Source organism: Bubalus bubalis, chromosome 9 (assembly GCF_019923935.1).
Source record: "Bubalus bubalis isolate 160015118507 breed Murrah chromosome 9, NDDB_SH_1, whole genome shotgun sequence".
NCBI lineage: Eukaryota > Metazoa > Chordata > Mammalia > Artiodactyla > Bovidae > Bubalus > Bubalus bubalis.
Genome location: NC_059165.1, coordinates 70,472,445 through 70,616,623, shown reverse-complemented (window position 1 = coordinate 70,616,623; position 144,179 = coordinate 70,472,445). Strand labels below are relative to the sequence as shown.

The 144,179-nt window shown below is 41.6% G+C and overlaps 2 protein-coding genes and 2 pseudogenes across 4 annotated transcripts; 1 reads left to right on the top strand and 3 right to left on the bottom strand.

Annotated features, from left to right (window-relative positions):
• Nucleotides 1-14,661: 14,661 nt before the first annotated feature.
• LOC123335090 (olfactory receptor 2M3-like) lies at nucleotides 14,662-15,667 on the bottom strand. Its single transcript, XM_044947708.1, has one exon. The coding sequence runs from the start codon at nucleotides 15,665-15,667 to the stop codon at nucleotides 14,693-14,695; it is 975 nt and encodes a 324-aa protein (XP_044803643.1). The 3' UTR covers nucleotides 14,662-14,692.
• Nucleotides 15,668-21,062: 5,395 nt separating this feature from the next.
• Nucleotides 21,063-24,156, top strand: LOC102391967 (annotated as a pseudogene).
• A 25,123-nt stretch (nucleotides 24,157-49,279) lies between these two features.
• ZNF496 (zinc finger protein 496) lies at nucleotides 49,280-96,160 on the bottom strand. Of its 3 annotated transcripts, none has more exons than XM_044947700.1 (10): nucleotides 95,513-96,160; nucleotides 95,128-95,353; nucleotides 93,626-93,742; nucleotides 92,851-93,319; nucleotides 92,250-92,433; nucleotides 86,003-86,079; nucleotides 60,477-60,609; nucleotides 59,868-59,975; nucleotides 58,671-58,784; nucleotides 49,280-52,718 (listed from the first exon to the last, which is right to left on the bottom strand). In XM_044947700.1, exons 4-10 carry the CDS (start codon nucleotides 93,238-93,240, stop codon nucleotides 51,961-51,963), a joined length of 1,764 nt encoding a protein of 587 aa, XP_044803635.1. In that variant the 5' UTR covers nucleotides 93,241-93,319; nucleotides 93,626-93,742; nucleotides 95,128-95,353; nucleotides 95,513-96,160; the 3' UTR covers nucleotides 49,280-51,960. The 3 variants fall into 3 exon arrangements, with proteins under 3 accessions (XP_044803635.1, XP_025148639.2, XP_025148638.2); XM_025292854.2 differs by having other exon boundaries at nucleotides 60,477-60,588; nucleotides 92,851-93,277; XM_025292853.2 differs by having other exon boundaries at nucleotides 92,851-93,277; nucleotides 95,513-96,158.
• A 10,570-nt stretch (nucleotides 96,161-106,730) lies between these two features.
• On the bottom strand, nucleotides 106,731-107,212 carry LOC123335278 (annotated as a pseudogene).
• Nucleotides 107,213-144,179: the final 36,967 nt, after the last annotated feature.

Sequence of the window (144,179 nt, the reverse complement as noted above, 5' to 3'; positions counted from 1 at the left end):
AAATATATAGTAAAGGCAGTGGACTGGGCCCTTAAAATGCTAGTGCAAAAGTTCAAAGATAAAAGAGTAAAAGTGACTATATCTATAACATATATAACTATATATATAACTATATATATAACTATATCCTAAGTAAAAAGATGTAAAATATAACATCTGTAAGATAAAATGTAGGGTAAGGGAGTAAAAATGTACTGTTTTTAGAATTTATTTGAACATAAGCAAATATCAGCTAAAATAAAATGGTATAAGCAACTATAATTATATATAAAATTATATATATATATATAGAGAGAGAGTGAGAGCGAAAGAGAGACAAGGAGGGAGAGATAGAAAGAGAGACAGAAGAACAAAGAGAAAAAGATAGATAGATAGATATAAACCTCATAGTTTATAAACCACAAACCAAAAATGAATAATAAAGACATAAAAAAATTTTTTTAAAAGCAATCAAAACATAACACTAAAGAAAATCACCAAACAACAAGAGAAATGACTAAAACAAGAAGAAAGAAACAGAGAAAAACTACAAAAACCATCACAAAATGTTTTTTAAATTTATTTATTTTCTAATTGAAGGATAATTGCTCTACGGAATTTTGCTGTTTTCTGTCAAACCTCAACATGAATCAGCCATAGGTATACGTATATCCCCTCTCTTTTGAACCTCCCTCCCATCCTCCTCCCCATCCTATCCCTCTAGATTAATACAGAGCTCCTGTTTGAGTTTCCTGAGCCATACAGCAAATTCCTGTTGGTTATCTATTTTACACACAGTAATGTTAAGTTTCCATGTTACTCTTTCCATACATCTCACCCTTTCCTCCTCTCTCCCCATGTCCATAAGTCTGTTCTCTATGTCTGTTTCTTCATTGTTGTCCTATAAATAAATTCTTCAGTACCATTTTTCTAGATTCCATATATATGTGTTAGAATATGATATTTATCTTTCTCTTTCTGATTTACTTCACTCTGTATAATAGGCTATAGGTTCATCCACCTCATTAGAACTGACTCAAATGCATTTCTTTTTATGGCTGAGTAATATTCCAATGTGTATATGTACCACAATTCTTTACCCATTCATCTGTCGACAGACATCTAGGTTGCTTCCATGTTCTAGCTATTGTAAATAGTGCTGCAATGAACAATGGGCTCCCTGTGTCTCACGAAACACTTTTTGATGGCAATAAGTTCATATTTATCAATGATCACCTTAAATGTAAATTGAGGAAATGTTCCAAACAAAAGATGTATTGGTGGCTGAATGAATAAACAAGCAAAATCCATCTATATGCTGCTATGAGGCTCACATCAGATCTTAAACACACACAAAGTGAAAGATGCATACAGATAGTCCATAAAAATGGAAGTGAAAATAAAGCTAGAGTAGCAATATCATATAAGACAAAATAAACATTAAAACTAAGAATGAAATATAAGAAAAATGAGGACATTAAATAATGATAAAGGTTAATCCAAGAAGTGGATATAAAATTTGTAATAATGTGTGCACCAACCTTAAGAGTACTTAAATATAGAAATAAAATATTAACAAGCAAAAAGGGAGAAACTGACAGTAATACAATGATAGTAGGGAATTTTAACACCCTATTTATACCACAGATCATCCAGATAGAATATCAATAATGAAACACAGGCCAAAACAGACCAGATTGATTTTAAAGATACACACACACACGCACACACATATATATATATATATAAAATATTCCATCTGAGAACTTTAGTAAATTATTGCAGAACACACATTGTTTACAAGCACAAAAAAATTATTCCTCAGGAAAGATCACATTTTAGGTCACAAACTGAGTCTCAATAAATTTTTAAAAATTGAAATCATATGAAGCACTCTTTTTCTGACCATAACACTATAAATTTAGAAATTAATTGTAAAAAGAAAGCTTGGAAAAACCTAAACACATGCATCATAAAGAACAGGTTATTAAACAACCAATTTCTTCATTTCTCAATGAAGAAATCAAAGAGGATATCCAAAAATGCATTGAGACAAATAACAATGAAACATAATGTTCTAAAATATGTGGCATGTAGCAAAAGAAGTTCTAGGAGGGAAGTTCCTAGTAATATTCTGGAGAAGAGAATGGCAATCCACTCCAGTATTCTTGCCTGGAAAATCCCATGGACAAAGGAGCCTGGTGGGCTACAGTCCGTGGGGTCGCAAAGAGTTGGACATGACTGAACAACTAAGACTACCTGAAGAAACAAGAAAAGTCACAAAAAACCAACCAATCTTTCCACCTAAATAAACTAGGAAAATAAAAACCAACAAAGCCCAAACTTAGTAGAAGGAAGAAAATAATGAAGATCAGAGGAGAAATAAAAGAAACAGAGACCAAAAAATGAGATCAGTGGAACTAAAAAACCTGCAGTTCTTGGAAAAGATAAGGAAAATTAATAAACTTTTATCCAGATTTATCAAGGAAAAGAGAGGGACAAAGTAAATAACTTCAAATATAAAAGAGGGGAAAGTTACAAACTTCCTGTTGAAATCTGAACTATCACAAAACTCTATTACAAACAACTATGTGGCAACAAATTACACAAACTGGAAAAAAAGGGTTAATTTTTGGAAGCATATCATCTTGCAAGACTGAATGAAATGAAATATGAATAGAACAATTATGAAATCTATGGAACATATGCCAAATCCTAGTACAGAGTCTTTTCATAACGTCCATAGGGGTTCTCTAGGCAAGAATACATGGAATGAATTCCCATTTTCTTCTGAATTCTAATGTCAGAAAGTGAAAAGAAACTAAAGAGCCTCTTGATGAGGGTGAAAGAGCAGAGTGAAAAAACTGGCTTGAAATTCAACATTCAAAAAACTAAGATCATGACATAGATTCCATCACTTCATGGCAAATAGATGGGGAAAAAGTGGAAACAGTGACAGATTTTATTTTCTTGAGTTCCAAATTCATGGCAGATGGTGACAACAGCTATGAAATTCAAAGATGCTTGCTCCTGGAAGGAAAGCTATGACAAACCTAGCTGCTGCTGCTGCTGCTAAGTCGCTTCAGTCGCGTCCGACTATGTGCGACCTCATAGACGGCAGCCCACCAGGCTCCTGCATCCCTGGGATTCTCCAGGCAAGAACGCTGGAGTGTGTTGCCATTTCCTTCTCCAATGCATGAAAGTGAAAAGTGAAAGTGAAGTCTCACAGTCGTGTCTGGCTCTTAGCGACCCCATGGACTGCAGCCCACCAGGCTCCTCCGTCCATGGGATTTTCCAGGCAAGACTACTGGAGTGGGGGTGCCATTGCCTTCTCTGATGACTAACCTAGACAGCATATTAAAAAGCAGAGACATCACTTTGCCAACAAATGCCTGTACAGTCAAAGCTATGGTTCTTCCAGTAGTCATGTGTGGATGTGAGAGTTAGACCTTAAGGAAGGCTTGGCACCAAAACATTGGTGCTTTTGAATTGTGCTGGAAAACTCTTAAGAGTCTCTTGGACTGTAAGAAGATCAAACCATTTAGTCCTGAAGGAAATCAACCCTGAATATTCATTGGAAGGAGTGTTGCTGAAGCTGAAGCTCCTGTACTTTGGCCACCTGATGGGAAAAGCTGACTCATTGGAAAACACCCTGATGCTGGGAAAGAATAAAGGTAAAAGAAGTGGGAACAGAGGGTAAGATGCTTAGACAGCATCACTGACTCAATAGACATAAATTTGAGCAAACTCCAGAGGATAGTGGAGGACAGAGGAGCCTGGCATGCTGCATGCTGTCCAGGGGGTCTCAAATAGTTGGACATGACTTAACAACTGAACAACAACAAAATTATGATGTTATAAAATATGAGACATAGTAGTGACAAAAATACATTGCCTGACAGGATTTTGAGTTTATTAGAATTTGGAGTATAAGATTTATGATGAAAACACTCCAGTGTTTTGTTGTTGTTGTTGTTGTTCTGCTTATGTAGTTACACATTCTTTTCTTACGACTTTTCCCTGGCAAATGGGGCTGAGAATTAATATCTTCAAGTTATATATATTCTGTCCAGCAAACATTGTGTCTCCACCTGCACCATACATTAAATTCAATTGCCATGCAATGTGAAATTCATTTTACTTATTCATGGTTTCTGATGCAGATCTTATATATGACTTGCTTTGTTTACATTTCATAAAGGTCTATTTATAAACTAATCATAGTGGGAAACATTTTCCGTTAATAATATTGCCAGCTTTATTTTTCTTGTTACTAATCTATTATCACTTAAACAAATCTTTCTCACGTTGTCTCCTTCAATTTCAATTATCATTTTATGCTACTGATGTCCACTCATAGATCTTATAAAGATATTCACAGTATACAGTAAATCTGATGAGGAAAATAACTTTTACATTGATATAACAGTAAAACATTGCACAAAATGGTATTTTGTCATATAGAATACATACAAGACCTTCTAGAACTAACACCAAAAAATGATGTCCTTTTCATCATAGTGGACTGGATTGGAAGATAGGAAGACAGGAAGTCAAGAGATACCTAGAGTAACAGGCAAGTTTGGCCTTGGAGTACAGAACAAAGCAGGGCAAAGGCTAACAGAATATTTCCAAGAGAATGGCCTGGCCAGAGCAAACACTCTTCCAAAAACACAAGAGACAACACTACACATGGATATCACCAGGTGTACAATACCAAAATCAGATTGATTATATTCTTTGCAGCCACAGTTGGAGAAGCTCTATACAGTCAGCAAAAACAAGACTGGGAGCTGACTGTGGCTCAGATCATGATCTTCTTATTGCAAAACTCAGACTTAAATTGACAAAAGTAGGCAAGACCTCTAGACCATTCAGATACGACCTAAGTCAAATGCCTTATGATTATACAGTGGAAGTAACAAATAGCTTCAAGGTATTAGATCTAACAGAGAGACTGCCTGAAGAACTATGGAGAGAGGTTCATAACATTGTACAGGAGGCAGTGATCAAGACCATCCTCAAGAAAAATAAATGAAAAAAGTAAAATGGTTTTCTGAGGAGGCCTTACAAATAGCTGAGAAAAGAACAGAAGCTAAAGGCAAGGGACAAAAGGAAAGATACACCCATCTGAATGCAGAGTTTCAAAGAATAGCAAGGAGAGATAAGAAAGCTTTCCTCAGTGATCAGTGCAAAGAACTAGAGGAAAAGAATAGAATGGGAAAGACTAGAGATCTCAAGAAAATTAGAGATACTGCTACAGGACTGGAAAAGGTCAGTTTTCATTCCAATCCCAAAGAAAGGCAATGCCAAAGAATGCTCAAACTACTGCACAATTGCACTCATCTCGCATGCTAGTAAAGTAATGCTCAAAATTCTCCAAGACAGGCTTTAGCAATATGTGAACCATGAACTTCCTGATGTTCAAGCTGGTTTTAGGAAAGGCAGAGGAACCAGAGATCAAATTGCCAACATCCTCTGGACCATGGAAAAAGCAAGAGAGTTCCAGAAAAACATCTATTTCTGCTTTATTGACTATGCCAAAGCTTTTGACTGTGTGGATCACAATAAACTGTGGAAAATTATGAAAGAGATGGGAATACCAGACCACCTGACTGGCCTCTTGAGAAACCTATATGCAGGTCAGGAAGCAACAGTTAGATCTGGACATGGAACAACAGACTGGATCCAAATAGGAAAAGGAATACAACAAGGCTGTATATTGTCACCCTGTTTATTTAACTTATATGCAGTGTAAGTACATCATGAGAAATGCTGGGCTGGAAGAAACACAAGCTGGAATCAAGATTGCCGGGAGAAATATCAATAACCTCAGATATGCAGATGACACCACCCTTATGGCAGAAAGTGAAGAGGAACTCAAAAGCCTCTTGATGAAAGTAAAAGAGGAGAGTGAAAAGTTGGCTTAAAGCTCAACATTCAGAAAACGAAGATCATGGCCTCTGGTCCCATTACTTCATGGCAAATAGATGGGGAAACAGTGGAAACAGTGTCAGACTTTATTTTTTTGGGCTCCAAAATCACTACAGATGGTGACTGCAGCCATGAAATTAAAAGACGCTTACCCCTTGGAAGGAAAGTTATGACCAACCTAGATAGCATATTAAAAAGCAGAGACATTACTTTGCCAACAAAGGTTCGTCTAGTCAAGGCTATGGTTTTTCCTGTGGTCATGTATGGATGTGAGAGTTGGACTGTGAAGAAAGCTGAGCGCCAAAGAATTAATGCTTTTGAACTGTGGTGTTGGAGAAGACTCTTGAGAGTCCCTTGGACTGCAAGGAGATCCAACCAGTCCATTCTGAAGGAGATCAGCCCTGGGATTTCTTTGGAAGGAATGATGCTAAAGCTGAAACTCCAGTACTTTGGCCACCTCATGCAAAGAGTTGAGTCATTGGAAAAGACTCTGATGCTGGGAGGGATTGGGGGCAGGAGGAGAAGGGGATGACAGAGGATGAGATGGCTCGATGGCATCACTGACTTGATGGACGTGAGTTTGAGTGAACTCTGGGAGTTGGTGATGGACAGGGAGGCCTGGTGTGCTGCGATTCATGGGGTCACAAAGAGTCGGACACTACTGAGCGACTGAACTGAAGTGAACTGAGAATTCACAAAATTGGTGTTTTCATCTGTAAATATATACTGTGTTTTGTTCTGATCTTCTAACATATAAGTCTGAAATTATGAGAAGATAATCCTCCTATCACTCCACTGAGAAAATTTTGCCTCATCCCACAAGACACCTGAGTCTTGAGCACTCACATTAATGAAGTTGCAAAACAGAAACTCACCAGGCTGAGTCAATGAAGTGAGTCCATGTATGTGATGAGGCTCTCTAGATAGAATTATAAGGAAAGGATGCCATCATCCCATCTCCCTCCAAGGCCATAATTTTCATGCCATATGTAGAAACATGACATTTCTGGTCTTTGGGTTATTAGCATAGGGATCCCCCAAAGGGGGCTTATCTCATTCCTGGAAAAAACAGAGTAGGTCGAGCTGGTCCCAAATTGTTCCATGTGGGAGCTCATTTTCCTAGGTCTTTTGGCCTGATGACAAAAAATAGAAGTCAAACAATAACCCTCAATTCAGAATGAGTAAAGCTCAATGTCAGATTTTCCATGTATCCTTGCTAGTTCCAGGAACTCCTGGTGTTCTGCACACATGGTCCCCAGTATTACCTAGTTTTCAGGGTCACACCTAGACTATAAGCAGCTTTGAATGATTTAGGAAAGTGACCCTTCAGCCACAGCTCTGAGCCAGGGCACCAAACACAAAAAGCAGAATGCAAGATGCTTTTTATATTTTATCAATGTATTTATTGACAACAGGAAGGTTAATTTCATTTCAAGCAGTACTGAAATTTGGGGTATGGACTGTCCTTCCAGAGATATTTTACTTGAAGTATCAGACTACTGTGGCAGCATATTTTGTCACTATCATTCTTCAGTATTCTCTGTTTCTTTTCAATGGAGAGTTTGGCAGTGATTTCAACTGCCAACTTTAGGGCACCCATTCTGGTATGGACCTAACAGAAGCAGAAGATATTAAGAAGAGATGGCAGAATATACAGAACTGTACAAAAAAGATCTTCACAACCCAGATAATCACGATGGTGTGATCACTGACCTAGAGCCAGACATCCTGGAATGTGAAGTCAAGTGGGCCTTAGAAAGCATCACTACAAACAAAGCTAGTGGAGGTGATGGAATTCCAGTTGAGCTCTTTCAAATCCTGAAAGATGATGCTGTGAAAGTGCTGGACTCAATATGCCAGCAAATTTGGAAAACTCAGCAGTGGCCACAGGACTGGAAAAGGTCAGTTTTCATTCCAATCCCAAAGAAAGGCAATGCCAAAGAATGCTCAAATGACCGCACAATTGCAGTCATCTCACACGCTAGTAAAGTAATGCTCAAAATTCTCCAAGCCAAGCTTCAGCAATATGCGAACTGTGAACTTCCTGATGTTCAAGCTGGTTTTAGAAAAGGCAGAGGAACCAGAGATCAAATTGCCAACATCCTCTGGATCATGGAAAAAGCAAGAGAGTTCCAGAAAAGCATCTATTCCTGCTTTATTGATTATGCCAAAGCCTTTGACTGTGTGGATCACAATAAACTGTGGGAAATTCTGAAAGAGATGGGAATACCAGACCACCTGACCTGCCTCTTGAGAAATTTGTATGCAGGTCAGGAAGCAACAGTTAGAACTGGACATGGAACAACAGACTGGTTCCAAATAGGAAAAGGAGTACGTCAAGGCTGTATATTGTCACCCTGCTTATTTAACTTATATGCAGAGTACATCATGAGAAACACTGGACTGGAAGAAGCACAAGCTGGAATCAAGATTGCTGGGAGAAATATCAATAACCTCAGATATGCAGATGACACCACCCTTATGGCAGAAAGTGAAGAGGAACTCAAAGGCCTCTTGATGAAAGTGAAAGTGGAGAGTGAAAAAGTTGGCTTAAAGCTCAACATTCAGAAAACGAAGATCATGGCATCCGGTCCCATCACTTCATGGGAAACAGATGGGGAAACAGTGGAAACAGTGTCAGACTTTATTTTTCTGGGCTCCAAAATCACTACAGATGGTGACTGCAGCCATGAAATTAAAAGACGCTTACCCCTTGGAAGGAAAGTTATGACCAACCTAGATAGCATATTCAAAAGCAGAGACATTACTTTGCCAACAAAGGTTCGTCTAGTCAAGGCTATGGTTTTTCCTGTGGTCATGTATGGATGTGAGAGTTGGACTGTGAAGAAAGCTGAGCGCCAAAGAATTAATGCTTTTGAACTGTGGTGTTGGAGAAGACTCTTGAGAGTCCCTTGGACTGCAAGGAGATCCAACCAGTCCATTCTGAAGGAGATCAGCCCTGGGATTTCTTTGGAAGGAATGATGCTAAAGCTGAAACTCCAGTACTTTGGCCACCTCATGCAAAGAGTTGAGTCATTGGAAAAGACTCTGATGCTGGGAGGGATTGGGGGCAAGAGGAGAAAGGGATGACAGAGGATGAGATGGCTCGATGGCATCACTGACTCGATGGACGTGTCTCAGTGAACTCCGGGAGTTGGTGATGGACAGGGAGGCCTGGTGTGCTGTGATTCATGGGGTCGCAAAGAGTCGGACACGACTGAGCGACTGATCTGATCTGAAGTGAAAGTGAAAGTCACTCAGTCATGTCTGACTCTTTGTGATCCCATGGACTATATAGTTCATGGAATTCTCCAGGCCAGAAAACTGGAATTGGTATCCTTTCCCTTCTCAAGGGGATCTTCCCAACCCAGGGTTTGAACCCAGGTCTTCAGCATTGTAGGTGAATTCTTTACCAGCTGAGCCACAAGGGAAGCCCAACTAACCCTAAACTTAACTTTAATTATGACTGCGACATTTGTGTTCCTCTTTGTTAAGCACCATTTGATTTTAAAGTGGTAAAAGTAATCCTCTAGCACTAGGAATATTAGCACAGATCATAAACTCTCAACCTGTTTGGGCTTAATATGATGTACATCTCACGTTTCATTTTGACCCTCTTCAAGCCATTTATTTGGACTCATGAACATATATCTCACAAACTGAAGCAGTCTGGAACACACTTCTCCCTGCTGTTTTCAATCTATCATTAGCTACCATTGTAATAACATCATTGTGCTCTTTAGTCTCTTTTCTTTCTTGGAAGTATCTTAAATTTTTAAAATTTATTTTAAATTAGAGATAATTGCTTTACAATGTTGTGTTGGCTTCTGCCATTTATCAGCATGAATCAGCCATAGGTATGCATATGTCCCCTTACTCTTGAACCTCCCTCCCACATCCCACCCCATCCCATCCCTCTTGATTGTCACAGAGCACCAAGTTGAGCTCCCTGCTTCATACAGCAAATTGCCACTGGTTACCTATTTTATATATAGTAATGTATATGTTTCAATTCTACTCTCACAATTTGTCCCACACTCTCCTTCCCCCAGTAGGTCCACAAGTCTGTTCCCAATGCCTGCATCTCTACTGCTGCCCTGCAAATAGGTTCATCAGTATCGTCTTTCTAGATTCCATGTATACACAATAATATACAGTATTTGTTTTTCTATTTTGACTTACATGACTCTGTATAACAGGCTATAGGTTCATCTACCTCACTAGAACTGACTCAAATGCATTCCTTTTTAAGGCTGAGTAATATTCTGTTGTATGCAAGTACCACAAAGAAATATTTTAAATTTTATGTCAAAACATTTCTGCCAAGTGCTCAATGAAAAAAACTGTGAAGCAAGAATATTATACCCAGCACAATTGTATATGTAAAACATACAATAAAGGTATCATTTGACTATTGATGATTTGCATTTTTACTTTGAAAAATGTCTATTCAGTTCTGCCTATTTTAGTGTTGTTTTATTTTTTGATGTTGACTTGTGTGATCTGTTTATATATGTTGGATATTAATCTCTTATCAGATATATCATTTGCAACCATTGCCTTCTATTCAGTAGGCTGCCTTTTTGTTTTGTTAGTGATAAGTAACTTAACATTGCTAATCATCAAGAGAATGCAAATCAAAACCACAAGATATCACTTTAAACCAATCAGAATGGTTATCATAAAAAACAGCACAAGTAATAAATATTAGTAAGGGTGTGGAGGAAATGAAACCCTCCTATGCTGTTGCTGGGAACATAATTTTTGTTCAGCCACTGTGGGAAACAGTGTAGAGTTTTTTCAAAAAATTAAAAATAAAATTCCCAATGACCCTGCAATTCTATTCATGAGTATATATATATATTAAAAAAATACTAATTCAAGAAGATGCATTCGCCCCAATGTTCATAACAGCATTTTTTAGTTTGTCAAGATAAGGAAGCAACTTGTGTCCATCAACAGATGAATGGATAAAGTAGTGGGACATATACATATATACAATGAATACTACTCAGCCATAAAAGAATAAAGTTTTGCCATTTGGAGAAACATGGGTGGACTTGGAGTGCATTATGTTGAGTGGAATGTTAGATAAACACAAATATTATGTGATATCACATATATGTAAAATCAAAAGTATACTAGAAACTAGTGAATATAAAAACAACAAAAAAAAGGAGCAGAGAACATATTAGTGGTTTTCAGTGGTGAGTGGGGAGGGACAATAAAAGGATGTGAGTGAGTGGTACAAATAATAGTACAAGATAGGCTACAAGTATGTATTGTATGACACAAAAAATACAGTAATATTTTTTAATAACTGTAAATGGAGTATAACCTTTAAAAAAATGTATAAAAATTTCAAAATATACAAAGAAGACATTCCAGATCAATAAACATTGAGACAATTTAAAACTAGAAGACCTATCTAAAAGAAATACTAAAAAACGCTCTTTAGTCTAAAGACATACGATATTTCAGGCTTTTGGCTCAAGATGGTGGAGTAGAAGGATGTGCGCTCATCTCCTCCTGCAAGAACACCAAAACTGCAACTAGAAGTTGAACAGCCTTCAACAGAAGGATGTTGGAACCCACCAAAAAAAGATATTCCACATCCAAAGACAAAGAAGAAGCCACAGAGAGATGGTAGTTCAGTTCAGTTCAGTCGCTCAGTCGTGTCTGACTCTTTGCGACCCCATGGACTGCAACATGCCAGGCTTCCCTGTCCATCACCAATTCCTGGAGCTTGCTCAAACACATGTCCATTGAGTGGGTGATGTCATCCAACTATCTTATCCTCTGTTATCCCCTTCTCTTGCCTTCAATCTTTCCCAGCATCAGGGAGTTTTCCAATAAGTCATTTCTTTGCATTGAGTGGCCAAAGTATTGGAGTTTCAGCTTCAGCATCATTCCTTTCAATGAATATTCAGGACTGATTTCCTTTAGGATCTCCTGGTTTATCTTCTTGCAGTCCAAGGGACTCTCAAGCGTCTTCTCTAACACTACAATTCAAAAGCATCAATTCTTCAGTGCTCAGCTTTCCTTATGGTCCAACTCTCACATCCATACATGACTACTGCAAAAACTATAGCTTTGACTCTAGATGGACCTTTGTTGGCAAAGTAATGTCCCTGCTTTATGTCTATGCTGTCTAGGTTTGTCATAGCTTTTCTTCCAAGGAGAAAGTGTCTTTTAATTTCATGGCTGCAGTCACCATCTGTAGTGATTTGGGAACCCAAGAAAATAAAGTCTGTCACAGTTTCCATTGCTTCTCCATCTATTTGCCATGAAGTGATGGGACTGTATGCCATGATCTTTGTTTCTGAATGTTGAGTTTTAAGCCAGCTTTTTCACTCTCCTCTTTCACTTTCATTAAGAGGCTCTTCAGTTCCTCTTCACTTTCTGCCATAAGGGTGGTGTCATCTGCATATCTGAGGTTATGGATATTTCTCCTGGCAATCTTGATTCCAGCTTGTGCTTCATCCAGCCCAACATTTTGCATGATGTACTCTTTATAGAAGTTAAATAAGCAGACTGACAGTATACAGCCTTGACTTACTCCTTTCCCAGTTTGGAACCAGTCCATTGTTTCATGTCTGATTCTGTTGCTTCTTGACCTGCATACAGATTTATCAGGAGGCAGTAAGGTGGTCTGGTATTCCATCTCTTGAAAAATTTTCCACAGTTTGTTGTGATGCACACAGTCAAAGGCTTTGGCGTAGTCAATAAAGCTGAAGTATATATTTTTCTGGAACTATCTTGTTTTTTCTATGATCCGATGCATGCTTGAATTGGTGGGACTATAAATTGTTGCATCTACTGTGGAAAGCAGTCTGGATTTTTCATTCAAAACTAAAAATAGAGCTATCATGTGATCCTGAGTATATATCTGGTAAAAATGAAAATTCTAATTTGAAAAGACACAAGCACTTCAATATTCATAGCAGCACTATTTACAAATGCCAAGACATGGAAATAGCCAAAATGCCCATCAACAGATGACTGACTTAAGAAGTTGTGTTATACATATGCAATAAAATATTGCTGAGCTGTAAAAAAATAATAAATATTGCCAATTGCAGAAACATGGATGGACCTAGAGAATTATACTTAGTGAAGTATATCAGGCAGAGAAAGACAAGTACTATATGATATCACTTATGTGTGGAATCTAAAAAATAATACAAATGAATCTATATACAGAACAGAAGCAGACTCATGAAGGTAGAAAACAAGCTTAGATTTTGTAATGTATTTCAATCACAAAGTTTTATTATGATTCATATGGCCTGATATCAAGGACCATTTTCATAGGCATAGAAAACTAAATAAAATCTTTTCTGCATCTAGAAAATCTTGTCTTGGGCCTTATTACTGGGACTCACAATTCTAACCCAACTTTATCCTCTTTTGTCATGTGAAATGTGGGATTGCCTCACATGACACAATGTTAGAGAGCCTTGCCCTCATGCTCTTTACAGCCCATGTTCTCAGTAGCAGCTGGTCAGCTTTCCTGCTTGTAGTCTATGTTCTAAGCAATAGAGAGTCTATAGTCTATGTTCTAAGCAATAGAGGCATCATCCACTCTAATCATAGCAATCGGCTTTTGCATGTGTTTCCACATGCAGTCATGAATCTCCCCTTGGGAGTTCAATGCAACCTCTCTCTAATATATATATAATCAACTGTGAAATGTTGCTAACCTTTATTGGTTACTTCAGCCTTATTCATAGTTCAATGTGTTTCATTTTTTTCCACTGTGTTTCATTTTTTGATGAAACTTGCAATTGCTTTACATAAGTTTCTTCAAAAATACTCCAATTATTTTTTAACTCTGTGCATCAAAGTTGACTTATTTACACATTTTTTATGGATAAATGACAGTGCCTTATAAGAGCTTAAAAGTATCCCATAAGGAAAAAAAAAACAGGTATGAATATGGACTGATTCCAGAGTCTGGGAAATATTTGGCATAGGCAGAGGGTACCTCCTCTAAATAGCTGATGGGTAGGTGTAGCCTTCTGATACTCTTATTTCTACTTTTTATCTTGAGTTCCAAATGCACTCACTGAATGAAGAATCCAAAGCTTGTCCAAGCAAAACTTCTATCCAAGATAGGCAGAGAGAATAGAGACAACATATTGAGTTTTCTAGGGTATTTAGGGCTTCCTTGGTGGCTCAGATGGTAAAGAATCTGCTTGCAATGTGGGAGACCCAGGTTCAATCCCTGGGTCAAGAAGATCCCCGGGAGAAGGGACTATCTAGCCACTCCAGTATTCTTGCCTGGAGAGTTCCATGGACAGAGGCTACAGTCTATGGGGTCGCAAAGAGTCAGGTATTTAAGAGAAAAAAAAAAAATTATCTTTTTATTGTCCTTGATAAAATCAATTCTTTTTTTACATTATTCAGTCACATATGTCTTTCACAGGAACTTTGTACGTCTAACAATGGAAATTAACAAGACTCGAATTACCAATAATACCAAATAAAGTTGAGCTTCAAGGACACTTAAAAATGTCTAAATATTTGATGTTTAAGAAGAGAAGATGGGAAATTTGTCTGTGCTTATGAACGGATTTGATTAATAGCAATTGGATTGATCTATTTTGAAAACAAGTTATTAGAAACTGATTGAGAAAAAGCTCCTTATGAACTATTTATTATTGAATTAATATTGTCAATTGAATTCAATAATGTGGTTTGTGTATGGGGCTACAGCAAAGTTCCTCATGCTTGAAAATGCCACTGAGATGCTCTTGAAGTCTTTGTTTTTGACTCTCTAGATAACTGTTTTCCACCTTGATATGTATGTGGTCCATTTAAAGACTGGATGCTTCCTCAGGACCTTCTGAAAAGCCCCCCAAACATCTTTGTTTCTCAAGCTATAGATGAATGGATTGAGCATGGGTGTGAGCACAGTGCAAAATACAGACACAGCCTGCTCCTGATCAGGGGTATGAGAAGAACCAGGTGTCATGTACATATAAACACATGGTCCTAGATAAAAGCTTACCACTGTAAGATGGGAGAAGCAGATGGCCAAGGCTTTGCTCCTGCCTTGGGGGGATTTCATATGAAGGACAGTGTGGAAGATGAGCATGTAGGAAGCCATAATAAATGCAAAAGGGATGATGATGAAACAAATGCCCATCACGAAGACCACCACTTCATAGATGGAAGTGTCTTTGCATGAGATCTTCATGATTGCTGGCATCTCGCAGAAGAAATGGTGGATTTCTCTGGAGCCACAGATAGGCAGGCTCATAGTATAGAATGTGTGGGCGGTGGAAGCTAAAATTCCCCCAGTCCAAGACACTATGACCATTTTCAGACAGACCCCATGGTTTATAATGGCCGCATATCTCAAGGGGTTACAGACAGCCACATATCGGTCATAGGCCATGAGAGTCAAGAGGATACATTCAGCACCCCCAAGAGTAAAAAAGAAAAATACCTGGGTTCCACAGGCTGCCCGAGTGATGTCTTTCCTTCCAGAGAAAAAGTTTACCATCATCTTTGGAACAGTGCTGCTGATGAGGGCCAGGTCTATGAGAGAAAGCTGACTAAGCAGAAAGTACATTGGAGTGTGGAGACTCAAGTCCATCCATATTAGGAGGAGCAGGAAGAAGTTTCCTGTTACTGCGGCAAGATAAATTAAGATGATAATGTAGATAAGAATACTGACATAGTTCATATTGGGGAAGAGTCCTGAGAGAATAAAATCTGCTGTTAATGTCTCATTTTCTTCTTCCATGGTTGACTGATCTGGTTGAGCTATAAGAAGAAGGAAAGGGAAACAGAAGTAAAATAAAATAAAAGCTTTTGAAAATATTTTTATTGGTCAGGTATTGCTGTAATAATGTGAGGTAAAAAGTAACTCCACAAATTTCAGTGGCTTATGGCAGTAAACATGTATTTTCTTGCTCCCTTATTTGTAAGTCAGGTGGAGGCATTTTGCTTTAGGATGCCCGTCAAGTACAGATATACTCCACCATAAGTCTCTCACTCTGGGGCTTGCTCTTCTCAAAGAAGATGGCAAGAGCCAAAAAGGGACAAGCAAATTACCTGATTTCCCCTAAGTGAGTGAAATGAAGTCGCTCAGTCGTGTCTGACTCTCTGTGACCCCCATGGACTATATAGCCTACCAGGCTCCTCCATCCATGGGATTTTTCAGGCAAGAGTACTGGAGTGGGTTGCCATTTCCTTCTCCAGGGGATCTTCCTGACCCAGGGATCAAACCTGGGTCTCCCGTGTTGCAGGCAGATGCTTTACCCTTTAAGCCACCAGGGATTTCCCCTAAGGGCAGAACTTAAAGCTGACTCTATTACTTTCTACCATGTTCCACTGACTAAAGTAAGTCACAAGTAGAAACCCAACATCAATATGATGGGGAAGTAAGCTCCACCGACAGCAAACTCTAAAATGATGAGGCATGAAGAGAGAATTAGAAACAATTAATATGATCTATTACATTTCTCAGAATTCCTACCTCTATCATTCTCAATTTTATGATCTTAATGCTGGGTATTCAGATATTTCATAATTTCTTAGTATCCTATTTAATACGCTCTACTAAGACTCAGTAATAAAGATCTATGGGTTTCCTATGATCACAAACTATTTTTACTATAAAGAATGCCTTGAGATCATATGTAGCAATTTCTTACATTCATGACTAGACATGCAACAGGTAAATACATAAATTTTTTCTTAGCTCTCCTCTACCTGTGGATCTAGTTACATATATTTATGGAAGAAACCATAGATAAATATGGAACAGAGTATGTCAAAATGAAACTGTTGTCTTGTACTTGAATCTAGGGGGTCATTTTCTAAACAATATACATTAGCCAAGGAATCAACCAATATAGTCAAAGCTGTGTTCTCCTTTATATTTTTTCATAGAAACTTATATAAACCACATCAAGATAAATTCAGAAATAATAATGAAATTAGATTTCATAAACTCTGAGTGAGAAATAAGATTGTGCCTACATTCAAGAGGGAGGATGTTCCTCTCTACAAGTTTATGGAAATAGAAATGGAGAATTTTCTACTCTAAGTAGTTTGAAACAGACTAGAAGCAACTAAGCATGAACTTTAACTTTTATGTCCGTATCACTAGTTACTCAGGTTGTATGTAGGCAGTAAGAAAACTTCAATCTACAAGGGACAAATTTCAAAGGGAAAGTTCTGATTGGGATATGAAAAGCTCTAAGATTTCCCATTTTCCCAACCAATACCACCAAGTACCTCCTGGTGGCAACTGTGATTATGTGTAAATTTCATTTTCATTTTACCACTGAAAATGAAGGTAACACTGACAATTTACTCTTAATGTTGCTTCATTGATGTTTACTAGATTTACTTACTTCTGGGACCCAATAATTGCATTTTCCCATCAACTGACTACTACATTTCTAGACAGATGTTATGGAAAACTCTTAGGAACAGTGAGACAAGGAGGTGAAAGTTGAAGAAAGAACCAGATGCAAGAGGTGATTTAGTTTAATAAAAATGTTCCTAATGTTTGTTCCATATCCTTAAAGTTGCATCCAGTTAATTGAACAAAATATTCCCCTCTGGTTGTTCAAGATGCTACAAAGGACTCTATTAAGTGGAAATACTACCCTGAAGAGAGGCAAAACAGTAGGTAGAATTATTGGAAGCCAGGCCAGTCTCTTCATTTTACCTGCACTTGTGTACCTACACACACTGGATTTTCCTCAACACAACATGCTTCCCCCAAAGAAGTGATGCTCCTGGTTACTTCCTCAAGAAGGCTTGTTGTAGGAGACTGGAGCATTTTGTTTTCCATGTGCAAGCAATATTTCTGAGATCATATAGACAATTACACATACATTTGATAAAAGTAAGTACTCCAGAGGATCCTTGAGACAAATAGGAAACCACAGAGGAAGTGAGTCCCTAGATACCCATTAAACAATTTGTTTTTCTCTATTACCTTGCATTTTGCTTAAAACAAGACTCTGTGGGAGGGTGGGCAGGGATAAATCACTTTGTTTATCTGGTATTTTATTATCCTGGGTTGCTTAAATACGTCCCTCATTTTGGCTTCTTATGGAGCCTCATTTATTTGGGTGATTTTCTGACTCATCAACAAGTATGTTCTGTTAAATCTTTATTGAATTGACCTGCACATAGTAAATTTTACTTTTTCCAGTAGCAGCCACATACAGAAGGGATATTTATCTCACACAGATTCAAAAGGCATTGTCCCTCAGGACAAACATAGCTATTCATCATCATGAAAACTGGCCATCTTGGTTTTCAAATAATTTCTTTCCTAATGGCTTTCCACAAGTGAAATTTAAGTATATTAAAAGAAATAAAGTTGTTTTTTTTTTTTTTTTTTTTTAATATTCACTTGCAAGACCAGGGAATTCCCTGGTGACCCAGTGGCTAAGACTCCATACTCCCAATGCAGGGGGCTCAGGTTCAATCCTTTTTCAGGGAACTAGATCCCACACGTCACAACCAAGTGTTCACATGCTGCAACTAAAGATCCTGCATGCTGCAACTAAGACCCAATCCAACCAAATAAATAAATAAATAAAAATTTTGAAAATACTCAGTTATATAGAACAACAATGACAAAAATCTCAAAATTTGTATGCAGATACAAAGGACCCTGAGTGGCCAAAGCAATCTTGACAGAGAAAAACAGAGCTGGAGGAATCAGGCTCACTGACTTCCAACAATACTACAAAACTACAGTCATCAAAACAGTATGGTACTGGCACAAAAACAGAAATATAGATCAATGGAACATAACAAAAAACCCGTAAATAAACCCATGAACCTATGGTCAGTTAATCTATGACAAAGACTACACAAGACAAGACTACACAACGTTGGAAACATCATCCCTTCAACAAATGGTGCTGGGAAAACCGGACAGTTTTACATACAAAAAAATGAAATCAGATCATTCTTTAACACCATACACAAAAATAAGCTCATTATAGATTAAAGGCCTAAATATACGGCCAAACACTATAAAACTTCCAGAAGAAAACATCAGCATAACACTCTCTGACAAATCACAGCAGTATCTTTTATCAATCTGTCTTCCAGAATAATGGAAGTAAAAACAAAAATAAATAAATGGGACCTACTTAAACTAAAAAGTTTTTGCACAGCAAAGGAAACAATAAACAAAATGAAAAGACAACCCACAGATTGGGAAAAAATATGTGCAAATGATGTGACTAACAAGGAATTACTCTCTAAAATTTACAAACTGCTCATGATGCTTAACAGCATACAAACAAACAACCCAATCAAAAAATGGACAGGGGGCAGAATCAAGATGGCAATGAGGGAAGACACAGAGTCTGTGTCTCCTCAGGCCTAGGATACTTAGCAGGTGCTGGTGGGGGGCCTCTGGCAGACAGGCTGCAGGAGAAGCCCAGGGGGTAACCTGGTACTGGGTAGGGAGAAATGGGGGAGGCTGAAGTTGGGGGACCAGAGGCTGAGGGGCTGCTGGGGGAAGGGGAGAGATTTGGGCTCAAAAAACAGTTTGGGTGCAGGAGTGGTTTTGGTTCCCTGGGTGCCAGTAGAAACACTTTGGCACAGCCAAAAGGGAGGAATCTCCTGGGACTGGAGGATCCACTGAGGGAAGCCTCTGGGGCTCTCCATCACTCAGCCAGGTTGACTGAGGGGCTTCTGGGGGAGGGGGAGTCATTTGGTTGTCTTTGGGTGCTAGGAGCAACATGATTGCTTGGCCAAGAGAGACCCCTGATGGAATCAGAGGATCCACTGAGGAATCCCTTGTGGTTCCCATTTCACTTGGTCCCAGGGAGCCTTCTGGGGACCCCTGGGCCTCTGAAGCCCCATCTACCTCCAGTTGAGCCCTCACCCCTTTGGGGCACTCTCTACTCTTCAGGGGCTCCTCTACCTGTGTGGGTCCTGTGGACATGAGAAGGAGGGAGGAGGTTCCTGTGGAGAGAGGAAAAGGTGGGCCAGCTAGGGGAGGACCTTGTGGGATTCCAGGAACAGGTAACTGACTGGTCTTCTCCCACCCACTCAGCCCTGGGGAGCCTCCTAAGGTCCCCAGGCCACCTTCTCCACCCTTTGGAGCCAACTCCATCCTCCAGGGCCCCCCTCTACCCGCCAGGCTGCCCTCTGCCTTCTAGTTTCCAACTCCCTCTGGGACCCCTTTTTCCTGGGGCCCCCATCCTCTTTCTAGGGACACCCATCTGGCCTCTGGACTGGGCCAGTTTCTCTTCTGCCCTCCAGGGCCCTCTTCTTCCTTTGAGGCCCTCTTCCTTCCTCCAGGCTGATCCCTCTGCTATCCAGGAGTTTCCCTCCATCCTCCAGGGTCACCCTCTATTCTCTGTTTCCCTCCTCCCTCCAGGGTCCCTCTCCTCTGTGGACCCCTTCACTCCTGCAAACTCCACTGCTGGAAACCTCAGGCCAAACAACTAGTGAGACAGGAGCAGAGACACACCCATCAAAAAAAAAAAAAAAAAAAAAAAAAGAAAGAAATGACAAAAAATACATTACAGATGAAGAATCAAGGTGAAAAACTACAAGACCAAATAAATGAAGAGGGAATAGGCAACCTACCTGAAAAAGAAATTAGAGTAATGATAGTAAAGATTTTTAAAAATATTGAAAATAGGAGAGAAAATGCAGGAAATATTTAACATATTTAACAAAAACATAAAAGAAATAAAGAAAAAGCAAACAGTGATGAACAACACAATCACTGAAATTAAAAATACTCTAGAAGGAATTGATAGCAGAATAACTGAAGCAGAAGAATGATTCCAGTGAACTGGAAATAGAATGATGGAAATAACTGCTAAGGAGCAGAATAAAGAAAAAAGAATGAAAAGAGACAGTCTAAGAGACTGCTGGGACAATATGAATATTAAATATTAAATCCCTAAGAAAAGGAAAAGTTATGAGAAAATATTTTAGGATATTATAGTCAAAAACTTCCCTAACTTGGGAAAGGAAATAACCACCCAAGTCCAGGAAGTCCAGAGAGTCTTGTACAGAATAAATTTAAAGAGAAATGCACCAAGACACATATTAATCAAACTAATCAAAATTAAACACAAAGAAAAACTATTAAAAGCAGCAAAGGAAAAGCAAAAAATAACATACAAAAAATCCCCATGAGGGTAACAGCTGATTTTTCAGCAGAAATTCTGTAGATGAAAAGGGAGTGACAGGATATATTTAAAGTATGAAAGGGGGAAAATATATATATATATTATATATATAGTCATATGTATATTTTATATATATGTGTATATATATATATATATATATATATATATAGAGTCAGGATTACTCTATAGATGTTCAGATAAATCTGAATGGAAAAGTAAGTCTTAATTTTAAAGACCTCAAAGCAGTCAGAGCTCTGACTTGTACTCTGCTAAGGGAAGATTTTGGACTTTCTATCGATATTCCGCCGGAGAGACTGATTTCTACAGTTCCCTTGAGACTCAATTATATTCACTGGGTAGAAGATCTGATCGGTCATCAGAACTGTGACAAAAGTACCCTCTGAAGAGGAATTGACATAGGTAATGGGGCGTCCTGCATCTGTCCTTTACTTGGAACAACCTTAAACGGCTGGTATTTCCTTGCAACAGAAGTAGATGATATGTGCTTCAACTACGCAAAGAAGAATGTGGAGCAGAATAACTTATCTGATCTTATAAAAGTGGTTAAAGTACCACAGAAGACACTCCTGATGGATGCTTTTAAAGAAGAATCTGAGATAATTTATGACTTTTGCATATGCAACCCTCCCTTTTTTGCCAATCAGTTGGACGCCAAGGGAGTAAATTCTTGAAATCCTCGAAGATCCCCACCCAGTTCCGTAAATACAGGAGGAATCATAGAGATCATGCCAGAAGGAGGTGAATTAGAGTTTGTTAAAAGGACCATCCATGACAGTTTACAGCTTAAAAAAAGATTAAGATGGTATAGCTGTGTGCTGGGAAAGAAATGCGGCCTGGCTCCTCTGAAGGAAGAACTTCGCATACAAGGGGTTCCTAAAGTCACCTATACTGAATTCTGCTAGGTTCGGACAATGAGATGGGCTTTGGCTTGAAGTTTTTATGATGATGTAACGGTACCATCATCACCCAGTAAGCGAAGAAAACTAGAAAAGCCAAGGAAGCCCATTACATTTGTAGTCCTGGGGTCTGTGATGAAAGAATTAGCCCTCAAAGCATCATCTCTGGTTCCTGAGATAGTGGAAGGCATCGTGGTTGTGACAACATGGATTGAAAAAATCCTCACTGATCTAAAGGTCCAGCATAAATGAGTTCCCTGTGGAAAGGAGGAAATCAGCCTTTTCCTAATGGCCATAGAAAACTCCTGGATTCACTTAAGGAGGAAGAAAAGACACCGAGTAAGACAACTGAGAGAAGTGCCCTTAGCTCCCAAGAATGTGATTGAAGCCTTGGAAGAGAAAAAGTCTCCACCCAGAGTCTGGCAGTAGCCAGGATGTTGCCCAGGGCCCCCAGGAGAGTGACTTGGGGGGCCCTGCTCCACCGGAAGGTGAGTCTGCTGCTGGGGTCCAGCCCCAGCTGATCCAGGGTATTTGAAGGAGAGACGGCGTAGGCGAGGGTCAGGAAACAACTGCTTAATTACACTTTAATTAAGGATACAAAGAGTAATAGAATGAGGATAGCTCAGTAGGAAAATTCAGTGGAGAAAAGAGGCTGAGTAGCTTGGTTTACACGGGAGACCAATAAAACTTCAAGACAAGAAGTTTGCACCACTTACGTAGGCCGCAGGCGTCCTTCCGTTCTCCCGAAGGAGAGGAGACACTGAGGCCTCCCCGGCCAGATCTTAGAAGCCCAGGCATAATTAGCAAGCATGGCGGGTTCCGCGCTCCAGATGGAGACTCAGCCAGAATTTGAAAGAGAGTGACATGGGGAGACCAAGTTTTGGTGAACAAGGCCCGCACTTTATTTTCCAAAGTAGTTTTTATACCTTAAGTTATGCATAGAGGATAATGGGGGAAGGGGTGGAGTCATGCAAGGACAGCAGTTCCTGGTTCTAATCTAAGCCAGGCTTTCAAACTTATCATATGCAAAAGTTCAGGTGACTGACATCATCTTCTGGCCTGGAGGCCTGTTAACATTTTAAGAAACTTATTTTTCTCTAAAGGTGATTATTCCAAAGTCAGGCACCAGCCTCCAAAAAAGCATTGGACAAAGCTGCATTTTACATTTCTATACACCCATTATATCAATCAATACACTGCCAAGGACACAGTAAGTAAGGAGTATGGAGACTTAGCAGCAAACATTGGCTCAGTAAGTGAAAAACCCTTCACCAATACAATTTCTAATCAATCTTTTAACTACTCAAAGGAATCTGTGTTTAGACAGTTTAGAACATCTCCTGCCTCTCACAGTTGGGAGGCTCTGAACAATCACATGTGGCCGGAAAAACCTATTCAGGCAGGCTAGAGGATTTCCAAAGGAGTTTGTAGGTTGAAACACTGTCACACCCAGGAATTATTAACTGGAGCTGTAAGCTAACTCTTTTTTCAGAGAGAGTTAGTGGGGGACAGCCCCCCATAAAGTCAGAGGTGTAGGTGAAAGCACAAAGCAGAAAGTAGGCAGACTCTGGTTTTGGGGGTAGATGCTCGAGAATTTCCAGGAGGACTCCTGAGGCTCGATCCTGCCTTTGCGTATGCTGAGCCTCCTTCCTCATGACCTTTGCCATGGGCGGAGTGCCTCACGCTGACTCCCGGCAGTGATAGAATTCCTGTTGAGCTATTCCAGATCCTGAAAAATGATGCTGTGGAAAGTGCTGCACTCAAAATGCAATATGCAATATGCACTCAATATGCAATATGCCGGCTCCCAGCAGTCTGCCACTGTGGGGGGCCACGGCCCCAGCCAGGACGTGCTTTCCCAGGAGGAAAACCCAGAACCCACGGAGGATGAAAGGAGTGAGGAAAAGGGGGGCATGGAGGTTCTGGAAGGTTATAAAGGCTCTAGTAATGGAGCCCAGGACCACGAGGCTCCTGAGCCCTTCAGCAGCCCAGTATCTGAAAAAGGGAACCATCTCCAAGGAGTGGCTGGACGTTACTTATTCAAGTGTCTGATAAACGTTAAGAAGGAGGTAGATGACGCCTTAGTTGAAATGCCCTGGGTTGAAGGCCAGAACAGGGATTTGATGAACCAGCTTTGTACTTATATACATAACCAAATTTTCAGGCTTGTTGTTAGTTAACTCAAAAATTCTCGCACATTTGGGAAAGTTCTATAAAGCAGCTTGCTTTGAAGAGTGGCCTGGTGGGGAGGGGGGGTGGCAAGCTGAATTCCATCATTAGCCCACTAGTAACATTATGTGGAATTGTCTTAAAAAACCAACAAATGAGTCCATTTTTAAACACCTGCCTCCTTTAAAAAAAAAAAAAAATTACAGGGCATTGTAGTATGGTAGTTCAGAGAAAGAATTGTGGTGATCAGCATCAACAAAATGCCATCAGCAAACTCATAAGGGATTTAAACCTGACTTAAGCTGATCACCTTTGGAGAAGGAAATGGCAACCCACTCCAGTACTCTTGCCTAGAGAATCCCAGAGACAGAGGAACCTTGCGGGCTACAGTCCATGGGGTCGCAAGTCAGACACAACTGATTGACTTTGACTTGACTACTCTATAGCCAAGATTACTTCCAACCACAGAACTCTAAAAGGTCAGTTTTCATAATAATCCCAAAAAAAGACAATGGCAAAGAATGTTCAAATTACCATACAATTGCACTCATTTCACATGGGAGCAAGGTAATGCCCCAAATCCTTTAAGCTAGGCCTCAATGATACATGAACTGAGAAGTTCCAGATGTACAAGCTAGATTTAAAATGGCAGAGGAATCAGAGATGACAATACTCATCGAAACAGAGAAAGCAAAGGAATTTCAGAAAAACATCTACTTTCTGCTACACTGACTATAATACTAAGGCCTCTGATTGTGTGATCGCAACAAACTTGAAAGTTCTTAGAGATGGAAACATCAGACCACCTTACCTGTCTCCTGAGAAACCCATATGCAAGGCAAAAAACAAGTTAGAACAAGACATGGAACAATGGGTTGGTTCAAAATTGAGAAAGGAGTACATCAAGGCTCTATATTGTCATCCTGTTTATTTAACATCATGCAAAATGCAGGTTGAACGAACCACAAGCTGGAATGGAGATTGCCAGAATATCAACAACCTCAGATATGCAGATGATACCACTCTAATGACTGAAAGCAAAGAGGAAGTAAAGACCCTCTTGATGAGGGTGAAAGAAAAGAGTGAAAAGGCTGGCTTAAAACTCAGCTTTCAAAAAACTAAGATCATGGCATTCAGTCCTATAGCTTCATGGCAAATAGACTCATGGCAAAAAGACTCTAATGCTGGGAAAGATAGAGGGCAGGAGGAAAAGGGGGTGACAGAGGATAAGATGGTTGGATAGCATCACCAACTCAATAAGCATGAGTTTGAATAACTCCAGGAGATAGTTAAGTACAGGGAAGTCTGGCATACTGCAGTCCATGGGGTTTCAGGGAGTCAATTGTGACTTGTTGACTGAACAGCGAGATTACTCTATCCAGTAAGGATCTCATTAAGATTTGATGGTGAAATCAAAAGCTTTATAGACAAATAAAAGCTAAGAGAATTCAGCTCCACCAAATCAGCTTTACAACAGATACTAAAGGAACTTTTCTAGCAAGAAGCATAAGAGAAAAAAAAGTTCAACAAAAACACACCCTAAACAACTAAGAAAATAGCAATCAGATCAGATCAGATCAGTCGCTCAGTCGTGTCTGACTCTTTGTGACCCCATGAATCACAGCACACCAGGCCTCCCTGTCCATCTCCAACTCCCGGAATTCACACAGACTCATGTCCATCGAGTCAGTGATGCCATCCAGCCATCTCATCCTCTGTCATCCCCTTCTCCTCCTGCCCCCAATCCCTCCCAGCATCAGAGTCTTTTCCAATGAGTCAACTCTTCGCATGAGGTGGAAAAAGTACTGGAGTTTCAGCTTTAGCATCATTCCTTCCAAAGAAATCCCAGGGCTGATCTCCTTCAGAATGGACTGGTTGGATCTCCTTGCAGTCCAAGGGACTCTCAAGAGTCTTCTCCAACACCACAGTTCAAAAGCATCAATTCTTCGGTGCTCAGCCTTCTTCACAGTCCAACTCTCACATCCATACATGACCACATAACCATAGCCTTGACTAGACGGACTTTTTTTGGCAAAGTAATGTCTCTGCTTTTGAATATGCTATCTAGGTTGGTCATAACTTTCCTTCCAAGGAGTAAGAGTCTTTTAATTTCATGGCTGCAGTCACCATCTGCAGTGATTTTGGAGCCCAGAAAAATAAAGTCTGACACTGTTTCAACTGTTTCCCCATCTATTTCTCATGAAGTGATGGGACCGGATGCCATGATCTTCGTTTTCTGAATGTTGAGCTTTAAGCCAACTTTTTCACTCTCCACTTTCACTTTCATCAAGAGGCTTTTGAGTTCCTCTTCACTTTCTGCCATAAGGGTGGTGTCATCTGCATATCTGAGGTTATTGATATTTCTCCCAGCAATCTTGATTCCAGCTTGTGTTTCTTCCAGTCTAGCATTTCTCATGATGTACTCTGCATATAAGTTAAATAAACAGGGTGACAATATACCGCCTTAACGAACTCCTTTTCCTATTTGGAACCAGTCTGTTGTTCCATGTCCAGTTCTAACTGTTGCTTCCTGACCTGCATACAAATTTCTCAAGAGGCAGGTCAGGTGGTCTGGTATTCCCATCTCTTTCAGAATTTCCCACAGTTTATTGTGATCCACACAGTCAAAGGCTTTGGCATAATCAATAAAGCAGAAATAGATGTTTTTCTGGAACTCTCTTGCTTTTTCCATGATCCAGAGGATGTTGGCAATTTGATCTCTGGTTCCTCTGCCTTTTCTAAACCAGCTTGAAGATCAGGAAGTTCACGGTTCACATATTGCTGAAACCTGGCTTGGAGAATTTTGAGCATTACTTTACTAGCGTGTGAGATGAGTGCAATTGTGTGGTCATTTGAGCAGTCTTTGGCATTGCCTTTCCTTGGGATTGGAATGAAAACTGACCTTTTCCAGTCCTGTGGCCACTGCTGACTTTTCCAAATTTGCTGGCATATTGAGTCCAGCACTTTCACAGCATCATCTTTCAGGATTTGGAATAGCTCAAGTGGAATTCCATCACCTCCATTAGCTTTGTTCGTAGTGATGCTTTCTAAGGCCCACTTGACTTCACATTCCAGGATGTCTGGCTCTAGGTGAGTGATCACACCATCGTGATTATCTGGGTTGTGAAGATTTTTTTTATACAGTTCTTCTGTGTATTCTTGCCACCTCTTCTTAATATCTTCTGCTTCTGTTAGGTCCATACCATTTCTGTCCTTTATTGAGCCCATCTTTGCATGAAATGTTCCTTTGGTATCTCTGATTTTCTTGAAGAGATTCCTAGTCTTTCCCATTCTGTTGTTTTCCTCTATTTCTTTGCATTGATCGCTGAAAAAGGCTTTCTTATCTCTTCTTGCTATTCTTTGGAACTCTGCATTCAGATGCTTATATCTTTCCTTTTCTCCTTTGCTTTTCGCTTCTCTTCTTTTCACAGCTATTTGTAAGGCCTCCCCAGACAGCCATTTTGCTTTTTTTTTGCATTTCTTTTCCACGGGTTTGGTCTTGATCCCTGTCTCCTATACAATGTCACAAACCTCATTCCATAGTTCATCAGGCACTCTATCTATCATATCTAGGCCCTTAAATTTATTTCTCATTTCCACTGTATAATCATAAGGGATTTGAAATAGGTCATACATGAATGGTCTAGTGGTTTTCCCTACTTTCTTCAATTTAAGTCTGAATTTGGCAATAAGGAGGTCATGGTCTGAGCCACAGTCAGCTCCTGGTCTTGTTTTTGCTGACTGTATAGAGCTTCTCCATCTTTGGCTGCAAATAATATAATCAATCTGATTTTGGTGTTGACCATCTGGTGTTGTCCATGTATGGAGTCTTCTCTTGTGTTGTTGGAAGAGGGTGTTTGTTATGACCAGTGCATTTTCTTGGCAAAAGTCTATTAGTCTTTGCCCTGCTTTATTCCATATTCCAAGGCCAAATTTGCCTGTTACTCCAGGTGTTTCTTGACTTCCTACTTTTGCATTCCAGTCCCCTATAATGAAAAGGACATCTTTTTTGGGTGTTAGTTCTAAAAGGTCTTGTAGGTCTTCATAGAACCATTCAACTTCAGCTTCTTCAGCGTTACTGGTTGGGGCTTAGACTTGGATTACTGTGATATTGAATGGTTTGCCTTGGAAATGAACAGAGATCATTCTGTCATTTTTGAGATTGGGCATATATATAGAAAACTACCTTAAATGTAAGTGGATTAAATGCCCAGCCCAAAAGACACAGATAGGCTGAACAGATACAGAAGCAAGACCTGTGTATATGCTACCTGCAAGAGACCCGCTTCAGACCTAAGGAAACATACAGACTGAAAGTCATGGGATGGCAAAAGATATTTCATGCAAATGGGAATCAAAAGAAAATGGAAGTAGCAATACTCATGTCATACAAAATAAACTTTAAAATAAAAACTGTTACAAGAGGTAATAACAAACACTACATAATGATCAAGGGATTGATCATCCAAGATTTAACAATTATAAATATTTATGCACCCAACATAGGAGCACCTCAGTGCATAAGGCAAATGCTAACAACCATAAAGAGGAAATCAGTGGTAACACAGTAATAGTAAGGTATTTTAACATCCCACTCACACCAGTGGACAGATCATTCAGCCAGAAGATTAATAAGGAAACAGAAACCTTAAATCACACATTAGAGCAGATGGACATAATTGATATCTTCAAGACATTTCATTTCAGAACAACAGAATACACTTTTTTCTTAAGTGCACATGGAACATTTTGCAGGAGAGGTCACATTTTGGGTCACAAATCAAGCCTTGGTAACTTTAAGAAAATTGAAATTGTATCAGGCATCTTTTCCAACCACAACAATATGAGACTAGCTATCAATTACAGGGGAAGAAATATAAAAAAACACAAGCACATGGAGGCTAAATAATATGCTTCTAAATAACCAAAAGGTCACTGAAGACTTCAAAAAGAAAATAAAAAATGCCTAGAAACAAATGACAATGAAAACACGATGACCCAAATCCTCTTCAGTTCAGTTCAGTCACTCAGTTGTGTCCGACTCTTTGTGATCCCATGAATCGCAGCACACCAGGCCTCCCTGTCCATCACCAACTCCTGGAGTTTACTCAAACTCATGTCCATCGAGTCAGTGATGCCATCCAGCCATCTCATCCTCTGTCATCCCCTTCTCCTCCTGCCCCTAGTCCTTCCCAGCATCAGGGTCTTTTCCAATGAGTCAACTCTTCTCATGAGGTGGCCAAAGTATTGGAGTTTCAGCTTTAGCATCAGTCCTTCCAATGAACACTCAGGACTGATCTCCTTTAGAATGGACTGGTTGGATCTCCTTGCAACCAAATCCTGTGGAATTCAGCAAAAGCAGTTCTAAGAAAGAGGTTTATAGCAATACAAACCTACCTCAAGCAATGAAAAAACCATCAAATAAACAACTTAACTACAGCTAAACCAACTAGAAAAAGAACCAAAAAAAAAAAAAAAAAGCCACAGGTAGCAGAAGAAAAGAAATAAAGATTAGAACAGAAATAGATGAAAAAGAAATGAAGGGAAAAATAACAAAGATCAGTAAAACTAAAAACTGGCTCTTTGACAAGATAAAATTGACAGACCACTAGCCAGACTTGTTAAGAAAAATAAAAACTCAAATCAATAAAGTTAGAAACAAAAAAGGAGAAGTTACAACAGACAACTCAGAAATACAAAGGATCATAAGAGACTACTATGAGCAACTATATGCCAATAAAATGGACAAACTGGAAGAAATGGATAAGTTCTTAGAAAAGTACAATCTCATAATACTGAACCAGGAAGAAATAGAAGTGATCAGACCATTCATAAGCACCAAAATCAAAACTGTAATAAAAAAATCTTCCAACAAACAAAAGTCCAGGGCAAGATGGTTTCCCAGGTGAAATCTACCAAAGTTTACAGAATAGCTAACACCTATCCTGCTCAAACTCTTCCAGAAAATTGCAGAGGAAGGAAATCTCCCAAACTCCTTCTATGAGGCCTCCATCACTTTGATACCAAAACAAGACAAAGATAACACCAAAGAAGAAAATTAGAGACCAATAGCACTGATGAATGTAGATGTAAATGTCCTCAACAAAATTCTAGCAAAGAGAATCCAACAACACATTAAAGTGATCGTACACTGTGATTAAGTAGAGTTTACCCCAGTGATGTCAGGATTCTTCAACATATGCAAATCATTCAATGTGATACAACATGTCAACAAACTGAAAGATAGAAACCATATGATCATCTCAGTAGATGCAGAAAAAGCTTTTGACAAAGTTCAACACTCATTTATGATAAAAACTCTCCAGGAAGCAGGCATAGAAGGAACATACCTCAACATAATAGATGCTATATACAACAAACCCACAGCAAACAGTATTCTCAATGCTGAAAAAACTGAAAGCAGTTCCTCTAAGACCATGAACAAGATGAGGGTGCCCACTCTTGCCACTATTATTCAACATAGTTTTGGAAGTCCTAGCCATGGCAATCAGAGAAGAAAAATAATCCAGATCAGAAAAGAAGTAAAACTCTCACATGCAGATGACATGATACTATATATATAAGACCCTAAAGATGCCATCAGAAAATTACTAAAGCTAATCAATGAATATTGTAAAGTTTCAAGATATAAAGTTAATACACTGAAATGCCTTACATTCCTGTATGCTAACAATGAAAAATCAGAAAGTGAAGTTAAGGAAACAATCCCACTCACCATTGCAAATAAAAGAATAAAATATCTAGGAAGAAGCCTACCTGCATACAATTATAAGACACTGATGAAAGAAATCAAAGATGATGCAAACAGATGCAGAGATATTCCATGTTCTTGGACTGGAAGAATTAATATTGTAAAAAAGACTATATGGCCCAAAGCAATCTATAGATTTAACACAATCCCTACCAAACTACCCAGGGTATTTTTCAGAGAATGAGAAAAACAAACAAACAAACAAACACAGTTTATAGGTAAACATGAAATATGCTAAATAGCCAAAGAAATCTTGAGAAAGAACAGGGAGCTGGAGGAATCATCCTTTCTGACTATACTACAAAGCTACAGTCATATATCAAGACAGTATGGTATTGGCATGAAAACAGAAATATAGACCAATGGAACAGATAGAAAGCCCAGAAATAAACCCACACCCCTATGAACCCCTTATCTTTGACAAAGGAGGCAAGAATATACAATAGGGAAAAGACAGCCTCTTCAATAAGTGATGCTGGGATAACTGCATAGCTACATGTAAAATAATGAAACTAGAACCATTCCTAACACCAAACACAGAAATAAATTCAAAATGGATTAAAGACTTAAATGTAAGGTAAGAAACTGTAAAGCTCCTAGAGGAACACATAGGTAGTACATTCTTTGATATAAATGACCACAAGATCCTCTTTGACCCACCTCCCAGAGTAATGGAAATAAAAATAAACAAATGGGCCCTAATTAACTTAAAATCTTTTGCACAGCAAAGGAAACTAAGCATAATTAAAACTAAGCATAATTAAAAGACAACCCTCAAAATAGAAAATAATTACAAATGAAATAACTGACAAAGGACTACTCTCCAGGATATATATGCAGCTCGTACAGCTCAATATCAGGAAAACAAACAGCCCCATCAAAAATTGGGCAGAAGGCCTAAATAGACAGTTCTCCAAAGAAGACATACAAATTGCCAATAAACATGTGAAAAGATGCTAAACATCACTAATTATTAGAGACATGAAAACCAAAAGTACAATGAAGTATCACCTCACATGAGTCAAAATGGTCATCATCAAAAAATTTACAAACAGTAAGTGCAGAAGAGGGTGTGGAGAAAAGGGAACCCTCTTGCATTGTCGGTAGGAATACAAATTGATACAGTCACTGTGGAGAACAGTATGGGGATTCCTTAAAAAACTAGGGATAAAATGATCATATGACTCAGCAATCCCTATACTGGGCATATATTCTGAGAAAATCATAATTGAAAAAAATCATACGCACTCCAAATTCATTGCAGCACTATTTACAATAGCTAGGGCATGGAAGCAACCCGGATGTCTATCAACAGATGGATGGACAAAGAAGTTGTGGTGTATATATATATATATATATAGTAGAATATTAGTCATAAAAGGAATGCATTTGAGTCTGTTCTAAAGAGATGGATGAACCTAGAGCCTCTATAAAGTGAAATAACTCAGAAAGAGAAAAACAAATATATATAAATGCATATATATAAAATCTAGAAAGATGGTACTGATGAACCTATTTGCAAGGCAGCCTTGGAGACACAAATATAGACAATAGACTTGCGGACAAAATGGGGGAAGGAGAGGGTAGGACAAATTGAGAGAATAGCATTGAGACATGTACATACCATGGGTAAAACGAATAGCCAGGGGGGATTTGCTGTATGATGAGGGAATGCAAACCCAGTGTTCTGTGACAACCTAGGCAGAGGGAGGTGAGAGGGAGGTCCGGGGGGAGGACATGTGTATACCTATGTCAGATTCGTGTTGGTACGGCAGAAACCAACAAATTATTGTAAAGTAATTATTTTCCAATTAAAAATAATTTTTTTTAAAAGGACAAATTTACTCAATTTTCAGAGCTTGTATATCTGCAGTTTCTTTAAAATAATCAGTTTAAGATAATCCTAATAAAATCAAATTTACATTTTATGACAAGATAAAAGCTTAAATATAAACTTTTCTATGCCCATTTAGTCCTCTTTCCTCCCTTTTGATGTGTTTTGTGCTTCTGTATTATCTAGACCTCCATAGGAGAAAACATTCCTTTTTAATTCAGTAAAGGTTCACAACGATTCACTATTCACTTTGTAGTGCAAATCTGGATTGTGTAAACTGTCAATACATAGTTTAAAATATAGCCCTTTGTCTCAAAAATGTATGTAACTGTTTCTTGACCTCTAATGGGTAGAACAGGCCTCAGAGCTTTCTGAAAGACTGTCTCCCTGGTTATAATCCTCAGGTTGGCTCATATAAAATTTTTTATTTTTTAGTTTGACTATTTATATTGATTAAGTTTTTGGCCTACATTTTTGTGGCAGAACCAGCAGGATATCAAAGATACCCAGTAAAGAGAAAAACAAATATTGTAAATTAATGCACATATGTGGAACTTTGAAAAATGGTACTGATGAACCTATTTGCAGGGCAGGAATAGAGACGTAGACATAGAGAACAGACTTGTGGACACAACAGGAAAAGGAGAGAGTGGGACAAATTGAGAGAGTAGCATTGAAGTACATATATTACCATATGTAAAGTAGATAGCTAGTGGGAAGTTGCTATATGACACAGGGAGTTCAACCTGGTGCTCTGTGACAACTAGAGGGGTGGGATTGGTGGGGGCGGTGGGAGGGGGCGGTGGATAAGAGGGAGATTCAAGAAGGAGGGGATATGTATACTTGAAAAAAAGAAAGTGAAAGAGAGAGTTGTTCAGTCGCATCTGACTCTTTGCAACCCCATGGACTATACAGGCCATTGAATTCTCCGGGCCAGAATACTGGAGTGGGTAGCCTTTCCCTTCTCCTGGGGATTTTCCCAACCCAGAGATTGAACCCAAATCTCCTGCATTGTGGGCAGATTCTTAACCCGCTGAGTCACAAGGGAAGCCCAAGAATACTGGAGTTGGTAGCCTATCCCTTCTCCAGGGGATCTTCCCCACCCAGGAATCAAACCGGGGTCCCCTGCATTGCAGGCAGATTCTTTACCAACCGAGCTATCAGTATACTTATGACTTATATGTATACTTATGACTGATTCACATTGTTATATAGCAGAAACCAATACAACATTGTAAAGCAATTATCTACCAATTAAAAATAAATTTTAAAAAATTGGGGGGAAGAAAAAAAGGCACCCAACAGTGAACATATATTCTACCCTGAACTGGTGCTCAGTATTGGCACTTTCAGTTCAGTCGCTCAGTCGTGTCCGACTCTTTGCGACCCCATGAATTGCAGCACGCCAGGCCTCCCTGTCCATCACCAACTCCCGGAGTTCACTCAGACTCACATCCATCGAGTCAGTGATGCCATCCAGCCGTCTCATCCTCTGTCGTGACCTTGTCCTCTCGCCTTCAATCTTTCCCAGTATCAGGGTCTTTTCAAATGAGTCAGGTCTCCGCATCAGGTGGCCAAAGTATTGGAGTTTCAGCTTCAACATCAGTCTCTCCAATGAACACTCAGGACTGATCTCCTTTAGGATGGACTGGTTGGATCTCCTTGCAGTCCAAGGGACTCTCAAGAGTCTTCTCCAACACCACAGTTCAAAAGCATCAATTCTTCGGCGCTCAGCTTTCTTTATAGTCCAACTCTCGCATCCATACATGACCACTGGAAAAACCATAGCCTTGACTAGACAGACCTTTGTTGGCAAAGTAATGTCTCTGCTTTTTAATAAAATTGGCACTTTGAGCCCCACCAACTGCTTGGTACTCCTTAGTGTTCTAGTGAGTTCCCCTGATATCTGGGTTTCACCTTTTTTTAAATGGCAATCTTAAAAATTTTTTATTTGAACTGTTTTTACTTAAGACTGATGCATTTTCTAGGCATGAGCCTAGGAGGTTCTGGGTAGGAGGTCCAGGGAAACAGAGGTGGGTGGGTTTTTGTTAAATTTGGTTTAAATTGGGGGAAAAAACGTTGAATTATGGTCTGAACAAACGGTTCACTACTGAATTATTTAGCCCAAGAATGAGAGACATTTGCTTCTTCTAGCCACAAGGTGTCCTCAGGTGACTGAGAACCTAGTGGAATTGTCTGAGGATCAATCCTTTTGATAAGGAGCTGTCTCACAGGGTATCCCACTAAAACAGTTAAGTAAATTCTCCTCTTTCAGGGATGCATAATAGAGACTCATCACCTAGTGGTCTGAGCATTCATAGTGGTTTTAGACTGTCAGAGGGAGAAGCTGAGACATACGAAAGAGTCCAGTGGGCCCAAGAGTGACTCTTTGGGGAGCTAGATGCAGAAGCAACACAGGTCCAATCCACTACACTGTTTTCAGAAACTTGTTCAGATCATTTTTCATATCTGAATTAGATATAATAGTACTGGGAAATGGTGCCTCAAAGGCCAAATAGCTCCCGGATGGAAGAGCCACCTATGTGTATACCAGCTGGGTTTATGTATAACGTAGAACTGATACTTACAAGAAATATTGGGAATTAAAGTAAATCCTGACCTGATTCCAAAATTGATTTTTGTGTGTACTGTTAGAGAAACCCTATGGAAGGAAAGACCTCTCATTAGGTCAGTCAGTCTCCTTGATCCTGGCCTGCAGGGTCTATTGGAAGCAAGAGTGGTAAGAGCTTTTATCTTTTATAAAATTACATATCACATCGAGAAAATATTTGTGGGACTAGCTCCTTAGACCCTTTGAACTGGAAAGACAATTGGTAAAATTTTAGAATTCTCTCATCTTAAACTATTGTATGAATTTTAATTTTTATGCAGAAGCCCCCAAAAGGCTCCAAAATTTCAAAATAATCTCATTGAAGGATTTGCTATAGAAGGCTAATCAAAGACTAATGATATAAAAGGTATTTAAAACAAAAATTTGTAAGACCTATGTAACTGCTGCTCCCCTTTATCCTCCTTTATTTGAGTACTCACTGTAGCAATCCTCTATTTGAATTGCCTTTCCACTGTGAAAAGACTTTTAAAATGCTGCCTTTAAAAATGGGACTACATGAGACTGTACGTGATCCTATTCAGGACAAGGCCAAACTGAAAGGCATACTAACAAACTATTTCCCTGGTAGTCCAGTGGTTAAGAATCCACCTGCCAGAACATTTGAGACATAAATCAAAGCAAGATCCTCTATGACCCACCTCCTAGACTAATGGAAATTTTTAAAAAAGTAAACAAGTGGGACCTGATTAAACTTAAAAGCTTTTGCACAGCAAATGAAACTATAAGCAAGGTGAAAAGACAACCCTCAGAATGGGAGAAAATAATAGCAAATGAAACAACTGACAAAGGTTAATTTCCAAAATATAAAATCAGCTCATACAACTCAATACCAGAAAAACAAACAACCCAATCAAAAAGTGGGGAAAAGACCAAAACACATTTCTCCAAAGAAGACATACAGATGGCTAACAAACACAAGAAAAGATACTCAATATTGTTCATTAGTAGAGAAATGCAAATCAAAACTACAATGAAATATCACCTCACCCTGGTCAGAATGGCCATCATCAAAAAGTCTACAAACAATAAATGCTGGAGAAGGTGTTGGAGAAAAGGAAAACCTCTTGTGCTGTTGATGGGAATGTAAATTGATCCAATCACTATAGAAGATGGTATGGAGATTCCATCCATATACCCTGAGGAAACCAAAACTGAAAAAGACACATGCACTCAGTGCTCATTGCAGCACTATTTACAAGAGCTAGAACATGGAAGCAACCTAGATGTCCATCAACAATGAATGGATAAAGAAGTTGTAATACATATACACAATGTAATATTAGTCATAAAAAGGAATGCATATGAGTCAGTTGTAATGAGGTGGATGAACCTAGAGCCTATAATACAGTGAAGTAAGTCAGAAAGAGAAAGATAAATATCTTATAATAACTCATATATATGGAGTTTAGAAAGATGGTACCGAAGAATTTATTTGCAGGCAGCAATAGAGAAACAGATATAGAGAACACATTTATGGACATGGGAGAAGGGAGGAGAGGGTGAGATGTATAGAGAGAGTAGCATGGAAACTTACATTACCATATGTAAAATAGATAGCCAACAGAAATTTGTTATATGGCTCAGGGCAAACAGGGGCTCTGTATCAACCTAGAGGGGTGGGATGGGGAGGGAGATGGGAGGGAGGTTGAAGGGGGAGGGGACATATGTATACCTATGGCTGACTCATGTTGAGGTTTGACAGAAAACAATAAAATTCTGTTAAGCAATTATCCTTCAATTAAAAAATAAATAAAGAAAAAAATGAATCTACCTGCCAATGCAGATGGCACAGATACCCTCAGAACTAGCATCCCGCATACCTCGTGGCAACTGATCGTATGTGCCACAACTACTAAAGCATGCATGCCCTAGATCCTGTGCTCTGCAAAAGAGAAGTCACACAAAGAGATGCCCATGCACCACAGCTGGAGAGTATATCTCACACTCCACAATTAGAGAAAGCTTGTGCGCAGCAACAAAAACCCAGTGAAGCAAAAAAAAAAAGAAGAAGTCTATGGGGCAAATGTTTAAAAAAATAATAAAAAGAATTTCATAAGTCCAGGGAGGATCCTCAAAACTTTTTGTAAATGGATTACAAGTTGGGATGCCACAGGTCAGACTACAGTCAAGTTGTTCAGTCACTCAGTCATGTCCAACTCTTTGCAATCCCATGGACTGTAGCAGGCTTCCCTGTCCATCAACTCCTAGAGCTTGCTCAAACTTATATCCATTGAATCAGTGTTGCCATTGAATCATTTCATCTTCTGTCGTTCCCTTCTCCTCCTGCCTTCAATCTTTCCCAGGATCAGGGTCTTTTCCAATGAGTCAGTTCTTCGCTTCAGGTGGCCAAAGTATTGAAGCTTCAGCTTCAGCATCAGTCCCTCCGATGAATATTCAGGATTGATTTCCTTTAGAATTGACTGGTTTGATTTCCTTGAAGTCCAAGAGACTCTCAAGAGTCTTCTCCAATACCACAGTTCAAAAGCATCAATTCTTCAGTGCTCAGCCTTCTTTATGGTCCAACTTCCACATCCATACATGACTACTGGAAAAAAATCATAGCATTGATTAAACGGACATTTGTCTGGCAAAGTAAGGTCTCTGCTTTTTAATATGCTTAATCATAGCTTTTTTTCCCCCAAGGAGCAAGCATCTTTTAATTTCATGGCTGCAGTCACCATCTGCAGTGATTTTTGAGCCCAGTAAAATAAAGTCTGTCACTGTTTCCATTGTTTCTGCATCTATTTGCCATGAAGTAATGGCACAAGATGCCATGATCTTCATTTTTTGAATGTTGAGTTTTAAACCAGCTTTTTCACTCTTCTCTTTCACCTTCATCAACTGGCTCTTTAATTCCTCTGTCATAAGGGTGGTGTCATCTGCATATCTGAGGTTATTGATATTTATCCTGACGATCTTGATTCCAGCTTTTGCTTCATCCAGGCTGAAATTTCACATGATGTACTCTGCATATAGGTTAAATAAGCAGGGTGACAATATACAGCCTTGACTTACTCCTTTCCCAATTTTGAACCAGTAATCCCATGTCCGGTTCTAATTCTTGCTTCTTGTCCTGTATACAGGTAAGGTGGTTTAGAATTCCCATCTCTTTAAGAATTTCCCACAATTTGTCATGATACTTGTAAACTGGAAAATGTCTTGAATTATTCCAGTTTTCTCACTATCGACTATTCAAACGTTTTCATTTTTCTCCCATTCTCTTAACTTGAAATCGTTAAGAACCGAAAATGCTCCTTTTCTGAAGACACTCAAGCTAACATTGGATAACATGACATAAACTTCAGAGAAATCACCATAACAGCTCACGTGCAATTTTCATGCCTAATGCTGTATGAGTTACTCAGAAAGTTTACCTGAACACCCAATGACATAATCAGAGACATTGCAAATTGCAAAAAAAAAAAAAAAAAAATTAAAAATGCTTCAACCCATAAAATCTTATTCAGTTGGTACCCTTCTTGTTTTGATGCCTTATTGTGATCTGGATTGCACCTGGTTATACTGGTTATTTTAATTTGTTCTCTATTGGCTGCTTTCAAACCATTCGTGCTTTGTATGCTTCACTGCTACACTATGACACCCTCCACAGCAATAATGATAGCTGGATAGCTGGAGATGATTGACAATTCCTATAAGATTTCTCTTTATAAGGATTCATTAACTCCTCCTATTTTGAACACCACCCAAGACTTACTTCTTAGAAAATTCCATCTCATTCTTCATAGTGGCTGTAAAATCTACATTTCCATAAACAGTGCAGGAGGATCCCCTTTTCTTCACACTCTCTCCAGCATTTACTATTTGTACATCTTTTGACCATAGCCATTCTAACCGTCATAAGGGGACTCCTCATTGTTGTTTTGATTGGCATTTTTCTAATAATTAGTGATGTTGAGCATCTTTTCATGTGCATATTGGAGAAATGGCTATTTAAATCTGCCCGTCTTTTGAGTGGGTTCTTATTTTTTTTATATTGAGCTGCATGAGATGTTTGTATATTTTGAAGATTAATCTGTTCTTATCAGTTGCTTTACTTGTGATGGATCTGTTTATGTTTTCTATTTGTTCCTGGTTCAGTCTTAGAAGATTCTACCTTTCTAAAGATTTGCCCATTTCTTCCAGCTTGTCCATTTTGTTGGCATATAGTTGCTTGTAATAGTCTCTTATAATCCTTTGTATTTCTGTTGTGTTAGTTGTAATTTCTCCTTTCTCATCTCTAATTTTACTGATTTGAGTCCTGTCTCTCTCTCTCTTTTTTTTTTTTTTGATGGACCTGTCTAAAAGTTATCAATTTTGTTTATCTTCTCAAAGAACTAGTTTTTAGCTTTATTAAATTCTGCTATTATTTTCTTTGTTTCTGTGTCATTTATTTTTGCTCTGATCTGTATTATTTCTCTCCTTCCAGGTTTGTTTTTTGGTTGTTGCTATTGCTGTCCTCATCCTTCACCACCCCTTTTCATTGATTGTTTCAATTTATTTTTTATTAGTTTGATTAGTATGTGTCTTGGTATATTTTTCCTTAGGTTTATCTTGTAAGGGGCTCTATGTGCTTCCTGGACTTGTATGGCTATTTCCTTTCCCATGTTAGGGATGTGTTTGATTAAAATCTCTTCAAACATTTTTTGCATATCCTGTTTTTCTTCTTTTTCTGGGTTCCCTATAATCAGAATCTTGTTGTGTTTTATGTTGTTCCAGAAGTCTCTGAGATTGTCCTCATTTCTTTTCATTCTTTTTTCTTTATTCTGTTCCATGACAGTTATTTTCATCATTCTATCTTCCAGTTCATTTATTTGTCCTTCTGTCTTAGTTATTCTGCTATTAATTCCTTTGAGTGTATTTTCATTTCAGTTATTGCGTTTTTCATCATTATTTGTTGTTTAGTTCTTCTAGGTCCTTATTAAACAGTATCTTAGAGCATATATATGGAATCTAGAAAAATGGTACTGATAAATCTATTTGCAAGGAGAGAATGGAGACACATTTTCTTGATCTGTGCCTCCTTGTTATTTTCTCCTTTTCTCCACTTTCTATCTGGCATTTATTGTTTGTAGATTTTTTTTTTATTATGGCCATTCTGACTGGTGTGAGATGATATCTGATTGTTGTTTTGATTTGCATTTCTTTAATAATGACCAGTTGAGCTATTTCAAATCCTAAAAGATGATCCTGTGAAAGTGCTGCACTCAATATGCCAGCAAATTTGGAAAACTCAGCAGTGGCCACCGGATAGGAAAAGGTCAGTTTTCATTCTAATTGCAAAGAAAGACAATGCCAAAAAATGTTCAAACTACTGCATAATTGCACTCATCTCACACACTAGTAAAGTAATGCTCAAAATTCTCCAAGCCAGGCTTCAACAGTATGTGAACCATGAACTTCCAGATATTCAAGCTGGATTTAGAAAAGGCAGAGGAACCAGAGGTCAAATTGCCAGTATCTGCTGGATCATCGAAAAAGCAAGAGAGTTCCAGAAAAACATTTATTTCTGCTTTATTGACTATGCCAAAGCCTTTGACTGTGTGGATCACAACACTGTGGAAAATTCTGAAAGAGATGGGAATACCAGACCACCTGACCTGCTCCCTGAGAAATCTGTATGCAGGTCAGGAAGCAACAGTTAGAACTGGACATGGAACAACAGACTGGTTCCAAATCAGGAAAGGAGTACATCAAGACTGAATATTTTTACTCTGCTTCTTTAACTTCTATGCAGAGTACATCATGTGAAATCCTGGGCTGGATGAAGCACAAGCTGGAATCAAGATTGCTGGGAGAAATATCAATAACCTCAGATATGCAGAAGACACCACTCTAATGGCAAAAAGTGAGGAAGAACTAAAAAAACCTCTTGATGAAAGTGAAAGAGGAGAGTGAAAAAGTTGGTGTAAAACTCAACATTCAGAAAACAAAGATCATGGCATCTGGTCCCATCACTTCATGGCAAATAGATGGGGAAACAATGGAAACAGTGACAGACTTTATTTTTTGGACTCCAAAATCACTGCAGATGGTGGCTGCAGCCATGAAATTAAAAGATGCTTGCTCCTTGGAAGAAAAGTCATGACCAACTTAGACAGTATATTAAAAAGCAGAGACATTACTTCACTGACAAAGGTCAGTCTAGTCAAAGCTATGGTTTTTCCAGTAGTCATGTATGGATGTGATAGTTGGACCATAAAGTAGTTTGAGCAAAAAAAAAAAAAAAAAAAAAGAAGAAGGCTGAGTACCCAAAGAATTGATGCTTTTGAACTGTGGTGTTGGGGAAGATTCTTGATAGTCCTTTGAACTACAAGGAGATTCAACCAGTGAATCCTGAAAGAAATCAGTCCTGAGTATTCATTGGAAGGATTGATGCTGAAGCTGAAGCTGAAGTTCCAATACTTTGACCACCTGATGGAAAGAACTGACTCATTGGAAAAAACCCTGATGCTGGGAAAGATTGAAGGCAAGGTGAGAATGGGATGACAGAGGATGAGATGGTTGGATGGCATCACCAACTCAGTGGACATGAGTTTGAGCAAGCTCCATGAGTTGGTGATAGGGAAGCCTGGCTGCAGTCCAGGGGTCGCAAAGAGTTGGACACGACTGAGTGACTGAACTGAACTGAAAGTTTATGTGCCTGATGCACAGTGAGGCCAAATAAAAATAAACATTAAAGTTTGGAGCACAGAAAGATTTACTAAAGGGCCAGGCAAAGAGAATAGGTGGTCCAGGCTTAAAAACGTTGAATTCCCCTATGGTTTAGGAGGGAAAATTTTTATAGGCACAATGTGAGGTGATGTGTGACTTTCTTCTGATTGGTTGATAGTGAGATAACAGGGCAGTACTCCAGAGATCTTTTACTCAGCAGGAAGTTACCATCCTCCAGCAGGGTAGGGCTTAAGTTCCAGTAGAACTTAAAGAAATTGCTACTATATTTCTTGAGGAGGAACCAAGACAATGTCCCAAGGCTGCACTCTTGTTTCTTGACCACTCCTCCCTTGTTTCTGCATTCCCTCCTTTTCCAGATTAGCAAATGCTTGGATCTGCCCTTTTGAACCCAGGGAAGGTAAAGAGGCTGAATGAAGCCTCAGTTCAGTTCAGTTCAGTCGCTCAGTCGTGTCTGACTCTTTGCAATCCCATGGACTGCAGCACACTAGGCCTCCCTGTCCATCACCAACTCCCGGAGTTTACTCAAACTCATGTCTATAGAGGCGATGATGTCATCCAACCATCTCATCCTCTGTCGTGGCCTTGTCCTCTCACCTTCAATCTTTCCCAGCATCAGGGTCTTTTCAAATGAGTTAGTTCTTTGCATCAGGTGGCCAAAGTATTAGAGTTTCAGCTTCAACATCAGTCTTTCCAATGAATATTTAGGACTGATGTTCTTTAGGATGGACTGGTTGGACCTCCTTGCAGTACAAAGGACTCTTAAGAGTCTTCTCCAACACCACAGTTCAAAAGCATCAGTTGTTCAGTGCTCAGCTTTCTTTGTAGTCCAACTCTCACATCCATACACGACTACTGGAAAAACCATAACCTTGACTAGATGGACATTTGTTGGCAAAGTAATGTCTCTGCTTTTTAATCTGATGTCTAGGTTGCTCATAACTTTTCTTCCAAAGAGTAAGTGTCTTTTTATTTTATGGATACAGTCACCATCTGCAGTGATTTTGGAGCCCCCCCCCCCAAAAAAAATGTTACTGTTTCCACTGTTTCTCCATCTATTTCCCATGAAGTGATGGGACCAGATGCCATGATCTTCGTTTTCTGAATGTTGAGCTTTAAGTCAACTTTTTCACTCTCCTCTTTCACTTTCATCAAGAGGTTCTTTAGTTCTTCTTCACTTTCTGCCATAAGGGTGGTGTCATCTGCATATCTGAGATTATTAATATTTCTCCCAGCAATCTTGATTCCAGCTTGTGCTTCTTCCAGCCCAGCATTTCTCATGATGTACTCTGCATATAGGTTATATAAGCAGGGTGACAATATACAGCCTTGATGTACTCCTTTTCCTATTTGGAACCAGTCTGTTGTTCCATGTCCAGTTCTAACTGTTGCTTCCTGACCTGCATACAGATTTCTCAAGAGGTTGGTCAGGTGGTCTGGTATTCCCATCTGTTGAAGAATTTTCCACAGTTTATTGTGATCCACACAGTCAAAGGCTTTGGCATAGTCAATAAAGCAGAAGTAAATGTTTTTCTGAAACTCTCTTGCTTATTCGATGATCCAGCAGACACTGGCAATTTGACCTCTGGTTCCTCTGCCTTTTCTAAATCCAGCTTGAACATCTGGAAGTTCACGGTTCACATACTGTTGAAGCCTGGCTTGGAGAATTTTGAGCATTACTTTACTAGTGTGTGAGATGAGTGCAATTGTGCCGTAGTTTGAGCATTCTTTGGTATTGTGTTTCTTAGAGACTGGAATGAAAACTGACCTTTTTCTGTCCTGTGGTCACTGCTGAGCTTTCCAAATTTGCTAGTGTATTAAGTGAAGCACTTTCACAGCATCATCTTTTAGGATGTGACCTTTTAGAAAAGGTCAGTTTTCATTCCAATCCCCAAAAAAGGCAATGCCAAAGAGTGCTCAAACTACCACACAATTGCACTCATCTCACATGTTAGTAAAGTAATGCTCAAAATTCTCCAAGCCAGGCTTCAGCAATCGTGAACCACGAACTTCCAGATGTTCAAGCTGGTTTTAGAAAAGGCAGAGGAACCAGAGACCAAATTGCCAACATCCGCTGGATAGTCAAAAAAGTAAGAGAGTTCCAGAAAAACATTTATTTCTGCTTTATTGAATATGCCAAAGCCTTTGACTGTGTGGATCACAATAAACTGTGGGAAATTCTGAAAGAGATGGGAATACCAGACCACCTGACCTGCCTCTTGAGAAATCTGTATGCAGGTCAGGAAGCAACAGTTAGAACTGGACATGGAACAACAGACTGGTTCCAAATAGGAAAGGAGTTCGTCAAGGCTGTATATTGTCACCCTGCTTATTTAAAACTTCTATGCAGAGTACATCATGAGAAATGCTGGACTGGAAGAAACACAAGCTGGAATAAAGATTGCTGGGAGAAATATCAATAACCTCAGATATGCAGATGACACCACCCTTATGGCAGAAAGTGAAGAGGAACTAAAAAGCCTCTTGATGCAGGTGAAAGAGGAGAGTGAAAAAGCTGGCTTAAAGCTCAACATTCAGAAAACAAAGATCATGGCTCTGGTCCCACCACTTCATGGAAAATAAATGGGGAAACAGTGGAAACAGTGTCAGACTTTATTTTTTTGGGCTCCAAAATCACTGCAGACAGTGACTGCAGCCATGAAATTAAAAGATGCTTACTCCTTGGAAGGAAAGTTATGACCAACCTAGATAGCATATTCAAAAGCAGAGACATTACTTTGCCAACAAAGGTCCGTCTAGTCAAGGCTATGGTTTTTCCTGTGGTCATGTATGGACATAAGAGTTGGACTGTGAAGAAAGCTGAGCACCAAAGAATTGATGGTTTTGAACTGTGGTGTTGGAGAAGAGTCTTGAGAGTCCCTTGGACTGCCAGGAGATCCGACCAGTCCATTCTGAAGGAGATCAGCCCTGGGATTTCTTTGGAAGGAATGATGCTAAAGCTGAAACTCCAGTACTTTGGCCACCTCACGTGAAGAGTTGACTCATTGGTAAAGACTCTGATGCTGGGAGGGATTGGGGGCAGGAGGAGAAGGGGACGACAGAGGATGAGATGGCCGGATGGCATCACTGACTCGATGGACGTGAGTCTGAGTGAGTTGGTGATGGACAGGGAGGCCTGGTGTGCTGCGATTCATGGGGTCGCAAAGAGTTGGACACAACTGAGCGACTGAACTGAACTGATGCAAAGCACACAATACTTCCTGGTTTTCTGTCTCATGAATTCCCCTCAGGACACACAGTCAGGAGAGTAGGGGGTGGGGATGGTAGGGCTACAGTGGCTGATGGCTTGATCCTTGTTTACGGAATGATAGGCAATATTCCCTATCCACAGTGGACACCCACCCAGTTAGTGTCAGAGCAGTGGTGTCAGGATAGCAGCAGGCTCTTCTCAGCATCTGGACCCAAGCTGGTTTTCAGGAGTCCAACAGGAGTCCATTCTCTCTTGGGAGGGCAAAAGTGACAAGGTGCACATTGCACATTATCAATATCCCACTCTGTATCAGATACTGAGCTGACAATGTAGACAGATAAACTCAATGAGATTTCTGCTCTTGGTGATTAGCAGTGGAGAAAGCTTTGAACAATCTCCTTCCCAACTACAGTGTGGATCTATGCCACCCTCTCTGAACTCCAATACTGCCCACCTGCCTAGCACTTTCTCAAAGGACAGAGTGTGCCCAAGCCAAAGTTATGTGTTGTCACCAAAGGTAACCACATGAAACTCTCCAAAGGCATGAGAGAAAGCTTTAAGGATGCTGGGGCCCCTGTTTCAGTAGCCATCTTTGCTGGAACACCTGGGTCTGCATCTATAAATTTGGTGAGTGCACATCTGGTTAGACTTTTGGCTTCTCAAACAGATGGTTAAGGGAAGTTGCTAGTGAAGTTTTCAGATCGTGACTCCCATATCATCTTGAGATTAGGCAAGCCATTCTAGAAAAACATGAGTGGTAAAAAAGGGGAGTCCAAGATAAATTTTGTCCAGCCACTCAGCAACCCCACACCCTACACCCCACTCCCCCTATCTGCAACCTGACAACTTAAAGTTTGCTGAAGATGAAAACTGTTGGTGTGATTCCCATATGAGTTTACATACTTTTCCACCCAGATCTTCTTCCTCAAAAATACTCAGGGAAAACACTTAAAAATGTGTAGAAATCTCATTTTGAATTTACCTTCAATGGACTAGAAGCAGGCTCCCATCTCTTCTGAGCACACAGACACCTTAAAAGGGGAGGCAGCTTGATTCGGATAGGATTAATTTACCCCAGCTATTAAATCTGCACTTTTTCTGACCTGCAACATTTTCAGGACAGGTATCCTGGCCCCTTTATATTTTGACAAGATGTAGCAAGACCTGTATATAATAGGCTAGTATAGACACAACTGTATCAAAATTTTTTTTTTTTTTAGCGAGTGATGGAAAAGGTGATGCCATTTACTTACATGCTAAGAGTACAGTCCTTTGACTTGTGAAGGTTACCAACCTGGCTGTAATACTGAGGTAGAAATTGTTAGGCAGTTAGTGTAGGAACTTGGAGACCTCAGCCTATTTCAATAAACATCCCACTGCATTAACCTAAAATTATATCCTTTGTCCCAAATTCCTGGCTCTCAGAGGAATGTGTTCTGGGTCTGATAATTTATCAGCACTCAGATCCAGGAAAGGGGAGTAATTAACTTCTGTTCCATATGCCTGAGGGAAAAACAACTGGTGATCATTAATTTTTAGTGCATATATCTGGTCCATTGTACAATAAGGTGATAAAAAAGGGTCACGGTTGGCAACTAAATGTCTAAGACAACTTAAAACCTGAGGATCAAAAGATAACTCAGGAATGCTACAATAAAAATTGTGACCTTTAAGTTGATTGGTTAAAAATGACATATGCTAAGGGTAAGAGCCAACCAGAAACATATAGATCAATACTAGTAAGAATATAAACTACTACAGATAATGCTTTCAGGGGACACTTCACCCCCTATCAATGTCTATGCTGAGAACTTTGTACTTGTCTTCTCTCTGAAATAAATTCTGTCTGCTTGCTACCCTGAGTGTTTGCGTGTTTGTGAAGTTCTTTCTTTAGCTCTGAGAACAAGAACTCAGATTCCCGTTTCAATATCCTTGGCTATAGCCTAGATACACAAGGGAAGCCTGGCCCTTCCCACTTATATATGAATCTGGTCTTCCATTTCGTCTGCATTTTTTTTTAGTGGGGAATTGATAACACTGCAATGTACCTTGGTGATTATATGCACATTAATCATGGTACCTTGGTTGTTGACTATGGTTTAGAGAGAGGATAAAATTCCCAGTCTGTATGGGATGGTCAAAGCAGGTTTGGCTGGAATCCAGGGCTTTGTACTTGATGAACTTATGGCCCTTTAATAACCAGCCAGCAGATGCTGGATGCCTTAGATGTGGGGTGAGGCAGCAGGAGAGCCTGTCATCCAAATTTCATCCCGATGTTCATTTCCTGGCAGCAGGAGAGCCTGGTCATCCAAACTTCATCCTGATGTTCATTTCCTGGCCAAGCACAGGTTCACATGTTACCTAATCTGTAGACTTGTTTGCATTGGAGGACTGGTGGGCATTGACTATTACTTATAAGATAAAACAGCATTAACTTCTGTTGCTAACAGAAAAACACCTGGGCTTGTCTGGTGGAACTGGGTGTGTGTGGGAGGGGGAGGTGACATAAATGTCATCAAATTCCCTGTATTACACTGCAAGCAGAAGTGTTTGTGCCTGATCAAAATTCTGCTTTTGGTAGAGGATGGAAACTATCTCATGGCAGAAAAGCAACCAGGACCAATCTCCAAGTCTAAGGTTGGCACAGACTTGTGCCTTCTCTTCCACTTGTATCATGATTTTGTTGATTAAAAAAGACGCACAACTTGACAGTTTTGAGATAAGTTTTATTTCAGGGCAAAATGAGGACTGCAACCTGGAGGACAGCACCTCAGATAGCTCTGAGACTGCTCCAAAGAGGCGGCGGGGGAAGGGCAATACATAAGATTTTGGTGAAAGAGGAGTTCAATACAATGAAATGTTCACTTTATGAAAGTCTTTCTGCCAGTCATGAGGAGCTGATGGCATCATTTAGTGATTTAGTGCTTTTCAAGATATGAATAGATGCAAGGGTCGGGATCATGAAATCAGTTCCAGAAAAACTATCTGAAGACCTGGTTCCCCGAGATTCCCTGGAGCACAAAGTGCCTCCACTCCACCCTGAACTCCCTCAGGGTGTTGAAGGTCAACAGCTGCAGCAGCACAGGGTTCAATGTCCGCAGAGGCAGATGCCCTTATTCAGTCACTGGCAATCCTCCTGGCAAGTGCCAATTTGTAGTTGACAACTTATTAGCAAGGGACCTTTCCACCATTGGCTTAATCTTGGTTTTTCCCAGCTGGGGCAAGAGGTTAGGAGAGGTTGTATGAAAATGGCTGAAGTTGGGTGAAACAGCTAACAGCTATGGTGCGATCAGGAGTGTATCCTAATCCTGTTCCTGGTTACTGGGATTTCCCTAGTGGTCCAATGGCTAAGATTCCATGGCCCAGGTTTGATCCCACATGCCACAACTAAGAGTTTACATGTTGCAACTAAAGATCCTGCATGCCAGAAAAATCCCACATACCACAACTAAGACCTGGTACAGTCAAATATATATATATAAATAAACAAAACATTAAAAAAAAATAAGTCATTACTTCCTCTCTCTTCTAAAAAGAGAGGTAATCAGATCAGGTGACCAGAACTACCTATCTGAGGCCTAAAAGTTTTATAAGGTGATGTCTGACATCCAGAAGGGCTATTTTCAGCATCCTCCCACTTCAAGTTCTTTTCTAAAAATTGTATTTATTTCACTGTGCTGGGTTTTCCTTGCTTCGTATAGGCCTTCTCCAGTTGTGGCGAGCAGGAGCTGCTCTCTAGTTGTGGTGCACAGGGTTCTCATTATGGTGGCTTCTCTTACTGTGGAGCACGGGCTCCAGAGCACAGGCTTAGTGGTTGTGGCACACAGGCTTAGTTGCGCTGTGGCATGTGGGATCATTCCAGATCAGAGACTGAACCCGAGACTCCTGCATTGGCAGGCGGACTCTTTACCACTGAGACACCACGGAAGCCCTCAAGTTCTCTTTGTCAGGCCAACTGATGAGCTCTCTCAGCTGTGCTACTCATACTGTTTTAATTGAAAAGTCAAACACGAATATTAGTTCAGCAAGTCAAATTTTTATTTTGCACCTGTGAATTTATGGGAACAATGCCAAGGGATCAGAGGAAGAGGGAGGACAGATATTTTTTGGATGTGGGGTCTGCAACATCCACGGGAAGGTACACACACGGCTCATCTGTCTGCCCAGCCACCCAGGAAGGGAGGGGAGGAAGGGTGAAGTGGGTCGGTTCTATCTTCTGGAGAAGCTTTTTCCAGAACCCAATGGTTCCTCTGCATGGGAAGAACCTGGGATTTGAGCTGCACCATCCAGAGGGGCTTCTGAATCCAGGGGGAAGGTGGACTTCTGATTAGCTAGGTACCCTGGTCAGGTTTGTGTCAGTGAATTTGATACTCCCTCACAATATTTGGTGGGTACTGATCAGATATATAGCCTCCCCATGGGTTTCAATTCTGTTACACCCCCTTTTGTCTTTCTTACTTATGATCTGATTTTACAGATAAAATATACTAAACAGACCAGTTTTCTTCTTTTATACAAATATCTAAAGTGGGTGAGTTCATAACTTCCTCCCTTAATGGGACTGTTGGGCAAGAGTGCATAGGTGGGTAGAGCAAATGTACACAGAATCTGGCCTCTATTTGAAATTTTCTCTTCCCTTGTCCTTCAAGATACATATTTTCCCCTTTTCTGGCAAGGTCAACCCAAGAGGGAAACTATTTAGAAAACAAAGAGCCCCAATAGTTTATTTCTTGTTCAGGGTATAATCAAATTATTTTATTTACTGTTCCTGGGTATATAGATGTATCTACACAGGCACAGAAATCATAACTGTAAAACTGTTACTATTTCATTGGCTTTGTTATCTCTTGATGTGATAATGAAGTGACAAAGAGCAAAGGGTCTTGCATTCATTTGCCCGGCCTTACTGCCTGCTAATGGGACCTGACATATAAATATAAAACACAGGCCTGGTAGCCGGCTTTCTGACTCAGCCATCGATACACCCACCACAGCTTCCGTGCTTTTTCATCACAGAGCTGAGCCAACCTGGCCAGTCTTTCAGGATCAAGACGATGGTTTTCATTGCTTGAGGCTTCACTACCAGTGTCACTCCCAGTCCAGAACCCCAGGCTACGAACTTTAAAGGCTATCCTGCAGAGGATCCCCCACTCTGGGAACAGAATCTTGAATCTGAGTTCTGCTTCCAATGGAACTCAGAGTAAGCTAAATCAACTTTGTACTAATTCATCTGAGAATGAGAAATATCAGCAGAACCTCAGGATTATCTAGTATTGTGGGTTAAATTGTCTTCCCATTCCCCCAAATTCATATTGAAGTCCTAACCCCAGTACCTCAGAATGTGAACTTTTTTGGAAATAGGGTCATTGCAGATATAATTAAGATGGGAACAGTCTGGAATCAGTAGGGCAGGCCCTACTCCATATGACTGGTATCTTTATAAAAAGGGGAAATTTGGAGACAGTCACATACACAGGAACACCATGTAAAGACGGAGAAGATGGGGTGATGCTTCGACAAGACAAACAACATCAACAATTGTCAGCAATCACTGAAGCTAAAGGAGAGGCAAGGAACAGATCCTTCCTTTACAAGAATCTAACCTTGCTGACACCTTGATCTTGGACTCCAGGCCTCCAGAACTGAGATGATGAATTTCTGTTGTTCTGAGCCACCCAGCTTTTGGTACTTTGTTACAGCAGCCTTAAGGAATTAATACAACTGGCACACGAAGTTAATATATATATAGAATGACTTCATCAAAAGTTCTGTTTCTCCTGCTCAGCTCATCCAGACCTAAGAACTTCTCATTCATGGGACCTGAGCTCTCCTTTACGGGACCTGAGTGAGCTCTCCTTTCCTAGACATGACACAATGGGGAAGGGAAAGTTAAGCGCCTTTCAAATGATGGTGCTGTCACTTCTATCCCACAACCGAGTACACCAAGGACCTTCAAGGTACTCTTTGTAGTGTGTGCCAACAAACAAATTAAAATGTGGGCTTTAACGTGGGCTTTGCCATGAATGAGCTCACAATTCCCAATAACCAGTCACCACCATAAAAGAAAGACTTCCCTTTGGCAAGCTATAAAGTCCCCCACAAAGGCTTCTGAGCCTGGAAGGGCCATCTGATCATTCTGAGGTGTTCTTATGGACCAGATGGTGCCTGGGACACAGACTTCTGATGACGTGACATGGCTTGGTGTGCTTGGCCCTGCTGCCCTTGTGCCAACAGGTCCAGCCCCACCTTACTGTCTTCCCTAACCCATCACCCCACCTGCAGCTTCCTGCTGTCAGGTAGGAAGAAATTACCTCCAGACCTCAGGATGGGGTAGGAATTCAGACAGGGCAGGAAGGGAGTACACTGCAAGCTGGCAAGGGACAGACTCCTCAAAGGTTTCCTGCGGTAGGGGGTACCCCAGTCCCTCCACCACGTGGGAAGCACTGAACAGGGTTCTTTTAGACCCGAAACACCGGGCAAGTCAAAGCTGGTGCTGACACACTCTCCTGGCTTTCGGCACAGCAGAGACAGAGCAAATACTTAACTGGCCACTATCTCGTTTCTACCTGAGAGTTAAAGGTCAGGAGGACGTGGTCTCTGTCCTGGGGGAGTCTGAAACTAGTCAGTACCAAGCACAAGTGGGATACACTCTACCCACGCTGGAGCTGCACGCAAAAATGTGTGCTAAGCCCCGGACTCAGTAGGAGTTCAGAGCCTGCTTGGACCGGCGCTTCATGTGCAGGCGCTGGTGGCGGAGGAGGTCCGAGTTCTGGGAGAAGCTTTTGACGCAGTACCTGCACTGAAAGGGCCGGGACTTGTCCATGTGAATGTTACTGCGGTGCCGGGCCAGGTGCTCAGGCCGCTGGAACACCTTCCCGCAATCACAGCACTGGCAGCGCAGCTTGGCCTTGCCCTTTGTCAGCGGGTCGTCAGAATCCCCACCCGTGGTCCCTGACGCCTCCTGTTCTTTCTTCTTCACTAACTCTAGTCCGTCTGGCTGCAAGTGTATCCGCCTGTGTGAGAGCAGGTGGGAGTTGAGGCGGAAGCTCTTCCCACAAGCACCGCACCTAAAAGGTTTCTGGACCTCGTGGGTCTCCAGGTGCCCGTCTAGGTCCTCACTGTCACTGAACAGCTCCCCGCACACCGAGCACTCGTGTGGCTTCTCCTGCTCCCTGCGGCTCCGCAGGTGTCGGATGAAGTTGACCCTCCAGCGGAAGATTTTGCCACAGTTAGGGCACACGTAGGACTTTTTAGAGGAGGTCTGCACCTCACCCGCTGCCTCAATGCCGCTCAGGTGGGAGATGGGGAGGCTGTGCTGCTTCTCTGTGGGGCTCCGCGGCTCGTCTGTGCAGTAGGGGCCGAGCTGGGAGTCCTCATCTCCAGAGCTGGACAGCACAATCTCGATCGTCACCTCCTCATCCAGGCTATTCTCGGGGAATGGTGCATCACCTCCCACTACCAGAAAGCAACAAGGTGATCAGTGATGCTGCCCAGGCCACATCTGAGCCCCTGCAAACCCTACCGAAGAAGGTTCTGCGTTGGTCCAGAAACCCACATTTTTGTAAGGAATCCCCTGTAGCTATCTCTGTGGTATGTCTTGTGAGAAGGAATCCAAGGAGCATGGGCCACACTGCTAACCCATTCTGCATACCTCTTTCTTCTCTCACTTCCCTACCTTTTTCTCCTAAATCCCCAGATCCAGTCCTTTTATTCGTTTCTTTTCTAGCCACTGAGATCCCTCCAAGCTCTAAGACTTTGTATCTATCCGTGTAAGCCTTGACCATTTACACATCATTTAACTCTACCTTTCTTAATCAGACAAGGGAAAAATTGTCAGGGTGCATTAAAAGCCTTAAGACAGAGAAGGGTCCTGTATTTTATAAACAGTGACAGGAGGCTGCCAGCTACCATATTCTAGGCACTTAAATTCCCTAGGGGCTATTCAAGACTTCTGACATGCACAAGGCCATTTGATCCTGGACACAAGCCAATAATGTACTACTTGCCATTATAAACATAGGCAAACTCAGGTCACGTGCTTAAGGGCTCAGGGCTAGTGATATTGAGCCCTGCTGTGATGGCAGGGCTTTTCAAAGGCTCCAGATTACTCAAGGTCATATCTCCCTCTCGGTATCATATCAGAAGCCAACCAACAGCCACTAGTGGTAATGCATAAAGATGCACTGGACTTTATAAACTAACTGAAGCTGGCTCAATGGATCTTGAGTCTGTGATGTTGGAAAGATATACTGTGGGGAGGAGCTGGGTGGGCAGTGGGGACCCTGATATGAGGTCCTTGCCTGTAGCCCAGAGACCATTACACAGCTTTCCTTACAGTTGTTTCCTCATTTTTGTGAAATGAGAGGCTCAGGTCTAAAACAGGGGTGGGGGATAGTGGTACCAGGTCCTTTGAGACAATAATAGGAATATGGTTATTCTGGACTTAACTGCTAGAAGGAGGAGAGTTGTGGCAGCTTAGGGAAGTGAGGGCAGGTGAAACTGGACAGAACATAGCAGGAACACCCAATACCATACCAAGCAGGGGAGACACTGGGCAGTGGAAGAGTCTATGCGGGTATTTATCCATACATCAGAGCACAAGTGTGAGGGGACTGGGTACAATGTGAAATGGGGGAGTGGGAAGGAAAGACTTGAAGATTTAGAAAATTTTCAGTCTATCTATCCTGCAAAAAATGAGAAAGTATGTTCTGGAGAGAATACCAAGCATGTGGCAGGACAACCACTGATCCTATCGAGCATCTAAGAAGCCAAGAGTGGAGATGAGATAATCCAGGAATGGTCTGTAGAGGACCCTCTTGTCCGATGGCCTGGACCCTTGTAAATTTCATGGGTGGCCAACAGTGTTTCTGAGAATATCCATCTTGGAATAAAAAGGAAAGAAGATGAACTAAAGGAAGGCTTTCAGACAGTCCATGAGGTCAAAGAGTTGGACAAGAATGAGCAACTAACACTACTACCTCTATCAAACTTCTAAAATAAACTAATAGAGCTATCTGGATGCAAACATGGATTATCCTTGAAAGAAAAGGAAGACAGCCCCAAAGGCAGTTCAGAGGTTGACAGAGCTGCCACTGCATCCACAGGTGCATAGGGTGGACAAAGCACTAAGCCAAAGATGAATCTCAAACCCTAAAATCTAATGGAATTTGCCCTGTTAGGATTCAGACTTTCTTGGGAACCATCAGTCTTTCTTCTTAGATGATATTTAGATTAAGTTATGGATTTAGAGCTGATGCTGGAAGAGATTAAGGGATGTTGGGATAGAATGGATGTATTTTATATATGAGTAGTATGAATTATGGGAGAACAGAGAGTGAACAGGAACAAGTATGGATTATGGGGGAACAGAGGGTGAAGTATTACAGGCTGAATTGCACCCTCCTAAAAATACATAATCCCCAGTAATTAAGAATGTGACTATAGTTGGAGATAAGATCTTTCAAGAGATAATATGCAAGAGACCTCTTGGAAGAAGAGATTAGGACATAGACATGCAGAGAGACGACCATGCGAAGACACAGGGAGAGGACAGCTGTCTGCAAGCCAAGAAGAGAGGCCACAGGAGAAACCTCTCTACTGAAAACTTGATCTCAATCTTCTAAGCCTCCACAATGTTGAGCAAATCAGTTTCTGTTGTTTGAGCCTCCCAGTCTGCAGTACTTTATTATATCATTCCTAGGAGACTAATGTAGTACATATGGGATTTGTGCATATGTGCTAACTCACTATAGTCGTGTCTGACTCTTTGCAACCCCATGGACTGTAGCCCACCAGGCTCCTCTGTCCATGTGATTTTTCAGGCAAGAATACTGCAGTGGGTTGCCATGTCCTCCTTCAGGGGATCTCCTAAACCCAGGGATCAAACCTGCATGCCTTAGGTCTCCTACATTGGCAGATGGTTTCCTTATCACCAGCGCCACCTGGGAAGCCCACATATGGGATGACAGCCCCCTGAAACCAGATCAAGTGACTAAAAATGGATGCAAAGTTTCTAAAAAGGGGAAAATAATTCAACAATAATGTTGCTGTGTGCCACTGACACAACAGTGTAAAGAATTTCTAGTAGATGAGATGAGACTTACAGAGGTGTGTCCATAATACTGCAGAGAAAAAGTAACATTAGGGATGTCTCAGCTCAGCACTGAGATAATATTATGGGTGATTGGGGGAAGGTGCAGGGCAGGGGGGAAGGTGCAAGGCAAGAGAGAAGCTAAACTGTTAGGATAACAGTAGAGAAAACGGAAAAGTTACTGGTTATACGTGCTTTTACCTGTATTGTATCAATCTTCAACAATAACCCCATAAGGTAGACTTGACTATTATCTCTATCTTACAGGAGAAAAATTTAAAACAGATAAAATAGCCCAAGGTTCAGGGGAACTGTGCTTAACTGGGGGTGGGGGTAGGGGTATGTTCTAAGATTATGACCATGCTCTTCCAAGGCCAAGGAACAAAGGCTGCTTTGTATTTTCAAGAACAAAAAGCTCATGACCAGGTTGATGGCTAACTCCTCAAGAAGGGTAAGCTGTGGCTTGGGAATAAATCATTCCCTGTCAGCTGGAGGTGCTAAGGAGAGAAGCAGGAGGATAGGAAGTTATACGTAAAAAAGTAAGTAAATAAAGACACCATAACAAAAATATCCTTATAACGTTAGGATGGGGAGGCTTTCTTAAGCAAGATACACAAAAAAAGAGATGAATAATTGTATTTACATATTTAAAATGTTTTTTAAAAGAACATTTCTGTGCAGACTTCCCTGGTAGTCCAGTGGTTAAGAATCTGCCTGCTAATGTGGGGGACACAGGTTTGACCCCTTCTTTAGAAAGCGCCATGTTGTCACAGGGTAACTAATCCCATGCGCCACAGCTACTGAAGCCTGAGTGCCTAGAGCCCATGCTCCACAAGAAAGGCCACCGCAATGAGAAGCCCATTTACCACAATGATGAGTAGCCCATGCTCACTGTAACGAGAGAAAACTGGCAAGCAGCAATAAAGACTCAGTACAGTCAAAAATAAATAAATAAATAAAATTTAAAAATTATGTGCTAAAAGACACATAAAGTTAAAAAGTAGTAAGAATTATGTACAAATAATTAGGACAGGGTTTCCCCAGTGGCTCTGCAGTAAAGAATCCACCTGCAATGCAGGAGACACAGGAGATGCAGGATAGATCCTGAGTTGGGATGATCCCCTAAAGGAGGGCATGACAACCCACACCAGTATTCTCGCCTGGAGAATCCCACAGGCAGAGGAGCCTGGTGAGCTACAGTCCATGGTGTCGCAAAGAGTTGGACATAACTGAAGTGACTGAGCACGCAATGCATGCACTTAGGAGGCAATTCACGGAAAAGGCAAGCAGATATGGAATAAAGAGCATGGGGTCTGGAGCCTAATCACATGGGTTCAGATCCTCAGTCTGATACTATGGGCCAAGGATTTGTGTCTTTCCAAAATTTGTATGCTGAAGCACTAATTCCCAATGTGATGGTATGTAAAGTGGGGTCTTTGGAAGGTAATTAGGTTTATATGAGATTTTGAAGGTGGGACTTTTGTGATGGGATTAGTACTTTTATAAGAGGAGACAAGAGTTCTGTGTACCAAGGAAAGGTCATGTGAGCACATTAGGGAGAAGGAAGCCAACTAAAAGCCAGGAAGAGAGTCCTCACCACACACTGAATCTGCTGCTGACCTGATCTCAGACTTCTCAATCTCCAGAACTGTGAGAAATAAATTTATACTGTTTAACAGAACATATCTCTTTGGTATTCTGATCTAGTAGCCTGTGCTGACTAAGATGGTATTTATCTCAGAAGGTGCATAAAGATACATGAATATAATCACATGAAGACCTTATACTGGTGCAGTGCTTGGGACATAAAGACACAGAGCTTACCAAATGTGAAGGGGGAAGGGAAAAAATGAAGAAAAAAGAAAAGGACCAAAGAGTATTCACTAGGCAATTCACAGAAAAAACACAATAAACAAGAAAAGATATCAGTCTCAGTGGTAGCATTATAATGTGTGGTTGGACTGACACAAATGGAACTGGTTGGAAGGATCCTTTGTTGAGTGTGGATGTGGCTATGCAGACCCTTCACCTGCTGTGAGAAAGTGTGGGAAGAACTACCAAAATAAAAACGATGCCTATTCTCTGCAATCTATCATCTGACTGATCTTAGATAGATAGCAAGCCTTAGCTTCTTGCCATTTCAAAATAGATTTGGTATCAGAGCTCAGCAATGGGAGAGTAAAAACTCCCCTGTGGTAATGAAAATCCACATTCTGTAAGTATGCTGCCAGGGCTGAGACCTCCTGTGAGCAGGCAGAAGCAGAGAGGATTCAAACTTCATCTTGAGAATCAAGCTGAACTGGGAATAAGCCACACAGGGACGATCACCCTCGGCACGCAGAAGCAGGCTCCTCAGAAAACCAGGGCATTAAAGCTTGTGGGGAGGGAGTACTGTCAACCTAGATCTGCTGTAGATTTACAAAAACAGAAAATCCCTTTAGTTTACACAGGATAGGGGGTGAATACAAATGACTGTGAACTCTGCATGATACTAGGTGGAAATACCAGAATATCACACAAATCTTGCCTCCAAAAGGTATCAAATTGTGCATGAGTCACTGTATTTGCAAAAAACCCTCTGTGACATAGTGGATTTAAGTAAGGACTGGAGACTCAAGAGTCTAAATGTTGCTGGGCACACTCTCCAGTGGTCCTCCTTTTAGCATTCTGCTAACCTGTTCTTCAAATGCAACACTGTCCAGGGACTCTGGTCTTTATGCTCAGAGAAGAAATATGCAGACCATGTGTCCAAAAGCACTATGTCAGCACCCTGCCTCAACCAACCCACAAGAGAAAGGCATGGAGGGGAAGGCCTCAGATTGGGAGTCAGCTGGAAAAGATCCTAGAAAAACAAAGCTAGGGCAAGCAGCCTCAGGAACTCTCAGCAGAAATTTCAGAAAGTTCAATTTCTGAACCTACATCACCCCCACCACCACCAGCACAGATGTATATACATATACAACACACATGCACACACATATATCACATATGCACAATTTTACACATACAACACAGCAGACATTATATAAACATACATGTACCACATACATAAATGCCCGCAGGCATGCTCACATGTATACAACACATGCCACATACCCCACACATATACACACTCACACACAATACACCAAACATACTACATACACACACAGCATACATGCCATTACCACATTCATGCACACACATACACGGATGCACATGTACACATGATACCCCCATGCTACATGCACCCGCATACTACACACATATATACACACTCAACCCACACATCACACACAGGTGCACCCACCCCCACACCCTCCTATGAATTCCTTTACCTGAGCAGGTGCTTTGAGGGAGTGCTGTCTGCTGGCTTGTCTGGAACTCTGGCACCTGCAGCTCATCCCGCTTTCTTCTTTCTTCTACCTGGAATGGCTGGAGACTTGGAAAGTCTTTCCAGAGAAGAAAATGAAAAATTCATTTTTCCTCCTGCTGCAGCACTACCTGGAAAAGGCATCTTAAGAGATGTCAGGCTATGATCCAAGAGCAGGCCTGGGCTCTCTCTCAGGACAGTCACTCAGTAAATTAATGTCTGATGAGCAAATGAATCTGTAGGCAAAATGGGCCAACACCATAAACATGGGTTTTGAAGCTAGAGAGCATGAACGTGCATCTGGGTTCTGCCCCGTCCACTTGACTGTGGACAAGGAACTGCCATCCACGCTGTCATTTTCACTTTCCGTGGTGGGATTTCCAGTAGTCCATGCAGACCCTGCATAAACACAGTCTGGACAGTCTGCTGGGGCAGAGACGGGATGGGAAACTGAGCACACCAGAGGCCCTGGCTGCTTGTTCCAGGTGTGGGTGGCGAGTGGAATACTGATCTGCTCTGTGCCAGCTCAAAGTCCCAAGAGAAAGGAGGCCTGGGGGTACTGCTGGCACGGTACAAAGCTTTTCCCCTGAAGAAGCAGGCGTCTTAAGGCATTAAAGCACAGTGGTTATAAACACAAGCTCTGGTGACATGGAAAGCTGGGGGTGGGGGTAGAGGGGTGGGAAATGCTGCTTTTGAGCTGTGGCATGTCAACCAAACCCCAGTACCTCCCCAAGCCTCAGTTTCCTTACACTTCCTGCAGTATGTGGCTGGAAGAAGACAGGTGAGGCATCCAGAGGCACTGTGCCCAGTGCCCAGCCAAGAGGTGGCATGGCCTCCTCTTCTCCTACCTGACTTTTGGAGACTATCTGACCTCACTTATAAAGGGGTCATTGCGTTGTTACCACAAGCCAGGTGTTACTTACAGTGGAGGAGAAAGATATTCCTATTATATCCTAGTTCTTGGTTGAAAGAGGGCAATCCCCACACCTGGGAAAATTGAAAAACCACATTCTTTCCGTAAGGAATGAGGGATGAGGCAGGATTCATTCTACCAAGACATGGTCCAGGGGTAACAGAGGGCTCAGAGAGTGGCAGAAGGAACAGGCCTGCTTCTGGCTGGCAGCAGCCTTCCATTACACTGAGTTCTGGTATCATTCCTCACCCAAGTAGGAGACCTGGGACATGTCCTTCCCCTGGAAGTCCTGCAACTCTGGAACACGTGGCTCATTCTCTTCTCCCTGGGAGAGATCCAGCTGGGCAGCTGCATCATCTGTTCACAGAAAAGGGAAGGATATGCATTCATCAGGCCTCTGCTCCCACAGGAAACCAGGGTGGGAGGACAGTGGTGACTCTGAGACAGGTAGAGGAGAAAGAAGTTGGAGGGACACACAACACACCAAGAACACCAACAGGGGCCATGCAGGGAAAGTGGAAGGACCAGGGCAAGCAGGGAGAGGGCAGGGGAGGGGACACTAAAGGGGAAGTTGTGGGCTTGGGATAACTCTTTCAGGCCTATCAGAAAACCAGCAATGAAAAGAGTCAGAATAAGAACGATAGAAGAAGAGTAAATGCAAGGGATACAAGTTATATTTGGTTGTGTATGTAAAATAGGTAACAAGCCTAACTTTCATGTGATAGCACCAAGCAATGGTTAATCTGCAGAGTGGCCTTGGCACTGCTGTGCACAGGTGCCTCCCATTAGGGTGGACAGTGAGGTAAGATGTGGACCCCTAGGTCCCTGGTCTCAGGAGAGAGCTGAGTTAAGTCTTACTTGGAGGCAGTGAGACCCCACAGTCTTCTCCAATGATGAACTCTCCATAGAAGCCAGTCTGGGCAGGGTCTAGAAGGGACCAGTCCTCTTCTGAGAAGCAGAAGATCATATCCTTGAAAGGAGAAACCCGGTTCTGAAACCACAGAACAAGTATACCTCAATCCAGGCACAAGCTAGGGGAGGGATGTGGGAAAGAAGATGAGTCTGAGGCAAAGCCCCTAGCAACATATACAGCTGGGATAAAGACAAAGCAGAGAGGCTGCTCCAGAGCTCACAGTCTCCCCAATTCTAGCCTGAGATCCACCCTCAGATGTATATGGTTTGGCAGAATCCAAACAGTGGATACCTCACAGGGTGGCCAAGGATGTGTAGGACAGGTCTTCCTACACAGTGCTGGAGAGGCTGCATATCTACAACCCCAAGCAGGCAAATGCAGAATGTCCCCAAATGTAATGCAGAGATCCCAGTTCTTGAGTTTATTCTGCACATGTGCAGCATGAGGTCTATATGAGCTCCTCTGCTGCAGCACTAGTGATGATAGTTAAATTTATTCTCAACAGAAGACTGTTTATGTATGCTGCAGAATATCCTATAAGGCATAATCACCAGTATTAGAAAAAAATAAGAGCTTATTTGTCCTGAGTAGGAAGCCCTCCAAGGTGTATTGTTACATGAAAAAAGCATCGTGCAAAGATGGTCTAGATCCCACCTAGAAGTCTTGACCATTGGCTGCTTCTGCAGAGTGAGCTAGGACTTCCCAGATAAGTGTAATATTGAGACTTTTCTTATACTTTGTGTCATGAACCATGGGAATGTATCAAAAATTAACTTTGTTTGTGAAATGATGGCACATCCACATAATATCAAGAGACCATAAAAATAAAGAAGTCTTTTACAATATGGAATTACAACTCTTTGCCAGTTAGAGCATGATGCTAGGTTCTCAAATTTCCTGTAAATACTGATATAACAATAGATTAATGGCAAATGTAAATGTCACTGAAAAATTACTCATTTTGTTTGTTGTAATCTGGAACCTCGATCATTTGACAGAATAGTTGGGAGATGTAAAATGTGAAAGATGGACAATTACTGGTCTAGTTGAGATTTCTGTTTGCACCTTCTAATTCCAGAACAGAAATACATAAATACATTTCTACTAAGCATGTCACTATACATTGGCTTAACGTGCACATATTTTCTGCAAAGGGTTTTAATCACAAAGCATTTAAAATAAAATTCTATTTGGGGTTTTTTAAAAAAGCCCATTATACATTTAATTGGAAAAGACTTCAAAATATTACCAGTTATTGCCATATGGTTGCCCTGGGGCCAGGTGCCAGGAGGAAGGGGCATGGGAAAGGCTGGGTAAGGAGAATTTTTGTTAGTTTTCTGTTTTTGACCATGTGGTATGTGGGATTTTAATTGCCTGAACAGGGATTGAACCCATGTATCCTGCATTAGAAGCATGGAGTTTTAAAAACTGGACCACCAGAGGAGTCCCAGGAGAGTTTTCAGTGAATCTCCTCCAGTATCTTAGGACCCTTCCTCCCAGCCACATACATACTTTTTAATTTTTTCAAATTAAGCATAGAGAAAACAGTAATACAATAAACATGAAGGATATACAACCCTGCAGCTAGAGTCAATAAATTAACATTTTGTCCACAGTACGTTTCTCCCAACGTGCATCAATGTGAATCTCCTACTACTAAAAAGTTATTCTCCTACATCAGTACAATTTTTTTTTTGTTTTTAGCACAGTGGTTCTCAACCAAGGGGGACTCATTCTATGCTCAGAGGATACCTGGCAATGTCTGGAGACCTTTTTATCACCACTGAGGGGTGGGCGCTACTGGTATCGAGGGGGTGGAGGCCAAGGATGCTGCCTAAGACATCCCTGGGTGGTGGTGCCCAAGACAGCCCAATGCAACAAAGAATTATCTAGCCAAAATGTCAACAGAGCCATGGTCAAGAAACTGTTCTATAACACCCAAGAAACAACACTGGTTCAATAAGCATCTTCTGAATTATGAACTAGCATTATACTTTCAAGGAAAAAAATCATGAAGAGTTACACAGGTAACTGTGACAAGAAGTCAAGATAGGAATTTGCTGGGTTAAAACTTTCTAATAGGCCCCTAGAAGTCTTTCTAAACATGCATTGCCTTAAAATGTCAATCATCCGAATATAAATAAAATTCAACAGTCTTATGCTCGTATAACCATAGGTGTATGCTTACAATTACTTATTTATAATTTTGGGTTTTTTTTTTTCCAAAATCCAATCATTAGAAAAAATTAAAAGTGTGATTCTCCCCCAGGTACTTCAGGATGTAGAAAAGTAGGCCTTTATACACAATTAGGAAAAATGAACACTTGAACAACATTTGAGAGAATGTAGCAGAAGGATACCCTGTGATCTAGTAATTCTATTTCTAGTAAATCATTAGAGATGTAAGTAAAAATGAAGGTCCCACCACTAAATCTTCCCAGAAGGAGGCTTCGCTATGGAATTGGTGTTTAATATTCTGTGCATGTCTTTCAAACTCCCACTACATATGAATACAGCATGAAATGACAGCATTGCTCTGTAAGTTCTCATCTGTCACCTCATCCATGTGTAAGAGTGTCTCCAGAGTATATGTGTAGAAGGAGTAATGGGAACACGCATTTTGACTGATATTAAGTATTTCCACATTGGTTTTCAGGTAGAGTACCTAAAGGACATTTCCACTGGCAACCCAGTGGCATGCCTGTTTCCATACACCTTTGCCAATACATTGGGTATTGTGAAAAATCTAAGGTTCTAGCAACACTGTGGGTATGAGGCAGTCATGGCAGTAACTCCCCTTACCTCAATGAACATCTTGTTGTGGATTTACTGGTCAATTGGGTTTTGTCTTAAGAGGCTCATTTATTTATTTATGCTAGTTTTCACTGAAGTATAGTTGATTTACAATGTTGTGCCAGTCCCTGCTGTACGGACTCAGTTATACACAAATGTGCATTCCTTTTTTTTACATACTTTTCTATAAAGGTTTATTACAGGATACTGAATATAGTTCCCAGTGCTATACAGTGGGACCTTGTTTATCCATTCTAAATGTAAGAGTTTGAATCTACCAATCCCAAATCTCAGTTCAACCCTCTCCCTCCATCCTTCCCCAACCACAAGTCTGTTCTCCATGTCTGTGAGTCTATATTTTGTAGATAGGTTCATTTGTGCCATTTTTTTAGATTCCACATATAATATCATATGGTATTTGTCTTTCTCTTTCTGACTCACTTAGTATGGTAATCTCTAGTTGCATCTATGTTGCTGCAAATGGCAATATTCCATTATTTTTTATGGCTGAGTAGTATTTCATTGTATATATGCACCACATCTTCTTTATCCATTTATCTGTCCAAGGACATTTAGGCTGTTTCCATGTTTTGGCTATTGTGAATAGTCCTGCTATGAACACTGGGATGCATATATCTTTTTGAACTATAGTTTTATATGGGTTTATTTCCAGGAGTGGAATTGCTGAACCATATGGCAGTTCTATTTTTAGTTTTCTGAGGACCCTCCATATGTTCCCATACATTTTTTTCCACTTACTTTTTACAGTGGCTGCACAAGCTTGCATTCCCACCAACAGGGTAGAAGGGTTCCATTTTCTCCACACGCTCTCCATGTATTATTTGTAGATTTTTTAATGATGACCATTCTGACCAGTGTAACGTGGTAACCTCACTGCAGTTTTGATTTGCATTTCCCTAATAATTAGCTTAGGGCTTCCCTGGTGGCTCAGTGGTAAAGAATCCATGTGCCAATGCAGGAGACATGAGTTTGATCCCTGGGTTGAGAATGCCTAGAGAAGGAAATGGTAACCACTCCAGTATTCTTGCCTGGGAAATCCCTGGACAGAGGAGCCTGGTGGGATTGAGTCAGACACAACTTAGAGACTAAACAACAACAATAATAATTAGCAATGTTGAGAAGATGCTTGTTTATCTAATGAGTTGCTCTTCCTTTTTTTTAAGCAAAATCAGCTTGTTATTAACTGTGGCTATACTTAACTATCATAAAATAAAAAATAATAATACGATTTCAATTAGAAAAATTCTAAGTATACTTCAATCACTTTATGGTGGTATGAGTAATTAATCAGTAATATTAGTGACACAGAAAGAATTGCAAGAAAATGTTTAACAAGTTAGTAGGGTGATCATTTTAGAAAAGAACTTCAATATCATAAATGTGGCTTTGGAACAAAAACAGGCCAACACAGAAGAGAAGAAAAAGTTCAGAAACAAGATTTGGTAATATGTAAAAATTTGATTAATAAATTTTACTTATGGAAAAAATCTATAAGTAAAAACAGGACCCTAATCAGTGGGGGGGGGGGGGGGGGGATATGATTTTCATCTGATGTGCCTGATACAGTTGGCTAACTACTTAGAAATAAAACTAGATTCTGATCTTTTATCATAATTACTACAAAAAACAAAAACAAACAAAAAAAAGCCTTGGGGCCCATCCCCCAACTAAAAAGCTTTCAAGCACTAAAAATAGAGAGGCCATATGAAAAAGTAATTGGCAGATACTCCACATAAATTATAAATATTCATAGTAATGAAACAGCATGAATGAAATTAAAAGACAAATGACAAACTGGGAACAAAGATATACCATTAATGAAAGGCAAAGAGTACTTAAAATATATGGAACCCTTACAACACAACTGGTATAGCTTTCTAATATAGTAAAAAAAGGTGAGGGAACCAAGTAAATATTTTAAAACATATAAAAAAAATTCACCTGTACTAGTACATGAAAAAAATGTATATAAAATACCAGTACCAATGTTCTCTTTGATGAAGTTTCAAAAAGAAAGGTGATAAATTTCATCTGAGCCCAGAGGTCAAAAGTCCTACAATCCAATCACAGAAATCCCCTGGAATCTTCATAAGAGCTTCTATACCAATAAGTAAAATTAACAAGGTTGCTGGATAGTCAATATTCAAAAATCAATTTTATTTCTATATATGAACAAGTGGAAGACAAAATATTAAAAAACCATACCACTTACAATAGCATCAAAAATCATGAAATTCTTAAGGAAAATGTTTACTAAATATGTACCCTATCCAAACACTGAAGAACTAAGTAAATGGAAGGATTTAAATGTTTCCAGATGGGAAGACTTCAAGCTATTATGATGTCAATTGCCCCACAATGATTTATAAATTCAGTGAAATTTCATATAAAAATTCCAGGAGGCTTTACTTATTTAAGTTGATGTGTTGACTCAAAAATTTATGACATACTAAGAACTTAAGTACGGATGTGAGAGTTGGACTGTGAAGAAAGCTGAGCGCCGAAGAATTGATGCTTTTGAACTGTGGGGTTGGGGAAGTCTCTTGAGAGTCCCTTGGACTGCAAGGAGATCCAACCAGTCCATTCTGAAGGAGATCAGCCCTGGGTGTTCTTTGGAAGGAATGATGCTAAAGCTGAAACTCCAGTACTTTGGCCACCTCATGCGAAGAGTTGACTCATTGGAAAAGACTCTGATGCTGGGAGGGACTGGGGGCAGGAGGAGAAGGGGACGACAGAGGATAAGACGGCTGGATGGCATCACCGACTCGATGGACATGAGTCTGAGTGAACTTCGGGAGTTGGTGATGGACAGGGAGGCCTGGCGTGCTGCGATTCATGGGGTCGCAAAGAGTCGGACACGACTGAGCGACTGAACTGAACTGAACTGAACTGAAGAACTTAAGAGTAGCCAAAAGAACTCTGTAAAACAAAAGTCAACCTGGAGGACTCACTACCAACTGCAAGGACAAAGTATAATGTTATAGTGTTCTTGACATAAAGGATCAAAACATAAATCAGTGCACTGTATAGAGCCCAGATGTCCAGACATATGTGGACAATCAATTTATGACAAAGGTACCAAGGCAATTCAATGGAAGGGAAATCTTTCAGTAAATTGGGATAACTAAATATCAACATAAAAAAACCAAACCAAACCAAAATAAAAAACAAACCCTACGCCTCGTACCATACACAAAATATTTTAAAAGGAACCAAAGGGACTTCCCTTGCTGTCTAGTGGTTAAAACTCCATGCTTCCATGGCAGGGGGGCTCAATCCATGGTCAGGGAGCTAAGATTCCCACATGCTGCTCATTGCAGCTGGAGGGGAAAAAAGAGAGAGAGAAAAAAAAAAGGAAGCAAAGACCTAAATGCAAAACCCAGAACTATAAAACACAGTAGGAAAATATTTGTGGCCGTAGGCTAGACAAAGATTTGTTAGATAGGACACAAAAAGTATTAAATGATAAAAGAAAAAACTGATAAATTCAATCTCACTAAAATTGAAGATATACAATCTTCAAAAGTGAAAGTGAAATTGCTCAGTCATGTCTGACTCTTTGCAGCCCTATGGACTGTAGCCTACCAGGCACCTCTGTCCATGGAATTTTCCAGGCAAGAGTACTGGAGTGGGTTGCCATTTCCTTCTCCAGGGGATCTTCCTGACCCAGGGATCAAACCCAGGTCTCCCACATTGCAGGCAGACGCTTTACTATCTGAGCCACCAGGGAAGCTATGATCTTCAAGATCATTAAAACAATGTAAAGGCAAGCTGAAGACTGATAAAACATACTTTCAATACATGTATCTGACAAAGGACTTAATCTAGAACATATATGCTTTAAAAAGTTCCTAAAACACAGAAAGACAAGCAACCCGATGAGCAGGGAAAACATTTGGACACTTCCAAAAAGATGCAGAAATGATGCACAAGCACAGGAAAAGATACCCAACTTCATTAGTCAACAGAGAAGTACAAATCAAAACCACATTAAGATATCCATTTCAATAACCAAAATACATGTTTTTAAAAATGACAGTGCCAGGTTATGGTGAAGATATGTAAAAACTGGAACTCATATTCATTGCAGGTAGGAGTATAAGTGGTTAGATCAATATAGAAAACAGCCAGTTCTATAATTCATTATATACATTTCCCCTATGGCAAGTGTATATACCATATTCATTCCTAGGTAATTGCCCAGGAGAAAGGAAAACATATATTCACAAAAAGACTTGCATATGAAGGTTCATAAAAGCTTCATTCATAACATTCAAAAGCTGAAGTGACCCAAATATTCACCAACAGGTCAGTGGATAAAGCAACTATGTGTGTTTGTTTTTGGCCACACTACATGGCTTGTGGGATTTTAGTTACCCGACCAGTGTGGGCCCTCTACAATGAGAGGGGAGTTTTAACCACTGGACTGCCAGAGAATTACCCTGGATAAACTAACTGTGACACAGTTATACAACAGAATACTACTCGGCAATAAGAAGGGACAAACTACTAATACACACAAGATGAACGATGCTTAAATCACTGGGCTGAGAAAGAGAAGCCTGACTCCAAAGATACATACTATATGATTCCATTTATATAAAAATTTAAAACAAGAACAAACCTTATTGTGACAAAAAGGAAATCAACGCTGGTCTGGGAAAAAGAGCATGCAAAAGGACACAGGGAACTCCTAGGATTGATGGAGATGTTTTATATCTTGATTGGTTAATGGTTACATGGGTAGACAGTTGTCAAAAACTCTCTAAACTTTACATTTAAAACAGGTGTTGTTGTTCAGTCACTAAGTCATATCTTGACTCTGCAACCTCATGGACTATAGCATGCCAGGCTCCTCTCCTCCACTATCTCCCAAAGTTTACTCAGATTCATGTCCAAAAATAGGTGTGTTGTATGCAAATTATAGCATAAAAATTAGATTAAAAAAAGTGAAAATATACAAACCATCTTCAGTCATCATTTCAACAAAGATTAAAAAAAACATTAATATTAAAAAATATCTATGTAACAATTATACATAAATTCTATATATGTGGGTCACATTAAAAATCACCTGAGATCCTTACCCCTGAGGTCAGAGCTGGCATCACCCATATAGGGAAAACCACTTCAATGGCCAAAACATGTCACACGGGGAAAGACACAACCCAGCTTGGCACTTCCACCAAAATATGCAACCTGAATCTCAATGTGAGTTAAAACCTATCTGAGCAGAGTCTGCATTACAACTAGTCTTCACTCTTCAGAACTGTTGACACTATGGCAAACACTGAAATTCCAAGGAGAAAATGTCAGACACAGGACAACTAATTGGGAAGCATGATGCTCTAAGATTACTATTTCAATGCTGAATTTCCAGAATGTAGTAACTGCATTATGGTTATGCAAGGAACTGCCCTGGCTTTTAGGAAATATGCCCCCTTGGCATGAACAAAGAGATAAAAGGAGTAGAATTTCCGCATATAACTCCCTAAAAATTCTGGGGAAAAAAAAATGGGGGAGGGGGTGGGTAGAGGTGAGGCAGAGACAGAAAGACAGTGGGAGAGAGGGAGGGACAAGCGAGAGAAAGTGACAGAGGATGGGGGAATTAAAGCAAAGACCAGGGCTCCCCTGGTGGCTCAGTGGTAGAGAGTCCGCCTGCCTATGCAGGAGACATGGGTCCCATCCCTGATCCGCACAGCGACTGAGTCCATGTGTCACAACTACTGAACCTGTGCTCTAGAGCTGCAACTGCTGAGCCCACATGAAGCCTCTGTGCCCTAGAGCCCATGCTCCGCAACAAGAGAAGCCACTGCAATGGCAAGTCTGTGCACCACAACTAGATGAAAACCTGGCAGCAATGAAGACTCAGCACAGCCAAAAATAAAAATATAATAAAATTACAAATAAATAAAGTAAGGCTCTTTGCAAGTCTACTATTCTGGCAATCTTCCCCAAAATTGATATCAATGCCAAAGAAAAAGTTAAAAATAAAAATAAACACAATATTTCAGGGACTTCCCTGCCAGTCCAGTGGTTAAGGCTCCTTGATTTCACTGCAGGGGGAATGGGTTCAATCCCTGGTCAGGGAACTAAGATCCTGCATGGTGTGCAATGCGGCAAAAAAAAAAAAAAAAAAAAAAAAAATCAAAACTTTCTAAGGCTGAATCAGTTTGGAACTGGACTTCTCAAACATGGATACATATCACTCAAGCACCTTGGTAAAAATGCACATTCTGCCTCTGCAGGTCTAGGGTGGAACCTGAGAGCTCACATTTCTCAAGGGGTTTTATTGCTAGCCAGAGGCCAATGGGGGAGAAATCTGTCCTCCAAGATAAGTTCCACAGAATGGAAGACAAGGCTCAGGAAGTCACAAGCTCTCCTCTCAAGGGCCTGCAGGAGAGAAATTGATATTGGTCTTAAAGGGGGTAAGAAATACGCCACCCTGAAATACACCACTTTGGCCCAAAGATCTTTGAGTTGTAGGGAACGGATAAATAGAAAGACTGCAAAAAAAAAAGTACCCTCCCCCCATTTGCCTAAAGGCAGGTTGTAAATGTTTCTCTGTGAAAGTATGCCTCCCCTCCTACCAGGGAGGTAAGGTGACTTAATCACCAGACAGAATTCTAGACTCTTATCAGCCCAGAGACAGCATAGTGAACTTAACTAAATCATCTTTATCTTCCATTAGTTTACATATCTACCTTCCCACAATTTATTAGCCCTTGAAGCTCAAAATCCTCTTGTCATTTCTCCATAAATGAACTGCCTGTGGTTAAAATGGGTTTTCCAGGTGCTGCAGTGGTAAAGAATTTGCCTGCTGGTGAACGCAATGGCACCCCACTCCAGTACTCTTGCCTCGAAAATCCTATGGATGGAGGAGCCTGGCAGGCTGCAGTCCATGGGGTCGCTGAGGGTCGGACATGACTGAGTGACTTCACTTTCACTATTCACTTTCATGCATTGGAGAAGGAAATGGCAACCCACTCCAGTGCTCTTGCCTGGAGAACCCCAGGGAAGGGGGAGCCTGGTGGGCTGCCGTCTATGGGGTCGCACAGAGTCGGACATGACTGAAGTGACTTAGCAGCAGCAGCAGCAGCAATAGACACAAGAGACTCCGGTTTGATCCCTGCGACAGGAAGATCCCCTGGAAGAGGAAATGGCCACCCACTCCCAGTATTCTTGCCTGAAAAATTCCATGGACAGAGGAGCCTGGTGGGTTACAGTCCTTGGGATCTCAAAGAGTCTAACATGACTGAGCACACACACATGGTTAAAGTGGTATATAAATCTCTGGATCTGACTGCTTTCTAGTTTTCATTCCTGTAAGGCATCCCATAGGCATACAAAATAAAAAATTTTCACCTGTTAATCTGTCTTCTATCAGTTCAATTTGCAGTTTCCTGGCCACTAAACCTTAGACAGTAGAGGAAAAAGTTTTATTTTCCTCCTCCTTGGGAAGTCTCTCAATATGAGAAATTGATAAGGAAAAGATAGTAATTGACACTATTGATGAAATATGAAAGAAATCAGAAAAAATAGAAAAGAAATTCATGAAAACACTCAGAAATCTCAGAAAACTGGAAACATGTAATACTGTTTTACTTTTCTAAAATCATGCCAATTTTTATAAGAATGGGTGAGGGAAATATATAGGTCCATTTAAAATCAGATTTGCAGAGGAGACCTCTGTTTCCTTCTTGAAGATGGAGGAGACATACCTTTCTTTAAGTGCTCCCACTAAGTAAAACTAAAATCCTAGGAAATGATATATTAAAAAACAAACAAACACAGCAGACTATGAAAAGTGGAGAAAGGGAGGCACACCAGCTAGAAACCTTGGATCAGGAGGAACAACAGTGGTGAGTACCCTCATTTTTCTTTCGGCCTCATATATCAAATCAAAACTTGAAGCTGAAGGAGCCAGTGACTCCAAAACCCCAATACACAGAAGTCGCTCAGTCGTGTCCGACTCTTTGCGACCCCATGGATTGTAGCCCACCAGGCTCCTCGGTCCATGGGATTTTCCAGGCATGAAAACCCCAATAGGTACAGATAAAAATAAAACCCTAACAAAAGCCTGTTCTCTCAGGCACAGGACTGAGAAAGTAGCTAGACAGACAATACCTGCTCTACTCCAGCCAAGCACCACAGAAAAAAAAAACCCTCCAACCTTGCTCATAATAGGAGTGAGAGAGTGAGAGTCTAAACTTCCACCCTCATTAGGCTGCAATGAAGTGTCTAAACACCCCCACTGGGGTGGTCTCAGAGAATGCCAAGCAGGGATCTGGAACTTCCGTCCCTGCCTGCTGCTAACAGTCCTCCCCACTACCACCACTGTATCAGTGGAGACCATATCAGGAACTACCAAGCAGTATCAGGAACTACCAACCCCCCTCAGGAGCCCTCTGACTTTGGAGCCAATGGAGACAAGTTAAGGAGGAAGCTTGATTTGTTCCCTCACCTGTCAGTAATATGGTAGCCTACCTGCTTGTTTTTCTCTCTCCACCTTTAAGATTTTGCTGTGTTTTTAAAAAATGTATAATTTCCTGGGATTTTAGTTGTACTTAATGAGCGCAATTAAAGAGATGGGAATACCACACCACCTTACCTGTCAAACCTGTATGTAGGTCAAGAAGCAACAGTTAGAACTGGACATGGAACAAAAGACTGGTTCAAAATTGGGAAGGGAGTATGTCTTACATGCAGAGTGCATCAGACTAAATGCTGGGCTGGATGAATCACAAGCTGTAATCAAGATTGCCAGGAGAAATATCAATAAGCTCAGATATGCAGATGATACCATTCTGAAGGCAGAAGGCAAAGAACTAATGAGCCTCTTGATGAGGATGAAAGAGGAGAGTGAAAAATCTGGCTTAAAACTCAACATTCCAAAAAGTAAGATCCTGGCATACAGTCCCATAACTTTATGGCAAATAGATGGGTAAAAAGTAGAAACAGTGGCAGATTTTATTTTCTTGGGCTCCAAAATCACTGCAGAAAGTGACTGCAGCCATGAAATTAAAAGACGCTTGTTCCTTGGAAGAAAAGCTATAACAAACCTTGACAGCATATTAAAAAGCAGAGACATCACTTTGCCAACAAAGGTCCACAATCAAAGTTATGGTTTTTCCAGTAGTCATGTAGGGATGTGAGAGTGGGACCCATAAATAAAGCTGAGAGCCGAAGAATTGATGCTTTTGAACTGTGGTGTTGGAGAAGACTCTTGAGAGTCCCTTGGACTGCAAGGAGATCAAACCAGTAGATCTTAGAGGAAATCAGTCCTGAATATTGATTGGAAGGACTGATGCTGAAGCTCCAATACTTTGGCCACCTGACGTGAAGAGACAACTCACTGGAAAAGACCCCGATGCTGGGGAAAATTGAAGGCAAAAGAAGAGGATAAGATGGTTAGATAGCATCACCAACTCAATGGACATGAATTTGAGCAAACTCCAGGAGATAGTGAAGGACCCAGAAGATACATCATAAGAAACTTCTGAAACCTAAAGACAAAATTTTAAAAAATGGGATCTTTCCTATAGGAAGAAAGGAAATTCATGTGATAGCAGATTTCTGGTCAGAAACTGTGCACGAAACGTACTTCTCAAGTGCTGAAAGAGAACTGTCAACTGTAGATTTTATATTGATGAAAATATACTTAAGGAGTGAAGGGAAAATCTAGACATTCCCAGAGGAATAAAAAATAGTTACACTTGCCACCAGCAGATTTATCTTAAAAGAATGGCTAAAGAAAGTTCCCTAAACAGAAGGGAAACAAGGAAACAATAAAAGGAATTGTGGAACATAAGAAAGGAAGAAAATGTTAAGCCAAAATATGAGCAAAGACAATAGGCTTTCCTTCTTCTTTTTAGGTTTACTAAATAATGTTTGACAGCTGAAGCAAAGGTTGTAACACTGTCTAACATAGTTCTAAATATCAGACATGGTTTTTAATGTATGCAAAAAAAATATTTAAATCAATCGTATTATAAAATGGGAAGGGTGAAGGGATGTAAAGCATTGGGATAAGTTCCGTATAATACCTAGAGAAAGTGAGACAGGAAGGAAGAGGGCAGGGCACAACCATTATGACACAACCATTAACAACAGAATAGGATATAAATGGGTTAGAACCAACTAGGCCGAGGAGGGTGGAAGATTTCCCTTCTGTTGGACTTGAGCCTCATTATACACTCTTGAAACACATTAGTATCGAAATGACATATCCACAGAGGCCACGGCAGTTCAGAGGACAACCATAAAAGGCCAAAAAGTGAGTGGTGGCCCAATTCCTGGAAATCTCTGCTCCTTCCCCAAATTAGAATAATCTTCCCACTCGTTAGCCTACGAAGTTACTCAGCTAATAAAAATAACCACCACCACACCTCAGGGCCACGCTTGCCTTCCCAGACCATATACACTGTGGAGTATTTTCTCCCAGCGCCTCGTACTTCCCCAGACCCCAACCTCATGCTCTGGGGCTGCTGCTCTCAACTTCTGAAATGACCCACACTGTCCACAGAGTGTGAAAGTTAAAGTGTTAGTTGCTCAGTCGTGTCCGACTCTTTGTGACCCCACTGACTGTAGCCACTGTCCATGGCATTCTCGAGGCAAGAATACTGGAGTGAGTAGCCATTCCCTTTTCCAGGGGATCTTCTCAATCCAGGGATGAAACCTGGGTCTTCCATACTGCAGGAGGATTCTTTACCACCTGAGCTACCAAGGAAGCCCATCTACAGAGTGTGTATTTCTCTAAACTCGCTTCCACTTTACTATGGTCTGCTAGTGAATTCCCTCCTGCACAAAGCCAAGGACCCTTACTTGGAGGACTGTCCCAGGGAATCATTCAAGACCTAGGACATGACCATCCTCTCCTGTGTGCCATATTTTTTCTGCAACACTATCACTAAAAAGTTATATGACAAAAATTCTTTGCTTGATCAAACTTTAGTCAGGCTCCTGAACCTTCCCCTATGCCCTCTGTGCACTTCCTCATAAAACCCAATTTCAGCATTAAGTCAGTTTAACTAGCAACTAAGCTTAGCACAGCATAGCGGTTTAACCAGAATCTTCTGTCTTCCACAACTGATTGTGTTCCTCATCCCTTACCATCCCCTAGGTCATGTCTGATCACCCTGGTCCAGGGGTCCCCAGCGCCCGGGCCATGTACTGGTACCGGTCTGTGGCTTGTTAGATAAACCAGGCCACACAGTTAAGAGGTGAGTGGTGGACAAGTGAGCAAAGCTTCATCAGTATTTACAGATGCTCCCCATTACCGCATTACTGCCTGAGCTCTGCCTCCTATCAGATCAGTGGCAACATTAGATTCTCATAGGAGTTTGAAGCCTACACTGAACTGAGGAGATACTCCACGTCCAAGGTCAGGAGCGGTGGCTGACTTCGCTGGAGTGGCTGTGAGCAGATACCCCACATCCAAGGTTAGGAGCTACGGCTGCACTTTGCTGGAGTGGCCGTGACCGGGTACCCTGCATCCAAGGTCAGAGAAACCCCAGCAAGACAGAAGGTGCTAGAATGGTGGCTGCTTGGTGCTCGAGCAGCTGTGAGAAGATACCCCAAATCCAAGGGCAAAGGAGATGCCCCAGCAAGAGGGTAGGAGGGGCGAATTCGCATTTAGAATCAAACCCCATTCCTGCCAGAGATGCTCAGAGGGCTCAAACAAACCTTGTGCACACCAGGACCCAGGGACCCCATAGAGACTGAGACAGAACTGTTTTGAGTGTCTCCTGGTGATTGCAGCCATGAAATTAAAAGACGCTTACTCCTTGGAAGGAAAGTTATGACCAACCTAGACAGCATATTAAAAAGCAGAGACATTACTTTGTCAACAAAGGTCCGTCTAGTCAAGGCTATGGTTTTTCCAGTAGTCATGCATGGATGTGAGAGTTGGACTATAAATAAAGCTGAGCACAGAAGAATTGATGCTTTTGAACTGTGGTGTTGGAGAAGACTCTTGAGAGTTCCTTGGACTGCAAGGAAATCCAACCAGTCCATCCTAAAGGAAATCAGTCCTGGGTGTTCATTGGAAGGACTGATGTTGAAGCTAAAACTCCAATACTTTGGCCACCTGATGCAAAGAGCTGACTCTTTGGTTGGATGGCATCACTGACTCTATGGACATGGGTTTGGGTAGACTCCGGGAGTTGGTGATGGACAGGGAGGCCTGGCGTGCTGAGGTTCATGGGGTTGCAGAGTCGGACATAACTGAACTGACTGACTGTGCGGGTATGGGTCAGCAGTGGACTGCCACAGGGACAGGGGCTCTGGGTGCAGCAGACTTGGGTTTGGCATAAGTCCTCTTGGAGGAGGTTGCCATTAACCCCACCACAGAACTGCCAGAACTTATACAGGACTGGGAAATAGACTCTTGGAGGGCACAAACAGAACCTTCTGTGCACCAGGAGTCTCCAGAGGAGGTGTGGGTTGGTGGTGGCCTGTTGCGGGGTTCGGGGCAGTTAGTGTAGCAGTGCTTGGCATGGGATATTTTGAAGGAGGTCCTCATTATCTTCACTACCTCCACCATAGTTTGGCCCCAGGTAAATAGCAGGGAGGGAACACAGCTTCACCCGTCAACAGAAAATTGGATTAAAGATTTACTGAACATGACCCCACCCATCAGAACAAGACCCAGGTTCCCCCTCAGTCAGTCTCTCCCATCAGGAAGCTTCCATAAGCCTCTTATCCTTCTCCATCAGAGAGCAGACAGACTGAAAACCACAATCACAGGAAACTAACCAGTCTGATCACATGGACCACAGCCTTGTCTAATTCAATGAAACTATGAGCCATGCTGTGTAGGGCCACCCAAGACGGACGGGTCATGGTGGAGAGTTCTGACAAAATGTGGTCCACTGGAGAAGGGAATGGCAAACCACTTCAGTATTCTTGCCTTGAGAACCCCATGAACAGTATGAAAAGGCAAAAAGATAGGACACTGAAAGATGAACTCTCCAGGCCAGTAGGTGCCCAATATGCTACAGGAGATCAGTAGAAGAAATAACTCCACAAAGAATGAAGAGATGGAGCCCAAGCAAAAAGCACACCCAGCTGTGGATGTGACAGGTGACAGAAGCAAAGTTCGATGCTGTAAAGAGCAATATTGCATAGCAACCTGGAATGTTAGGTCCATGAATCAAGGCAAATTGGAGGTGGTCAAACAGGAGATGGCAAGACTGAAGGTCGACATTTTAGGAATCAGCGAACTAAAATGGACTGGATGGGTGAATTTAACTCAGATGACCATTATATCTACTACTGCGGGCAAGAATCCCTTAGAAGAGATAGAGTAGCCATCATGGTCAACAAAGGAGTCTGAAATGCAGTACTTGGATGCAATCTCAAAAACAACAGAATGATCTCTGTTCACTTCCAAGGCAAGCCATTCAATATCATGGTAATCCAAGCCTATGCCCCAACCAGTAACGCTGAAAAAGCTGAAGTTGAATGGTTCTATGAAGACTTACAAGAACTTCTGAACTAACACCAAAAAAAGATGTCCTTTTCATTATAGAGGACTGGAATGCAAAAGTAGGAAGTCAAGAAACATTTGGAATAACATGCAAATTTGGCCTTGGAATACGGAATGAAGTAGGGCAAAGACTAATAGAGAAGACTCTACATATGGAAATCACCAGATGGTCAATACCAAAATCAGATTGATTATATTCTTTGCAGCCAAAGATCGAGAAGCTCTATACAGTCAGCAAAAACAAGACCGAGAGCTCAGATCATGAACTCCTTATTGACAAATTCAGACTTAAATTGAATAAAGTAGGGAAAACCACTAGACCATTCAGGTATGACCTAAATCAAATCTCTTACGATTATACAGTGGAAGTGAGAAATAGATTCAAGGGATTAGATCTGACTGACAGACTGCCTGATGAACTATGGACGGAGGTTTGTGACATTGTACAGAAGACAGGGATCAAGACCATCCCCAAGAAAAAGAAATGCAAAAAAGCAAAATGGCTGTCTGCAAAGGCCTTACAGACAGCTGAGAAAAAAAGAGAAGCTAAAGGCAAAGGAGAAAAGGAAAGATATATCCATCTGAATGCAGAGTTCCAAAGAATAGCAAAGAGAGGTAAGAAAGCCTTCCTCAGTGATAAATGCAAAGAAATAGAGGAAAACATAGAATGGGATAGACTAGAGGTCTCTTCAAGAAAATTAGAGATACCAAGGTAACACTTCATGCAAAGATGGGCTCTATAAAGGACAGAAATGGTATGGACATAACAAAAGCAGAAGATATTATGAAGTGGTGGCAAGAATACACAAAACTATACAAAAAAGATCTTAATGACCCAGATAAACATGATGCTGTGATCACTCACCTAGACCCAGACATCCTGGAATGCAAAATCAAGCAGGCCTTCTCTACAAACAAAGCTAGTGGAGGTGATGGAATTTCAGTTGAGCTATTTAAAATCCTAAAAGATGATGCTGTGAAAGTGCTGCACTCCATATGGCAGCAAATTTGGAAAACTCAGCAGTGGCCATTGGACTTGAAAAATTTCATTCCAATCCCAAAGAAAGGCAATGCTAAAGAATGTTCAAGGTACCTCAAAACTGCAGTCATCTCACACACTAGCAAAGTAATGCTCAAAATTCTCCAAGCCAAGCTTCAACAATACATGAACCATGAACTTCCAGATGTTCAAGCTGGATTTAGAAAAGGTAGAGGAACCAGAGACCAAATTGCCAACATTCTCTGGATCATAGAAAAAGCAAGACAGTTGCAGAAAAACATCTACTTCTGCTTTATTGACTAGGCCAAAGTCTTTGACTGTGTGGTTCACAAGAAACTGTGGAAAATTCTTCAGGAGGTGGAAATACCAGACCACCTTACCTGCCTCCTGAGAAATCTGTTTGCAGGTCAAGAAACAACAGTTAGAACCTCAGATATGCAGATGACACCACCCTTATGGCAGAAAGTGAAGAAGAAATAAAGAACCTCTAGATGAAAGTGAAAGAGGAGAGTGAAAAAGTTGGCTTAAAGCTCAACATTCAGAAAACTAAGATCATGGCATCCAATCCCATCACTTCATGGCAAATAGATGGGGAAACAATGGAAATAGTGAGAGACTTTATTTTCTTGGGCTCCAAAATCACTGCAGATGGTGACTGTGGCCATGAAATTAAAAGACACTTGCTCCTTGGAAGAAAACTATGTCCAACCTAGAAAGCATATTAAAAAGCAGAGATATTAATTTGCCGACAAAGGTCCACCTAGTGAATGCTATGGTTTTTCCAGTAATCATGTATGGATGTGAGAGTTGGACTGTAAAGAAGCTGAGTGCCAAAGAATTGATGCTTTTGAACTGTGGTGTTGGAGAAGACTCTTGAGAGTTCCTCGTTCTGTAAGGAGATCAAAGCAGTCAATCCTAAAGAAATTCAACACTGAATATTCATTGGAATGACTGATGCTGAAGCTGAAGCTCCAATACTTTGGCCACCTGATGGGAAGAACTGACTCATTTGAAAAGACCCCGATGCTAGGAAAGATAGAAGGCAGGAGGAGGAGGGGACGACAGAGGATGAGATGGTTGGATGGCATCACTGACTTGATGGACATGAGTTTGAGAAAGCTCTCAGAGTTGGTAATGGACCATGCTCTAGTCCATGGAGTTGCAAAGAGTCAGACAGAACCAAGCTACTGAATCGAACTGAGCAACAAAGATCCAGTAAAGTCAAAAAAACAAAAAAAGCAACTTTTTTAAAAAAGAAAAGAAGTGTGAATATAGAAGAACTCAATAGCACCATCAAAAATAAGATCTAAGCAACATTTATACGCTACTTCACTCAAGAACCGCAAAATTTTTTTTAATTTAAATGCTCACAGAATATAAACTAGACAACCCTATACTGGATCATCAAAATCCTGGAAGAAGAGGAGAAACTCCCAACAAATTTGAAATCATACAATATGTTCTCTGAAAACAATGAAATTGAACTAGAAATCAATAATAGAAAGATAAAAGGAAAATTTTCATATCTTTGGAAACTGAACACCACACTTCTAAAGTATGGTGAAGAATAAGGCTCAAGAGAATTTAAAAATACACTAAAGTGATTGATAATAAAACAAAAACACACTGTACTACAATTTGTGAGATGTTGTTAAAGCAGGATAGCATGAAAATGCTTACATAAGAAATGCTTACATTTGGGGACTTCCCTGGTGGTTTACCGGAGAAGGCAATGGCACCCCACTCCAGTACTCTTGCCTGGAAAATCCCATGGACAGCGGAGCCTGATAGGCTGCAGTCCATAGGGTCGCTAAGAGTCAGACACGACTAAGTGACTTCCCTTTCACTTTTCACTTTCATGCATTGGAGAAGGAAATGGCAACCCACTCCCGTGTTCTTGCCTGGAGAATCCCAGGGACAGGGAAGCCTCGTGGGCTTCCGTCTATGGTCGCACAGAGTCAGACATAACTGAAGCGACTTAGCAGCAGCAGTAGCAGTGGCTGGTGGTTTACCTGTTAAGAATATTGTCTTCCAGTGAAGGAGACACAGGTTTGATCCCTGGTCAGGGAACTAAGATTTTACATGCCTTGGGGCCAACTGAGCCCACAAACACTAGAGCACATATGCCATAACTAAAGCTTTTGCATTGCAATGTAGATCCTGCATGCTGGAACTAAAATCTGATACAGCCAAATAAATAAATATTTTTTAAAAAGGAAAAGAAAAACACAGATTACCACAACTCATCCATTGTGAAATAGATAGCATGACCAGTCCTATACCATTAAGGAAGTTCAATCTATAATTAAAATAACACACACACCCCACTCCACCCTCAAATCTTTATAGTTCATGTAGTTTCCCTAAAGAATCCTACCAAACATTCAAAGAATGAACACTAATTCTACACAATCTCTTTTAGAAAACAAGAAGAGGGAACACTTTACAGTTAATCTTCAGAAGCTAGTATTACCCTTGCCAATTTAGGCAAAGACAGTAAAGAAAACAAACAAAAACCACTGACAGACATCTCTCATGAATAAAGAATAAAAAATCCTTAATGACATAATAGCAAATAAAATTCAGCAATATATAAAGAGAATTTCACATCAAGAAGTCATGAATGACAAGAAAGCATTTATTCCAGGGATGAAAAGCTGGTTCAAATTCAAAAGTCAATCAATATAATCCACAATATTAACAGTCTAAAGAAAATTCAAACGATCATATCAACTGATAAAGGAAAGGTTTTGACAAATTCAACAATCACACATAATAAAAACTCCAGAAAAACAGGAATTAAGAAACTTGAACAACTTGATAAAGAGAATTTATTTAAATTTTACAGCTAACATGCTTAACTGTGAAAGACTACATGCTTTCCCCCCGAGATGGGGAATAGGGCAAGGATGGAGATTTGTTCCCACGTCTGCTATTCAACATTATGCTGGAAGTTCTATCCAGTGGAATAGGGCAAGAGAAGGAAATAAAAGAATAAAAACTGAAAAGAAAGAAATAAAACTGCCCTAATTTGCAGATGACATAATTGTACAGAAAATCCAGGACTGCTTAAAATTAAAAACAAAAACCCCACCAAAACCCTTCTTAAACTCACCAATGATTCCAGCATGGTCTCAGAATACAAAATAAACTTACAAGAATCAAGTATGTTTCTTATCCTATAAATAAATGTGGTTGTCACCACAATTTTAAATATATTATAATTTACAACTGCTGATAAAGTGAAGTACCTAGGTCTAAATCTAACAAAACACATAGAAAATGTATATACTAAGAATTTATATAACAGTGATGAAATAAATTTTTAAAAAAGTAAATGAAGAACAATATTGCATTCACAGATTGGAAGACTCAGATGATAAAAATGCCCATGTTCCCCAAACTGAAATATAGGTTGGTTTAACAAAATCCCTATCAAAATATCAGTAAGATCCTTTGTAGTCATGGACAAGATTATTCTAAAATTTACAGAGAAAAGAATTAAAATAGCTAAAATCAAAGGGATTAAAATAGCTAAAATAATTTTGAAAAAGAAAGAATAAAATAAAAGAATCAATCTACCCAACTTTAAGACTTAGCATATAGCTACAGTAATCAAACTTGTACAGTACTAGCAGAGAAAGAGACAAATAGATCAATGGAACAGAATAGAGAACCTAGGAAAACACTCACACAAATACGCTCAACAGATTTTTGACAAAGGGACAAAAGCAATTCAGTGGGGGAGAGACAGCCTTTTCAACAAATGGTATTGGAACAACTGGACATCCACTGGTAAAAAATATGAACCTTGACCTCAATCTCACATTTATACAAAATTAGAGGTCATGGACTTAAATGTAAATGGATCATGGATTAAAGGTAAAAAGGACTCAAATGTAAAAGGTGAAACTATCTCACTTTTAGGAAAAAATAGGAGAAAATCTTTGGGATCTAATACTAAGCCAAGAGTTCTTAGACTTTATACCAAAAGCCTGATACTTAAAAGGAAAAACTAACAACCTGGACTTAATCCAGATTTAACACTTTTGCTCTGTTAAAAACTCTGTTAAAGGGATGGAAAGACAAGTTTCAGAGTAAGAGGAAAAATCTGCAAAACACATATCCAACAAAGGACAAGTATCTGGAATATATATTGAGTTCTTAAAACAATAGTAAAAAAGTAAATGGTCCAATTAGAACCATGGGCAAAAGTCATACAGAAACATTTCACATAAGAGGATATTCAGATAGTGGAGAAGCATAGGAAAAGATATCCAACTTTATTAGCCTTGAGGGAAATGCAAATTTAAACCACAATATCACTTATCAGAATGGCTAAAAAAAAAAAAAAGTGACAACAATAAATGGTGAGAGGATGTAGACAATGTCATTATTCATACATAGCTCACAGGAATGCAAAATGGAACCCTTACTCTTGAAAAGGAAGTTACTCTGGAAAATAAAAGTTTCCCTACAAAACTAAATATACACTTCCCATTAAACCTAACAACTGCATGCCTGAGCATTTATCCCAAAGAAACAAAGACTGACATTCACACAAAACCTGTACACAAATGTTTACAGCAGCTTTATGCAAAATGGCCCCTGTGGGGAGAGAGCAAATTAGCCAAGATGGCTGTGTTCAGGCTCTCTTGCCCCACATTTTGTAAATAATGACTATTAACAGTTGAAATCATTTTTATAGCACTGCACATGCACTCATGAGGTACTCCCTTGGCTACTTTGTGGGGTATCCCTGTATGAGCTTCACCATGAAAAACTCTGGCTGCTGCTACATTGGGGCCATGCTGGAGGAACATCATGATTATGTTATATGAGATTATATTATGGCTCTGTTATGGCTACATTATGATTACATTGTGGCTGCTGCTATGGCTCCCACAACAGCCAGGAGAGAGGCTGTATTATGGCTGCCATGCCAGCCAGGAAAAAATAAACGTGTCTCAAGTTCCTATGGCTCCTCAAGTCTTCTTTCAGCCTCTTAGCTCATGCCTTGCCTACCCTGGGTTCAGCGAACAGTGTGGACAGTGTGAAAAGCGAGACAATTGGCACTGTGAGCAGGATCAGCAAGAGAGCCCCAACTAGAAACAACCAAAATGTCCTTCAATGGGTGACTGGTTAAACAAACTGTAGTATAGCCATACCAAGACATTCTACTCAGCACTAAAAAAGGAACAGATTACTGATACATGCAAAACCCTGGCTGAAGCTCCACAGAATTATGCTGTAAATTCCCAAATGTTACATACTGTATGAATCCATTCATATAATTTTCTTGAAACGGCAACATTCAGTTCAGTTCAGTTCAGTTCAGTCCAGTCACTCAGTCGTGTCCGACTCTTTGCGGCCCCATGAATCGCAGCACGCCAGGCCTCCTTGTCCATCACTATCTCCCAGAGTTCACTCAAACTCATGTCCAGCAAGTCGGTGATGCCATCCAGCCATCTCATCCTCTGTTGTCCCCTTTTCCTCCTGCCCCCAGCAGCATCAGAGTCTTTTCCAATGAGTCAACTCTTTGCATGAGATGGCAAAAGTAGTGGAGTTTCAGCCTTAGCATCATTCTTTCCAAAGAAATCCCAGGGCTGATCTCCTTTAGAATGGACTGGTTGGATCTCCTTGCAGTCCAAGGGACTCTCAAGAGTCTTCTCCAACACCACAGTTCAAAAGCATCAACTCTTCGGCGCTCAGCTTTCTCCACAGTCCAACTCTCGCATCCATACATGACCACTGGAAAAACTATAGCCTTGACTAAACGGACCTTTGCTGGCAAAGTAATGTCTCTGCTTTTCAATATGCTATCTAGGTTGGTCATAACTTTTCTTCTAAGGAGTAAGCATTACAGAGATGTAAAACAAGTTAATAGTTGTCAGAGAAAGATGAGAGCGTGGTGTAAAAGAGAAGTGGGTTTGGCTATAAAAGGCAAAATGAAGGATTCTCCAATGAAGCAAATGACCTGTATTCTTTATGTATCCATGTCAACTCGCTAGTTGTGACACTGTATATTTTCACAAGATGTTGCCCTTTAAGAACTTTCCACAGTTTGTTATGATCCACACAGTCAAAGGCTTTAGCGTAGTCAATGAAACAGAAATAGACGTTTTTCTGGAATTCCCTTGCTTGTTTTATGATCCAATGGATGCTGGCAATTTCATCTCTAGTTCCTCTGCCTTTTCTAAATCCAGCTTGTACATCTGGAAATTCTTGGTTCACATACTGTTGAAGCTTAGCTTTAAGGATTTTGAGCACTACCTTACTAACATGTGAAATACGAGAGAAATATCAATAACCCAGATATGCAGATGATACCACCCTAATGGCAGAAGCACAAAGGAACTAAAGAGGCTCTAAGAGGAGAGTGAAAAAGTTGGATTAAAACTCAACATTCAAAAAACTAAGATCATGGCATCCAATCCCATCACTTCATGGCAAATAGGGAAACAATGGAAACAATGGAAACAACGACAGACTTTATTTTCCTGGGCTCCAAAATCACTGTGGATGGTGATGAAAAGACACTTGATCCTTGAAAGGAAAGCTATGACAAACACAGACAGCATATTAAATAGCAGAGACATCACTTTGGCAACAAAGTTCCGTATAGTCAAAGTTATGGCTTCTCCAGCAGTCACGTATGGATGGATGTGAGTTGGACCATAAAGAAAGCTGAGTGCTAAAGAACCGATGCTTTCAAACGGCGGTGCGAGAGAAGACTCTTGAGAGTCTCTTAGACTGCAAGGAGATCAAACCAGTCAATCCTAAAGGAAATAAGTTCTGAATATTCATTGGAAGGACTGCTGCTGAAGCTGAGGCTCCAAAACTCTGGTCACCTGATGCGAAGAGCGGACACAATGGAAAAGACCCTGATGCTGGGAAAGACTGAGGGCAGGAGGAGAAGGGGGGTGACAAGAGGATGAAATGGTTGGATGGCATCATTGACTCAATGGACAAGAGTTTGAGCAAACTCCAGGAAATGGTGAAGGCAGGAAAGCCTGGCATGCTACAGTCCATGGGGTCAGAAAAAGTCAGATATCACTTAGTGACTGAACAATAACAAATATTACTTAGTATAAAAGTATAAGCAATCTTATACTTAGTATAAAAGTGTAAGGGATCTCTTGTGAGTCTGAGATTCAACTTCATGTAAATTGAACTATATGTGATTTTAGTTATGTAAAAAAATTAAAAATATATAAATTTCATGTGCACCATGATCTCAGAACAGCATTATTAACAATAGCCAAAAGGCCGAAGCAACCTAAGTGTCCATCAATGAATGAAGAGATAGACAAAATGCATTATATACATAACAGGAAATACTATTCAGCCTTAAAAAGGAAGGAGATTCTGCACATGTTACTTCAAGGATGAACCTTGAGGTCATTATCCTTAATGAAATAAGCCAGTCATGAAAAGAAAAATGCTGTATGATTCTACTTATAGGAGATATCTGGAGCAGTCAAATCATAGAAGAAGAATGGTGGCTTCAAGGGGCTGGGAGGTATGGAGGGAGTTACTTAATTTGTGAGGAATTTCAACTTGGGCAGATGGAGAAGGAAATGACAACCCACTCCAGTATTCTTGCCTGGAGAATACCATGGACAGAGGAGCCTGGCAGGCTATAGTCCACGGGATCGTAAGAGTCGGACATGACTTGGAGACTAAACCACCACCAGAACCAGATGAAAAAACACTAGAGGTTGGCTCCACAACAATATCAATATGTTTAATATTACTGAACACTTAAAAACACTATGTGAAAAATGGTTAAGATAGTATATTTTGTTATGCCTATACTACCATAAATTTTTTAAAACCCAAAAAAAAAAAAAAAAAAAAGATTTTCATGATGGTGATTTCTAGCTCATTAGGCAGAAACTATCTTCAACAGAGTGATAAAACAACACTGAATATCAAAATATACATCTTTTTCCCACAAGATGCATATCAAGGCTCATTAGATATTAAATTTACAATATCTCCCTGTGTGTCACACTAATCAAAGATATATCAATTTTTAATAAGAAATATGAGTTTCATCTCCTTTGGGTCATGTATGTTCAACAACCATCACAGTACATGATAGATACTGAAACACATGTGCCAAGCACTAAGGCTCATGAGTGATTGCCCCAGAAATCACTCACCGGGAGTAGCTGGAAGGTAGTCACCTGCTGTGCATCCCTCAAACTTGCTTCCTGAAGAATGGAAGTGTCTTGCAGGACTGAAAGAGATCAGAAAAGAATCCCATAAAAATCTGAGTCTCTTTTCTTACCTGTAGAAAAAGAATTACCAGATGATGTACGTAAAAAGCATTTGCAAATCATAAGGGTTTCTATTGCTTTGCTTTAAGACACGTCAATGTGGGCTTTAAAACAAAATGCTTGGGTTCCAGTTGGCTCTGCCACGAACCAGCTATGTGACTCCCTGCAGGTCCAGGGACCTCAGCTCTATCATCCATAATATGAGGGAAATAAAGGTTAAAACTCCATGGAGTAAAAGGTCAGTAAGAGCTGTTGGCAACAAAGATTTTGTGGGACTCTAGTGTCATGTAACTTTTTACATTTATAAGTTTATAAATCGCAAAGCTCCTTAAGGAAGCCTATCTTTCTTATCTCTATAAGATGTTCCTGGAAGAGTACTTGGCACAATACTCTAACCAGTAATCACACAAAAATGTACACAAAAAATGTAGAGTGTAGCATTGGGATCATCTCACTTTCCCTTATCCTGGGCTACCAAGAGCCTCTGCTATATTCTCATGTGATTTCTCTCCCCTGACAAGCTCCTGCCTGCGCTTCTGCAAGAAGTGAGCCATATACCTGGCCTATGGTGCAGTCATGTCAAATGAGCTGTGTTTCAAAAAGTGCTCCTTTCATAGAATAAACTTGGAAGGATGCACTATCATCTCTCAGTTTAGAGACAATTCAGATTAACCTCAGCTCATAATGCAAAATCAGTGCCAAATAGAAGCCAATGCTCCTTACCTTTCACACCTGAAATGCAAAGCTTTCTGCAAACAGGGGCAGGTGTGACTACTTGGAACAAGAGTCTAAGACAGGAGCCAGCTCAGCCAGCAGTGACCTTTGGGGAGCAGTTCCCTATGGGAGGCAGCCTCATCACTCTGCTGCCAGAAGCTCAGGGTTGGTGGGTATGGATTTAGGGAAGGGATTTTTTAAAAATAATTATTTTATTTATTTGGCTGTGCCAGGTCTTAGCTGTGGCACTCTGGATCTTTTATCTTCATTGTGGCATGCTGGATCTTTAGTTGTAGCATGCAAACTCTTAGTTGCAGCATGTGGGATCTAGCTCCCTGACCAGGAATCAGACTTGAGCCACCTGCTTGTGAGCACAGAGTATCAGTCACTGGACCACCCGGGAAGTCCCTTGAAGAAGGGATGTTTCAATTTTGCTCTCATACCTACCACCTTCTGAGGGATAAAACACAGCCCTACCCTACCTTTCAGCATGATAAATGAGCATATCAATACTTTGAGGATTACTTTGAAAAGCTTTCTGCCTCTAAATAAAAACTATATTTTGGGGAAAATCTTCAAGACTAGTAACTATATGGTTTTTACTGGAAATTCTTCCCAGTGATCAATCACCTGAATGTTTAAGGTATTGCTAATAGCTAACTCTCATCATGCTTTCTTTGTCCATTTATTATTGCTCAGGGAAATGGCAGCACTGACCCTTCTGACACGCAGCAGCTGGCTTATCTCAGAACTCTACCAGGAAGTGAGTAGGCTGACACAGTTCCTTAAGACCCTCTCATAGCCACCTGTAGAACCTGTAGAACCCAGGCTGCTGGCACGGGCATGCATGCTAGGTCACTTCAGTTGTGTCTGACTCTTTGCAACCTTATGGGCTATAGGCCACCAAGCTCCTCTGTCCATGGGATTCTCCAGGCAGGAATATTGGAGTGGGTTGCCATGGTGGTTCTCCCCCAGGGGATCTTCCCAACCCAGGGATTGAACCTGCATCTCTTGGGTCTCCTGCAATGGCAGGTGGGTTCTTTACCACTAGTGCCACCTGGGAAGCATTGTTTATCTGGGCAAATGGTTGTTTCTCACGCCTGTGGTTGTGGGCTGAATTGCATCTCCACTGAATTCATATTAAAGACCCAACCCCCAATACCTCAGAACGGGAATAAATTTGGACATAGGATTTTTCAAGCAGTAATTAAGTTAAAATGAGGTAATGGGAGTGAGCCCTAACCCAATATGCCTGATGCTCTCATAAGAAGAGGAGATTAAGACACAGACATACATAATGAAGACCATGTTAGGACACAGAAATTTCTGTTATTTCAGCTGCCCAGTCTGTGGGACTGTATTACAGCAGCCCCAAAAAACTAGCACATCTGTCTTGACTTTTAACCAAGGAAAGGTTGGAGTTTATTTGATTTGTACAAAAATTAGTATAGTTTCACACATAAAGAAACGTAATATGTAACTTTTCTACACTCCAAAGCTTATTACAGTAAAGACAATTTCTGTGAATCACCAAGAATGGATTTCTGGTCTCCTTATACTTTCTTCTGCCATCTATAATTGTAGTACAAAGTGATAAGTGCACCTGAGCTAACCCTCACACCATACAGGTCACTCTCTTCAACCTGAGAGCACCAATTTTTTCCATGGTGATTACAACTAAAAATCATGGGCAGGGGACTTCCCTGGTGGTCCAGCGTTTAAGACTCCATGCTCCCAATGTAGGGGCTCAGATTCAATCCCTGATTACAGGGTACTAGATCCCACATGCTACAAGGTGCAGCAAAAAAAAAAAAAAAAAAAAAAAAAATCTTAAAAAAACTCCCTGGACTTTCATGGTGGCTCAGTGGCAAAGAATCCACTTGCCAATGCAGGAAGTTCAATCCCTGGTCTAGGAAGATTCCACAAGTCTTGGAGCAACTAAGTGTGTGCACTACAACTATTGAGCCTGTGCTCTAGAGTCTGGGAACTACAACTACTGAGCTCATGCGCCGCAACTACTGAAGCACATCTTAGGGTCTGGGCTCTGCATGAAAAGCCCATGTACCGCAACCGGAGAAAAACCCTCACAGCAACAAAGAGCTGGCACAGACAAAAAGAAATAAGTAAAATTAAAAAACAAAAACCCTAGGAGTTTGCATGCCACAACTAGTGAACGCCACAGTGCAGCCAAAAAAAAAAAAAAAAAAAAATCACGGGCAACTCACCCCCGCTAGTCAGTATTTTATGGGTAGCCAAGCATACCTCATTTTATTGCACTTTGCAGATATTATGTGTTTTAAAAAGTAAAGATTTTTGGCAACTCTGCATCAAAGCAATCCTACTGGTGCCAATTTCCCAACAGCATTTGCTTACTTCATGTTTCTGTGTCACATTTTGAGAGTTCTCATAATATTTCAAACTTTTTCATTATTATCCTGTCACAGTGACCTGTGATCAGTGAGCTTTGATTACTATTACTATACAGTAACTTTGGTTACTATTGTAATTGTTTTGGGGTGCCATAAACTCTGCCCACATAAGACAGCAAATTTAACAGATAAATGTTGTGTGTGTTATGCTGGCTCCCTCATTTCTCTCCCTCTTCTTGGACCTCTATTCTGTGAGACACAACAATACTGAAATAAGGCCAATGAACAATCCTACAAGGGCCTCTAAGTATTCAAATGAAAGGAAGAGCCACATACCTATCACATTAGAAGATTTAAAACAGTGAGGAAGGCATATCAAAAGCTGAAACACACTGAGGGACTTCCCTTGTGCGGCCCAGTGGCTAAGACTGCACTCCCAATGCAGGCGGCCTGGGTTCAATCCCTGGTCAGGGAACTAGGTCCCACAAGTAGCAACTAAGAGTTTGCATGCAGCAATTAAAGATTCTGCACGCCACCAACCAAATAAATAAATATTAAAAATAAAAAAAGCTGAGGCAGGCTAAAAGCTAGGCCTCTTGCATCAAACAGCCAAGTTGTGAATGCAAACAAAAAGTTATTGCAAGAAATTAAAAGTGCTACTCCAATGAACACACAAGATGGTGCCATAGCCTTATTGCTGGTACAGTGGAAGTTTTAGTGGTCTGGATAGATCAAACAAGCCTCAACATTCCATTAAGCCAAAACCTAATCCAGAACAAGGCCGTACTTCTTTTTATTCTACAAAGGCTGAGAGAGGTAAAAAAACCATAAATAAAACGTTTGAAACTAGCAAATGCTGGTTCACAAGACTCAAGGAAAAAAGCTCTTCTCCATAATATAAAAGTGCAAGGTGAAACAACAAGTTATCCAGAATATCAAGTTAACATCATTAACGATGGTGCCTACACTGCACAACAGATTTTCAGTGTGGATAAAGCAGCTTTATATTGGAAGAAGATGCCACATAGGACTTTCATAGCTACAGAAAGGGCAATGCCTGGCTTCAAAGCTTTAAAGAACAGGCTGACTCTCTTGTTAGGCACTAATGCAGCTGGTGACTGTAAGTTGAAACCAATGCTCATTTACCATTCCAAAACTCCTAGGACCCTGAAGAATTATGCTAAAGCCACTCCGCCTGTGCTCTATAAATGGAACAAAGCCTAGATGACAGCACATCTGGTTACAACATGGTTTACTGAATATTTTAAGCCCCACTGAAGAGACTTACTGCTCAGAAATAAAGATTCCTTTCAAAATAGTACTGCTTTTTGAATAGTCTCCCAAGAGATCTCTGATGGAGATATACAAGATTAATGTTGTTTTCAGGCCTACTAACACAACATCCATTCTGAAGCTCATAGATCAAAGAGTAGTTTCAACTTTCAAGTCTTATTATTTAAGGTAAGAAATACATTTCACAAAGCTATAGCTGCCATACACAGTGATTCTTCTGATGGATCTGGACAAAGTAAACTGAAAATCTCCTGGAAGGGATTCACTGTTCTAGATGCCATTAGAATATTCATGAGAACATTCCCGGTGGTCTAGTAGTTAGGGGCTTCCCACATAGCTCAGTAGGTAAAGAATCTGTCTGCAATGCAGGAGACCCAGGTTTGATCCCTGTATCAGGAAGATCCCCTGGAGAAGGAAATGGCAACCCACCCCAGTATTCTTGCTTGGAGAATCCCATGGACAGAGGAGTCTGGCAGGCTACAGTCCATGGGGTCATAAGAGTTGGACACAACTTAGCGACTAAACCACCACCACCAGTGGTTAGGACTCAGCGCTTTCACTGCCAGGGCTCAGGTTCAACAGCTGGTCAGGGAACAAAAATCCCACAAATCGGCATGGCCAGGAAAAAAAAAACCACTCATGGGAAGATACCAAAATATCAACATCAACACAACAGGAGTTTGAAAGAAGTTGACACCAATCCTCATGGATGACTTTGAGTGGTTCAAGGCTTGAGTGGAGAAAGAGATGGCAGATGTGGTAGAAACAGCAAAGAAACAGAATTAGAAGTGGAGCTTGAAGATGTGACTGACTTGTGAAAATCTTATGATAAAACTTGAAGAGTTGCTTCTTATGGATGAGTAGAGAAAGCAGTTTCTTGAGATGACATCTACTCCTGGTGAAGGTGCTGTGAAAACTGCTGGTGAAATGGCAACAAAAGCTTTAGAATATTACATGAACTCAATTGATACAGCAATGACAGTGAGAGGACTGATTCTATTTTAAAAAGAAAAAAGTTCTGTGGGTAAAATGCTATGAAACAGCATTATATACTATAGAAAAATTGTTCCTGAAAGGAATGATTCAATCGATGAGGCAAAAGTTAATTACTGTCTCATTTTAAGACACTGCCAGTTACGCCAACCTTCAGCAACTGCCATTTTGATGAGTCAGCAGCCACCAACATGGAGGCAAGACCTTTCATCAGCAAAAAGATTTCAACTTGCTGAAGGCTCACACAATGGTTAACAATAAAATATTTTCAATTAAAATAAGTACAATTTTGAGACATACATATCACCCTGTTCCCTAGGGGGCATTTTTATGTTTTCTTTCAACATTATAAAATCTTGAGAGCAGAAGCTACTTAAGTGAGAAAAGAGATGTTCAGAGACATGTCTATACTCAGAGGACATGGCTATACTCAGCTCCCCACGCAGGCCCTATTTGGACAGTGATGGTGCCCAGCTGTCTCCAAACCAACAAAACAAACTCAGAGATGCGCCCTCAAAGCAGTGAGATGATGCAGCCTCAAAAAACACCTACTCACAGAAGAGGTCCCTCTGGGCAGACCTGGCACCACAAAGAGGACACTCTCATGAGATTCTCATTGAATTGTTCTAGGGAAGGACCAGACCCTGAAAAAGGTTCAGGGCCACTCAGGGGGCAGGAGAGAACCAAAAATGTCAAGAGCTACTTCCAAGTGCACAGGGCCAGGAACAAACGCCCCTCCCCCACTCCCATGGGCACCCTACCTGGGTCCCCGCTGAGCTGGCCTGAGAGCCTGCTTGGAAGCCCAGGGCTCTGAGCCAGAGCTATGGGCTGGGCATCCTGGCTCTTTGCAAGGTCACTGTGGGGCTCTGCTGGCAGCTGCTCTTGCTCTTGGTCTGGAGGGCTGTCCCCATCGTCAATCACCACAGGGTCTTCACAGTGCTTGAGCTGCAATCCCAGAGAGGGCTCTTTAGAGCTCGGTGGAGAGGTCCCTGGTCAGATGAGGACCAGCAATTGTGCCAGGGACTGGGCAAACTTCCCCCTCCCTGGGCCTACTGACCATTAACACAACCATGAGAAGCACAGACCCACCTTGTTCAGGCTATAAAGAGAGATGACAAAACCGTGTCACAAATTAGAGCCTTTAGGTAATGGATTCTGCCTTTTGGGGGTATCAAACTTCAATGTGGACATAACGAAAGCACATGGCTCTAGATGGAATTCCTCATCCCTGGCCAGGGAATATGTGACCCCACCAAAGCATCAAAGTGCGTGGCCACCCTCTCCACATCTGCTGCCCAGCCCCACTCTCTCCCTTTCCCTTCCCATCCTCCCAGCCAGCCTAGCCCAGCCCCCTCTGCTCACCCATTGCCAGGGTCTCCCTGGCTCTCGTTCCAGGGCCTCCACAGCAGACACAGCCTGATCACCACTCTCAGGTTCCTGGGCCCGCACCCAGCCCTGGACCTCCCGGGGCAGGATGGCCAAGAACTGCTCCAGCACCAGCAGCTCCAGGATTTGCTCCTTGGTGTGCCTTTCAGGTCGCAGCCAGCCCCGGCATAGGTCCCAGAGGCGGTGTAGGGCCTCCCGGGGGCCTGCAGCCTCCTGGTAGCAGAAACGTCGGAAGAGGCGGCGGGAGGACTCGGGACTGGGAAGCTCACCCTGGGAGGAAGGGTTCTCTCCCGGTGGGCTCCTCATTTTCCTGGGCTCCTCACTTTCCTTTGGAGCCAAGACTCGGGGGCACAGGGCTGTGGGCATGATGGGATTTGATGGGGGTCAGCAGCAGAAGACGACCCTATTTCCAAACAGAAATCACTGGCTTCAATGTTCTGGTCTCCTGTAGTAGTTTTTTGGGGGTGGTGATGGGAAAAGTGAAAAAGCCCACAGAGATCAGCCTTTGGGAGAAGCACCAGGATATGTGACATTTGTCAGTGTGGATGATCCTTACATAAAGGCAGAGAAGGAACAACCCCATTCCCAAAAGCATCATTATATGATTTCCCTAACTGAGGATTGGATGAACAAGGCAGGCAGTCCAGGAGAAAAGCAGTGACATTTCAATGTGGCACTGGTGTTCCAAGCATCCCAGGAGACCAATGGGGCCGCATGCAGGAGAGAGATGGTAATTAACACTCTGTGGTACCTTCGATGGCCAGGTCCTCCTGGAAGGGACCTGAAATGGACGAGCTGAGAAGGCCGCTATCTTGAGGCTTCAGAGCCAAAGTCACCGTCCTTGCCCTTGAGACCTTTACAAAATGAGCTGAAAAGACAAAGACAGACATGCACAGGAAAAGCCTTCAAAGCTGATCCAGGACAGGAAATTCACCCTGCTGGTAGTGAGTGCTATCAGAGTTAGACCAACACAGAGCGAGTAAGCCTTGCTCAGTGGAATATGCACCAGGAAGCAGGGAAGAAAGCAGACAGCCCAGAAGACACCCAGACAAAAGAAGCATGTGTGCACGTCAGTCGCTCAGTTGTGTCCAACTCTTTGTGATGCGATGGACTGTAGCCTGCCAGGCTCCTCTGTCCATGGGGATTCTCCAGGCAACAATACTGGATTGGGTTGTCATGCCCTCCTCCAGAGGATCTTTCCGACCCAGGGACCTAACCTGCATCTCCTGAATTACAGGCAGATTCTTTACTGCTGAGCCACCAGGGAAGCCCCCAAACAAGAGATGGGGAGAGTCAAAAGAGGCACACCCTGAGTTTACTACATAAAAATAACAGTAAGTATTTAAAAGCACCGGGGTTTTAAAAGGAGCCTCCACCAAATTCACTGAAGTCTGAATAGTAAACTTCAGTATATATTTAAAGATGTCTGGACTTTTGACCTGGCCTCCACCTATCTTGCCTTCTCTTCTCTTGTCATCTTCAAACCACAATGAAGAAAACCACACACACCTCACAGACCTTCCCCAGGCAGGATAGAGGTGGGGCACTAATGGCACAGCCTCCACATATGAGGGGCTCAGGAGCCCCTGCATCTCCTCAGTGAACATTTGCAGGGCAACATCAGAGTAGCAGCCACTAAACCAGAGTACGGGACCCAGAGAAAACGAATGGCAAATACGGTCCCCTCCCCCACCATTAGGCCTCTGAGATCATTGGACGTGGTCCCTTGCTCTCAACACCCGGTTTAGGAGGCTCCCCAGCATGCCAGCACACATTACAGTTTGCCCCACCACAGGATTTCCCCCAGTGTCTGTTCATGCATCTGACACCCAATCTCAGCCCTACTCAACTCCACCTTCCCTGAACTCGGCCATCACACACCTCCAGGGCCTCGAGGTTCCTCAGGTCTGCACCCACCCTTAGTACTCTAGGGCATCTGGCTCTGGGCTTAGCCCATCATCCCTAACCAGACAGCCGTTCCTGTCACCCTGGCACCGGCACGTAGGAAGCTCAGAAACGATGAGTGATGAATGAATTAACGTTGATTAATTCAAGAGGATCCAACAGGGGGCGGGGCGTACTTATAAGCCGCTCTACGAGAAGGAACGGAGCTGGATGAGCTGAAAGGGAAGGGGATGAGCATACCGTATGCCAGGGAAAGGGGCAAGCTTTCCTTTGATCCAGATTTCTCTCCTTTTTCCCTCCCTATACACCCGCACCCACCTCCACTCTAGCCAGCTCCCGGCTCCTCACCTCACAGCATGGAACTCCTTCTCAGCGTCTACCTCAAAGCCCTCCTGCGGCGGAAGTCTACGGCGGCAGCTCCTCATCCTTCCAGCCCGGTCTCCCGGGTGTCCTTCCTGAGGCGGGTTCTCTGCGAGGGCCACTCTGTCCCTGGCTAGCCAAGATCCCGTCTCCTGCTCATCCAGAAAACCACGGCTCCGCTTAAGAGGGAAGAAGTGGGATCAAATGCAGGCGCCTGAAAAACATTTGTGTCGTCTCATCCCCCTGCCCAGAGATTCAGAGCTCAGCTCTGGGAAGGGAGGCCGGAGCGCGCGGGGCTGGGAGCCAGGGGACCGAGGAGCGCGCAGTCGCGTGCGCGGGCCGCAGAAGCCGGGGCCGCCCGGGCCGTACTCACCTCCTCGCCGAGTCCCAGTTGGCGGGCCGTACAGGCCTGACCGCCTCCGGAGCCCGCCGGACGCTGAGGAAAGGAAAGGCCGAAGCCCTCCGGCTCCCTCCCCTGGGACACTTCCTGCTCCGCTCTAGGACCGGGGAGGTCTCCGCATCTCAGTGGTTCTCTCCTCCGCCCCCCGGCCGAGGTGTGCGCTAGGGGTGACATTCGACACCCCCGGCCCGGCCCGGCCGGCGCGCCCCGCCCTGCCACGCCCCGCTTCGCGCGCGCCCAGGCCTCGGCGCCTGGCCGGGGGCTTTGTGGGTCCGTCAAGCCGCCTCTGCCGGGCCTCCCCGCGGGCTTGCGCCGGGGGCGCGCGTCGAGGCGGGGCGGGAGGCAGGGGCCTCGAAGGCGCGACGGGGACCGCGCCTGGAGGCGGGTGGCGGAGTGGCGGGGCAGAGAACCGGGCCAGCTGGAGGGTCGCGCGGGTGCGCCCTGCTGTGGGCGGCCGCCTGTGGGAAGGTTGGTCTCGGGGCTCCTCTCTTCTCTGTTCACCGCCTTGGGACTCGTACAAGGGGCTTGTTTACTCCCGGAAGGGCCGATCCGGGAGCCGAGGCTGAATGCTGGAGTTGGGAGGGGGAGCGGAGGAAGAAGGCTGCAGCGCACCGCGGGCCGTTACATTTCAGAATCCCCGTGTGGCACCCCCACCCCCCCACCCCACCCCCAACGCCTGCAGGCCCAACCTCCTTCCAGTCTAAACCGCTCCTCTACCCTCGACCCGCGGCCGCTGGAGAGGCGAGGAAGGCTCGGGAAAGGAAGACTCACCTCCCGCCTCTGTCCTCTATCGGATGCCCAAGGTGTCAGCCCTGGCTTTCGGAGGGTTTGCGGAGTTTCACAGCTACTCGTTACACGTCCCTTCTGGGCATCAGGACAACCCAGGGAGGGCCCAGAGGGACTTCGGTCCGTCTTGGCCCCCAGTGGGTGGTCGGGGTGCTTATTGCTCCCTTAAGTGTAGGGTGTAGCTAGCTGTTCACACTGGGTCAGGGGAACGGGCTAATGGACTTTGACTTGAAGTCGAGTCGCGGCGAAGGCCAGGAAGAATTAGGGCCTCTGGACTTCTAGACAGGGCTCCTTGCCACTACACTATGCTGAACATGTAGCTCGAAGACAGGTCTTCCTGGAACCATCCTTAATCTTCCAGGTTCTGGAGCTTGGGAGAAAGCATGTCTGGGGGTCCTGAGCAGAGCTGATTGACACCGACACTTCTCTTTTTTCATCTGCTGAGCACTGAAGTTGAACTTTCCCATAGAAGAAGGCAAAGAGATGTCTCTATCTGCTAAAGAGGATGGGCTTCCCAGGTGGCTCAAGTGGTAAAGAATTGGTAAAGAATCCGCCTGCCAATGCAGGAGCCACTGCATATGCGGATTGGATTCCTGGGTCTGGAAGATCCCCTGAAGGAGGAAATAAATGGCGACCCACTCCAGTTCTTGCCATGACTGAGCATGCAGACAGACTAGAGAGGATACACTACTGCAGATAACTGATGTCCGGTCAGATCAAGCAGAACAATACCAGTTCCCCTAAAGAAAGGAAGTGGGCTGGTTGAACAGATGTGAAAGAGGTGGATGGACCCTGAAACTGTATTTATGTATTTATTTATATATTTTTTGGTGGTGCCGCATGGCATGTGGCGTCCCAGTTCCCCAACCAGGGGTGGAACCTGCACCCTCTGAATTGGAAGCACAGAATCTAAACCACTGGACCACCAAGGGGGGTCTGGAACTGGATATCTTGGCATTGCTTTCCTCATTTCAAGGACTTGGGAGCCTTTTGTTTCTTCCTCTAAATAACAAATAATCATTCCTGAGTAAGGGAGTTAACAGGGAGCCACCGTTTGGGATATGCTTGGATTCTGTGACTTTTGCAGGAGATAAAGCAAAGGAGTAAAATTCATTTTTGTGAACAGTGATTGGTCTCCCAAATGACAGCCAGGTGCAGTCAGGGTCACCCATCTCCCTGGAACCTGCAGATACCAGTGGGAACTACCCCCTTCAGATTTAACTGGATTCAACAGAACTCATGTGTATCCCTTTCTCAGGAGCACCAGCCAGGCACCATGGCTTGGAGGAGAGCAGGGGAGGAACCAAGGATTAGCCAAGGCAGGTCAGACTAAGGTGCTTTGGCAAATAGTGCAGCCTGCTCTAAAAGTCCAGATCCTATATGCCTGAGTTCCCAGCCCTGTGATCGGTTGGGTGAGGGAACTACCTGTTAAGTGTTGGTAATCTGAGCTCATAGTTCTGTCCACTGCAGTTCTAAAGCAGGTAAATTCAGAGCCCAGAAATCCCTAACTCACAGCATCAGATCAGTCCTCACTGCCCTGTCTAGTTTCTTTCCCTGAACTGACACCTCTCTGTGAACTCTCTCTTCGAAGCTTTGTGTTTATTTACTGCATTTTGCTCAGTACAGTGGTTATGAGTCAGAGCACCCAGGTTAAAACCTGCCTTGTCAATTCCTAACCAGATGATCTTGGCTATACTTAACCTTTCTGTGCCTCAGTTTCTTCACCCAAAAAATGGATAATGCCGTCTACCTTACTGAATGTGTGGGGCCATTCAGTTATTTGACAAACGTGTACTGAGTACTCACTAGGCATTCATGGTGCTAGGTTCTATTCCAGGTTCTCAGGGTGCGTCTGTGATTGGCTGAGGGGATCGGTGAGAAGGGCAGGACAAAATCAATAAAGTGATCTGCTATGTTTGATTTGCACTGGAGAGGAAGAAGAACGTTGAGCAATATCAGGTAATGGATGCTGGGAATGAGCTGGGGATGGTCACAGTATTAAGAAAGAGGTCAGGGCAGGTTCCACTGTGATGGTGACATCTGAGGTGAGGGAGTTGATCAAGCCCAAGCATGGGTGAAAACAGGGTCCCAAGTGGAGGCCACCATGACAGCAAAGGCCCTAAACATGTAGAAGCACAGGGAGGCAGTTAGTGAGTGAGGGCCATGGTGTGTCAGCTTGGGGTGGAGGTGGGGTGGCAACTGGAGACCATGGGAAGGTACTTTTTTGACATCAAATGGGATTATGACAGATACCACGAGTAAAGCAACAGAAAACCCTGAATGTAAATCCTACTTAAGGACCATTGAGCCATCTCACAAGTAATGTTTCATTTGGTTTCTATTATGTTGCTGATTGAATGTATTTTTATAAAGTGCTTGCTGTGTGCCACCAATTTTGCCAACCTTGGGGAGATCATAGTGGATAGACAATCCTGGCTTTTAGGAGCTAGAAGAGGAATCAAATGATAGATGGCATGAAAAAATAAAACAAGGTAAGAAGGAGCCTGCTAGGGTGGTTGGGTAGGACCTTCATAAGATAACATTTGAGCAGAGAGCAGGTGGAGGGCAAATTGAACAGAAGTGTGCAGCAGAGGAACAGCATATGCAAAGGCAATAAAGAAGGAGGTTTGTCCTCTGGCTAGAGAAAGGGGAGACTGGAATGGAGTAACCATGGATTTTACACTTAGAAATTTTCAAGTGAGGGCATGGCTTGATGGGGTTTTAATTTTATCATTATCACTGTGCACAGCAGATTGGATCTGGATAGAGGGAGGCAGAGGCTATTTTTGAAGCAGCCACAGAAATGCAAGCAGGACATGGGCCATTCCAGAGTCAGCTGGTGGAGGTGAGGCTGGTAAGCAGTAGTGGTTTCCTCCATGGTGTGCTACTGGGTGAAAGGAGTGAGAAATGTGTGTAGTTTTGGCCCTAGTTGGGTGATTGGAGAGTCTGCTCAGGAAACTGCAAAACAGTTTCTGGGAAGGGGTTGGGAGACAAAGATGAGTTTTGGACTTGCTAGGTCTGAAATGCTCAAGACAAATAGCTATGATGGTTCTGGGAGAAAGCAAAGGCTAGAGGTGGAAATCTGTTGTCACAGCACACAATAGGAGTTGAGATCCTAGAATAGACTAGCATGGGTAGAGGAGCTGTCTTGGAGAAGTTGAATGGTCCACACTAGCTTTGGAGACTAGAAAGAGGGGAGAGAGATCCAGAGGGGAAAAAGAGGAAAGGGGGAAGGGGGTAGGGGGAGGAGAAGGAGCAGCCACTATGAAGTGGAGAGAAGTCTGGGCAGTGCTGAGCCTTGGAATCCCATGCAGGCAAAGGTGTTTTCAAGAAAGAGGGATAGTCAATGAGGATAAGTGCTGCTGCAAGATCAAATGAAATGAAGAAAAACCACTGATAAGAGCATTGACCCATACTATTTGGTATAGAGGCCCCCTGAGCAGAACAGAGGTAGAGCTGCTGGGATGGGGTAGTTTGGAGAGAGAAAGGAGGTGAGGGAGTGGAGACAGTTGGGTAGAAAAAAGTGGTAGTAGCTGAAGGAGAATGGGTCCCATCTTAAAGATGGGAGAATTACAGTGTGTGGCTTAAAGGAAGGAGGGGCTGGGCAGGAGCCAGGAGGAGCAGAGAAGGGAGAAGAGGAGGCAAGACGGTCTCTGGACCCTGAGCCTAACAGGGAGCAAGTGAGTGAAACTCCATGGTGGACTTCTGAATACACAGACACTTCAGCAAAAGAAGCAGGATGTGATGGTTTATTTTATGCATCAATTTGGCAAGGTCTTGGTGCCCAGTCATTTGATCACACAGAAGTCTCAAATTTGCTGTGAAGATACTTTTTGAATGAGATTAACATTTAAATTGGTAGACTTTGCATAAAACAGATTATCCTCCATAAATGAATGGGCTTCAATCAGTTAGTCTCTAAGAGTAAAGACCAAGGGAATTCCCTGGTGGTCCAGTGGTTAAGACGGCACAGAGTTTTAACAATGTAGGGGGCATGAGTTTGATCCCTGGTTGAGGAACCAAGATCACACATGCCCTGCGGCACTGCCAAAAGATTAAAACAAGAGTAAAGACTGAGGTTTACACACACACACACACACACACACTGTCCTCCCCCCATCCCACACTTAAGGAATTCTGCCTGCAAACTGCCTTCTATCTTGAACTGCAACATCATCTCTTCCCTTGGTCTCTGATCTGCTGGCCTACCTTGCACATTTTGGGCTTGCAAGCCTCCACAATTATGTGAACCAGTCTTGTGAAATAAATCAATCGGTCCCCTCCCTTCTTCATACACACACACACACCCCCTATTGGTTTTGTTTCTCTGGAGAACCCTGACTGACAGGAAGGAACAAGAGATAGTAGAGATGTGAGAGCAGGAGGAAGGCATGACACACTCACCTTGCAGAGTAGAAAGGTGAATGGACTGTAGCAAAGGAAACCATAGATTATGCCAAACATGGAAAGTGAACTTTGCACCATAAAGTACCACGTATAGCTTTCCCCAAAATGCCGTATCTACAAACAGAAGGGCAGCAATTACATCTTCCCCTGGGGAGAAGGTCATCATTCCACAGGATGTACTTGTAAATGAATGACAAATACAGGTGTATAAAATGTGACACCTTGTTGTCTGATTCCTGGACAGCCACATCTGGCTTACCTGAGAGCTCATTAGAAATAGAACCTTCGGGTCCCAAACACAGTCTGAATCATTAACCAAATACTAGGACTAGACTTTCTAGTTACTTGCAATTTGTTTTGTTTTGTTTTTTTTGGGTGAGTTGAATGGCATGTGGGATCTTAGTTCCCTGACTGGTGTTTGAACCCATGCCCCTTGCAGTGGAAGCTCCACTTCCACTTCCACCAGGGAAGTCCAGCTCTTTGCAGTTTGGGAAGCTCTGTTGTAAAGAAGTCAGCATGATTCTGGGCAGAGTAGATGCTCAACAAACTATAGCTTGACTAGCAGTCCTAAGAATAACAGTGCTGAGTATTACTATGACTTCTTCATAGACTTCTAGGAAGCAAGGACAATAGGGTTCTGACCTGGTACCCCAATATCCAGCAGAGGTTATGGCTGATAAAAAGGGCTCCGAGAACCCACTGAGTGAAGAAATTTGGCTTGATTAATTTTCTTGCAATACAGGCCTCCCAGCTGTCACATGAAGGCTGCTCATCTATTTTTATATTTTGTTTTGTTTTGTTCCTTTTGCCAAAGTCAAAAAGACTTTGAGAACTACACAAAGACCAACATAACCAACTATTCAAGGGCTCCAATGAAAGCACCTAAAATAACCCAGTTGTTCACTGGAAAAAGGTGCCAAGGATGGAGGAGAAGGAGGAGGGTGTTAGGGAAGTAGGGGTCATTTGCACTTTGGATGCTCTTTAGAGGTGGACTCAGGACAGGTGGGATTAACTAAGGATCATGAGTTGTCAGGAGGTGAGGGTGACTTAATGGAATAGTCACACATGAGTATAGCAAGCAGATCTGGGGTGTGGGTGGTAAGAAAATAAGAGTCACTCCAAGATAGGTGCATTGTGGCATTTCACAGTTGCGGCAAAACCTTAGGAAAGCCATGTTTCCTGTAAACACATAGATACTTTATTGTGTCTGTCTTTCCTGCCTGTTCTTTTTTAAAAAAATTTTATTTATTAAAACCTTAGGAAAACCATGCTTCCTGTGAACACATAGATGCTTTATGTGTCTGTCTTTCCTGCCTGTTTTTTTAAAAAAAATTTTATTTATTTTGGCTGTGCTTGGTCTTCATTGCTGTGCACAGGCTTTCTCTAGTTGCAGTGAGCGAGGGCTACTCTTTAGTTGCTGTGCTCAGCCTTCTCATTGTAATGGCTTTGTGCCTTGCAGAGCACGGGTTCTGGGCAAGCAAGCTTCAGAAGTTGTGGCTCACAGTCTCTAGAGCTCACCCTCGGGCTTGGTTCTCTTGAGGCAGGTGGAAAATCCCAGAGCAGGCATCGAACTTGTGTCTTCTGCACTAGCAAGCGGATTCTGAACCACTGTATCATGAGGGAAGTCCTCCTGCCTGTTTTCTCTGTCCACTCTAATTTTCAGTTTTGCTCCTGGGTAGTCTTTGACTCTTTCTGGAGGGAATCAACCCTGGCCATTGCAGTTCTTTGAATGTTCCCTTTCATTCTGTCTGTTCCTTAAGTGAGGTGAATCCCAGGATCCTGGAATTTCAGGAAGCTGGAGCTCAGGGAGAGAAAACTGGTCAAGGATCCCAGATGTATGGGGATCGGGGTGGGGAAGGCAGATGTCATGCACAATATGTTCGGCATATGCTAGGCTTACCATCTGCATTTTATCACTTAATGCACACTGGAATCCCAGGAAGCTGGAGCCCTCAGGGCCACATGAAGAGCTTGGAGTCTGTCCTGTAGGACAGAAGTGTTCACTACATGCTGGATCCCACACTCTAAGGTGTGTCCTGATCCCTTCTCAGAGCACAGAACCTTTGCTAGCCCCTTCATCTCTATCTAGCCTTCCTATTCAAGTGTGGTTTAAGTCATATAACCATGGAGTACCTTTATCTTAGGTATTTTTTCTCAGTCAGTCTCAGGAACAGGGAAATCTTATTTCTGTTCCATTGCTCTGCAGGTTGCTTAGATGTTGGGAGGCAGTGGATAAATTTCTCTACTCATATATGATGATACAATACCTGGGTCACATGAATCAAACAAAATTTTTTGCATAAGTACTCCAGTGACAGGGGCTTCTCCGGTGGCTCAGTGATAAAGAATCCACCTGCAGTGCAGGATTTGCAGGAGATATGGGTTGGATTCCTGGGTGGGGAAGATCCCCTGGAGGAGGGCATGGTAACCCACTCCAGTACTCTTGCCTGGAGAATCCCATGGACAGAGGAGCCTGGCGGGCTACAATTCATAGGTTTGCAAAGAGTCAGACATGCCTGAGTGACTTAGCACACGCACACGCGCCCCAGCACAGAGTCAGGGATACTTAGGAGGTACTTACACGTCATAGTCCCCCTTTCCTCCTCAGTTAGCTGTACATGAACTTTTAAACTTCTTAGTGTTCAACACCTGTAATTATAGTGCATCTCAGTTTGAGTTTCTGCTACTGAACACCTGGATGGTAGTCACTATGTATTTTTGCTCCAGACATAGAGAATTCTGAATTCTGAGTCCTTATTCCTCAGATACTCTGAGTGCTTTCACTAAATCTTTTAAACATAGCATGATCTATTTCAGGAATTTCCTGACACTACTGACCCTTCTAATTTTTCCAGTCTCCCTTTAGCCCCATTCCCTCAAGCTTAGTTTATTTCACGTGCAGATAGGGATGGCAGTGGGAGTCCTGTAATGGGTCAAAATGTATCCCACAACATGATATACTTAAATCCTGATCTCTTATTACTGTGGAAGTAGCCTTATTTGGAAATAGGATCTTTGCAGTTGTGAACAAGTTATGACAAGGTCATACTGAATTAGAGTGAGCTTGAAGTCCAATGATGGGTTCCTTATGAGTAGGTCATATGAAGATAAATACCAGGATGAAGGCCATGTGACCATGAAGCCAGAGATGGGAGTGGTGTGTCTACAAGGCCAGGAATGCCAGGGATTGCTGGTAATCACCAGATGCTAAGAGAAAGCAAGGAAGGATTCTCCCCCTAGAGTGTGGTCCTGCCACGCCTTGATTTCACACTCTGGCCTCCAGAACTGTGAGAGAAGAAATTCCTGTTGTTTCAGGTTACCCAGTCTGTACGATTTGTTACGGCAGCCCTAAGGAACTAACACAGGCCTGGGTGCTTCCCTGGTGGCCCAGTAGCTAAGACTCCGTGTTCCCAGTGCAAGGGGCCTGGATTTGAGCCCTGGTTAGGGAATTAGATCCTGCATGCTGCAACTAAGACCTTGTGCAGCCAAATAAGTAAATATTAAAAACAAACAAACACAGGCCTTGACCCACCCACCCTCACACACCCACTAATTTGGCCTATAATATTAGAATACTTGTCACAGTCTTACTTCTGCCTGTTTGTGATTATTTCCAGCCTTGCTCAGTCTTTTGTAGATAAATTTGAGACCCTGCATTGAAACATGAAAGTTATCGGCTTTTCTCTGCCTTTTACCTCCCCAACCTACCTAACTGGTTAAAACTGACAGAGCCCCCATTCATCTCTTTTGCATTCTGGTTGTTTTTGTTGAGGTCATCTCCTTGGAACACAGAGATAATTGCCAGCACATATACTGTCCTAATCACTCTCCTCTTTGAGTTAATTCAATTTAGCATTTACTGGGTGTCAACTCAGAGCAGCCTGGCTCAAGGGTGAGCAAATGGAGCTTCTTCTGGAAGATGGGAAAACCTCATTGGCACAACACGAAGATGAAATAAGTGAGTGAATGACCATCATACAAAATACTTGTTATTTGGAGGGAATTGTGTGACCAACCTGCAGATGAGGTTAGAGGCTAAAGAATTTGGATTTCACTGGTAAGCTAGTACTTCTCATGATTTTTTTTGCCTGCAGCCCAAAGACATACAAATCATGATTCACGCCAATAATTTCTGCTCTATTCTATTATGCAGAAAAAAGGCTGGAGTGTTGTCAGATGCTCTATTCAGCCAAACTCTATCCAGGTTTCCCTGAGCATTTTTCCAACTATATCTGACTTTCAGGCCTCCATTCTTGCTTTACATTGTCCAACTTTAGGAGGAATCCTGCTCAGTCAGTTTAACCAGAGGCCCCCACCCTCAAGATTTCTGATTACCCTTGAAATCTCTGATCAGGTTGCTCATCCTCCCCACCATCCCTCAGGTGATATCTGATCACCCTGGCCTGCCTTAAGCAAGAATCCCCTTAGGTCAGGTTGCTTTATCCTGAATGCCCCTTTACTCCTAAGGTTTTCCCTTGGTAATATTCTATCCCCTGACCTTGCTCCTTGGCTATGAATTTCGACCTTTCCTTTTTGCCTTTGGAGTTGAGCCTAATCATTCTCTCCATTACAGAATCCCACTTCGGTGGTCTGTACACCTATCCCAGTAGTCCCCTGAATAAAGACTGCCTTATTGTGCTTTAAATAGTGTCATGAATAATTTTTCTTTAATACTATTATAGGCTCTTATGGGTCTTTTAACACAGTGGAGTGTTGATGAAGCGTTCTCCTTAGGCTAAGGGAACTGTGATGTGTACCAGAGTTCAGTTAAGTATTTTGGGAAAACCCAGGAGAGAGATATGTGGGCTGCTGGCTTACTGACTTGACAAGAAAACAGACAGTTGTTAGTGAGTATGGGAGTTGAAGGCCAGAAAGTCAGCTGCCCCGTAACTATAATTGAGTCCAGCCACTGATGAGGGGTCTTGTATGTCTCAGTCACCATTAGGTTGTGGAAAGGCATTGTCAGGTAAAAATTCTCTCCCAGAACTGTAGAAAGTCTGGGAACTAAAAACTCATCTTGTAGTAACTTGCTGAGAAATAACATCCTAAAGCCTGTGTTGTGGGCTTTGGGAATAAAGGTCTGGCTCCTAAACCTCATCACAAATAGTAATACCCAGAATTCCGAATTGTAGGGTGGGCCCTGGGTCTGGCTCATGCTGGTAGCCTTCCTGGAGACTCCCCAGCTGTGTCAGAAGGGAGGCAGGCTACTGGGACTTAACAAATGAGACAGATGTACTGTCTATAACCAACTCAATGCAAACACAGCTCTCTTCCTCTGTGGCCTGAATGATCCAGGCCTCCCAAACTAGAAACAGATAGTTTAAATGTTACTTTGTATTCTTATTTTCTTTCTTTACATTATTTAGGCTAGTTGAAAGGTTATCATCTACTTGTATCCTTGAAAGTGAAAGTGAAGTCGCTCTGTCGCGTGACTCTTTACAGCCCCATGGACTGTAAAGGAGCCCTACCAGGCTCCTCCATCCATGGGATTTTCCTGGCAAGAGTACTGGAGTGGGTTGCCATTTCCTTCTCCAGGGGATCTTCCCAACCCAGGGATCGAACTCTGGTCTCCCGCATCACAGGCAGACGCTTTAACCTCTGAGCTACCAGGGAAGCCCTAGCCTCACTTTAAAAAAAAAAAAAAAAAAAAAATCTGCCTTTATCCTCACAATTACTTGATATAATTGCTTGTTCTTTTTGTTGTTGTTGTTAGGAAAATATTTATGGTTTTATTGCATGATGAGGCATTGAAACATCTGAACAAATCAGTATCTGGGTAATGAGGCTTTCTCCTTCACTTTTATGGGTTACTAAAGCAATTTGTCAGTAGATTTTCAAAAAAAGAAAAAAAGACAACCTTTTGCATTACTTAAGTCATTCCAAGGTATATGCTGGTACAACACAAACTTCTATCAGATGCAGCTAGTCTAGGATCCAAATATCATGCAAAACAGCTCAGTAGAGCAGCACACTGCACCCATTCCCACCAAAGCCCTGCTTATTTGTTGATATTAGGAGCATCTGGAGGAATGTGAGTAGTTGAATAGTAAGTGGAAGAGGAAGAAGAAATAGCATGAATGCCTGGCTGGGAGGAGTTCAGTCCAAGTTGTGCAGGGCAAGCCTTGAACATGTCATTGGTACAAATCCAAGCAACCTTGATGCTCTTTAATTGGAACATCTGGTGGAACCACATGATGGAGTCTTCATTGGCCTTGAGCTGGCCAAAACTGTGCTGATGATGCAACTATCCGGCATGGGCTGATGGTCCTGAGCCATGATGCTGTGCTGGGTTTTCTGGGATGGAAGCTAGGCAACTTCTTCACAATGGCAGCTTTCCCTTGGAATTGCTGTCCTTCCCATGTGAATCCTGAGACGTTGAAATAAACTGCTCCTAGTTGGATTCTATCATTATCAAATAACTGGTAGTAATGTTGAATGAAGCTAGAGCCAATCTGCTCCCAAATTGGCTTGTCTCCCATTCTGGAGCATCACCCAGCCTCATTGAGATCCAAGGAGCTGGCACAATGGTGGCAGCGACCCAACTTGGTCTTCCTGTTTTGTTTTAAAATTTACTTATTCTACTAGTGCAGAGTTAACACCCTGATAAATCCTCAGAAGTTACCAGCATCAAACTTCTTAACTGAGTTGAAAACAAAGCCTGGAAAAGTTAATAGGGTATTTAAGGAATTTCCAGGGACTCAACAAGTTCATCTGACCTCTGATTTCTGGGACTGTTTACAGGGACTGCTGCCTGGTCTGTTATAACAGCCTCTGGTTGCTGGAGGCTGGACAATCCACGCCCTTGGCCTTCTCTTCTGTTCTCCACTGGACCCTCTCACCTTTCATAATTCCTCCTTGTTGTTGTTCAATTGCTAAGTCATGCCTGACTCTTTGAGACCCCATGTGTTGAAGGAAGGGAACCCCTTTTCCAGGGCCCAAGAGTGGGCTCTTGTCTGACACTCAGAAATGTATTGTTTAAGAAATGAATTGTCACATAAGCTGACAAAGCAAAAGACTTTATTAAGAAGAGGTGCTCATGCAAAGAGGAGTAGGGTAAGAGAACCCAGGAGAACTGCTGTGCCACATGGCTCACAGTCCTGGGTTATATGGTGATGGGATTAGTTTCCGGATTTTCTCTGGCGAATCACTCTGACTTAGGGTCCTTCCTGGTGGGTCAAGCATTGCTCAACCAAAATGGATGCCAGTGAGGATTCTGGGAGGTAGTAGGACATGGGGAGAAACATCAATAACCTCAGATACGCAGATGACATCACCCTTATGGCAGAAAGTGAAGAAGAACTAAAGAGCCTCTTGATGAAAGTAAAAGAGGAGAGTGAAAAAGCTGGCTTAAAACTCAACATTCAGAAAACGAAGATCATGGCATCCAATCCCATCACTTCATGGCAAATAGATGAGGAAACAATGGAAATGATGACAGACTTTATTTTTTTGGGTTCCAAAATCACTGCAGATGGTAACTACAGCCATGAAATTAAAAGACACCTGCTCCTTGGAAGAAAAGCTATGACCAACCTAGACAGCATATTAAAAAGCAGAGACATTACTTTGCCAACAAAGGTCCGTCTAGTCGAAGCTATGGTTTTTGCAGTAGTCATGTATGGATGTGCGAGTTGGACTATAAAGAAAGCTGAGCGCTGAAGAATTGATGCTTTTGAACTGTGGTGTTGGAGAAGACTCTTGAAAGTCCACTGGACTGCAAGGAGGTCAAACCAGTGAATCCTAAAGGAAATAAATCCTGAATATTCATTGGAAGGACTGATGCTGAAGCTGAAACTTCAATCCTTTGGCCACCTGATGGGAAGAACTGACTCATTGGAAAAGACCCAGATGCTGGGAAAGATTGAAGGCAGAAGGAGAAGGTGACAACAGAGGATGAGATGGTTGGATGGCATCACTGACTCAATGGACGTGAGTTTGAGCAAGCTCTGGGAGTTGGTGATGGACAGGGAAGCCTGGCATGCTGCAGTCCATGGGGTTGCAAAGATGCAATTGAACTGAACTGAACTGAGGACACGGGGTGTCTCCTTTTGACCTCTTTCAAATTCATCCATTGGTGATGGCTTGTTAGTTCTGTGTTCCTTACTGGGACCTCCTGTCTTAAAATATAATTCATGCAAATGGTTACTGTGGTGCCTGGCCAGGGTGGGCAGTTTCAGTCAGTGTGCTTCCCCTAACACATGGACTGCAGCATACCAGGTCTCCCTGTCCTTCATTGTCTCCCAGAATTTGCTCAAACTCATGTCCATTGAGTTAGTGATGCCATCCAATCATTTCATCCTCTATCGACCCCTTCTCTTCCTGCCTTCAATCTTTCCCAGCATCAGGGTTTTTACCAATGAGTTGGCTCTTCGAATCAGGTGGCCAAAGTATTGGAGCTTCAGCTTTAGCGTCAGTACTTCCAGTGAATATTTAAGGTTGATTTCCTTTAGGATTGACTGGTATGATCTTGCTGTCCAAGGGACTCTCTAGTGTCTTCTCCAACACCACAATTTTAAAGCATCAATTCTTCTATGCTCAGCCTTCTTCTTTATGGTCCAACTCTCACATCCATCTATTGAAAAATCGTAACTTTGACTATATGGACCTTTGTCCTCAAAGTGATGTCTCTCCTAGCCCATTTCAACCTGTGGGCACCCCCCACCCCCCACCAACACACACACACACACACACCAGCCTCCAGGAGTTTCTGGGGGCCTGCCCTGCCAGAGCCAATTTCTCTGACGCAGGAGTGGTTGAGCCTTACAAAGACCACGAACTGAGGGAGGGATGGGCTGGCCATAAGGGAGAGTCTAGAACTGTGGCCTCCTAGTCAGTCACTTGGACTGGGAAGGGGAGGGTCTAGATGTGTGCACATCTAGCCAAGTACATTTTGCCCTGTCTCAGGAATTTCTGAGGGTGGGCAATATATTTTAAATAGCCTACCCCCTGGCACTGGACTCCTGCAGTTGACCAGACCCAGGAGCTGTCCACCACAGTAGGTAATGACCTGTTACCAACTTTGGTTCTGTGACACCAACTCTGTTGTAAGAAAATCTCGTGTTGGCCCTAACACCATTGTAAGGGTGAAATTGCGGAAGGTCTCGGGGACCAATATCTATTCCAAAAATGCCTTGCAGATGTTTGAAATCAGAATTAACCAGAATTTCAGTTCTCCCATTTCTAGAGTGAAAGGTTGTTTAAAGAAATTTTAAATACAAGTAGTTTTCTTAGGGAGATTTATGAAAAAAAGAAGAGGAAGAAGGAGAAGCTAGCAGGTTCATGCCTCTCTATTATTTGATGACAGAAATTGAAGGAATGAGCAGGAACAAAAGGCATGGCACTCCCTGGGCTTTCTTGCGCCCCCTGCTGGTCTGTGCCTGCGGGGATTCCTCACATCTGCAAGTGAAAAACGGGTCTTATAGTTGAGAACCATCGCCACAGGGAAAATCTCGCCCGATTCTGAGCTTCCATTTCTCAAACTACAACTACTCTCCAGGTTTTGTGAATTTGCCTTCCCTTTCTTTCCACTTCCAGTGACTTCTCTGATAGCACCTTTTGCACATTTCCTTGGAGAAGGCAATGGCACCCCACTCCAGTACTTTTGCCTGGAAGATCCCATGGACGGAGGAGCCTGGTAGGCTGCAGTCCTTGGGGTCGCTAGAGTCGGACACGACTGAGCGACTTCACTTTCACTTTTCACTTCCATGCATTGGAGAAGGAAATGGCAACCCACTCCAGTGTTCTTGCCTGAAGAATCCCAGGGACGGTGGAGCCTGGTGGGCTGCCGTCTATGGGGTCGCACAGGGTCGGACACGACTGAAGCGACTTAGCAGCAGCAGCACATTTCCTGTTGTTGTTCTGAGTCTTTGTGACTCCATGGACTGCAGCACACCAGGCTTCCCTGTCCTCCACCATCTCCCCAAGCTTGCTCAAACTCATGCATGCCCTTTGAATCGATGATGCCATCCAACCATCTCATCCTCTGTCCTCCCCTTCTGCCTCTGATCTTTCCCTGTATCAGTGTCTTTCCTATTGGGGGCTTAAGAAAAAAAAAAATCTGCAAGTTGCCTATTGAATGCCATTCAGAATGAGAACAGGGAGCTCTTTTAACCTGGATTGTTCTGTCCGGTATGACTTTTTGCGACCCCATGGGCTGTAGCTGGCAAGGCTTCTCCATCCATGGGATTTCTGAGGCAAGAATACTGAAGTGGGTTGCCATTTTCTTCTCCAGGGGAGCTTCCGGACACAAAGGATGGAACCAGCATCTCTTGTGTCTCCTACATTGGCAGGCAGATTATCACTAGCACAACCTGGAAAGCCCTTTAAACCTGGGACCTTGCAGCAAATCCTCCTTTCCCAACAGGTCTTAGACCGGTGCATTTCACCCTGTGAGTTGCACATGGGTTAATCAATGTAGTGGGGCAACACTCATTTTTTTTTTTTTTTTTTAATAGAGGAGACTAGTGGAGATATCAGAGCACATTGCTCTAGTTTGGAAATGAGTCCATAGACTCAGGTATTTCTGAAATAGGGCTTTTGTTTTCTCAATATCTGCAAGAAGGAAGACTGAGGGGAGTATCCATCATCAAGAAACCACTAGTTAACTTCACTACAGTTCCCATTTCCACAATTTTATGGGTGCTTTTAGAGAACAAAAGGAGACACCCTCACCTTCCAAATACTGTTGGTTTGAATATCTACACTGAAGTCTGGGAAGTCCTCAAAAGTAAACACAATCTACCTTTGAAATCATAAGCTTTGAAATCTACCCTAAATAACCATAGATAAAGTGGAATTTGCATTTGGAAAGGGACCCAAATATACATTTAAAAGAGAAGTGGAGGACTCTCTCCTTTATGGGGAACAACAAGGAGAAACCGGACCTAGAGGGAGGAAAATTAAAGGAAATTTTTTGTTACATTAACCTTTAGAATTTTAGGCTATGTCAGGGTAAGTATTGTTCCCAGAATTTTGTACCTATTTTGAACATACATGCATATTTACATACACATACATAAATATGTACTCAATAAAAGGTTAAATGTATTTCTTTGGCTTGCAATTTTAGAAGTGTGAGAGACGGTAACCATATCATTATATCATTAGTTCTTTATTTTTTTCGATATTTATTTGGCTGCATTAGGTCTTAGTTGTGGCAGGAGAGATCAGGCATTGTGGTGCGATGGCTTAGTTGCCCCTGGGCACATGGGATCTTACTAGGGATCAAACCCGCATCCCATGCACTGGAATGCAGATACTTAACCACTGGACCACCAGGGAAGTCCTTATCATAAGTTCTTAAAGGGCAGTCTTTGGAATACCTGTGTTGAATTCCAATTGTGTGTATAATGAAAACCCTGATTCCTGGCTCCTTCCAAAACCTTGCAAATGGCAAGCACTAAGTGGGAGTCTTTTCAACCTGCATTTAGCACCATCTGACCATCGTTTATTCTCAAAGAGCAGTGGAATCCTGTCCGCATCACAACTACCTGGAGTTTTCTCTGAAAGCAAGGCTTCCTTAGTCATAGAACTGCTGGAAGGTGGACCCAAGAAATCTTCCTTTTTCCTAAGTTGAGGTGAGTTTCTGAAATAAAGTTTGAACTGCATTAGAGATTTGGGTACACTCTAAAAGTTTTTCAGTCATTACCCCATAGACTCATTTTTTTTTGTTGTTTTCATTTGTTTTTGTTTGGTTCACCCTTGGCAGTGACAGTGTGGCCCTCCTGTGGTCCCTGTGGACCACCAAGGAATTCCCCTCCCCCCCTTTTTTTTATATTAGCAGCAATTAGAACCGCACATGGAACTACTGACTGGTTCTGGATTGGGAGAAGAGTACATCAAGGCTGTATATTGTCACCCTGTTTATTTAACTTATATGCAGAGTGTATCACGCAAAATGTGGGACTGGATGAAGCACAAATTGGAATCAAGATTGCAGGGAGAAATATCAATATCAGTATGCAGATGACACCATCCTTATGGCAGAAAGTGAAGAAGAACTAAAGAGCCTCTTGATGAAAGTGAAAGAGAGTGGAAAATTTGACTTAAAATTCAACATTCAAAAAATGAAGACCATGGCATCCGGTCCCTACATTTCATGGCAAGAGATGGGCAAACAATGGAAACAGTGACAGACTTTATTTTCATGGGCTCCAAGATCACTGCAGATGGTGACTGCAGCCATGAAATTAAAAGATGCTTGCTCCTTGGAAGGAAAGCTATGACCAACCTCAGTTCAGTTCAGTTTCTCAGTTATGTCTGACTCTTTGCGACCCCTTGGACTGCAGCATGCCAGGCCTCCCTGTCCATCACCAACTCCTGGAGTTTACTCAAACTCATGTCGATTGAGTCTGTGATGCCATCCAACCATCTCATTCTCTGTTGTCGCCTTCCTCCCACCTTCAATCTTTCCCAGCATCAGGGTCTTTTCAATGAGTCAGTTCTTCGCATCAAGTGGCCAAAGGATTGGAGTTTCAGCTTCAGCATCAGTCCATCCAGTGAATACTCAAGACTGATTTCTTTTAGGCTCTACTGGTTTGATCCCCTTGTGTTGCAGGAAGGGGGACCCCTTCCAGGGCCCAAAACTGGGCTCTTGTCTAACACTCGGAAATGAATTGTCTGAGGAGACACGTGCTGACAAAGCAAGAGATTTTATTGGGAAATGGCACCGGGTGGAGAGCAGTAGGGGAAGGGAACCCAAGAGAATTGCTTCGCTGTGTGGCTTGCAGTATTGGGTTTTATGGTGATGGGATTAGTTTCTGGGTGGTCTTTGGCCAATCATTCTAATTCAGAGTCATTCGTGGTGGCGCACACATAGCTCGCCCAAGATGGATGCTAGTGAGAGGGATTCTGGGAAGTGGACGGACACGCGGTGTCTCCTTTAGACTTTCCCGAACTCTTCCAGTTGGTGGTGGCTTATTAGTTCCGTATTCCTTATCAGGATCTCCTGTCATAAAACAACTCATGCAAATGGTTACTATGGTGCTTGGCCAGGGTGGGTGGTTTAAATCAGTGTGCTTCCCCTAATACTTGCAGTCCAAGGGACTCTCAAGGAATCTTCTCCAACACCACAGTTCAAAAGCATCAATTCTTCGGCAGTCAGCTTTCTTTATAGTCCAACTCGCAAATCCATACATGACTACTGGAAACACCATAGCCTTGACTAGACGGACCTTTGTTGGCAAAGTAATGTCTCTGCTTTTTAATATGCTGTCTAGGTTGGTCATAACTCTTCCTCCAAGGAGCAAGCATCTTTTAATTTCATGGCTGCAGTCACCATCTGCAGTGATTTTGGAGCCCCCCGAAATAAAGTCTGTCACTGTTTCCACTGTTTCCCCATTTATTTGCCATGAAATGATGGTCCCATCACTTCATGGAAAATAGATGGGGAAATAGTGGAAACAATGTCAAACTTTATTTTTTTGGGCTCCAAAATCACTGCAGATGGTGACTGCAGCCATGAAATTAAAAGACACTTACTCCTTGGAAGGAAAGTTATGACCAACCTAGACAGTATATTCAAAAGCAGAGACATTACTTTGCCAACAAAGGTCCGTCTAGTCAAGGCTATGGTTTTTCCTGTGGTCATGTATGGATTGGAGAGTTGGACTGTGAAGAAGGCTGAGCGCCGAAGAATTGATGCTTTTGAACTGTGGTGTTGGGGAAGACTCCTGAGAGTCCCTTGGACTGCAAGGAGATCCAACCAGTCCATTCTGAAGGAGATCAGCCCTGGGATTTCTTTGGAAGGAATGATGCTAAAGCGGAAACTCCAGTACTTTGGCTACCTCATGCGAAGAGTTGATTCATTGGAAAAGACTGATGTTGGGAGGGATTGGGGGCAGGAGGAGAAGGGGACAACAGAGGATGAGATGGCTGGATGCCATCACTGGCTCGATGGATGTGAGTCTGGGTGAACTCCGGGAGTTGGTGATGGACAGGGAGGCCTGCCGTGCTGCGATTCATGGGGTCGCAAAGAGTTGGACACGACTGAGTGACTGAACTGAACTGAACTGATGGGACCAGATGGCATGATCTTAGTTTTCTGAATGTTGAGCTTTAAGCCAACTTTTTCACTCTCCTCTTTCACTTTCATCAAGAAGCTCTTTAGTTCTTCTTGACTTTCTGCCATAAGGGTGGTGTCATCTGCATATCTGAGGTTATTGTTATTGTTCCCAGCAGTCTTGATTCTAGCTTGTGCTTCATCCAGCCCAGCGTTTCTCATGATGTACTCTGCATATAAGTTAAACAAGCAAGGTGACAATATAAGCCTTTTTTTTTTTTAAATTTTTTTAATTTTTTATTTTTAAACTTTACAATATTGTATTAGTTTTGCAAAACATCAAAATGAATCTGCCACAGGTATACCTGTGCTCCCCATCCTGAACCCTCCTCCCTCCTCCCTCCTCATACCCTCCCTCTGGGTCGTCCCAGTGTACCAGCCCCAAGCATCCAGCATCGTGCATCGAACCTGGACTGGGGACTCATTTCATATACGATATTATACATGTTTCAATGCCATTCTCTCAAATCTCCCCACCCTCTCCCTCTCCCACAGAGTCCATAAGACTGATCTATACATCAGTGTATCTTTTGCTGTCTCGTACACAGGGTTATTGTTACCATCTTTCTAAATTCCATATATATGTGTTAGTATACTGTATTGGTGTTTTTCTTTCTGGCTTACTTCACTCTGTATAATAGGCTCCAGTTTCATCCACCTCATTAGAACTGATTCAAATGTATTCTTTTTAATGGCTGAGTAATACTCCATTATGTATATGTACCACAGCTTTCTTATCCATTCATCTGCTGATGGGCATCTAGGTTGCTTCCATGTACTGGCTATGACAATATAAGCCTTGATGTCCTCCTTTGCCTATTTGGAACCAGTCTGTTGCTCCTTGTCCAGTTCTGTTGCTTCCTGATACAGATTTCTCAAGAGGCAGGTCAGGTAGTCTGGTATTCTTACCTCTTGAAGAATTTCCCACAGTTTATTGTGATCCACACAGTCAAAATCACTGCAAATGGTGATCGCAGCCATGAAATTAAAAGACGCTTACTCCTTGGAAGGAAAGTTATGACCAACCTAGACAGCATATTAAAAAGCAGAGACATTACATTGTCAACAAAGTTCCATCTAGTCAAGGCTATGGTTTTTTAGTAGTCATGTATGGATGTGTGAGTTGGACTATAAAGAAAGCTGAGTGCTGAAGAATTGATGCTTTTGAACTGTGGTGTTGGAGAAGACTCTTGAGAGTCCCTTGGACTGCAAGGAGATCCAACCAGTCCATCCTAAAGGAGGTCAGTCCTGGGTGTTCATTGGAGGGACTGATGCTAAAGCTGAAACTCCAATACTTTGGCCACCTGATGTGAAGAGCTGACTCATTTGAAAAGACCCTGATGCTGGGAAAGATTGAGGGCAGGAGGAGAAGGGGATGACAGAGGATGAGATGGTTGGATGGCATCACTGACTCAATGGACATGAGTTTGGGTAAACTCCAGGAGTTTGTGATGGACAGCGAGGCCTGGAGTGCTGCAGTTCATGGAGTCGCAGAGTCAGACACGACTGAGCAACTAAAGTGAACTGACACAGTCAAAGGCTTTGGTACAGTCAATAAAACAGAAGTAAATGTTTCTCTCGAACTCTCTTGCTCTTTTGATGATCCAACGGATATTGGCAACTTGATCTCTCATTCTTCTGCCTTTTCTAAATCCAGCTTGAACATCTGGAAGTTCATGTTTCACATAGTGTTGCATCCTGGCTTGGAGAATTTTGAGCATTACTTTACTAGTATGGGAGATGAGTGCAATTGTAGTAGTCTGAGAATTCTTTGGCACATCCTTTCTTTGGGATTGGAATGAAAACTGACCTTTTCTAGTCCTGTGGCCACTGCTGAGTTTTCCAAATTTGCTGGCCTATTGAGTTCACCACTTTCACAGCATTATCTTTGAGGATTTGAAATAGCTTACCTGGAATTCCATCACCTCCATTAGCTTTGTTTGTAGTGATGCTTCCTAAAGCCCACTTGACTTCGCATTCCAGGATGTCTGGCTCTAGGTGAGTGATCACACCATTGTGATTATCTGGGTCGTGAAGACTTTTTATGTGTTCTTCTGTGTATTCTTGCCACCTCTTCGTAATATCTCTGCTTCTACTAGGTCCATACCATTTCTGTCCTTTATTGTGCCCATCTTTGCACGAAATGCTCCCTTAGTATTTCTAATTTTCTTGAAGAGATCTCTAGTGTTTCCCATTCTATTGTTTTCTTCTATTTCTTTGCATTAATCACTGAGGAAGGCTGTTTTTATCTCTCCTTGTTATTCTTTGGAACTCTGCATTCAAATGGATATATCTTTCATTTTTTTCCTTTGCCTTTCACTTCTCTTCTTTTCACAGCTATTTGTAAGCCCTCCTCAGACAACCATTTGGCCTTTTTGCATTTCTTTTTCTTGCGTATGGTCTTGACCCCTGTCTCCTGTACAATGTCACAAACTTCTGTCCATTGTTCTTCAGGCACTCTGTCTATCAGATCTAATTCCTTGAATCTATTTGTCACTTCTACTGTATGTAAGGGATTTGATTTAGGTCATACCTGAATGGTCTAGGGGTTTTCCCTACTTTCTTCAATTTAAGCCTGAATTTGGCAATAAGAAGTTCATGATCTGAGCCACAGTCAGCTCCCAGTCTTGTTTTTGCTGACTGTATAGAGTTTCTCCATCTTTGGCGGAAAAGAATATAATCAATCTGATTTCAGTATTGACCATCTGGTGATGTCCATGTGTACAGTCTTCTCTTGTGTTGTTGGAAGAGGGTGTTTGCTATGTCCATTGAGTTCTCTTGGAAAAACTCTATTAGCCTTTGCCTTGCTTCATTCTGTACTCCAAGGCCAAATTTGCTGTTACTCAAGTTATTTCTTGACTTCCTATTTTTGCATTCCAGCTCCCTATGGAATGGACAGGACATTTTATTTTTGGGTGTTAGTTCTAGAAGCATTTGTAGATCTTCATAGAACTGTTCAACTTCAGCTTCTTCAGCATTACTGGTCAGGGCATAGATTTGGATTACTGTGACAGCATATTGAAAAGCAGAGACATTTGTGACAAAGGTCCGTCCAGTCAAAGCTATAGTTTTTCCAGTAGTCATGTTTGGATGTGAGAGTTGGGCCGTAAAGAAAGCTGAACACCAAAGAATTGATGTTTTTGAACTGTGGTGTTGGAGAAGACTCTTGAGGATTATTTGGACTGCAAGGAGATTCAACCAGTCCATCCTACAGGAAATCAGTCCTGAATATTCATTGGAAGGATTGATGCTGAATCTGAAACTCCAGTCCTTTGGCTACCTGATGGGAAGAACTGATTCCTTGGAAAAGACCCTGATGCTGTGAAAGATTGAAGGCAGGAGGAGACGGGGATTACAGAGGATCAGATGGTTGGATGGCATCACCGACTCTATGGATGTGAGTTTGAGCAAGCTGTGGGCATTGGTAATGGACAGGGAAGCCTGGCAGGCTGCAGTCCATGGGGTTGCAAAGAGTCGGACACAACTGAGAAACTCAGCTGAACTATATAAGTGGTCATCAGTCAGTTCAGTTCAGTTCAGTTGCTCAGTCATATCCGACTCTTTGTGACCCCATGAATTGCAGCACGCCAGGCCTTCCTGTCCATCACCAACTCCCAGAGTTCACCCAAACTCATGTCCATCGTATTGGTGATGCCATCCAGCCATTTCATCCTTTGTCATCCCCTTTTCCTCCTGCCCTCAATCCCTCCCAGCATCAGAGTCTTTTCCAATGAATCAACTCTTTGCATGAGGTGGCCAAAGTATTGGAGTTTCAGCTTTAGCATCAGTCCTTCCAAAAAACAGCCAGGCCTGATCTCCTTTAGAATGGACTGGTTGGATCTCCTTGCAGTCCAAGGGACTCTCCGGAGTCCTCTCCAACACCACAGTTCAAAAGCATCAATTCTTTGGCGCTCAGCTTTTTTCACAGTCTAACTCTCACATCCATACATGACCACTGGAAAAACCATAGCCTTGACTAGACGGACCTTTGTTGGCAAAGTAATGTCTCTGCTTTTGAATATGCTGTCTAGGTTGGTCATAACTTTCCTTCCAAGGAGTAAGCGTCTTTTAATTTCATGGCTGCAATCACCATCTGCAGTGATTTTGGAGCCCCCCAGAATAAAGTCTGACACTGTTTTCACTGCTTGCCCATCTATTTCCCATGAAGTGATGGGACCAGATGCCACGATCTTAGTTTTCAGAATGTTGAGCTTTAAGCCAACTTTTTCACTCTTCTCTTTCACTTTTATCAAGAGGCTTTTTAGTTCCTCTTCGCTTTCTGCCATAAGGGTGGTGTTATCTGCATTTCTGAGGTTATTGATATTTCTCCTGGCAATCTTGATTCCAGCTTGTGTTTCTTCCAGTCCAGCGTTTCTCATGATGTACTCTGCATAAAAGTTAAATAGGCTGGGTGACAATATACAGCCTTGACGTGCTCCTTTTCCTATTTGGAACCAGTCTGTTGTTCCATGTCCAGTTCTAACTGTTGCTTCCTGACCTGCATATAGTAGTCATATGACTATATTATTATTTTAAAGAATATTTAATAATCAGTAATTGATAAGTATTTTAAAAAATAAAGATTTTTTTTTTTTGGTTGTGCTGTGCAGCTTGTGGAATCTCAGTTCCACCATGAAGGATTGAACCTGAGCCATGGCAGTGAAAGCACTGAATCCTAGCTGCTAAACCACCAGGGAATTCCCTAAAGATATTGAATTTTATTAAATATATCATGAGCTTTTTTATTAAATATATCATTTTGGTTCTATTAAAATGATGAATGATATTAACCAATTTCTTTTTTTTTTTCACTTTTATTGAGTTACTACTGACATACAAAACTGCTTAAGTTTAAGGTGTACAGCCGATTCACTTGACTTAGGTATATTGAAAAATGATTGTCACAATAAGTTTATTTAACATTCATCATCTCATAGTCAAAAAAATAAAAAAGGAAAACCATATTTTAGGATTTACTCTCTTAACAACTTTCAAATATGCCATAGCAGTGTTTTTTCTTTTTTTTTTCCAAGTCTTTTTTTTTTTTTAATTTTATTTTATTTTTAAACTTTACATAACTGTATTAGATTTGCCAAATATCAAAATTAATCCGCCACAGGTATACATGTGTTCCCCATCCTGAACCCTCCTCCCTCCTCCCTCCCCATTTCATCCCTCTGGGTCGTCCCAGTGCACCAGCCCCAAGCATCCAGTATCGTGCATCGAACCTGGACTGGCAACTCATTTCATACATGATATTTTACATGTTTCAATGCCATTCTCCCCAATCTTCCCACCCTCTCCCTCTCCCACAGAGTCCATAAGACTGTTCTATACATCAGTGTCTCTTTTGCTGTCTCGTACACAGGGTTATTGTTACCATCTTTCTAAATTCCATATATATGCGTTAGTATACTGTATTGGTGTTTTTCTTTCTGGCTTACTTCACTCTGTATAATAGGCTCCAGTTTCATCCACCTCATTAGAACTGATTCAAATGTATTCTTTTTAATGGCTGAATAATACTCCACTGTGTATATGTACCACAGCTTTCTTGTCCATTCATCTGCTGATGGACATCTAGGTTGCTTCCATGTCCTGGCTATTATAAACAGTGCTGTGATGAACATTGGGGTACACGTGTCTCTTTCCCTTCTGGTTTCCTCAGTGTGTATGCCCAGCAGTGGGATTGCTGGATCATAAGGCAGTTCTATTTCCAGTTTTTTAAGGAATCTCCACACTGTTCTCCATAGTGGCTGTACTAGTTTGCATTCCCACCAACAGTGTAAGAGGGTTCCCTTTTCTCCACACCCTCTCCAGCATTTATTACTTGTAGACTTTTGGATCGCAGCCATTCTGACTGGTGTGAAATGGTACCTCATAGTGGTTTTGATTTGCATTTCTCTGATAATGAGTGATGTTGAGCATCTTTTCATGTGTTTGTTAGCCATCTTTATGTCTTCTTTGGAGAAATGTCTATTTAGTTCTTTGGCCCATTTTTTGATTGGGTCATTTATTTTTCTGGAGTTGAGCTGTAGGAGTTGCTTGTATATTCTCGAGATTAGTTGTTTGTCAGTTGCTTCATTTGCTATTATCTTCTCCCATTCTGAAGGCTGTCTTTTCACCTTGCTAATAGTTTCCTTTGATGTGCAGAAGCTTTTAAGGTTAATTAGGTCCCATTTGTTTATTTTTGCTTTTATTTCCAATATTCTGGGAGGTGGGTCATAGAGGATCCTGCTGTGATGTATGTCAGAGAGTGTTTTGCCTATGTTCTCCTCTAGGAGTTTTATAGTTTCTGGTCTTATGTTTAGATCTTTAATCCATTTTGAGTTTATTTTTGTGTATGGTGTTAGAAAGTGTTCTAGTTTCATTCTTTTACAAGTGGTTGACCAGAGTTCCCAGCACCACTTGTTAAAGAGATTGTCTTTAATCCATTGTATATTCTTGCCTCCTTTGTCGAAGATAAGGTGTCCATATGTGCGTGGATTTATCTCTGGGCTTTCTATTTTGTTCCATTGATCTATATTTCTGTCTTTGTGCCAGTACCATACTGTCTTGATAACTGTGGCTTTGTAGTAGAGCCTGAAGTCAGGTAGGTTGATTCCTCCAGTTCCATTCTTCTTTCTCAAGATCGCTTTGGCTATTCGAGGTTTTTTGTTTTTCCATACAAATTGTGAAATTATTTGTTCTAGCTCTGTGAAGAATGCTGTTGGTAGCTTGATAGGGATTGCATTGAATCTATAGATTGCTTTGGGTAGTATACTCATTTTCACTACATTGATTCTTCCAATCCATGAACATGGTATATTTCTCCATCTGTTAGTGTCCTCTTTGATTTCTTTCACCAGTGTTTTATAGTTTTCTATATATAGGTCTTTAGATTCTTTAGGTAGATATATTCCTAAGTATTTTATTCTTTCCGTTGCAATGGTGAATGGAATTGTTTCCTTAATTTCTCTTTCTGTTTTCTCATTATTAGTGTATAGGAATGCAAGGGATTTCTGTGTGTTGATTTTATATCCTGCAACTTTACTATAGTCATTGATTAGTTCTAGTAATTTTCTGGTGGAGTCTTTAGGGTTTTCTATGTAGAGGATCATGTCATCTGCAAACAGTGAGAGCTTTACTTCTTCTTTTCCAATTTGGATTCCTTTTATTTCTTTTTCTGTTCTGATTGCTGTGGCCAGAACTTCCAAAACTATGTTGAATAGTAATGGTGAAAGTGGGCACCCTTGTCTTGTTCCTGACTTTAGAGGAAATGCTTTCAGTTTTTCACCATTGAGGATAATGTTTGCTGTGGGTTTGTCATATATAGCTTTGATTATGTTGAGGTATGTTCCTTCTATTCCTGCTTTCTGGAGAGTTTTGATCATAAATGGATGTTGAATTTTGTCAAAGGCTTTCTCTGCATCTATTGAGATAATCATATGGTTTTTATTTTTCAATTTGTTAATGTGGTGTATTACATTGATTGATTTGCGGATATTGAAGAATCCTTGCATCCCTGGGATAAAGCCCACTTGGTCATGGTGTATGATCTTTTTAATGTGTTGTTGGATTCTGATTGCTAGAATTTTGTTAAGGATTTTTGCATCTATGTTCATCAGTGATATTGGCCTGTAGTTTTCTTTTTTTGTGGGATCTTTGTCAGGTTTTGGTATTAGGGTGATGGTGGCTTCATAGAATGAGTTTGGAAGTTTACCATCCTCTGCAATTTTCTGGAAGAGTTTGAGCAGGAGAGGTGTTAGCTCTTCTCTAAATTTTTGGTAGAATTCAGGTGTGAAGCCGTCTGGACCTGGGCTTTTGTTTGCTGGAAGATTTTTGATTACAGTTTCAATTTCCGTGCTTGTGATGGGTCTGTTAAGATTTTCTATTTCTTCCTGATCGAGTTTTGGAAAGTTGTACTTTTCTAAGAATTTGTCCATTTCTTCCTCGTTGTCCATTTTATTGGCATATAATTGTTGATAGTAGTCTCTTATGATCCTTTGTATTTCTGTGTTGTCTGTTGTGATCTCTCCATTTTCATTTCTAATTTTATTGATTTGATTTTTCTCCCTTTGTTTCTTGATGAGTCTGGCTAATGGTTTGTCAATTTTATTTATCCTTTCAAAGAACCAGCTTTTGGTTTTGTTGATTTTTGCTATGGTCTCTTTTGTTTCTTTTGCATTTATTTCTGCTCTAATTTTTAAGATTTCTTTCCTTCTACTAACCCTGGGGTTCTTCATTTCTTCCTTTTCTAGTTGCTTTAGGTGTAGAGTTAGGTTATTTATTTGACTTTTTTCTTGTTTCTTGAGGTGTGCCTGTATTGCTATGAACTTTCCCCTTAGGACTGCTTTTACCGTGTCCCACAGGTTTTGGGTTGTTGTGCTTTCATTTTCATTCGTTTCTATGCAAATTTTGATTTCTTTTTTGATTTCTTCTGTGATTTGTTGGTTATTCAGCAGCGTGTTGTTCAGCCTCCATATGTTGGAATTTTTAATAGTTTTTCTCCTGTAATTGAGATCTAATCTTACTGCATTGTGGTCAGAAAAGATGCTTGGAATGATTTCTATTTTTTTGAATTTACCAAGGCTAGCTTTATGGCCCAGGATGTGATCTATCCTGGAGAAGGTTCCATGTGCGCTTGAGAAGAAGGTGAAATTCATTGTTTTGGGATGAAATGTCCTATAGATATCAATTAGGTCTAACTGGTCTATTGTATCGTTTAAAGTTTGTGTTTCCTTGTTAATTTTCTGTTTAGTTGATCTATCCATAGGTGTGAGTGGGGTATTAAAGTCTCCCACTATTATTGTGTTATTGTTAATTTCTTCTTTCATACTTGTTAGCATTTGTCTTACATACTGCGGTGCTCCCGTGTTGGGTGCATATATATTTATAATTGTTATATCTTCTTCTTGGATTGATCCTTTGATCATTATGTAGTGACCATCTTTGTCTCTTTTCACAGTCTTTGTTTTAAAGTCTATTTTATCTGATATGAGTATTGCTACTCCTGCTTTCTTTTGGTCCCTATTCGCATGGAAAATCTTTTTCCATCCCTTCACTTTCAGTCTGTATGTGTCCCCTGTTTTGAGGTGGGTCTCTTGTAGACAACATATGCAGGGGTCTTGTTTTTGTATCCATTCAGCCAGTCTTTGTCTTTTGGTTGGGGCATTCAACCCATTTACGTTTAAGGTAATTACTGATAAGTATGACCCCGTTGCCATTTACTTTATTGTTTTGGGTTCGAATTTATACACCATTTTTGTGTTTCCTGTCTAGAGAATATCCTTTAGTATTTGTTGGAGAGCTGGTTTGGTGGTGCAGAATTCTCTCAGCTTTTGCTTGTCTGAAAAGCTTTTGATTTCTCCTTCATACTTGAATGAGATCCTTGCTGGGTACAATAATCTGGGCTGTAGGTTATTTTCTTTCATCATTTTAAGTATGTCTTGCCATTCCCTCCTGGCTTGAAGAGTTTCTATTGAAAGATCAGCTGTTATCCTTATGGGAATTCCCTTGTGTGTTATTTGTTGTTTTTCCCTTGCTGCTTTTAATATTTGTTCTTTGTGTTTGATCTTTGTTAATTTGATTACTATGTGTCTTGGGGTGTTTCGCCTTGGGTTTATCCTGTTTGGGACTCTCTGGGTTTCTTGGACTTGGGTGATTATTTCCTTCCCCATTTTAGGGAAGTTTTCAACTATTATCTCCTCAAGTATTTTCTCATGGTCTTTCTTTTTGTCTTCTTCTTCTGGGATCCCTATGATTCGAATGTTGTAGCGTTTAATATTGTCCTGGAGGTCTCTGAGATTGTCCTCATTTCTTTTAATTTGTTTTTCTTTTATCCTCTCTGATTCATTTATTTCTACCATTCTATCTTCTAATTCACTAATCCTATCTTCTGCCTCTGTTATTCTACTATTTGTTGCCTCCAGAGTGTTTTTAATTTCACCTATTGCATTATTCATTATATACTGACTCTTTTTTATTTCTTCTAAGTCCTTGTTAAACCTTTCTTGCATCTTCTCAATCCTTGCCTCCAGGCTATTTATCTGTGATTCCATTTTAATTTCAAGATTTTGGATCAATTTCACTATCATTATTCGGAATTCTTTATCAGGTAGATTCCCTATCTCTTCCTCTTTTGTTTGGTTTGGTGGGCATTTATCCTGTTCCTTTATCTGCTGGCTATTCCTCTGTCTCTTCATCTTGTTTAAATTGCTGAGTTTGGGGTGTCCTTTCTGTATTCTGGCAGTTTGTGGAGTTCTCTTTATTGTGGCGTTTCCTTGCTGTGTGTGGGTTTGTACAGGTGGCTTGTCAAGGTTTCCTGGTTAGGGAAGCTTGTGTCGATGTTCTGGTGGATGGAGCTGTATTTCTTCTCTCTGAAGTGTAATGAAATGTCCAGTAATGAGTTATGAGATGTCTATGGTTTTGGGGTGACTTTGGGCAGCCTGTATCTTGAAGCTCAGGGCTGTGTTCCTTTGTTGCTGGAGAATTTGCTTGTTATGTCTTTCCCTGGAACTTGTTGGCCCTTGTGTGGTGCTTGGTTTCAGTGTCGGTATGGAGGCGTTTGATGAGCTCCTGTCAATTAATGTTCCTTGGAGTCAGGAGTTCCCTGGAGTCAGGGTTTGGACTTAAGCCTCCTACTTCCAGTTATCGGTCTTAATTTTACAGTAGTTTCAAAACTTCTCCTTCTGTACAGCACCACTGATAAAACATCTACGTTAAAGATGAAAAGTTTCTCTACTGTGAGGGTCACTCAGAGAGGTTCACAGCGTTACATGGAGAAGAGAAGAGGGAGGAGGGAGTTAGAGGTGACCCAAATGAGATGAGGTGGAATCAATAGTGGAGAGAGTGGGCTAGCCAGTAGTCACTTCCTTGTGTGCACTCCACAACTGGACCGCTCAGAGATGTTCACGGAGTTATACAGGGAAGAGAAGAAGGAGGCAGGAGACAGAGGTGGCCAGAAGGATAAAAGGGGGAAATGAAAAGGAGGGAGACAGATCCAGCCAGTAATCAGTTCCTTAAGTGTTCTCCACCGTCTGGAACACACAGAAATTCACAGAGTTGGGTAGAGTAGAGAGGGGTTAGGGAGGAGATACAGGTGACCTGATGGAGAAAATGGAGAGTCCAAAGGGAGAGAGAGCAGTCAAGCCAGTAATCTCGTACTCTAGTGAAAAATGGGTCCTGAAGATTGGGTTCTTAAAGGTACAAAATTGGTAACAAATACATAAAAACAAAAATTAGAAATCTAGAGTAGAGTTTGGAATTTCAAAAATGCGATGTTAATGAAAAGAAGAAGGAAAAGAAAGAGAGAAAAAACGAATAAAGGAAAACAAACAAGGTCGTGAAAGTAATAAAGAAACTACAGGTACAAAATTGATAACTAATACCAAAAAGCAAAAATTAAAAATCTAGAGTAGAGTTTGGAATTTCAAAAATACAACGTTAAAAAAAAAAAAAAAAAAAGAAGAAGAAAAATAAAGAGAGAAAACAAACAAACCAACAAAAACAATGTCGCAAAAATTATAAAGAAAATACAGGTACAAAATTGATATCAAATACCAAAAAGCATAAATTAAACATCTTGAGTAGAGTTTGGAATTGCAGATATACGATGTTATATAAAAGAAGAAAAGAAAGAAACAGAGGGAAAAAAAAGTCACAGAAATTATGAAAAAAACTATAGGTACAAAATTGATAACATATATCAAAAGGCTAAAATTAAAAATCTAGAGTAGAATTTGGAATTTCAAAAATACAATGTTAAAGAAAAGAAGAAAAAAAAAAAAAACCACGGTAAAAAAATTATAAAATATATATATGAAGTTTGCTGAAGAAGAAAAAAAAATAGGGTCTTTTTTTTTTTTTTTGCAAAGTAATAGTTATAAAAGTGAAAATTAAAGGACAATAGAGGACTTAAAAAAATTTTTTTAAAAAAAAGGAAAGATTGATCGTAAAAATAGTAAAAATATATCTAGGTCTTTCTCTGGTTTTGGTGTGAGTATTGTGGGTTCAGTTCATTTTTGGCAGTTCCTTAGTCCGACTTATATTTCTCAAGATCTATAGGCCCCTTCCTATGTAATCCGTAGTAACCACAGGGTTTTAATCTATGGCCTGTAGCTTCCAAGGCGTTTCCCTCTGTTATAGCTTCTTCTGTTTGCTGGTCTCTTCAGTGTCTGGTTCCCGCCCTGACACAAAGGGGATGGTTGAGGACACTATTTTTTTTTTTTTTTTTTTTTTTTTTTTAAATTTAGGCTCACTTGTTCAGCCGCGCTGTGGGGAGGGAGGGATGCTGCAAACAGATAACACTGGCGTGCGCTCGCAGTGCCTCAGCCACACTGGGTCTGCCCCCGCTCACTGCGCGTGTAGCCTCCCTGCCCACACTGCTTGGGCTCTAGGTTGTTCCGCCGGGAACAATCAGAGGCCGGCCCTGGGCTGAGCTCCCAGGTCCAAGCCGCTCAGGTTCAGGCACTCGGGTAGTCCTCAGAGGCGCAGACTCGGTTGGGCCTGCGTTTTGTGTTCTTCCCAGCTCCGAGCAGCTCAGGTGATGAGGTGTTTGGCGGGCGCCAATGCTGCGACTTATCGCCTCCCCGCCACTCGGTTATCTGGGTGTAAAACCGGCGCACCTTCTCAGGCAGATGTTGACCGTCCAGACCCCCAAGAAGTTTTAGTTAGCAAAGAAGCCTGCTTACAGTATTATAGATAGTGTCCCTCTGGGGCTGCGATTGCCCCCTTCCGGCTCTGGCTGCCTGTCACCGGAGGGGGAAGGTCTGCAGCCGGCTATCTCTGTTCAGTCCTTTGTTCTGTGCGCGGGCCTGGCGGTGTCTTAGGTTAGGGCTGGCTTTTCGCGTGGTAGATATCCTACAGTCTGGTTTGCTAGCCCAAATTATTTCGCTCAGATAGCGCTCAGGACATTCGGCCCGATTCTTACTCTAAGGGACACAGCCCGCGCCGCACTTCCCTGCCCAGCCCCCGCTTGCTAATGCCGTGTGCAGGCGTCTGCGCTGCTTCTCCGCTGGGGGAGTTACCGTAGGGCTCACAATCCGCGATTTTTAATTGTTTATTTTTTTTCCCCTCCCTTTTATGTTGCCCTCTGTGCTTCCAAAGCTCGGCACAGATTCGGCAGTGAGAGGGTTTCTTGGTGTTTGGAAACTTCTCTCTTTTTAAGACTCCCTTCCCGGGACGGAACTCCGTCCCTCCCTCTTTTGTCTCTTTTTTTGTCTTTTATATTTTTTCCTACCTCCTTTCGAAGAGTTGGGCTGCTTTTCTGGGTGCCTGATGTCCTCTGCCGGCATTCAGAAGTTGTTTTATGGAATTTACTCGACGTTTAAATGCTCTTTTGATGAATTTGTGGGGGAGAAAGTGTTCTCCCCGTCCTACTCCTCCGCCATCTTGGCTCCTCCTCCATAGCAGTGTTAACTATAGTCATTTTGCTGTACATTGCATACCCAGTACTTATTTATCTTATAAGTGGAAATTTGTACCTTTGACAATTTTCCTCCAATTCTTCCAGCTCCAGCTTCTGGTAACCACAAATTTGATCTCCATTTTGATGAGAATGCCTTTTTTTTTTAAATTTTATTTTATTTTTAAACTTTACATAATTGTATTAGTTTTGCCAAATATCAAATTGCCTTTTACAAAAAAATTTCACATATAAGTGATAACATACAGTATTTGCCTTTCTTTGTCTCACTTATTGCACTTAGTGTAAAGGCCTCAGGTTTCATCCATGTTGCCAGAAATGACTGGATTTCCTTATTTTTTTAATCCATTTTTTTCTAATTTTTATTGGAGTAAAATTAATTTACAGTATTGTATTAGTTTCTGCTGTTCACCAAAGTGAATCAGTTATATGTATACATATATCCCCTCTTTTCTAGATTTCCTTCCTATTTAGGTCACCACAGAACACACAGAATAGAGGTCCCTGTGCTATACAGTAGGTTTGCATAAGTTATTGATTTTATATATAGTAGTGCATATTTGTCAGTCCCAATCTCTCAGTTCCTCCCACCCCACTCCCTGCATTCCTCCTTGGTAGCCGTATATTTGTTCCCTACGTCTGTCTCTATTGTTGCTTTTCATTTTTTTTTTTTTGCAGGTCCCTCATTTTTATTTATTTATTTTTTAATTAAATTTATTTAAATTAGAGGCTATTACTTTACAATATTGTATTGGTTTTGCCATACATCAACATGAATCTGCCACGGGTGTACACGTGTTCCCAATCCTGAACCCCTCTCCCACCTCTCTCCCCATACCATCCCTCTGGGTTATCCCAGTATACCAGCCCCAAGCTTCCTGTATCCTGCATCGAACCTGGACTGGCAATTCATTTCTTATATGATATTATACATGTTTCAATGCCATTCTCCCAAATCGACCCCCCCCCCCAACAGAGTCCAAAAGACTGTTCTATACATCTGTGTCTCTTTTGCTGTCTCCCATACAGAGTTATCGTTACCATCTTTCTAAATTCCATATATGTGCGTTAGTGTACTGTATTGGTGTTTTTCTTTCTGGCTTACTTCACTCTGTATAATCCGCTCCAGCTTCATCCACCTCATCAGAACTGATTCAAATGTATTCTTCTTAATGGCTGAGTAATATTCCATTGTGTATATGTACCACAGCTTTCTTATCCATTCATCTGCTGATGAACATCTAGGTGGTTTCCATGTCCTGGCTATTATAAACAGTGGTGCGATGAACATTGGGGTATATGTGTCTCTTTCAATTCTGGTTTCCTCAGTGTGTATGCCCAGCAGTGGGATTGCTGGGTCGTATGGCAGTTCTATTTCCAGTTTTTTAAGGCATCTCCACACTGTTCTCCATAGTGGCTGTACTAGTTTGCATTCCCACCAACAGTGTAAGAGGGTTCCCTTTTCTCCACATCCTCTCCAGCATTTATTGCTTGTAGACTTTTGGATCGCAGCCATTCTGACTGGCGTGAAATGGTACCTCATTGTGGTTTTGATTTGCATTTCTCTGATAATGAGTCCCATCACTTCATGGGAAATCGATGGGGAAACAGTGGAAACTGTCAGTGTTTATTTTTTGGGGATCCAAAATCACTGCAGATGGTGACTCTAGCCATGAAATTAAAAGATGCTTACACCTTGGAAGGAAACTTAGGACCAACCTAGATAGCATATTCAAAATCAGAGACATTACTTTGCCAACAAAGGTCCGTCTAGTCAAGGCTGTGGTTTTTCCTGTGGTCATGTATGGATGTGAGAGTTAGACTGTGAAGAAGGCTGAGCACCGAAGAATTGATGCTTTTGAACTGCGGTGTTGGAGAAGACTCTTGAGAGTCCCTTGGACTGCAAGGAGATCCAACCAGTCCATTCTGAAGGAGATCAGCCCTGGGATTTCTTTGGAGGGAATGATGCTGAAGCTGAAATTCCAGTACTTTGGCCACCTCATGCGAAGAGTTGACTCATTGGAAAAGACTCTGATGCTGGGAGGGATTGGGGGCAAGAGGAGAAGGGGACGACAGAGGATGAGATGGCTGGATGGCATCACTGACTCGATGGACGTGAGTCTGAGTGAACTCCGGAAGTTGGTATGGGACAGGGAGGCTTGGCGTGCTGCGATTCATGGAGTCGGGAAGAGTTGGACATGACTGAGCGACTGAACTGAACTGAACTGAACTGATAATGAGTGATGTTGAGGATCTTTTCATGTATTTTTTAGCCATCTGTATGTCTTTGGAGAAATGTCTATTTAGTTCTTTGGCCCATTTTTTGATTGGGTCGTTTATTTTTCTGGAATTAAGCTGCAGGAGTTGCTTGTATATTTTTGAGATTAGTTGTTTGTCAGTTGCTTCATTTGTTATTATTTTCTCCCATTCTGAAGGCTGTCTTTTCACCTTGCTTATAGTTTCTTTTGTTGTGCAAAAGCTTTTAATTTTAATTAGATTCCATTTGTTTATTTTTGCTTTTATTTCCAATATTCTGGGAGGTGGGTCATAGAGGATCCTGCTGTGATGTATGTCGGAGAGTGTTTTGCCTATGTTCTCCTCTAAGAGTTTTACAGTTTCTGGTCTTATTCCATTTTGAGTTTATTTTTGTGTATGGTGTTAGAAAGTGTTCTAGTTTCATTCTTTTACCAGTGGTTGACCAGTTTTCCCAGCACCACTTGTTAAAGAGATTGTCTTTTCTCCATTGGGTATTCTTGCCTCCTTTGTCAAAGATAAGGTGTCCATAGATGCGTGGGTTTATATCTGGGCTTTCTATTTTGTTCCATTGATCTATATTTCTGTCTTTGTGCCAGTACCATACTGTCTTGATGACTGTGGCTTTGTAGTAGAGCCTGAAGTCAGGCAGTTCTGATTCCTCCAGTTCCATTCTTCTTTCTCAAGATTGCGTTGGCTATTCGAGGTTTTTTGTATTTCCATGCAAATTGTGTAGTTATTTGTTCTAGCTCTGTGAAAAACACCATTGGTAGCTTGATAGGGATTGCATTGAATCTATAGATTGCTTTGGGTAGTATACTCATTTTCACTATATTGATTCTTCCGATGCACAAACATGGTATATTTCTCCATTTGTTAATGCCCTTTTTGATTTCTTTCATCAGTGTTTTATAGTTTTATATATAGGTCTTTAGTTTCTTTAGGTAGATATATTCCTAAGTATTTTATTCTTTTCATTGCAATGGTGAATGGAATTGTTTCCTTAATTTCTATTTTCTCATTATTAGTGTATAATAATGCAAGGGATTTCTGTGTGTTGATTTTATATCCTGCAACTTTACTATATTCATTGATTAGCTCTAGTAATTTTCTGGTGGAGTCTTTAGGGTTTTCTATGTAGAGGATCATGTCATCTGCAAACACTGAGAGTTTTACTTCTTCTTTTCCAATTTGGATTCATTTTATTTCTTTTTCTGCTCTGATTGCTGTAGCCAAAACTTCCAAAACTATGTTGAATAGTAGTGGTGAAAGTGGGCACCCTTGTCTTGTTCCTGACTTTAGAGGAAATGCTTTCAATTTTTCACCATTGAGGATAATGTTTGCTGTGGGTTTGTCATTTATAGCTTTTATTATGCTGAGGTATGTTCCTTCTATTCCTGCTTTCTGGAGAGTTTTTATCATAAATGGATGTTAAATTTTGTCAAAGGCTTTCTCTGCATCTATTGAGATAATCATATGGCTTTTATTTTTCAATTTGTTAATGTGGTGTATTACATTGATTGATTTGTGGATATTGAAGAATCCTTGCATCCCTGGGATAAAGCCCACTTGGTCATGGTGTATGATCTTTTTAATGTGTTGTTGGATTCTGATTGCTAGAATTTTGTTTAGGATTTTTGCATCTATGTTCATCAGTGATATTGGCCTGTAGTTTTATTTTTTTGTGGGATCTTTGTCAGGTTTTGGTATTAGGGTGATGGTGGCCTCATAGAATGAGTTTGGATGTTTACCTTCCTCTGCAATTTTCTGGAAGAGTTTGAGTAGGATAGGTGTCAGTTCTTCTCTAAATTTTTTGGTAGAATTCAGCTGTGAAGCCGTCTGGACCTGGGCTTTTGTTTGCTGAAAGATTTCTGATTACAGTTTCAATTTCCGTGCTCATGATGGGTCTGTTAAGATTTTCTAATTTCTTTCTGGTTCAGTTTTGGTAGTTGTACTTTTCTAAGAATTTGTCCATTTCTTCCAAGTTGTCCATTTTATTGGCATATAATTGCTGATAGTAGTCTCTTATGATCCTTTGTATTTCTGTGTTGTCTGTTGTGATCTCTCCATTTTCATTTCTAATTTTATTGATTTGATTTTTCTCCCTTTGTTTCTTGATGAGTCTGGCTAATGGTTTGTCAATTTTATTTATCCTTTCAAAGAACCAGCTTTTGGCTTTGTTGATTTTTGCCATGGTCTCCTTTGTTTCTTTTGCATTTATTTCTGCCCTAATTTTTAAGATTTCTTTCCTTCTACTAACCCTGGGGTTCTTCATTTCTTCCTTTTCTAGTTGCTTTAGGTGTAGGGTTAGGTTATTTGACTTTTTTCTTATTTCTGTAAGGTATGCCTGTATTGCTATGAACCTTCCCCTTAGCACTGCTTTTACGGTGTCCCATAGGTTTTGGGTTGTTGTGTTTTCATTTTCATTTGTTTCTGTGCATATTTTGATTTCTTTTTTGATTTCTTCTGTGATTTGTTGGTTATTCAGCAGTGTGTTGTTCAGCCTCCGTATGTTGGAATTTTTAATATTTTTTCCTCCTGTAATTGAGATCTAATCTTACTGCATTGTGGTCAGAAAAGATGCTTGGAATGATTTCAATTTTTTTGAATTTACCAAGGCTAGATTTATGGCCCAGGATGTATCTATCCTGGAGAAGGTTCCGTGTGCACTTGAGAAAAAGGTGAAATTCATTGTTTTGGGGTGAAATGTCCTATAGATATCAGTTAGGTCTAACTGGTCTATTGTATCATTTAAAGTTTGTGTTCTTTGTTAATTTTCTGTTTAGTTGATCTATCCATAGGTGTGAGTGGGGTATTGAAGTCTCCCACTATTATTGTGTTATTGTTAATTTCCCCTTTCATACTTGTTAGCATTTGCCTTACATATTACGCTGCTCCTATGTTGGGTGCATATATATTTATAATTGTTATATCTTCTTCTTGGACTGATCCTTTGATTATTATGTAGTGTCCTTCTTTGTCTCTTTTCACAGCCTTTGTTTTAAAGTCTATTTTATCTGATATGAGTATTGTTACTCCTGCTTTCTTTTGATCTCTATTTGCATGGAATATCTTTTTCCAGCCCTTCACTTTCAGTCTGTATGTGTCCCCTGTTTTGAGGTGGGTCTCTTGTAGATATCATATAAAGGGGTCTTGTTTTTGTATCCATTCAGCCAGTCTTTGTCTTTTGGTTGGGGCATTCAACCCATTTACATTTAAGGTAATTACTGATAAGTATGATCCCGTTTCCATTTACTTTATTGCTTTGGGTTCAAGTTTATACACCGTTTTTGTGTCTCCTGTCTAGAGAATATCCTTTAGCATTTGTTGGAGAGCTGATTTGGTGGTGCTGAATTCTCTCAGCTTTTGCTTGTCTGTAAAGCTTTTGATTTCTCCTTCATATTTGAATGATATCCTTGCTGGGTACAGTAATCTGGGCTGTAGGTTATTTTCTTTCATCACTTTAAGTATGTCTTGCCATTCCCTCCTGGCCTGAAGAGTTTCTGTTGAAAGATCAGCTGTTATCCTTATGGGAATCCCCTTGTGTGTTACTTGTTGTTTTTCCCTTGCTGCTTTTAATATTTGTTATTTGTGTTTGCTCTTTGTTAATTTGATTAATATGTGTCTTGGGGTGTTTCACCTTGGGTTTATCCTGTTTGGGACTCTCTGGGTTTCTTGGACTTGGTGATTATTTCCTTCCCCATTTTAGGGAAGTTTTCAACTATTATCTCCTCAAGTATTTTCTCATGGTCTTTCTTTTTGTCTTCTTTTTCTGGGACTCCTATGATTCGAATGTTGGAGCATTTAATATTGTCCTGGAGGTCTCCGAGATTGTCCTCATTTCTTTTAATTCATTTTTCTTTTTCCCTCTCTGATTCATTTATTTCTACCATTCTATCTTCTAATTCACTAACCCTATCTTCTGCCTCCATTATTCTACTATTTGTTGCCTCCAGAGTGTTTTTGATCTCATTTATTGCATTATTCATTATATATTGACTTTTTTATTTCTTCTAGGTCCTTGTTAAACCTTTCTTGCATTTCTCAATCCTTGTCTCCAGGCTATTTATCTGTGATTCCATTTTATTTCAAGATTTTGGATCATTTTCACTATCATTATTCAGAATTCTTTATCAGGTGGATTCCCTATCTCGTCCTCTTTTGTTTGGTTTGGTGGGGATTTATCCTGTTCCTTTACCTGCTGGGTATTCCTCTGTCTCTTCATCTTGTTTATATTGCTGAGTTTGGGGTGGCCTTTCTGTATTCTGGCAGTTTGTGGAGTTCTCTTTATTATGGAGTTTCCTCTCTGTGGTGGGGTTGTATCGGTGGCTTGTCAAGGTTTCTTGGTTAGGGAAGCTTGTGTTGGTGTTCTGGTGGGTGGAGCTGGATTTCTTCTCTCTGGAGTGCAATGAAGTGTCTAGTTACGAGTTATGAGATGTCAATGGCTTTGGAGTAACTTTGGGCAGCCTGTATATTGGAGCTCAGGGCTGTGTTCCTGTGTTGTTGGAGAATTTGTGTGGTATATCTTGCTCTGGAACTTGTTGGCCCTTGGGTGATGCTTGGTTCAGTGTAGGTATGGAGGGGTTTGATGAGCTCCTATCGATTAATGTTCCCTGGAGTCAGGTGTTCTCTGTTGTTCTCAGGATTTGGACTTAAGCCTCCTGCTTCTGGTTTTCAGTCTTATTTTTACAGTAGTCTCAAGACTTTTCCTTCTATACAGCACTGTTGATAAAACATCTAGGTTAAAGATTAAAAGTTTCTCCACAGTGAGGGACACCCAGAGAGGTTCACAGAGTTACATGGAGAAGAGAAGAGGGAGGAGGGAGTTAGAGGTGACCCGAATGAAATGAGGTGGGATCAAAAGAGGAGAGAGAAAGCTAGCCATTAATCACTTCCTTATGTGTGCTCCACAGTCTGGACCGCTCAGAGATGTTCATGGATTTATACAGAGAAGAGAAGAGGGAGGAAGGAGACAGAGGTGGCCAGGAGGATAAAAGGGAGGAATGAAAAGGAGAGAGACAGATCCAGCCAGTAATCAGTTCCCTAAGTTTTCTCCACCATCTGGAACACACAGAGATTCAGAGAGTTGGGTAGAGAAGAGAAGGGGGAGGGAGGAGACAGAGGTGAGCTGGTGGAGAAAAAGGAGAGTCCAAAGGGGGAGAGAGCAGTCAAGCCAGTAATCTCGCTCTCAAGTAAAAATGGGTACTGAAGATTAGGTTCTTAAAGGTACAAAATTGATAACAAATACTAAAAAGCAAAGATTAAAATTCTAGAGTAGAGGTTGGATTTTCAAAAATACAATATTAAGGAAAAGAAGAAGAAGAAAAAAAACAAAGTCACAAAAGTTATTTAAAAAATATATATGAAGTTTGCTTTAAAAATAGTCTTTTTTTTTGAAAAGTAATAGTAGGTTATAAAAATGAAAATTAAAGGAGTAATAGAGGACTTAAAAATTAAAAAAAAAAGTTAAAAAGAAAGAAAAATGAATGATCATAAAAATGGTAAAAATATATCTAGGACTTTCTCTGGTGTTGTTTTGGGCAGTGTGGGGTCAGTTCATTTTTGGATAGTTCCTTGGTCTGGCTTATATTTCTCAAGATCTATAAGCCCCTTCCTATGTAGTTGGTACTAACAACAGATTTTAATCTATTGCACCTGTCACTTCCAAGGTGGTTCCCTCGATTTTAGCCTCTTCTGTTTGCAGGTCTCTTCAGTGTCTGATTTCCTCCCTGACACACAGGGGGCAGTGGTGGACACTTTTTAGGCTCACTTGTTCAGTCGTGCTGTGGGGAGGGAGGGATGCTGCAAACAACTAACACTGGTGTGTGCTCACAGTGTCTCAGCCATACTGGGCCTGCCCCTGCTCACTGCGCGTGCACCTTCCCTGCCCACACAGCTCAGGCTCTAGGTTGCTCTGCCGGGAACTGTCCGAGGCCGGCCCTGGGCTGCATGCACCTCCCTGGTCTAACCCGCTCAGGTTCAGGCACTCGGGTAGTCCTCAGAGGCGCAGACTCTGTTGGGCCTGCATTTTGTGCCCTTCCCAGCTCCGAGCAGCTCAGGTGATGAGGTGTTTGGTGAGCGTGGTCACTGCGACTTATCACCTTTCCCATCCCTGCTGCTCGGTTTTCTGGGTGCACAACCGGCACACCTTCTCAGGCAGATGATGACTGTCCAGAACCCCAAGAAGTCTTAGTTAGCAACAAGCCTGCTTGCAGTTAGGTAGATAATGTCTCTCTGGGGCTGCGATTACCCGCTTCCGGCTCTGGTTGCCTGTCACCGGAGGGGAATGGTCTGCAGCTGGCTAGTTCTGTTCAGCCCTTTGTTCTGTGCATGGGCCTGGCGGTGTCTTAGGGCTTTTCGCGTGATAGCTATTCCACAGTTTGGTTTGCTAGCCCAAATTAGTTCGCTCTGATTATCCTTGGGGCATTCAGGCCGATCCTTACTCTAAGCAATGCAGCCCGCGCCTCCCTGCCCAGCCCCTGCTTGCTAGTGGCGGGTGCAGGCGTCTGCACTGCTTCTCCGCTGGGGGAGTTACCGTTGGGCTCGTAATCTGTGGGTTTTAATTATTTACCTATTTTTCCTCCCTATTAAGTTGCCCTCTGTGCTTCCAAGGCTCGCCACAGACTTGGCAGTGAGAATGGTTCCTGGTGTTTGGAAACTTCTCTCTTTTTAAGACTCCCTTCCCAGGACGGAGCTCCGTCCCTACCTCTATTGTCTCTTTTTTTGTCTTTTATATTTTTCCTATCTCCTTTTGAAGACAATGGGCTGCTTTTCTGGGTGCCTGATGTCCTCTGCCGGCATTCAGAAGTTATTTTGTGGAATTTACTCAGCGTTTAAATGTTCTTTTGATGAATTTGTAGGGGAGAAAGTGGTCTCCCTGTCCTATTCCTCCTCCATCTTAGGACCACCTCCAGAATTGATGCTTTTGAACTGTGGTGTTGGAGAAGATTCTTGAGAGTCCCTTGGACTGCAAGGAGATCCTATTGCTGCTTTTCAAATAAGATCATCTGTATCATATTTCTAGATTCCACATATATGCATTAATATACAATACTTGTTTATCTTCTGACTCACTTCACTCTGTATGACAGTCTCTAGGTCCCTTCACATCTCTGCAAATGGCACAAATTCATTCTTTTTTATGGCTGAGTAATGTTTCTTTGTATATATGTACCACATCTTCTTTATCCATTCCTCTGTTGGTGGACATTTTTGTTGCTTCCATGTCCTGGTTATTGTAAATAGTATTGCAAGGAACATCAGGGTGCATGTATCATTTTGAGTTACGGTTTTCTCAGGAGGGGATTGTTGGGTCATATGGTAGTTCTATTTTTAGTTTTTTGAGAAACCTCCATACTGTTTTCCATAGTAGCTGTGCCAATTTAGAATCCCAAAAACAGTGCACAATTTCTTAACATTGGAACTTATCCACAACCCTGAAATTAACCGGCCACTTCATCCACCACAGTTCACTGCACTCTTTTGATATGTTACTGAATCTGGGTATTTGTGTTTTCTTAGTAGCTTTGCAACTATATTCCAGTGTCTGGATTGTTGTTCAGTCATTCAGTTGTATCTGACTCTTTGCGACCCCGTGGACTGCAGCACACAGGTTTCCCTGTCCTTCACTATCTCCCCGAGTTTGGTCAAATTCACATACATTGAGTCAATGATGCCATTCAACTATCTTATCCCCTGTTGCCCTCAATCTCCTCTTGCCCTCAACGTTTCCAAGCATCAGGATCATTTTTAGTGAGTTTGCTTTTCTTACATCAAGTGACCAAAGTATTGGAGCTTCAGCTTTAGCATAAGTCCTTCCAATGAATATTCAGGGTTGGTTTCCTTTAGGATTGACTTGTTTGATCCTCCTAGCTGTCCAAGGGACACTCAAGAGTCTTCTCCAGCACCATAATTGAAAAGCATCAATTCTTCAACATTCAGCCTTCTTTATGGTCCAACTCTTGTCTACATGACTACTGGAAAAACCATAGCTTTGACTATATGGATCTTTGTCAGCAAAGTAATGTCTCTGCTTTTTAATATGCTGTTTAGTTTTGTCATAATTTTTCTTCCAAGGAACAAGTGCCTTTAATTTCATGACTACAGTCACTGTCCACAGTGATTTTGGAGTCCAAGAAAATAAAATGTGTCACTATTTTCAGTTTTCCCCCATCTTTTTGCCATGAAGTGATGGGACTGGATGCCATGATCTTAGTTTTTTGAATGTTGAGTTTTAAGCTGGCTTTTTTCACTGTCCTCTTTCAATTTTATTAAAGGGCTCTTTAGTTCCTCTTTACTTTCTGCCATTAAAGTGGTATTGTCTGTATATCTGAGGTTGTTGATATTTCTCCCAGCAATCTTTCTTTTCTTTTATTAAAAAAAATTAATACATTTATTTTAATTAAAGGATAATTACAACATTTTGATGGTTTTGCCATACATCAACATGAATTGGCCACAGGTACACATGTGTCCTCCATCCCTGAATCCGCCTCCCAACTCCCTCCCCACCCTATCCATCTAAGTTATCCCCGAGCACTGGCTTTGGGTGCTCTGCTTTATGCACAGAACTTTCACTGGTCATCTTTTTACATATGGTAATGTATATGTTTCAATGCTATTCTCTCAGATCATCCCACCATATCCTTCTCCCATTGAATCCAAAAGTCTATTCTTTATGTCTATGTATCCTTTGCTGCCCTACAAGCAGGATCATTGGTACCATGTTTTTAAATTCCATTTAATGTGCTAATATACAGTACTTGTATTTCTCTTTCTGAGTTACTTCACTCCGTATAATAGGCTCTAGGTTCATTTACTTCATTAGAACTGACTCAAATATGCATTCTTTTTATAGCTGAGTAATATTCCATTTTGTATATGTGCCACAACTTCCTTATCCATTCATCTGCTGATGGACATCTAGGTTGCTTCCATGTCCTAGCAATTGTAAATAGTACTGCAGTGGACAGTGGGGTACATATGTCTCTTTCAATTTTAGTTTCCTTGGGGTATATGCCTAGCAGTGGGATTTCTGGATTATATGGCAATTCTATTCTGGTTTTTAAAGGAATCTCCACACTGTTCTCCATAGTGGCTGTACCAGTTTGCATTCCCACTAACAGTATAAGAGGGTTCCTTTTTCTCCACACCATCTCCAGTGTTTATTGTATAGACTTTTTGATAGCAGCCATTCTGACTAGTGTGAGATGATATCTTGTTGTGGTTTTGATTTGCCTTTCTCTAATAATGAGTGATATTGAGCATCTCTTCATGTGTTTATTAGCCATTTGTATGCCTTCTTTGGAGAAGTGTCTGTTTAGGTCTTTGCCCACTTTTTGATTGGGCTGTTTGTTTTCCTAGTATTGAGCTGCATGAACTACTTGTATGTTTTGGAGATTAATTCTTTCTCAGTTGTTTCATTTGCTGTAATTTTCTCCTATTCTGAGGGTTGTCTTTTCACCTTGCTTATGGCTTTCTTTGTTGTGCAAAAGCTTTTAAGTTTAATTAGGTCCCATTTATTTATTATTGTTTTTATTTCCATTACTCCAGGAGGTGGATCATAGAAGATCTTGCTGTGATTTATGTCAGCAAGTATGCTGCCTATGTTTTCCTCTAAAAGTTTTATAGTTTCTGGTCTTACATTTAGGTCTTTAATCCATTTTGAGTTTATTTTTGTGTATGGTGTTAGAAAGTGCTCTAGCTTTCTCCTGGCAATCTTGATTCTAGTTTGTGAGTAATCCAGCCTGACGTTTCACATGATGTATTCTGCATATAAGTTAAATAAGCAGGGTGATGTATACAGCCTTGAGGTACTCCTTTCCCAATTTGGAATCATTCTGTTGTTCCATGTCCAGTTCTAACTGTTGCTTCTTGACCTGCATACAGGTTTGACAGATAAGGTGGTCTGGTATTCCCATCTCTAAGAATTTTCCAGTTTGTTGTGATCCACACAATCAAAGGCTTTAGCATAGTCAGTGAAACAGAAGTACATGTTTTTTTTTTTGGAATTCCCTTGCTTTTTCTGTGATCCAGCGTATGTTGGCAATTTGATCTTCAGTCCCTCTGCCTTTTCTAAATCCAGTTTGTACATCTGCAAGTTTTCAGTTCATGTACTGCTGAAACCTTTCTTGAGGGATTTTGAATGTAATTTTGCTGGCATGTAAAATGAGTGCAATTGTACATTAGTTTGAACATGCTTTGGCATTGCTTTCTTTGGGATTGGAATGAAAACTGACCTTTTCCAGTCCTATGGCCACTGCTGAGTTTTCCAAATTTGCTGGCATATTGGGTGCAGCACTTTAACAGCATCATCTTTTAGAGTTTGGAATAGCTCAGCTAGAATTCCATCACCTTAACTGGCTTCATCCCTAGGAATGCTTTCTATGGCCCACTTGATTTCACACTCTAGGATGTCTGGCTTCCTGGCCTTGCTGCTTTTGGCTGCCCTGGGGTCGATCTGCTACCCCTATGGCCTGCCTCCAGCAGAGTTCTGGCCCCTGCATTTCCTCTCCTCTTTCTCCACAGCTCATTGTCCAGGTCCAGCGAGTCTGGCTGCCCTGAGGGGTGCGTGCAGTGCTTTGGGACCTCCCGCCCTGCTGTGCTCGGAACTTGGGGCCTTGTCTGGATTAAAGCTGGAAAAAAGAATACCTTTCTTGGGGTCATGAAACAGAGGGCATAGGTAGGAGAGTGTGGAGCCAAGCAGAGCTAAACAGAGCTGAGAGCTATGAAGAAGCAGGAGACAGGCAGATACCTGGCTTTGCAGAGCCTTTTCTTCATTCTGTAGGTCTCAGGACTGAAACTTTCCTCCACACAGTAACCTTTGTTGTCTTCCCAATCATGGGAGGAAGACTTTAAAAGTCTTAAACTCACTGATTGTCCTAAACTGTATGACTTAAGCCATTAACTATTGTTCAATTAAGGGCAGCAGTACTGTTTTTCACCCTATATTGTGTCATATATAGTTTCCTAGCGAAAAACAGTTCAGTGCCAAATAATAGCTCCTATCTGGATTGCCAAGTGCTAGAAACCACTGCTTGTTTTCACTACCCACAGCAACATTTGCCTATATGTTTCATAATTTTAGGTCAGTTTCCCTGAAGAGAAAACTGACCTTTTGAAGTGACTCATGCAACTTCTTTTTACAAGTCTGACATCCCTAATGTAATCTTCAGAGTTTTCTCTAATGCTCTAACAGAAATTTTGACTTTTTTTTAATTGGTAAATGATAACATAATTATCAGAGAAGGCAATGGCAACCCACTCCAGTACTCTTGCCTGGAAAATCCCATGGACAGAGGAGCCTGGTAGGCTGCAGTCCATGGGGTTGCAAAGTGTCGGACATGACTGAGCAACTTCACTTTCACTTTCCTGCATTAGAGAAGGAAATGGCAACCCACTCCAGTGTTCTTGCCTGGAGAATCCCAGAGACGGTTGAGCCTGGTGGGCTGCCGTCTATGGGGTCATACAGAGTCGGACACGACTGAAATGACTTAGCAGCAACATAATTATAATAGTGTCGTAGGATGTAAAGGTAGCAGATGGAGAGTTGAGAGACATTGACTACAGGTGTTCATCTACAGTTCTCAAAACGTGGTCAGGGAATCCTTGTGGAACCCTGGCATCCTTTCAGAGGATATATAAGGTCAAAACTATGCTCATAATAATGTTGAGACATTATTATTTTCACTCTCATAAGGGTACAGTGGAATTTTTGGCAGGTAACATGATGTATAATATTGTACCAGACTGAATGCAGAAGTGGATTTGAGAATTCTGCTCTTCTGTACTAAATCAGACAGCAATGAAATGTGCAAAGTATAAAACAATGTTACTTCTCTCATTAGACATTTTTTAGTTTTAGGACATAGTCATTTTTATGAAAAATAGTTTTATTATTAAAATAGGTTTATTATTGCGATTTTCAATAAATTACTGATTATTTAACATATTTTTCTCTGTTTTAATTTCTGGTACAGTAAATACTGGGCTTCCCTGGTGGCTCGGATGGTAAAGAATCCACCTGCAATGTGAGAGACCTGGTTTGATCCCTGGGTTGGGAGGATCCCTTGGAGGAGGGCATGGCAACCCACTCCAGTATTCTTGCCCAGGAAATCCCATGGACAGAGGAGCCTGGTGGGCTACAGTCCATGGGGTTGCAAAGAGTCAGACACGACTGAGCAACTAAGCACAGCACACAGCACAGTAAATACCAATATATACACTCCTTCCATAAATGTTCCCTGGGATTCTTATTTTTGAGAGTGTAAAGGGGTCTTTAGTGGTTCTCTTTTGAGAACTGCTGCTGAGGCTTGAGCATGTTTTAAACCTTGAGCAAGCTGATCTTTCTAAGTGTCGGTGTATCCTTTTATAAAGTAAGAATATTAGACTGGATGATTTCTAATATCTTTTTATTTCTAAACAATTGAAAAAGGCTTTCCTGCCTGTTCACAAGAGCTTTTCTTGTGAAAAGGTTTTGATAAAGGATGAACAGAAGGGCATTTGGTCACCCTAAGCAAGAGGGGAGGAGGGAGATGCCCCATTATGGTGAGTGCTTTACCATGTGGGGCTCTTGGTTACAACAAGGGGGATTTCTCCCCTACTTCCTATAAGTAACTTTTTTTTTTTTTCCGACTACACAGCACGCGGAACTCCCCTGTCTTGGGAATGAACCCTTGACCCCTTCAATAGAAGCACGGAGTCTTAATCCATGGACCTCCTGGAAAGTCCCTTTAAGTAACTATATTATGTTTATCTAGAAAAATAACATCTTTCTCCAGTATCCTATCATTCACCTCTCTCCTGGAAATTCGAATACCTTGCACAATCTTTCCTTCCGTGACTAGCTTTCTCCCTTTTCTTGTTCTCTGCCCTCTGATCCTTGCTGCACTCTCTGATCTTAGTCTCCTTAGCTAAGGAGGAGGAAGGTGGAAGGGTTAGTGCTACTAACAATCATAACCAGCAGAGGGTAGCAGAGAGTAGCAGAAGCAAACTTACTAGGCTTTTCCCACTCTAGTTAAGCAATGAGGTCAGCTGTTCCCATTGTAGACCTGGCTAGGCCAGGCCAGGTGGCCGGTTTTGTTTAGAACCCTAAAGAGGAGAGCAGAGGCTAAACCTAAGAAGTGTTGAGACCCCTTCACCCCCATCCAAGACGCAGCTGGAGCCAGGTTCTGGAAAGGAGAAGTGCCCAGAATGTGGGCAGGAAAAGCGTTGTGACAGCAGTTCCAGGCCACTTCCATTTTTTTTTTTTCTTTCCTTTTTTGTTTTGAGAATCCTTGTAAATTAAAAAAAGAAGAAGTGACAGAGCAGGGTTACGAAACTGTGGTGCGTTTTAAATATTTACCTTGAATAAACCTCCCATTTACAGAAAACTGAAGGTCCAGTGCAATGATAGGTTCTTTTTATTTAAAAATTTTAAAAAATATTAGTTATTTATTAAAAAGACTTCCCTTGTGGCTCAGCTGGTAAAGAATCCACCTGCGATGTGGGAGACCTGGATTCAATCCCTGGGTTGGGAAGATCCCCTGGAGAAGGGAAAGGCTACCCACTCCAGTATTCTGGCCTGGAGAATTTCATGAACTGTATAGCTCATGGGGTCGCAAAGAGTCGGACACGACTGAGTGACTTCCACTTTCACTTTTTCATTAAAAGGACTAAGTTATGTTTGACATATAATGTTATATTAGTTTCATATGTACAGCATAGTGGTTTAATATTTTTATACATTATGA

Excerpts from the sequence above, each read along its gene's own strand:
- LOC123335090 (XM_044947708.1), bottom strand. The coding sequence starts at position 15,667 with ATGGAAGAAGAAAATGAGACATTAACAGCAGATTTTATTCTCTCAGGA.
- ZNF496 (XM_044947700.1), bottom strand. The coding sequence starts at position 93,240 with ATGCCCACAGCCCTGTGCCCCCGAGTCTTGGCTCCAAAGGAAAGTGAG. Across the intron at positions 60,610-86,002 it reads CTACCTTCCAGCTACTCCCG|AACCGGGTTTCTCCTTTCAA; the intron begins GTGAGTGATTTC and ends CTGTGGTTTCAG. Across the intron at positions 58,785-59,867 it reads GTCCCAGGTCTCCTACTTGG|ACTTTCCAAGTCTCCAGCCA; the intron begins GTGAGGAATGAT and ends TTCTCTGGAAAG.